This window comes from Myripristis murdjan, chromosome 19, assembly GCF_902150065.1.
Source record: "Myripristis murdjan chromosome 19, fMyrMur1.1, whole genome shotgun sequence".
In the NCBI taxonomy this organism is placed as follows: domain Eukaryota; kingdom Metazoa; phylum Chordata; class Actinopteri; order Holocentriformes; family Holocentridae; genus Myripristis; species Myripristis murdjan.
Genome location: NC_043998.1, coordinates 6,249,111 through 6,392,177, shown reverse-complemented (window position 1 = coordinate 6,392,177; position 143,067 = coordinate 6,249,111). Strand labels below are relative to the sequence as shown.

Genomic DNA, 143,067 nt, shown 5'->3' with positions numbered 1-143,067 from the left:
TCACATCCATCCGTCCTCTTCTCATCACTCCTCCATCCGCCTGCACCTGAAGGGAGAGCAGGCCAGAAACATTCCTGGAGAGTCGGTGACAGAGGAGCAGTTTACAGATGAAGACGGGAATCTGGTCACCAGAAAAGTAACCTTCATCACTTTCCTCCATAACCTGCCTTATCCTTATTCTGTTTGATCACACACACTCACACACAGATCACACACACTTCATCTTTCACCATACACACATGCTCTATGTCCCGCCCTCTCATTCTCATTTCTTTTGATTTTCTACATGCATTCCCTCCCTCCCCCATCATCTCCCCCTGACTTGCCTCTGTAACGCCCCCTGCAGGTGATCAGAAAGGTGGTGCGGCGTGTGTTCACCTCCAAGGAAAGGAGTGAAGGAGGAGGTGAAACAGTAACAGAAGAAGGAGTTGTTGGTGATGGTGGTGGTGGTGTAGCGACAGGCGGAGCAGACACTACTCCTGCAGCAGGAGAGGCAGCAGGAGCAGGAGGGGGGAAGGGCAGGAAGAGAGGGAAGCGCTCCCGGCAGGGCCAGAAGGCAGAGGAGGCCCACAGGGGGAAAAATGAGGTTGGCGTTAGCCTTTGGACCGACAAAGCCGACACACCTTAGCCAGCCGACCTGTCGAGGACCATTTAGAGCATGAACCTTGGGCTCGCTTTCCCAAAACGAAATCTTGGCACAAGCATTGCCACAGGAATGAAAAAATATGATTTGTAGTTGCATGAATCCCAAATATCAGGCTTCTCCTGTGTTTGGCCTGCAGTGCCACAGAGGGTTAATGATCCATCAGTAACATACAGTGCAGCTGTGACAATCACAGTGCTGAGAGGCTTTTGGGAACACAGGTCCTGGTCAGAAAGATCCACACTAGCATACTGCATGACACAAAGGTACTTTATACAACATTTAAATATGCATTAGATCATATAAAGTGGGGATGCACCAATATGGTTTATTGAGGCCGATACTGATATTGTCCCACCCAGAATGTCTGATACTGAAGCTAGTATGCTTTTTTGTATTATTTATCATACAAACTATCAAAAATCAGAATCATTGTGACACAGACTTGATCTTTATATGGTGGAGGATTTGTGCCACAAGTCAGAGCAAAATTGTTTAATGTTTTCACCATTTGTGAATAATACCAGCTAGTTTGACCAAATTTTTCATATTCCAGCCCCTTTAAACCCCTTTTTTTTATCAATGGGTTAATTGTGGCCCACACCATTTTTTATCCAGGTTTAACTAAAAACTGCTCAAAACTTTTTCACTTAGGCACACGCAGCTAAAGTCTGCTCTGGAAAAGAGTTCATCTGAGCTGTCTGCTGTTATGCTAGTGTGGATAACTTCAACACAGACATGCAGTGTGTGGAGTGCTGTGGCATGGAGTAGCAGAATCACTACAACCAACAACTTGCAGTGTATGGTCTGATCACCACTCTAGAGCCTGTGCAGTGTGCAGTGGTTGTGCTGTGTGTATAGAGAATAGAAAAACAACTAACACTATCTTTTTTTCTCTTCAAGCTCATTTAGTTTTTCAGCATGTCTCACGTTGGTAGCAAATGTGTAGAATTAGCAGGATTCTTTTTCTCTCCTTTGTCTTCCAGCATGTCGCCTGTCACCTGCTGATGTAGATCGGCTGAAAAGTCGCTGTGCCTCTTAAAAACGCAAGGACATTATTCAGCCTGAGCACTATACTGACTCTCCTTTTTCTTTGTGTCCCACCGTCTTCCTGTCTTTTCAACACCTCTCTTTTGCTGTCCCTCCCTCCCTATCATCCTTTACCTTCTCAAACTCAAATTTTCTATGCCTCTAAAAAGTCTGGAGAAGGAGCCAAGGGGAAACAAGGGAAGAAGAAGGGTCAGTCATAACAATGGAGTTCTCAGCTTAATCTGGTAAGTTGCTAATAGCTTTATGAAGTACAATATCAGTAAACATCAGTGTTTAAAATTAAAACAGTTACAGATGACCAATTGCACTTTGCTCAATACTGCAATATCACCTTAACTGGACTGTTAAAGGTCAGATTGAGACAGTACAATTTAAAGCCAGATTGTTTTGCCTCTTATCTGAGTGTTACACCTAAATGAAATCAGTCCTGTTGGAACAGTGATGGACATGGACTCGACCACATGCCCTTCACTTCAGTCTGGTGTGTTAAGTTGAATATCGATCAATCCATTTGCAGGGCAGCGATTTCTGATTCAAGTCTGTTCCCTCCAGGTTCACGGACGTCTAACTGCGACATCACTCACTCTGGGAGGGAAAAGTGACTGGAAGCCGTGACACAGGAGCGCCTGGTCAATCGGCGAAGTGTGTCTGAAGCTTTCACTTAAAAATGCATGGTTTTCAGCAAGACAAACAAAACAAATTACTTTTATTTGATTTCGCATGAGCATGTCACCAAACTCACTCACTGTCGAAAAGCGGTAAAATGACAAGTGCAGACACATGCGGACGTGAGCCGGGACTTCCTGGTCATCGACAAATGAGAAAGGAGAGTTTACAACGACGGCAACGCCCCCTCTGAAGGCATCTGTGACCAAAGATGGCACGAAAAGGAAAACGCTGATTGTTGGAAGACTTTTGAATCACACTCTCAGACACTCGCCTTATATATTTTTCCTCCTGGACCCACAGTATTGGGATGTACCATGTGGTTCTTTTTTTAAAAGAAAAAAAATGAAATATAATAATAAGGTGATTTTGTTGTATATAAATGACACTGTATAAAATCTAAAAAAAAAAAAAAAAAAAAAATCAGTAGCTTCACAGATTGTTTATGCACTGGTTGATTTAGCTTGAGATGCTTTGCAAGTCAGTGCATTTGGATTGAAAGGCCAACACTGTTTCCACCGTTTATGGGATTCTTGGATGTGTGACCTCACACGGTGACGCCGAATGAATACAAAAGGCAAAAAAAGTTGTATGTAAATGAGAAACAAAACGAAACAAAACAAAAAAAAATCTGCTTGATTTTAACAAAAGGACATTTCTTTAAAGCCAACTGCTACTCTAAAATCCTCTCTGTCTGTGGAGCATTATTTGTCTTCAAAGTACTAATATTTTGCTGCATGTGATTTCACTTTGTTTTAATGATTTCTTTTTTTTTTTCTTCCTTTTTTTCTCCTAATGCAAAACACTGTATTACAATTAGAGAGGGTTTGATGGTACTTCTGTCTGTGTGAGCACTCATAACTCAACCATCTGTCATCTATAGCTGTTTTTCTTTTATTTTGTTTTTAACAGATGAAATGCACACACTCCACACCTGAGTGGCTAGATAAAGTTTCATTGTTATGCTTCGGGAAGGTCCTTTCAGATGCAGTCTAAGCCTTTGCAACTTACAATCTAAGAAAAAACCCCATGAGAGCTAATGTATTCGAATGTAACCTGTAGACTGGCACATTGTGTGAGCTCCAAACTGCTAGCAGCCCCGTATGTGTAACAGCAAATAAGAACTAATTGTCTATTTGTACGCCCATCATGTGTACTAGAAGTGTAAGTTTAGGCTGATAGGTCTGCTGTGGTTTAAACTGGGGGCTGTTTTTATTTGTGGGGGCAGGGAGGGGGCGAGGGTAGGGGGGGTGTTTGGCATCTTTATTTTATTGGTTGCATTTTACACAAGACCAGGAAATCTGATTTTTAGCCATATGACACAAACCCAGTCCTTTTTATTAACGGCTACATGTGGATAAATCATTTAATCTTCATCACAGATGGTTAAAAAAACAGATTTTATGACCGTGTGTAAATCTTTGTTCAGTCTTTCTTTTTTTTTTCATTTAAGGCCACCCTAACAAGCATCCATTGTCAAAAATAGATCTGGTACCAACATGTATGAAGAACCAACATAGCCTACACTGGACGATCCAACTAATTATTTAAGCAGAAAATAAATTGTGTTTAAACTGAACGTCACCGAGTCCATACATGTTATTCCCTTGTGATCCTGTGTTGCTCTCTTATGTGATAAACAGAGGAATGACCAGTACTGCACTTAACACAGCAATAGAAATGATGCTTTTAAGCTGTAATAATAAAGAGCTGAAAATCAAAACCTCATATGATCTGTCTAAATCCAGCTACATGAACAAACAGTTTTTTTTTGTTTTGTTTTTTTTCTTGAAACAAAAGCAACATCATTATAATGCGACCGGGTCACATCAACACATATGAGAAACCATATTCAGTGTGTTTTTTCCCCTCAGATTACTGCTCATGACAAATCCTTCACCACACATTTCTGTAAGTTCATTTAAATTGACACTTCACACTAAATCCTTCAGATGCTGCTGTATTGAGTTTCCCTGTCAGTCTCCAGACATGAAAAACTCAAAAACACAGCAGCTCTGTGGTTCATCCCCCGTGGAGCATCTCACATGAGTCTTACAGCGCATATTCAAATGAAATTAAATGTTAACCATACACTGAAGTCATTTTTAATGTGTTGCATTAAGACTAAATCTTTCACAATGGCCAGTGCAGAGGTATGGTTTCTTTTGCATGTTCCCAGCTCAGTTTCTCTCAAATTAATGCTTTACAAGATATCATGAAGCTATCCGTCTTCATATCCTTCATATCCTTGAATATGAAGGATATTAATGGCTTGAATGGTATGCACAGTCCGCACTGTAGGGTAATTTCTTTACCACAGACATTGCAACTATATTATTTCTCCTCCATGGGAGATTATGAGAGTTTTCAGACAGACAGACAGACAATGGGCCATTTAATCAGAATATTAAATGGCCCACAGGCATTGTACTGGTATGGCTCACTTCTCATGATTACATAGGGCCCTGTTTGGTCTCAAGTCTTTTAAGGTTCAAGGTAACTTTATTAATTAACTTTATTATCCCCAAGGGGCAATTTGGTTCATTGTCCCAGTCATTACAACTGCAGCATTTTGCATCTCTGTGTCATTATAGCAGGTTATTTATTTATTTATTTTGAGAATCTATACTTTATTTTATTGTTGTTGTTTGTTTGTTTTATTTATATTATTATTATGCTTGTTATTTTTATGCTTCCTCCACACCAGACTTCAAAATGAGTCTACAGAGAAAAGTTTGAGACCAAAGGATCCAGATGAGCTTAACTTGTTTGAGCACTAGTTAACAAACCAGGTCACAGTGGGAGGGTGAGGAGTCCACATCCAGAGCGAGGCAGAGGGATCACTGCATCTTAAAATTTATCTCCATGTCTCTCAACCGAGATCAGGATTTAACAGGCCAACATGAGGACCAAGCTGCGGTACACCCCAGGCCAGCAGGTGGCAACAGAGAGCAGGTAGGAGAAAACAGGAAGTAAACAATTCCTCCGTCACTACAAGATGGCAACTCCTAACACCTTGTGACTTTAAATAGTATCTATTATATATTAAGCAATATCCTGTATTTACATGTTTATTTTGGGACCTTTTATGAATGAAAATGAGTGTTCACTGGAACTTTAAATGTCTATTTATAGTGGTAAAATAAGTGAATTCAATTTAGTCAATATCAGACATGACAACATGTCTTATGGCCTAAAGCTGCCAACTTGCAGAGACCTATATGTTTATGCATATGCTGTGAAAAAAACATTTTGGGGGAAAATATGTATGCTTTATTATTTATTAACAAGACTTTAATACTTCAATTTTATTCCCTCTCTCTCTCTCTCTCTCTCTCTCTCTCTCTCTCTCGTCATTCTAAATGGCAGCTAATAGGTATTACAGCCTGAAGCTGTTCAGTAAATAAAGGTGAGAACTGCCTTCATGTCCAAGGTAGATGACACTAACTTGGTGAAATATAATTTTCAGTGTAGACTGGTATAAACTGCAGGTCTGACCGTTCCAAACAAGAACAAAACACCCTGGAGCTGTGAAACTGACTGAGAGCACGATGAAGACAAAGCCTGCAATAAATCCATGACAGGCCTCACGTCGTCGTTTCACCAACATGGGTTCTTGAAAACTGCAACCAACACCATTTTTTTGTTTTGATATAGTTTTTTATTGACCACTGCAGTGTTCATAGATAAATGAATAAATGCAAACAATTACATAATACTGAACCTTTCTTTATATAAAAAAGACGAGAAACCGGACAAATGTCAGCTGTCGGCAGATCTGACTCAGATCCTGAACCTTAAGTTGTTCCCTTAACTTCTCCCAAACATCAGTGACTTTCTTATTGATTTTGCAGATGTCTATCTCACTGTATTTTACTGAAATTACATTTTGCAAGGCCAGACATCCCATTCATGGTCATTTCCCCAAGTTTCTAGCAAAGTGGAGCCCTTAAATGGACCAATTTTAAAAAATGACAAAAATAAAAAGCCTGTTGGGGAGGGGGGGGAAATAACAAAATTATACTTTTACATTTGCTCACAAAGGTTTTGCGTTTTTGCAAAACTTCTGCATTCTCCTGAGAAACATTTGCATTCTCTCATGAAATTGTTGCATTCTCACAAAACTTTGTGTTCTCCTGAGAAACTTTTGCAGTCTCCTGCAGTAACGTGGCGTTCTGTTGAGAATTTGTTGTGTCGTGAGAAATGTTTTAGGAGGATGGGGTCAAATGTCCCAGTGTCTTGATATGTTAAGCCAAGCTCAAGGTAAAACTTTACAAGCCGCTAGAAGTACTTTGACATTTTGTGAAAAGGTTCCCTGTATAACCTTTTCACATGCCCAGAGTCCCTACATCACAGGTGTCAAACGCGTGCCATGGAGGGCCAAGAGGCTGCAGGTTTTCATTCCAACCAACAACTCCACCAGGTGATTTCACTGATTAGTCCCGCCTCTCTGTTTGGAGGTAGGGTGATCAGTGAAATCACCTGGTGGAGTTTTTGGTTGGAATGAAAACCTGCAGCCTCTTGGCCCTCCATGGCACGAGTTTGACACCCCTGCCCTACATTGTTTCGATCAATGCCTGTTATCAGCTGAGTCAGGCCACCTGTGCCAAATTGGGTACTGGGTGGAGCCACTGATTTGTTAGATGTGTGTTCATTTAGCCAATAAGAGAAGAGATGAGAAAAGATTTGTCTTAATTAGGTTTGTATGGTTGTAAATGCAGTGTTTATGAACACTGATGTGCATTCATGTTTTGTTTTTGTTTTCCTTTTTTGCCAGTAGTGCAATGGTGCTATTGAAATGTGAACTATATTGTGTTTCCCTCTCTTGGCTGCTTGTCCCCTGTCCAGTGGAATAGTCCAATTAGGGAGGGGCCAGGAGAGGTATGAAAAGCCAGACTGGCATTGAGGAAGGTGGCTGTTGTTTTGGTGGCAGCTTGCTGTGAGGCTGTGTTGTTTCAGGGTTTTTTTTTTTTTTTTTTTTTTCAGTTTGTTTGCTCAATTCTCTGGGACTTTTGGTTTGTTTATTGTTTTGGTCAATAAAAGCACTTTTTTTTGCATGGACTTCTGCCTCCTGAGCAGTTCCTCCGCAAATCGTTTTGGTATCATTTTTGCTCGTCCCCACCGCTAGACAGCCACACTGAAATGCCACATGTAGTCTTACTAGCCGTGATGCTACACATTTCCAAACTAATCTTAAAAACTCTTCTCCTCCATGCTATATTCACTTCCTTTTATTAGATACTGCTGAATAAATGAAGATAATTATTATTAAGTGCTATATTGTGAACTGTGAGCGTTTGGTAGTGCACAACCATAGCGGAGTGGATTATGTGATGCCTGCCCGATTGACCTGGCCCCATTCAACAATCTAGACTTTTAAACTTGCTTTGAAGAACCGAAAATCCTGGGATTACGTCAAATTGTCAGTTAACTAATCCATCTGCAATCCACAAACTAAGAGCTGAGTCCTGAATTTGGGTCTGCAGTTCAGTGCAGACAGGCTGTAGTTTCAGTAAACTGAATTTAAGTGGAATCCACAGAAAATGCTATTAAAAGTACCCAATATTTTTTAGATTTAATTTTTTTTTTGCACATATTTATATATACCAACTAAATCAATAACTCTATAAAGATCACAATATGAAGAGCTTGTTTAAGGAGCATTTGTCTGAATGAGATCCGGGTTAGAAAATGGAGATTTTTAAACTTAATGGATGTGTCTGAACATGGCAAAATCATCACAAAAGATGCAAGACCAAATGAATATAACCAGTACTGAGACACTTATCAACATAGCCTTGGTTTACTATTCGACTAGACAGTTCATTCAGCTGGTAAACTTTTCTCTAAACCATGCAGGGAGCAGCCAGTCTGACCGTCAGAGACACGTCAGCTGTGTGGATTCCTCCCTGTGAATCTGCACATGTCTTTTAACATCCTCTTTCCTCAGGAATGCTTTACCACAGACGCTGCAGTAATGTGTTCGCTGCCCTTCGTGGACGCCCATGTGTTTGGTCAGCGAGCCACTGGCTGAGAAACACTTGCCACAAACGTTGCACAGATACGGCTTCTCTCCTGTGTGCGACCTCATGTGGATTTTCAGCGCTCCACTCTTGTAGAACTTCTTGTTGCAGATGCTGCAGCTGTGTGTCGACTCTCCCGTATGGATCATCATGTGGGTTTTCAGCGTGCCCCTCTGCCTGAATCCTTTGCCGCAGACGCTGCAGAGGAACGGTTTCTCCCCCGTGTGAATCCTCATATGGGCCATCATGTACTCTTTAAAGCTGAAGCCCTGGCCGCAGACACTGCAAACATATGGTTTCTCCCCTGTGTGGACTCTCATATGTCCCATTAGATTTCCATTTTGAGCAAACGCTTTGCCACACACGGTGCATGTGTATGGTTTCTCTCCTGTGTGGGTTCTCATATGCATCTCCAGTTGCCTATGGCCGTCAAAATGTTTCCCACAAACCTCACAATCATTTGTTCTAATGTAAGTTTGCAAGTGAAGCCTCAGGCTCTCTTCAGATTCAAAATGTTTCCCACATACACCACAAAGATCTGTATCCTTCTCCTCTTCTTGCACATGCTTCAGAAAGCAGGCCCTATAGCAGAAAGACTTGCTGCAGACTTTACAGCAATATTTCAAAGCGGATGTGTCACCGTTTTTCTTGTTCTTGGATCTCAGTTTGTTTGATACTTTCTCTTTTGCCTTTTCCAAATCGTTGCTCTGATCTTGATCGCTGTCACCATCATCGCTCTCGGTTCCTTCGGTTTCCTTCCAGTCCTCGTCACTGTCGCCCATTTCACTCTCCGCTTCAGAAAACTCCAGCTCTGACTGTTTCTCGTCCACCACGGCTTGATCCCTGCAGCTGTTCTCCTCGTTGTGGCTTGACAGATGCAGCCTCAAGCTCTCGTCGGAGTCCAAGTGTTTTCCACAAACCCCGCACAGATCTGTGTTCTTCTCATGCTTCAGTACATGTTTCAGAAAAGAGCGTTTATACCGGAAACACTTTCCGCACACTCTGCAACAACTCCGTCCCGGGCTTTGGCTTCTGTTTGTTGTGTCAGTTTCCACTTTTTGATGCTTTTGCGTTTTCCTCACCATAGGAGCTTTGCGGAAAGACCTTCCACATGTTTTGCAACTGTCTGCACCCTGGCTTTGTCTCACTCTCCGAAATGTCTTTATCTTTGATTTCGGTGACTGTTTCTCACTGATTTCTTCATCACTATCCTTCTCTTCACTTCCATATTCAGAACTTTTTGATGACAGGACCTCCAGGTCACAGGGTGGCTCTGATGCCCCACGATGCTCTCCTCCAGGCTCTGTTTCAATTTTTTTTGTTGAGGCGCCTTTTTCTGCTCTTTGGTTTTGGTGAGGATCTGAGGGCTGAGCTCGGGCTGGAGTTTTAATCTGTAGTGAATCCTGGGTTTTCTGCGCCAGACTGTGGCCCCTCCTCTGCTCACACTGCTGTTCGTCAGGAGAAACCGCCATTTCACAGGAAGACCCAGAGAGAGACAGTCTGTCTGAAAAACCAAAGAGAAAATTCAGCTGGAAAAGAAATAGCTATGGATAATTGCATCACCTAAAGACACATGGTTTTAATAAAGTGTGTGAGCTTGAGAAAAGCTTGAAAAAAAAAAAAAAAAGCTCCATTTTGCAAGTAATTCACAAGACCACACACACTGTTGAAGCACTTTCATAAAAAAAAGTGCCAACTGGACATTTTGTAGTCTCTTGGCTGCCACATTATGTTGTTCGAATGTTTGCAGGAAATGCTAAGTAAATCAGCATTAATAAATACAAAAAAAAAATTAAAATAGCAAAAAAGACCAGATTAATCAACATTGGAGAGGTAAAAATGAAAGTGAAACCACACTGAATGCTTTAGCGCTGGCAAAAAATGTAAAATAATAACAATTGAGAGTCTTACAGTACCAGCACAAAACAAAAAATCATGTCAACAGCACATGGTTAATATTTCTTGTAAATAAATCACGAAGCCTCTGTTATTACAGACCTGCTCTGCGTACATTTGCCTCTGTTTTCAACGTGACGTCTGACAGTTTGTGTTGACGGTCCATCTCTGCCTCATATTCACCCATCATGATTTCTAGGATCCTGAATATCTCCTCAGCAACCACAGTCAGCCTTTTGTGAACGACTGCCCGCTGCTGTTCAGGCGACATTTCTGCAGAGACACAAATGAAACACAGGAACAATACAAAACCATTACACTAGCCTGCACTTCTCCACATAACAAGATAATGGGACAAATAACAAAACAGTGTGTATCACACAGTGCGTTATACACAGTGGCCACTTTATCACTGTACAGTCTAATGCAGTTCAATGCAGCAGCTCTGCCACAAATTCTACATTTTTAACAAAGTTTATAATGTTCAGTTTTTGCTGACAGTGTGGAGAATGTGTAAATTTAATTCTGTGTTTACTATTGTAGTTTGCAGAGGTCTTGTACTGGACTACATTATATTGAGAGGTGTTTCTAATTTTTTGTCCTCCCTATTTATATATACATGACGGGGACAGAATAGTAGAAACACCTCACAACAAAATGCAGTCTGCTGTCAAAGCTTTTGTTGCAAATGCTTTGGCAGCACTTAATTCTTGGCTTGCCATTTCTTTTCTTTTTTTTTTTTTTAAATTGGAAGAAATTACTATAAGCCTAATTATCTTTCATTTTTATTATGTTTTAATTATAAGGAAAATCTAGTGCCAGCCATATTACTGGTGCAAGACAGAAACTAGTACCAACTGCCTCGCTCGTGGTCTCATTTGTTACAATAATGTTACAAGGTTATTAAAATTAATAACGACGATGATCATTTTACTTTTACTTATGCTACACACTGCTCCTTATCCCAGGGTATTCTGGCTGCTAAATGCAACTGCACAGCGGTACTCAGTACGTCGCTGTTTATAAATGAATTTTAAAGGCTGCCTAACACAAATTCTGTGTGCATTTATCATGTTTGGTGTATTTTTATATTTAGTGTCGGCAGTTTCCAGCAGCTGACCAACCTGAGGTGTGCAGCATCTTCCTCTCTGCTAACGTCATCATCCTCTCCACCACGCTGAGAATCTCCTCGGCGGCGGCGGCCAGTCTCTCGGCGACCAGCGCCCGCAGCACCTGGATCTTCGACATGTCCCGCCGGTGATACTTTAAGCTCGGTGCATCTTGTGCCGCAGCATCGGCAAACACACGCAGACTCGGCTGAGGCAGCATTCACTGACAACAAACGGGTGCCATGTTTGCCAGGACAGAATTGCTTCCGGATTTCCAAAAAAACGCCCCCTGCTCCTTTTCCTCTCCTCCTCCAGTATCTCCCCCTCCTCCTCCTCCTCATCCTTCCCTTCTTCCTCTCAGTTTCCGGCAGACGCTACATCACCCAGTTCTCAGAGTTATTCCTGTTCACCACACTGTTACTCCCTCATTACATCGCTTATTACATCCATGCTCCCTCTCTAATTCTCAGCCATGTTCTCTGCCACCCCTCTGTTTGCTCTCACAGCCATGCAGTGTGTCTCCGTTGCTCCACAGTCTGCTTGACTTTTTTTTTTTTTTTTTTCCCAGCGCACTAACTTCTTGGCTCTATTTTAACCTACTCTGGATTGTATGTAAGCGCCCTGCAAAGCTTCCTGAACTGTCAGAGACTCATGCCATCCTAAAGCTGTTTGTTTATATAGGTATATAGATGGACTTTTTAAATTCTAGCCTGCATTTTATGTTGAAGCCTGACATTGATTGATTGATTTACCATTGTATATGAGTGTATAATAACACAATATTGATGATGTAAGTGGTTATAGACCCTTTTCACAGTAGCCTTTTTGACATGAAACACCAGGGACATCAGTGTCAATAATGAAATTAATTAGGATTTTGTTCCATTCCCTATAATGTAACATGTTGGGACTACTTCTGCATATATATATTTAAAAGCATTATGGAGTAATCCTACTGAAAAAAACAAAACAAAACAAAACAAAACAAAACAAAAAAAACAGCTAATTTTAGGCCATTGCCTGAAATATGAAAATATCTCTCACCTAATATCCCAACACAGTTGTTTATTCTTTTGGCACCATGTAATGGCATTCATATGGAGAAGTGCTGTCTGTGATCTGTATGGAGCAGAGCAGATTATCTTGCTGAAAACTGCTCATGCTCTTTTGCAATAGATGGCGATGTTGGTCATGGTTTGGTCCTTTGTTTTTAAAAGTACATTTAATGAACCATTGAAAAAAGGAGCCTTTTTCCTGTAATGCAATTTATTGAGGGAAGTCTTTATTTCACTTTTTGCTCTGGATCCTACACACCTGTCATTTGAGTTTGTTGGGCGTGCATCTTTTTTTGCCAACATATCTGCTAAAAGTGACAGATTTCAGCTCATATGTAATTACACAGCTTCTAGAGACCAATAGTCTACTATGCATTTGCATTACCATGAACACAGCTCATTGGCTCTGGCTGTTAAATTACAATTGTTTGATGTAGTGGAATATCTGACTGTGAAGAGGTTGAGTCTGAGCAGCCACACTAAGCAGGAGATCTTCAGTGCTGCACAAGAAGACTCCAAAGTGAAAACTAGCACGTCTGGACCAGTCAGGGGGACTGCAGCTATAAGACCTGCAGGAACAGTGGCTCTACTTATCCCCTGACATGACGAGGACTCTGGGACCCCCCTCTCCGGTGATTCAGCACAGTATCACATGTCTGAAAGGCCCCCTTTTGCATGGGATCTCCTGAAAGTAGAATTCAAACCCAATCTGTGCAAAACAAGAGGGCAATCTACACAGCACCCACAAATGCAATTAGAGCCTAACAGAGCACTCAGACTGTTGTCAAAGTTAGACAGAAATTGGGGATAAGGATAGTGGTTGGAGTCAGTGAAGATAGTTTCCAGATTATTACACAGCTTCTTTGGCTGTCAAAGTATGCACTTGGACAGGATATAACGTATATCCTATATAATGTAACATGTTTTTGTTGGAGATGTTTCCAGCAACATGGATGATATAGAGTCAGCACCTCAATCCCCCAACTTTTATGTCAGTAAGCTAAATAACAGGTGGCTTTGAGTGTGCCAAGCCCTCCCTGTGTGGTAAAACTCTTTTAAATGCGAGGTTCTTGTCAAGAAAATTTAAGCAGGAAATGCCCGTGCATGTGAAACCAAAAGATGGGGAGGACTATATTTTGGTAGCGATGGCATGGTTTTTTTCATGAAAAAAAATGACCGGCACTCACAAAACAGTTGAAATAGGACAAAAAATCTGGGTCAAGCCTCGTTTTGTTGACATGCATAAAGCCTGGCCAGTGTAGTTTGTTCCAGATGTGGAAAAAAGGCTAATGACATTCAGGGTGTTGATGCCAATGTACTGTGGAACTTACATGTCCCAGTTCTCTGGGAGGATATACTCTGGACTGTACACAAAAATAGTAATGCAGCATCAGCAATTTACATGGACTGTGAGCACAAATATTTTGTTCAGCGAGTATCCTGAAATGTTTTTGCACGTGCATGTGCACATTTGCTCAGATACACAATTGTAAGGGAAGTTAATGGATGTTAGATACCTTTTTTTCCAAATGATCCCAGATATTGATTTCAAGTGAATAATCAAAGTAATTATGAGCAACAAGTATAGCCTTAAGTATAATTCACTCATGCCAGCTCAAGAATTGAGGCCATCATTTCCGTCTGTCTCTGGTCCTGAATTCCACTGATGTGTGCAGAACATCATCTCTAATACAGTCAAAAATAACAGGCAATTATAAGGTGAATCCATCATTCTGATTTTTTTTTAATTATTATTTTTTTTTTTACTTTTTTCTTACATCCATCTTTCTACATGCAGCATAAGGTTGGCAACAATCTACTCCTGTATGATGAAAGTGAAAATGATGAAGCCAATCCTTGGATGCTGTTGCACATGAGAGGTGCCCAGAGCATTGTCCTGTGCATAACTGCAACAGAGCATATTACTTTGGCAAGGTTATATTTTATAGTCAAAAATCATCAGCAGTTTGTCTAAAACTACTGAGGCCCTGTTTTAACTTTACCAGGACATTAAAATTGAGCCGGAACATATTTTCATTTCTCAGCGGTCATCAAATTTATTGTGTACACTGAGTGCACAACACAGTCAGACAAATATTTAATGTTCAACCAGGACTGTCAGCCCTGTGCGCATGGAGTGGCAAACAGATAATTGTATGACGTTGAGGTCTACGTCATCAGTGAATGATAGGCTAAAGGCCAGGGTTCTGATATTCAGTTAATCATTAGATAAGTCTCGCTCTGCCTATGGCCAAGTGGTCTCTTATGAACTTGGGTATTTATATAACAGTCACACTTGTCACCTGGCTGTCTTGGAGTGGGTGGTGTGTTTAAATTTATTAATAATGTACTGTAAATGTACTTTAATGTACTGTTTCTCAGATAGTGGGAATAATGCTGGACAATTACAGGACAAAATGTAGGCTATATTTATGTGATAACATGGTAAAGAGAATAAACCATGACACAAAAGTCGATGAATACGTTTTAGAGATTTTTATTAAAAAACAAACAAACTGTGCAACACCATTCCAAAAATACTTTCTAAATGAACATACAACGCTAAAAAATACATCAATATTACACTTGAAATAACACTTCAATGTCCTGAGTGAGTTTGGTCTCTTTACAGTGAGGTTTAACAGAGTGAGAGTGCTGGACCCCGGTTTTGATCTAGTTCTGTTCCAGGATTCTGAACCACTTATAAATGATCAAACTGTAATAAGTTCAAAACATGGGGTCTTTATAAGTGCCACTGAGTATGCTGGATAGTGCTTTCCCTTAGGGTCACACAGCGTTCAGAACCATCAGAATTCAGTGTCCACATGATGACAACACTAATTTTCCATTGATGTCTTATACTTTTTTGGTTTGTTTTCTTTTATCAAATGGCCTTATGAGGATAATGAAGCACCGGTAGGAAAGATTGTAATCTGATGGAGATCACTGTACTTTCCCATTGCATTCGTCTCTGGAATTAGTAGTTCACAAGCTCTTTTTGTTCTGTAGGTTCAGAGCTCCATTGACGCAGTAGGGGATGATGCTGACGGTGACCAGGGGCACGGTGGCGCTCTTACAGAAGGACAGGAGGTAGAAGAGGGCTGCAGTGTGCGTGGGGGGCTTAAAGGAGTCAAACAGGTGCAGCAGGAGCAGGGAGCTGATGACACACCCGATCTTGACCAAGGTGCTGCTGCTCTTCTTGGTCTCGGTGTAGAGTGGGGAGTGCAGACCCAGGCCCAGGCCAAACAGGGTGCCCATGTTACGCAGCAGGCTGGCAAAGGGGGTGGTGTCCAGGTGGACCCATTCTGCCCTCACACACCACTTCTGAGCTTTCTCCATGGTCCACAGCAGGTCCACACCCAGAGCCTTGAGCAGCAGGTAGAAACCAACAGCGAAGGAGGTCAGGAACAGGGTGGTGTAGAAGTATTTCTTCATGCTGGCATTGTAGATCCACTGAGTTCTGTTGAAGGCCTCAGCCACGATCATACCTGGGATTGGTTAAATCACATGGGAAAGCTCAGGTCAGCGTCACAGAACACAATCAAACAGCACAATAGTACAGAAAGAACTGGCCTAGATAAAACATGATGATAGACTGTATCATAATACAGGCTATAACTAATCCAAGTCCCCTATGAAATGCCATGTTTAGGAATTTCCATGCTAACCTGTGATCACACCAGCAATGACCTGGTGGGGAAAGTGGGCGGCGATGAAGACCCTGGAGAGACAGACACACACCTGGACTCCCCAGAACAGGGTCCACAGAATGGCCTTTAGGTACCTGTCAAAATACAAATTAAGAGAACTTTTTAAAACGTTAAGTTCATCTAGTTGCTGTTGCTGTAAAAGTCTAAACAGATTATACAAGATAGTGTGAAACTGCCTGAGGCACTTGTTTTGAACCTGTCTGGCCTTTGCTATTTGTGCCCCAGAACAAACAAGCGAGATCTCACAGCAATATAACAGTTAACACGATTATTTCTGTCTTATCGATGCAATTCTAGCTGACCATACGTCAAAACAACATATGGGTAACCTTTCATCCTCCCCCTTCCCAGCCATTCTGTGAGTTTTCAGAAGTCAATAATCAACCACAGCAGGGAACAGATAGGGTGTCTGAGGTGATAAGCACCCAAAAGAGGAAAATGGTAAACAACACCAGCATGACGGCAGACAAGAGAGAAAACTTCAGCTGCAGAACACGCTGTAAGTTCTCCCCAAAATGCTAACATATGACTCACCAGGTCTTGTTGGAAGATTTTTTGTTTCCATATTTCTTCTTGCTGGCCGCGATGGCCAGGATTGAGGTCACCAGGGTGTAGTAGACTCCGGCGGCTCCCATAGCGTGGCCAGAGGGGCTGCCTGCAAAACACAGATAGGCTGGATATCAGTGTCCGGTTCACTCAACAGAACTTTACTTTCAAACAAGTAATGCACACCTCAGCAAAATATTTGTGGTTTCAAAATCTAGCTAGGTAACTAAGTAACCGTCGAGAGGGCTTGTTTTAGCTCATCTTGAATATTATGTTTCTGGTTTTGAGGCATTTAGTTGAGGATTTTGCAAATAATTTCTCATCTGTGAGAGTTAAGGCAGAACTGCAAATTATCTTAATCAAAATCCTCACTCTCCTCATACTGCCTTCATTTTCTAAATACTATCCAAGGATAATGTCCATCCATTGACAGTTACAGGCAGTGCCATGCACCGTAAGTTAGACTACACAAAAGCTGGTATAGTGGTGGTTCCTACCTGGCCCGGTCTCACAGGTCATGGGGTACTGCTCAATGTGAGGAGCAACAGTGTTGGCGTAGTAGGGCGTCTCATGGACCCACCAGTACGGCCTTTCCCCAAACAGAATCCTTAAGAGGACAACAGCAGCATGGACTGATTTATAGTCTCAGTAATGGATTGTTAAGGATATTTGATTGTGTGTTTTACAAATGTCTAGCTTTCCAGTATAATTCAACCCTCTTGTCTCAGCTTCATCACCAACTCAAGCTCCATGAGGTATTTTTTAAATATCAGTCATGGCTCAAAATTTTGAGTCTAGGATGGACTGGGATGCAGTTTGACTCACCATTTGAACACCAAGTTTAGCCAGTCTCCAATCACAGCCACCCAGATGAGCTTAATGCCCACTGATGACCGCAGGTGAAACCAAAGGGGGAAGAAGATGAAGAAGGTGTTCCTGAGGTCTGCCGCCCATGACACCCAGAGGAACAGGCTCTGGGCATCCTTGTAGTTGGTCTGCAGGTAGTGGGTGGTGCTCACCCCAAAGCCCTGCATGGTGTCCATTATGGCATTAAACATCTTAGCACTGTCCCCAGTGGGAATTCTCAGTGTAGTGTTGTGTCAGTGAGATAGAAGGAAAGGACTGTTGCTGTGTGTGAGACTGCTGCTTGTTTTTATACCATAAGGTCCCACTACCCAAACGCATGCTCACACTGATCTTTGGACCTTTCACATGTATAATAAAACACTGGGCGTCAGGGGAGTTTGGGAGAACCGTGCTGTTACTAACAGAGAGCACACAAACAAGTTGAAAAGATAGCAGGAAAGGAAAATGTCAATTGGTGTCTCTCTCACTGAAGTAGTGCATAAAGCCGAGCTCAGCTGACCATTAACCATGATTCACCACTGTGGGCCAAAATTAAATCAGTCACAAACAACCCAAAGACTGCAGTAGGACAAGATCACTCAGGTGTGTTTTCATCAAATTGGAAAATACAGTAATTAAGGATATTATCACTTTAATCAACTTTGTCCTTTTACTTCTGTAATAAGAATAAGATATACTCCGTCAGACTTTCTTTAGAGAAAATCTCACTTCAGGAATATTTTTGGTTGTTGTTTCATATCAAACTTGATGTGAAACAAACAAAAAAGAAAACATTAAACCCATTTAGGGTTTGAAGAAATCTTGGAACCCGACATTGAGACATAATAATCTGTCAGTTATGCAATCAATTTTTGATTATTTGGTGAAAACGTCTTGCAAGGCAGAGTAATCCATATGTGGGTTATGTAAGGTGATCAATGATTAAGTGAGTGGGTATGCAGTGAGTAGCTGGGAAGATAACTTGTGACAAAACAAAATGAACTGGAAGGTTGTAGGTCATAGACAAGTTACTGATCTGTGTGACGAATAGGTCTGGCAGGGAAATACCCACAGATGAGCTCATATTTATCTTGTTTTGTGAAAACTGGTCAACTCTGTGATAAAATTGTTATCTTTTCTTACACCTGGTCACAAGGTCAAGTGGGAAAATGGTAAACAGGTTCTCCCATTCCAACAAACACTGAGGGTAAATTGTGAGCCAAGATAGAAAAATTGATTTCACTAGCAATCAGCACAGGCTCAGGACAGACGTCAATAGTTGTCCATGGACCAGAAAAAAAGGGATTCCTGGAAATCTGCAATCTGTCAGAGGGGTGGTGGCCTATTTCTGAAATTATGGATTTTAGCAAAAGGGCATCAGGGGTGTAAAGGTTACGGGACCCGTCTGTACTGTTCCAAAGGCAAACAAATTCATTAGCCTTGAATAAAGTCCATTCGAGATCGCACACACACAAACCGGAGGGAACTGGCAACAGAGTCTGGCAGCAGGTTGGCTGACAGACCCTCCAAAAAGCCAGAAAAACTCCAGTTGAGCCAGGACTGTCACCCCAGAATCAGTGCATCATCCCTGGGTAGAAGTCTGGATCTCACACTGGACGTACCATGGATCTTCTCCACAGCTGGGGGGTTGAGCTAGCGGTCCATCTGCAGAGCAAGTACAGCAAATACGAGGGCTGGTTCAGCCTGGCGTCCACAGTGGCTGATCTGCACACTACATTCTTCTGCTTCTTCCCCGTTTGGTTTTACTTGCGGAGGGACACAGGGCTCAGGCTCATCTGGGTGGCAGTCATTGGGGATTGGCTCAACTTGGTTCTGAAATGGTAATCTTTCACCTCTTCTCAAAGAAGTCCATCAGTACATCCGTTTCATTCAATTGCTATTTGAAACACAAATAAATTGTGATGTGCATCAAACCGAAAGATAATTATGGTAATTTTAAATTGCTCTGACTTTCCATGGCAGGGTCCTTTTTGGGGAGAGGCCGTATTGGTGGGTTCACGAGACCAAGTTCTACAGAGAAGGACCAGTCCCCTCTCTGCAGCAGTTCCCCATCACATGTGAAACTGGACCAGGTAGTGTTGATAGAAGACCTGTCTACTATTTGAGAGAGTTCAGTGTTTTTTCTTTAAGATATGATTGATTTGTGTCCTAGAATACAACAATGGGGTTTCCTCCAGAAGTGCGTAGGTAGATTGCCACACAAAAGGCAAATGTAAGCAATTGGAAAAATCAAACGTAACCAAAAAGATTTCAAGTGGTGGTTACTCAACTGGTACAGTGAGCTACTGACATAATCTGGTGTAAGACTATTGGTCATTACTATCAAGATTCCAGATAATGTCTGGTGCACACAGCTTTGACTGAAAATCACGAACTCAAACCTGATAAGTGGGTCATAAAGTCCTGTACCTTTGGCCTTTTGTCTTGACTTTATTGAGCAGGTAGAACACATTTGCAGAAATCCTGTCTGTTTAGAAGAATTAACTTTGTATTGTCCAGTGTCTCATGTTTGTCATATTTGTCAGAGGTTTAGTGCTCCAGTTTGCTTCTTGGTGTCTTTGTTTTCAGTTTCTAAGAAACGGACAATCTCGATAGCTTAGTTTATATCCTGGTTGAGTAGTAATGCAACATAATCCTTACACCTTGTTATCCCATTGTTAAATCATTAGAAGCTGATTCACGTTATGTCATTACACACACTGGTTGCATTTTTACTGTATAGTTTGCAACTACTGTAACTGTGATTGAGAATTAACAAAATTTGGTTGCCTCCAGCTGTCTCACAGAGCTGTGCATTTGCCAGTTCTCATTTTAAATGTTTCCATTTTTGTGAAAGTTGTGACTGTAACAGCTTACATCTACAACTTTCATACTAACATAGGTTATTATTCTTACAAGAAATCTGTATAGGAAATGACATGTCCTTTATTAGTTTGAAACTGAAACTGTGAGGACGAAGCCAATGTGTGCAGTTCATCAAGTGTCAGAGTATTGTTCCTTGCAGGAAGCCCCTCTGGTCACGCAATGGGTGCTGCTGGGGTGTGGTATGTCATGGTAACAGCTTTACTCTCCATGGCAACAGAGAAACAGTGCCCCCCTTTACTATACAGGTGGGTCTACACCAATAATATAATCACTTTGTTTTTTGTTTGTTTTTTTGCCATCACTCCAAGTTTATCACCTGCCACCAAAGACCAGGCACCCCGCTTTTCACCATTACAGGTCAGGTTTCACAGACTTTAGGGTTTGGGCTTTAGCAGCTCTTGATATATAGGTCAAAATGAAGAAGAAGAAGAAGGAAACATTAAACCGCTAAAATTCTGGCTCCAGTCTGAAATGGCATTCTCTCTTACATTAAGAGAAAAAGACAAGATCCTTTGGGGCTACTTTCTGGTCAGGAAAAATATTCAGTCTTACTAGAATTAAATATGTATACAGTGCTTTGGACCCTGGGCACAGTGGGCTTGCACTGATCACTGGGGGCCCATCAGGGACCCCTTGATCCACGGGCCCTGTTCAATAATCTATCCCTGATTCCCCCTGTGTCAGATTCTTGCAGATAGGCCTGTGGTCACTGATGAGCCTGGTAGAACTGTTGGTCTGCATGTCCAGGGTCTACATGGCTGCCCACTTCCCACACCAGGTCATTGCTGGAGTCATTACAGGTTAGTCCAACTGCACAAAGGAAGAAATAATTAATATCTGAGTTTCCATTATATAAAAATAGATTTTGAGGAAGACTATTTTCCCCTATCCTGTGAAATAATAAAAATTCTTTGCACACAATCACAGGTAACAAAATACTGCATATAATAAATAATTTGGCCAGTGCAAATTCTTCAGCTGTGACCTGACTGTTGAAAAGGGATTTGGGGAAAGCAGTGAGATGGGTGCACTATTCATGGACCCTGTTTTGTCTTTTGAACAGGTATAATAGTGGCTGAGATTGTCTCCAAGGTGCAGTGGATCTACAGTGCCAGCATGAAGAAGTACTTCTACACGACCCTCTTTCTGACCTCCTTTGCTGTTGGTTTCTACCTGCTGCTCAAGGCTCTGGGTGTGGACCTACTGTGGACCATGGAGAAAGCTCAGAAGTGGTGTGTGAGGGCAGAATGGGTCCACCTGGACACCACCCCCTTTGCCAGCCTGCTGCGTAACATGGGCACCCTGTTTGGCCTGGGCCTGGGCCTGCACTCCCCCCTCAACACCGAGCCCAAGAGGAGCAGTGCCATTTTCAAGACGGGATGTATCATTGTCTCCTTAACATTACTTCAGCTGCTGGATGGTTTGACATTTTCATCGAAAAACCTCACAGTTTTCTACTGTCTGTCTTTCTGTAAGAGTGCCGTTGCACTTTTAATCCCCACCACTTTGGTGCCTGCAGCGCTCAGCTGGATCTGCACTGGAAAGCGAGAGAAGAAGTTGTGATTTAGGAGCAGACCTGGGCCAGTTATCAGTGTCGTTCCCTACATTTTGCTGGAGATTTTTTTTTAGGACTGAGGCATTCTTTTGCACTTTTGGGACACTGAAGTTCTGGATGTGACAGTTCTTTAAATTAGTAATGTGGCCTACCGGGTCTTTTTACACGTACAACCTATTGATCCCTTTGTAAACCAGATTAAGGTTGTACTTTTTGTCTGTCTGGCCTGTAAGACCTTTCTTCCCCCACTACCCTGTTTTTTTAAAGTTAGGCCTCTTCTCTCAGGGCAAGAAGAAAAAAAAAACATTCACTTTGCTGGTGTGCCCTTTTCACTGACAACACCAGTGTAAAAGCTGCCTAACATGCCCCAAACCATGGTGCCTGTATAGTGACAAATTAGAGCAGCCATCTCCTGTCAAGTACCAGTACAATGTCTGATTTACCAGTTACATTTAGTCTTTGTGATGATTTTTTAAAAAAATATTTCTGTACTATAGCTGCTATATCCTTCTGCCAAATAGAATAATACTGTTTTAACAAACTTAGATACCAGAAGAAAGAAACAAACTTAGATACCAGAAGAAAGAAAAAAGAACTTTTAAAGTGTGTGTGTATATATATATATATATATATATATATATACATATATATATATATATATATATATATATATATACATATATATATATATATATATATATATATACTTTTTTTTTTTTTTTTTTGGACCCAAGACGCAGAAACACTCAACTTTTTATACTAAGTGATGGTGACATGATGAGAGAAAAGCACTGTTTTGGCTTTCAATAAACAGTTTTTACTGACATTTGCTTGTTTTAAAGAGTGCTTATTTTTGAGGTATCAGCTGTCCGACTGGTTTTCACGGCATATCTCACAACGATACTGATTAATTCTCTGGCAGGAACAAGCATTAAATATTAACTAGACCATGCTCTATCCACTCCTCCGTCCCGCAGACTGACGCTCAGTCTTTCACCACAGCCACGGAGCTTTCAAAAGAGAATGACGGGTCAAGGGGCAGAAAGTGGCGCAGACAACACGTGTGCCCTTTAACGTTGACACCAACACAGCACAGTCCTCAGGCACCTTTTTAAAAGAACTTCACCCACTCTGTGAAATGTTAACACCAATCAGAGCTGACTCTCAATACGTAACAAACACCCCTCTGCTGGTATACTAATTAGATAATAAATGTGATGTGTACATGTAGTAAGTCTATGGCCCACTGTGGAGAGTGAGGAAGGGATGAATCAAAAAAGTATGAACTGGATGTTTTTTGTTTTTCCTCTTTTTCTTCCATGTTCTTTTTCATATGCATGATGATGTGCCACATGATGTGCCACAATGATGATGTTGATGATTATTATTAGTATCATTATTTACATTTAATTTTTTACACTAAAAAAAAAACACACTGAAACAAATTCAGAATCCTTTGTTCACAATCTTATTGGTGAATAGAATAATTTTCTGTGATTATCAGACAAATAGCAAATTCTTTTTTTCTTCTTTTTTTTTTTTTTCCCTAAAAACCCTTCTTCATCTTAAGATTTCTGTTAGCTCAGCAGGTGGGTTAGCAATGTACTACAAGTGAAATGGTGGCTAACGTGAGGATTGGTTGGTTTTCCCTCCACTAAAAACATGCCTGCAGAATCCTCCAGATGACATAACAGTCACGGCCTTGTGTTATTTCCCACCAGCAAATCCCAAGCCTCCTTTTTTCACCATCTTATCTGTGAAAGCCCTCATTACTCTTTTCCGGTGCTTATCTACTGAAAGCCGTATCTATATAGTGTTGCTGTATGTGGGGAGGATACACTGATACACACTGGAGGTGTGTGTCAGTGAGAGTAAAGACAGAGGGAGAAAGCGGGGAGGCACAATGAGATACAGCAAGAAAAGAGAACAGCCTGCTCTGAGACAGAAAAGCATCCACAGAGCTCTCAGTGGGATTTTGTCAACATGCATATGTTTGTGTGTGTGTGTGTGTGTGTGTGTGTGTGTGTGTGTGTGTGTGTGTGTGTGTGTGTGTGTGTGTGTGTGTGTCATCAGGAATATTGAGCAATCCTACACAGTCATCACAACTGAACTTTTTCTTCATTCCTTTCTTTGAACATAAAAGGTCAACGTAGTGCAGGTAAAAAAATATGTTGGGCCTTTTCAAGAAGTGAATAAAAGTGGAAAATTAACCTGCAAAACAGAGTTTATGTCACAGCCCAATCTCAAAAAAACAACCCAAACTCTAATCTGTGTTCTCTATGGGCTATGAGGTATAAGATCACACGACTGGCACAGGCATGAATTCAAGGGGGTTCATTTCAATTTCATTTGGATAGCCTCAACAACTGGAGCATTCCTTGCAGAGTAAGGTAAAGCATGCCTTTGGTTTATGTAATATGAAAAATACATTTATCTATTTTGACTGACATGCAGTGGGCTGCCACCACAGCTATAGTAGCTGTCCTTCACTGGTGACAGAGTGACAGCAGCAACCAGCCCTCTTCACACACTAATAAAAATTGAATATTTAAAGACAATGCCCACATTATCTTTTCACCATGTTGTTTCTCTAAGCACTTAAGTCAATGTTGCCATGTTTTTGGTTGAGTGATGTAAGTCTGTTGAGGAGAGTCAGTCATCCATGCGCCTTTGAAGAACTCCAGTGTGGAAAAACGCAATTTAAGGGTATGTTTATGATGCACAGAATATGTAGGCAAATGCCAGAGTGACACCTGCAGGACAACAGAGGAAGTATTTTTCTATGAAATCGTTCAGTCAAGTCCAACAATACAGCTGTACTGTATTTCATGCAATGTATTTCATACTGTATTCCAACAGAATGCATGGTCACCATAAACTGTGTAGGTCATAAAGATGTCTGACCTTAGCCCAATGGCCAAATAACCTAAAACATTCATGTCCAAAAAATGCAAAGTCTCTTATTACAAAGGTTTTTATTCATTAGGATAAATCCTTCAGAACATCAGAGATGCTTTGGTGAATTATGAACTTTCTTTGATACCCTTTAAGACTGTGGACCCTAAAACCAGCCTAATATTCGGCATAAAAATTGGACGCTCATTTATTACTACTATAAAATGTATAAGTGTATAAGGTTACTAAAAAGAGCTTTCTTGATGATTGGCCCATGAAAGACCTTCCTAATGAGGCAACCGGGGCCTCAAGGCTAAATAAACAAACCAAAAACAGCACATTCACTGCAGCAGCAGGCATCTTCACACAAAACAAGTTGCCCTGAATTTCACACAGACAGAGCTAGAAATGAAACCATTTCACAAAAGATCCAAGGACAAAACGTTTTTAATTAAATTTAAAAAATACATAGCGCTTTTTTTGTCTAGGACCTATCTCTCCATTGACTGAGAGATTAATAATAATGTCTTCAAAAGGGTTTAAAACAAGGACAATATTTTACAATTAAAACAAAAGAACCAAAAAAGAAAAAAAAAAAAAAAAAAAAAGGAAAAGATGATGATGATGTGCCCGGTTTCTATCTACTGAGGCTATGGTTTTGTACTGGGTTGTATCGATTGTATCTGAGTGGGTGAATGTCTAGCGCTACTCCTGTAGACCAGGGCCAGGCTAGCTCGACAGCATGGCAGCATGGGAGAGTCGGACAGGGACGAAGGATGGGGGGGTGGAGGTCGTGACGGTTGGACGAGCATCAGTACAATGCGTCGGTATTACTGCTTCGAGGCCTCTTGATCTTCTCAATGTTCTTCAGGATCATGTCGTGTAAAGTTACCTGCACGGGAAACACACATGTTCGAAATGGGAACTTGGAAGTATGATCGTGCACAAGTGTGAAACTGCCTCATTAAACTGACAGCAGTATGTATGGGTGGTGTCAAAATAGTGTTTGAAAAACTGACTACACATGATAGGAATTTATTTGACTAGATAACAGAAATGAAGACCATGACATACGTATTGATTTCTGAGCTCAGAAACTATGATCTTCAGACTGATGTATTCTTTTTCATCAATCTCCGTTACTGTGCGGCGATAGTCCTCCTATTTTAAAAAAAAAGAAGAAAAATAGAGTTACCATTCTGTCTTGCATTCCATTTTCCATTTCTCATCATTGAAAGTTAACAGTCAGCCAGTGTTTCACAGTTTACACAGTTGATGTAAAAAGTCTAGTTTTTAGGAGATTTTTCAGGAATTTTGTTCTTGAGACATGGCACTTCAGCTCATTAAATTTGACTTTCCTTCAGATGACAATAACCAATAAAATTAAAGATCAAATAACATTAAAATAAATAGATTTCCCGTACTTAGCAAATCTGTTTTTTGAAAATTAAAGGTGGTAAAAGCAAGTCTTAACAAAATGACATCTCTCAGGATAACTGTCACAGAATGTCAGAATGTCAGTTGCTCCTTTTCACCACTAGAGGGCGATGCATTGGGTGAAATAAATAGAAGTGGCATATTTGGCATCAAAAGTGGCCAACTACACAGTGCTAAATACCACAACAACTTAAAACATGTGTTTCAGTTTGGAGTTACTGTTTTAATCCTCATGTTTGTCCATGCAGCCTGACAGAAATAAAATAATAAAATAATAAAGTGCATCATCCTGGCTTCCATTCTTCCAACTACAGTAAGTAAAACTCACTTTGTGCATGATTTGGTGTACAATTAGTTAAAGCTTGGCTTTTTATATTAAATTGTTTTTGTTGGTAATCACTATATCCAAATTAAAAAGAAAAAAAAAAAACATTTGTGGATTTTTCATTTCAGAAATCAAGGCAATCATAAATAGCATAAAAGTCTATAATGGTTAATTTAGCATTTACTTACCACATGAGGGTATTTTGCTATTTTAGACACCAGCTTCGCCCTTGTGATGTAGTATCTACAAGAAAAGAGTACAGGAAAATATTTGGCTCTGACTGGTAATTCTGTCTTACTAGACGCTTTGGCCAGCAGCTACCCTATGTTAGAGCAGCGTATATTCTGTATAATCTCAAACTGATTCAGAAGCTAGGACATTACTTTGACTAGAGATATTCTCAACCTACATGCAAATGTAGCCAGCTGACAACAAACAGCTTCATGCACTGATCCATGTTGTGCACACAGTGGTTAAGGTGACTACAAACCTTGATATCTGATCGAGGTAAGATGCTGCTTCCCCCTCGACTGTTCTGAGTTCAGCTACTGTCTCCTCCTGGATTGACACGCCGAAGTTGTTGCCGTCCTCTATCCTGGGGATGAGCAGCTGAACCCACATTTTGACCTGGAGAGGAAGACCGATACTGTTAATAGAAACAATACCAGACATGTGATGTGATGCCACTGGTGCAAAATGGATACGCTCAAATTGCTGTCTTCTTTCCAGCTCATTCAAACAATATGCAAACATGTTATTTTACATGCAGAGGGAGTGCATGCATGTGGGAGCTCAGTGCCCTGCTCAACAGCAACTACACAGCTGCTGCAGCGTCCCTGCTGCCAAAAACTACTGCATGAGAGTGAAGCTGTTAATTTAAATTGTTCTCCTCATACAGCCAAATGTTTTGTTTCTTACCACATTTTAAAATCAATCATCCCTCATTAACCCTAAACAGATTTCAAACCCTTCTCTTTGAGCGGCATGTGGGACCACCGAGACGTTACTCACTGTGTTACATTTCTCTATGAGCGTCCTGATCTCTGGTTTGACCTTCTCAATAAGATCAACAAGCTTAGCGTTGCTCTTCATCATCCCACCGGGCATGACGAAGACCTTGGTGCCTGTCACTGGGTTCAAGGAGAAACACAACAAGAGGGGTTAAAACGATTAGATTCCGACCATAAGAAGGCCAGAATTATTAACATAAAATTGAAGTGGTTCATTTTATAACATCCCTCTCAACAAACCAGTAAAAACATCCTTTGTGTGTTGGCCTTACAATATAAATGAAATCAGTGGTACCCAAATTTGATCGACTACTCTTGGACTCGAATAGCAAACCTCAAATGATTGCTCAAATGAGCGTTTTGTGCATGTGAATCGCTGGAAATGTCCACAAGAAGCAAAAAACAATAATTTCAACATCATGTCCCATATTCTATGGTACTGAAGCAAAGTGCCTGTGCTATCCTGTACAACAAGCTGGTGAGATTCACTGTGGATCTTAAATTTATTTTACTTTGTGGTGAATATCATACTCACCCTTGTCATCTGCACTTCCATCTTCGAGCTTTCTCTTTTTGGCATTTTGCTGTTAACCAAAGAAAACATGTTTAGGGGACATTGCGCACCATCGCTGCGCTCCCGACAGTTCTCATGTCATGTATTGCTTTTGGAAAATTAAATTCCATTGGCAACTGGAGCCTCACCGCTTCAAGTCCGTCATGCAGGTTTGAGAGCAAAATAGGGTCTGGTACCGTCAGGTTTATCTCCGAGTGGATCTCCTTCAGTTCACTGATATTGATGATAGGATCCTGAAACAAAAAATAATGACACTTGTTACTCTTTTTTTTTTTTTTTGTCTTACTGGACACATTTTGACTTTGCCAAAATGCCACAGCTTTCCTATGTGGTGTTAAGAAAGGACATGTACCTTAAGAAAGTGATCAAGCTCCAATAACTTCTTTGGAAAAAAATTTGCAACTAGGTCCTCTGCCTGGAAGAGAAGCACCATTTTGGTTACATACTGCTTTAAAATCCTTTGCATAGCTCTGACAGTTAACCATATTCATAATGTATGTAAATATGAAAATGACACTCACTTCTGCAGTGATCCGTTCCCTGAAAGCATCAACCTAAAAAAACACAAAGAAAACAGCAGACCCGTTTTAATACAGCAAGGATATACGCGCTCACCTTCTGGTTTTATGTGCTTTCCAGCTGAACTATGATGATTTATATGTGCATTTGCTGGCATGTTATGTGACCTATCACCTCTGGCTAAAGGGAGGTTGCTGGTTCATCTACAAATGTGGAAGCAAACCTGGTCAGGTTGGCTAACTTCACCAGGCCTTGTCTTTGCGCGCTTTGTGTCTGAGCAAACCGGCCAGGTGTTTATCCCTTCGGCTCGACACGGTTTCATTCATTCCCTGTGAGGATTAACTTGTGTGGCACGGCACCCTTCAGACGGATTGACAGGTTTGTTGCGCCAGGCGGGAAACAAGCCGGCGTTAGCCACCGTTAGCTGGCGTTAGCCCGGCCTTATCTGAGCCGTCACATCATGGTAGCAAATGTGGCTAACCGCCTAGCAAGCGAGCAGCAACAACATGTCGTATAAGCGCCAACGAGCCGCTCAGCACCCGACTCTTACCTTGGTTTTGATTTCATTATCCACCTTGAGCAGTGAAGACATCTTATGTGATCAAATAGGCGGAGAGCGATTGTCCCAACAGCATTAAAATTCACTTCTAAACGTGTGGCTTTTCCCACTCCTGTCAGCCACACTTGTGAGCTTAAAGATGACGAAATCCACGTGCGACCAACGACCCGCTAAGTGCGCCTGCGCCCAGTGGGGAAAAAAAACACACGCGTCATCGTATTTTTCTAGACGCAGCTGACGATGTAAACAAGAAAAGGCAGTCGAGGGCAAGAGAGATCAAATTGTCCATTGTCACCGCAAATGGTAGCCATTACCTTGCCATAAAAGGCGGACATGGGGCTCCCTGTGACTATTAAAGTAAATTTCCGGGGGAATGTGAAAAGATTCCTGGCTCAAGATTTGGATAAATTGGAGTGGGAATCGGTGGAAGCCTGGGTGAGTGGCTAATGTTAACGTTAGCGGAGCCACTTGGCTAAACGCTGGCGCAGTTTGGTTAAAAAAAAAAAAAAAAAACCGAGGCCCAGCGCCGGCCTAGCCGTATAAACAACGAAACATTCACTTAAATCGATAAAAGTGGGTCTCATGTCTCCTTTGCTACCCGCCTATGTCGCCACACTTGCTGTAAATACGAAGGGAAAGAAAAATCGCCGCAGTTTTCTGTGTTGCATTTGTAGGCATCGCTACACAACAGTTAGCTAGCTACAGAAGTGTTTTGTCTTCGCCAGCACCTGTTAGCAAAAGTTATGCCTTCATATCATAATGTTTATGTTTCTGATCTACAGTTTTTTTGACACTACATTGCAGATTAAAGCATCATTCGGGATCAATCACTTCCAAGTGAAATACTTTGATGAGGACAACGAGGAGGTAAGGACTTGAAATTGGTACATGTTTGCACGATGCTGTCATTCCTTTTGAAGGCTCGTAAATGTGTTTTTATTTGGCCTTGTGTGTTTGTATTGTCAAGAATCACCGACTAACTCCAGGATAAAAACGAGATGAGTGATGTTAAGTTGTTTTTTTCTGTTTCAGATTTGCATAAACACTCAAGGTAAGCAAAAAACTCATTAGATTTGTATTTCTGTGCTGTATGATAAAAGCAATCTGTAAGCAAAAGTCAACAATAATGAGACTAACCTGCAACACAGTAGGTTATTTTGATCCTTTGTTCATTATTCAAATAACAACTGACTGTTTACTTTTTTTTTTAATTTCAGAGGAATATGAAGAAGCCATCAAGGTACTGAAGCACTGCTGTCTTTTCCTCTTTTAGTAGAGTAGTAAAAAATAACACTTTACTGCCCAGTTAGGCTGAATTTAATAGTATTCATTATGATTCATCATGGTGACATTGAGACGCAGACAATGCAAAATATAGCACCAAACTTGTGAAAATTGTCTTAGTTGTCAAATTATGTTTGCTCAAGTCGAGTAGGATTGACATTTTAGGTGCAAAACAAAATGTAACAGGATCTCAAATATAATGCAAATAAGACACACTGTTGACATTCTGTGTTGACAGCCTATATAAATAATGTCAGTGTCCACAAATAACTTGGGAGAAGATTTAACCACAAATACCAAGTTTTTTGAGTATGTAACATGCCGTTTCTGTAATTTGCGTGCAATCTAGCTTTGTGTTGATGTTCCTTGGTGCATGTGCCATACGTATTTCTAACACCCAGAGTGCAGAAAAGCAGGGGAACCAGTTGCATATGAATGTTTACAAGATGAAGGGCCAGGCCTGTGGCGGCCCGCTGAAGACAGAGGTGAAGGAGCTGAAGGGCGACCTGCGACCCGCTCCTCCGTACCCCTCCAGAGTCAAGACGGTGGACAAAGGCACACAGGTCACCCCCGAGAGAGAAGCTGTAAGGGACAAACGGATGATGCCTTTTTTTATTTCACTGATACAGATGTACCATATTTTTGTGTAGCAGGAATAAGCTGCAGAAAATCTCAGTCCTGGAGGCATTTTTCTAGCACGTTTCCAATATCAGTTTATGTTCATGTATGTAGTTGCCCTAATTTATTTTGTTTTTGGTGAATAATAAGCCCAAATAACAAATGTCATGAGTTGTACATTTGTTTTTCACTTTTGAGAAAATACAAGTGAAATTAGACTCACCTCAGATATTTCAAATATTTGATTCAGTGTTCCACATGTTGCTGTAATAATCTCTTTTTGTTCTTTTTTTTTTTTTTTTTTTACCTTTTTATTTATGTATTTATTTTTATACAGGTCACTGTAAAGGACAACAAGGGGAACAAACCAGAAGATGAGCCCCCTCCTGTTTGGTTCAGATCGTACATGGAGAAGGTGAGGTTGTACTAAGAAATATAAATTTTGTTTTTTGAACATCTTTGTGAATAAAAAGTCAGTGTGTTGTTATTGGGCAATGTAGGTCCTTTTTTGTAAATCACATCTTCCGTCATGAATCAAACTCCTCTTTTTCAGTTCAAAGATGAGGTGGTGAAAGAGGTCGTGGAAAGGATGTGCAATGACTTTTCCGGCCAGTGTTGCACCCATAAATCCTCTGATGGCCCCCCTGAGGCCCCTGGGGCTGGTGGTGGTGCCATGGGACCCAGACCTGGCCCCTCCACCTCTAATGGGTCCCTTGGCTACACCCCGAACTGCAGCAGCTGCAACAAACTCACCTCTGAAGGGGCCTACAAATGCAGGTAGGCCTCCACCCCAACATCCAAATACTGTTGAGAAATAAGATATTAGGTTTTTAATAAAAGAAAGTGACTTGTGCAGTGTTATACTTTCAGCAAAGGAAAGATGCTCCATAAAGTTCACAAACTCTATCTGAAAATTAAGAAAGAACAAGCAGCTACTGCATAATTGTACCTGAGTCAGAAGTGACAGCAGAATTGTTAAAGTCACATTCATTGATCTTTTAGACCTTTTGCCCTTTGTGAATTCATTGTCAGTTTTTACTCTCCCCTTTATTCTTACGTATTCTATTAGGGGGTTTTGAGTATTCATATAGATGTGCTTCAACATTTCTATCATAACTTGTCAACTGTCGATTGTTTTTTTGTCTCCTGTGCCAGTGTGTGCCCATCCTGCATCCTGTGTGAGATGTGCAGGCACAGCCATGATCCCAGCCACAACCTCGTGAGAACCAAGACACCTCTCTCCATCCCCGAGCATGGAATGTCTGGAGAATTAAGGTAAACGCACCAGATTAAGAACAGAAACAGTCATTTTTTCTGTGATTTAAGGAAATAATCTCACATTTTTATTGCTTATATTGTTGAACTGGATTTTCTAGCAGTGCTAGCCAAGCATTGCAGAGGACCAGGAGCCATCGGTGCTAACCTTGGCTAATTTGGAGTAATGCAGGAAAACATGAATTAAGTTTGAAACAAAACACTGCAAAGTGCAGGATCAAAAACTAACAGTATTTAAGCAGTTGAGTAACTATGTTTGTTGATGTGTTCTATTCTTGGCAAATAAAGTTTTAATAGTCACCAAACGGGTCTTCCTGATTGCATTGCAAACCAGGTTCCCAAGGCGAGGAGACAGGACAGTGCGCAAGGCTGAGCGACAGCGCCTCAAAGCTGAAAGGAGGCAGCTGAGAGCCGAAGTTAAGGAAATCAAGAAAAAACTGAGACTAGAGAAGAGGGGGCTGCAATGGAGCGGGCCCTCTACCTCAGGCAGAGCCAACCTGACAAACATGGCCTCTGCCTCCACCCAGGTCCCAGCCCTGCCCCCCGCTGCTGCCTCAGAAACAGCCTCAGGTCCAGCCCCAGCCCAAGGTCCCATCCCTGCCCCGGTCCCTGACCCCCAGGCCTCCAGTCCAGAGTAAGCGCCACCTCGGAAGGGCGTCCGACAGTGCTGGGTGCCTCTAGCTCAGCATGGATGCAAAAAAGTCTTTTTTTTTCCAAGAAAAAAAAAAAATCAAAATATGCCATCTTTGTTATCTAGTCTGTATGAGTGTATCGCTGGCTGCTCTGGTGGTGGAAAATGCTGGAACTACCTCACAATGTGAAAACTGCTGCTGCTGCTTCATAGATTTTCTAAGAAAAATGCTTTTGAGCTGCAAAAAAAAAAAAAAAAAAAAAAATCTGGGGTCCTGCTTTTTTGATTCGTAGAGAACAAAAGAGATGGGTCTTATAAGAAACCAGGGCTATTTTCAACAATGCTCTGTACACTTGAAACTAGGGGTCCCGGGGTCTCGCACACCTCCTTGGTGCCCACTATGGCTGCCTTGTTTCTGGATGAAAATCTGCCCGACGGCACCCGTCTGGAGCCTGGTACCAAGTTCATCAAATACTGGAAGATGAGGAACTCGGGCACTATCAGCTGGACCTCAGAGACTAAGGTACCCCCATGCACCCCGAGAGGAAAGACTCCACTCTCTCTGCCCCTTCGCTCCACTTCCACTCTGAGTCACTACTCAGCTCATTAGCTACTTCCTACCTATCCCAAATGCATCGACTAACACCAGCTAAGATTTCTTACCCAGCCTAATACATCTAATGCCTTTTCCGTCTGAGCGGCTCATTGTTTGCATTGAGTGGAATCAGTATTCTGGTTTCAGTATTGGTGTCTGTGTCACTGTTTGTATGTGTGTGCGTCCCTCCCTTGGGCATGTGTATTTTCTTCTGTGTGACTTTGGCTGCATGTGCGTGTCTGTGTCCCCTGCACATGTGTATTCCTATTGTGTGTGTGTGTGCGGATGCGTGTGCGTGTGTGTACCCCCAGCTGAAGTTCATGTGGGGCAACCTCGGCCTGGCGTCGGAAGAGAAGAGGGAGGTGCCGGTCCCCCTGCTGCAGCCTGGGCAAGTGGGCGTGGTCAGTGTGGCGTTTGTGGCCCCGGTGATGGAGGGGACGTACACCTCCCACTGGCGGCTGGCACACTGCGGGGTTCAGTTCGGCCCGCGTGTCTGGTGCAGCATTGTGGTCGACCCCGGCAACACATTTGGTCATCAGAGCAAAAGACTGGCAAGTCTAACTAATCACACCCTTTGTAGTTTTCTAGCAAGAAAATTTACTGCTCACATGTTTACACACTCATTTCAACTGCTATTTTCCACAATGCTTCAGTATTCCATTTAACTGTCGCTTCATGTTAAGGCCTTGTCATTTTTACCAAAGCCGGGACAAGCTCAAATTTCCATTTTGTGATGGTTAAAGTTATAGCACAAAATGTTTATGTATAAATAAATGTTTGGTGCACTCAATCTAATGCCAAAAAAGTAATAATTAAGCCTATCGCTCACCAATAAAACTTTATGCATTTTGTACAATTGTGAATACTGGAAAGCTGGTGTTTATGGCAACATTCTTGTACTGGTGTACATCTGATTTGTAGCATTGTTTTTGCTAGATTTTCTACTGGAATAGTACAATTAAAATTATGGCATGGATGGCTAATTACCTTATCTGACAGTTTCATATCTCTGTCAGTCCATTATCTCTGAGTTCTTTCCTCTGTTTTTCTCCAAAGAAAAAAAAAAACAAAAAAAAAAAAACAGAAGAAAGACAATCGCAGCCTCTAGTGTATTATTCTGTTAACATTTAATACTGCCACAAGAGGGAGACAAATCGCACAGAACTGTGAAATTTTGTATTGCAGGACTAAGTGTTATTGTAGGGGTATCATAATATCAGCTTGAGTATTGAGATGCCCTTTCATGGTTGGTCTTTAATTTTGTGGTAATATTCATCATCTTTAAATATAAATATAATGAATATTGTCATCTTTATTAATGTATGAATATGTGATAGGGTTTTCAAGATACAACAAAATATATTCTCCTGAATAAAATCCTATTAGGGACATGAACCTGCATCCAGAATTTGGTGTGCATGTAAATGAACTCTGTTTAGTTTGTAAGGTCTCTCACGTCTTTGTTGTAACACTGAAGAAACACTCAAAATATTTCAGTTCATGTCAAGGGTGCTTGAGTAGCTGGCCTAGTGCTTTAACACCCACAGAGGTGGAAACACACATGCACAGTCAAGTACCCTGAGTGTAGGTTACAACATTTCAAATGTAAAAATACCACTTTTCTAGAGTCTGAAATGTTTTTATCTAATCAAAATACATTCTCACATAACTGTCCTTGAATGTCGTTGAACAGGATGATAGTACTAACCATGCCGATCCTCTATGTGCTTCAGAAGGAGGAGGTGAGGCCAGTGGAAAAAGAGAAGGAGGACAGGTGCAGGGACAGTGGCACTGGCATGTCTGTTGACCTCATCCACAACGACTACTACTTCCCCTCAGTAGACCTGCTCACTGCACAGGTACACACTCAGGACGCCCCGACACTCGGCCACATTCAGACAAAAAAAAAAACAACAAAACACTGAACTAGCTTCCATAACTTATTGTTTTATGTATATTAGTACAGTACAGTATAGTACTGTCTTACCTGCCACATGAAGCATAATGAGTAGCATAAATATATGACAACACAACATGCACGAGACTGTAAATTAGGTATAAATAATAAATGTTTATTAGTGTAAAGTAGTAGGGTAGGGTAGATGAGCATCACTACATGCCAAATCTGCTCTGTTTTTCTAGGATCTGCTGTCATTTGAGTTGCTGGATATAAACATTGTGCAAGAGTTGGAGAAGGTTCCCAACAACACTCCAGTTGGTAAGCAACACATAATGACTTTTAATCAATAAATCAGTTAATTGAATTTGCCATGTGCTCCAACAGAATACTATGAAGTCTCAGATATGATCTTTGAATTTTTCTTGGCCTTTGTAGGAAAAAAAAACAGACACAGTTCTTTCTTCTTGTCCTTATCCTGACCATGTCGTGGTTTGAGTGCTAGTTCTAATATTAACATTGACCACAGATCCTGTGTTGTGTTTGTTTTTTTCCCCCCGTCATTACTAGATTTGACACCCTGCATGTCCCCCCTGCCCCATGATGCACCAGTGTTGGAGAAGGCTGGCACTTCACAGATAAAGCAAGACACAGAGCTCAAAGGGGTCAGAAAGCTTTTTGGTAAGAGGAAGTTAATTGTTTAATGCAGAAGTTACATTAGACAGGTTGCAGGTGTGTGTGTGTGTGTGTGTGTGCAATTTAATCTATGTGAAGTACGAAGGTGCTGGAAAGGGAATACAACTTACCTGGAACAAATAAATAAGTTTTGTGCTTTACTTCACAGTGTATTTGATATTATCGGTCAGCTCAGGGAAAAATGTGTCTTTGGTCTCCTGTCAGATGAAGAAACAATTTTAAATGTTATTTTCTCTTTGTAGTCTCACTGGAAGCCTTTTTATAGAAATGTTGAGCCAAATCATTTACACTTCAGCCCATGATGTTTATTGTATTTTGGTCAGGAGTGAAACCGAGACACCAGAAGGAGCCGCTGGAGCCTGCAACACATGAGGAGGAGAGGGAAGAGGAGATCAGTGGAGCCCAGTTCCTGTGTGAGACCGTCATCCGCTCCCTCACCTTGGAGGAGGCGCCCGACCACAAGCCCCTGCGCAGGGCCCTGCTCAGCAGCCACAAGCCACAAGGTGAGGAGCCATCCTGAAATAAAATCTGTTAAGAAAAACTGTATATTACTAGTTCTTTGTCAAAGGTTTGCCATACAATGATGTGTTGAGCTCCGTCTTTTGTCGTCTGTCTTCTAGTATTTTCCACTGTTTCCCGGGGATCTGGCTTTTGCTTTGAGAGAACAGAGGAGGTTGAGAAGACAGGGAGATTTCAAGGCGCAAACGTGGAGCTCAGTGCAATGAGAAATGAGCGTTTTGGTCCACCTGCCTATCCAGGCCTCAGCCAGATCACCCAGCAGGAGGAGACAAGCCCAGGTTAGAGAAGAGCCTTCACCATTTCTGCCATTTTGAAAACACAAGTCTTTTTCCCTCTTGTCCATTAGTTTCACATTTTACTCTGGTGTCCTTTCCTCCATGGTAGCACACTGGTGAACTGTAAATGATCATAATGAGCAAAACAGTAGATACCCTTCGACAGACACATTTACTGTCACAATCAGACCAAATAAGTTGTTTTTGTTGTTATTTTTTCCATTAGAAATTCTTCTGGTGGTTCCAGGGAATGAAAACCCGCATATCAGCCCTCACAACGTAAACGAGGAGGAGGAGGTGGTAGTTTTAGCTGAGACTGAAGAGATAAACAATGCTAAAGATGAGAAAGAAGACGGTGAAACCAGAGGAGAAGAAGACTGGGATGAGGTGAGTGCAAGGTTTTCTAACTTTTATTGTAGACAGTTATGTGATACTCATTCAGATACTTAATAAGATTGTCATTGCTCAGTAGGTGGACCCAGATTTGACAAAACAAAACCAGACAAAACTCAAATTCTTTATAAAGAGCCTACTCAGTCCACGCACTCCCATCAGAAAAGGCACCAAATTTTCCTCCTGTGTCTCAGGTGAGCAGCCAGGCCTCCTCAGTCTCCTCCTGCGATGATTACATCATCGTCCTCCCAGACTGCTTCGACACCAGCCGGCCACTGGGGGAGTCCATGTACAGCTCTACCATGTCGCAACCTGGCACCAATCTAACCCAAGCCGGTCAGAAAGTACAAGACAAGGAGGAGTCGCACTCCGAGCTGGGCACAGCAGCTCCAGCGAGAGAGAGTTGGGCAGAGGAGGCCGCTGTCGAAGTGGTTTCCTCGGTGACCACCTGGCCTCCTCCTGTCCATCCCACCCACAGCAGCGTGAACCAAATGCTGTGTACCTCCCAAACCCTGGATGCTGTCATCCTCACCCCTGAAGTGGTGCCAGCACGCCCGCCCCTTGACCCCCTGGTGCCTCCACCTGCCCTCTACTCACCCAGGTCAGACTGGATCAGCTGCTGAATCAAGTGATCCTGATGTGGTTCAGAAACAAGAACCTATTATTAAATTACTATTCATTACAAACTCTTACAAGACCTGAGCAGATATTTGTGATTGTCTATTTTTAATCATTTGATTTACCTGCCTGCTACAGTCTTGTGTGATGTAATTGTTGGTTGTCATGTTTCAGGTCTGAGGCACTGTACCTGGCTGAGGACCCCAGTCCTCCTACCTGTGAACCATATGAACCACACCAACCAGGGGTCCACCTTAATAGTGAGTTTCACCATCTGAATCAGTACTTCCAAAATACTTTTGCTTATGGTCTGTGTCTGAACACACCCACTCTCACATTTGTAGAAGACTGAGACTGCTAGCATGTATGAACGAGTAACAGGATGTCAAGTGCACACAGCTACGCTCATTTGCATAGTAACAAGAGTCAGGTAGTGACAACCGATCACTACCTGTTGTCAGCAGGACAGGAGAACTAGCAGTGAGTATTTGGTCAGAATGTAATCAAAATTTCAGGATTGTTGAATGCAACATCTAAAACGCTGGAGTGACACTATTTTTGTAAAGGTAAAATGTCTGACAAACTATTGTTGTAAAGGATTATGGTGCAACTTGTATTTTCCAGATGCAAGAGAACTTGTTTGCTGTTACAGACCCCAGCTAAAATCACATCATCATTTTAATGGCTTTTTCAGTGAAAATGAAAATGCAAAACTTCTCATTCCTTCTAAAATTGTGAATCATGTCACAATTGCAATACATGTAAGATGAATCGCAATATGATATTATTATCATATTGTTAAGCCCTATAGTGTGAACTTGACTGGATTAAGGACAAAAATGTGGCGTGACAAACAGATTTAGCTCTAATGTGAACATGGCTTCAGTGACAGTGTGGCACACAGGGTGATACACACATCACATGCGGCGCAAAGCGACAGTGACGGTAGACGGCAGATTACAGATACAACTCTACACAGTCAACAGTCAGTGTCAGTCCGAAGCCGCACGGCAGCCACCAGCCACAGCGGGATCAAGTGATGTTGTTGAGGAAGTGGACACACACGGTGCCCACATCTTTGCCAGTGGTTTTGGGTGTTTACTCAGCGTCCATAGAAAAAGTCTCCTGCAGGGTCTCCGGCTCTACAACTGGATGGTTAACTGTTATGTCACTATTGGAGTCTCTTTGTTGACTGACCTGAGTTAACTGTTTTATATTTTAAACGTTTGTTGGCACTGTACAGGCCAAAGAGGAAACACATTTTGGTGCCTTGCAGGAAGACAGGAAATGTGCTAGCATTCAGGCTCCACAGGATTTGTTGATTCAGCAGAAAACACCATTCTTCCTCTAATACTGTTTGTGTTTGCATGTATGTGCTGTTATTTAATTTTTTTTTTCTTTTCTGCAGTATCATCTGGTCTGTCCAGATCAGCGGGCTCAGCATCCAGTGCCTTTGAGACATACAACCCCAGACCCAGCAATTCTCTGCAGCCAAGGTGCAATAGCACATATAGTAGAGTGTGAGATATGACGTGCAATTTGCATTTGCCTACATTTAAGTTTGCATTGATTGCATTTATGTGTAACAAGTTAAGTGAGCAGCTTTCATCACAGGACCAGGCTTTAACTTGTGACAACACCAAAAGCAATTCTGTGCGCTTCTTGGCACGCAGGTCTGGTTTAGTGGTATTTCTTCATGTCTTGTGAAAATAAGGCTAACCGGAACACAGTGTTCCTTGTGTCAGGGTGACCACATCCCTCTCTTTGTTGTAGGGGCCAAGGAGGCATCACAGAGGGAATCGTCAAGGGGGCTCTCTCTGTGGCGGCGTCTGCTTATAAGGCTCTCTTCACTGGACCCAACTGTTCAGTTCAGGTACCCACACTGGAACCCTTACACCTACAGTTTGTGCACTTAGCTGGCACTTAATAGGGATTTCATGATTAAGAAATTCCTCAGTTGAGATTCTGCCTATCAATACAATGATGTGACTTTTTGTCCTTTTTGGCACTTTTGCTGTTGATAGATAACGTTAGTAATAATCAAAGCAAATCTTATAGCTCATAATCAAATGCAACAGAGTCATACAGACATTTTTGAGCATTTAAAATCTAAATCAGATTTTAATTTGCTGGCCTGGTTTGAATAATGAGACAGCAGGTTAAATGGTACATTAAGCCCTGATGGCCTGGAACATGGAAGTGTAACCAAATTGTATTGGAAATGTAAAAAAAAAAAAAAAAAAAATCTAATTTCTCTGGCAGTAATGTGTAGCATGCACATCTGCAAAAGCCGCGATAATGCTATGGAAATGTTATAGAAATATACTATAGGCAGCAGTCTCTCTGTCTGTGACCACACATTTCTTTATCGCTGTAATCATAAAGCTACAGCTACAGCTTGGCGGAAATTTTGACCTTTGTTATAGCGTCCACATCAGGCCAATCAGTGTAATGTTTTTAAACACCAGAATATTGCCTCCAAAATGTGTCAGAATCAGGCCAGGGGTGTCCTAGGATGTTAACCTTAGATGTCCTCATCTCTTCTTCTCTTAACCTTCTGCTCATCTTGTCATTCATCACTCGTCATCCATGCCGATCAATCTCCCCGCTGTTTTTCCCCCTCCCTTTCCAGCGAGGTGTCGTCCCAGCCAGCAGACAGGACCCTTCCATGATGGCGGTGCTGCTGGAGATGGGCTTCAGAGACCAGCGGCTCAACCAGCGGCTGCTGAGGAAGCACGGCTACAGCCTGCTGCACACCGTCAACGAGCTGGTACAGATGGCCGAGGACAGCCAGAACGAGGCCGCCGACACCCACCACTGAGGGGGGGAAGGCTGTGGGAACGCCACATTAAGGCTACACGTGTGAGCTGGTAACTGGAAGGCAGTGATGTGACTTGTGTAACCTTTCATTGTCATAAACATGATGTAAAGAGAGGAGAGTATTTAGGTCCAAACCCTCAACTCTTTCCCTTTGTAGACAGTGTCCTTTTTTTTTTTTTTTTTTTTAAATAAACTTTCAGTAAGGAGCACCTATTTATCATTCATGCAACTGACTGATTTTAAAATAGGTAGATAGTTTTAGTTGGACCAAGTGTAATGAGGCTTCTTCAATGTGGGACAATGTCACTTTAAGTAACAAAACTAAAAAAAAAAAAAAAAAAAAAAAAAGTACGAGGAGCAATATTTTTCCAGGACACTGTTGATCATATGGAAAGGAGAGAGTGCTCGTGTGTTAACTCCTCCTCCTGTCCTCACCTTGAGCCTCAACCAACGTACAGGGGTTTGATGAAATCGCCCAAACACACACTTGTATATTTGAATAGTCATATCAAGCTGGTAGTTTAACCTTCACCATGCCTTCTCTACCTGGTCCATATAGCTTTATGTGTTGGTCAAAAGGAGCAGGGTTTGTGGTTTTGAGTGGCTAACAGTGTGTGTTTCCCTCCTCATCTTAGTCTTTGTATGGATTATACGGCTTCTCATCCCAGCTCTGAAATATAAAGTTATCATCGTCTTTTGACTTGCAGGGCTCAGCTAGTTTCTCTTCTCAAATAGAACAGAGGAGATTAACATTGTTGAATGTCATCGAAAAGAAAGAAAAGAAAAGAAAAAAACGTTTTGAGAAGCCAAGTCTATTTTAAGGTGATGCTACTGGGGCTCTTGTGGATTTTTTTGGTGGGGTGTCAAAGGTCAGTGTGTGCAGTAGGAGCGACAAACATAAATTTCAGACTTCTTTGATTCTTTCTTGATTTATTGTAGTGAATCTGCCTAAACAATGCAATCTTTTTCTGTATCAGAGTACTGTTATTTTAGACGTTGACATGTGGAATGTATACAAACCTGTCCGAACGGATCACTGTTTAGACACAGATGTTTTCTACTGCTTTTTAGGAGACGCCTGCATGACAGGTAGAGGCTTAGACCTGAGTCGTGTTTGTTTGTGTGGTCGTAGCAGAGTCACAGTGGGAAAACAAAACAAAAAAAAAAATGTCTGCTTCGCATCGTCATTCACTCCCTGCCTGCATCTTCAGACAGTGCGTTCTCATTCCTCCACCTACCAATACTTAGAAACAGTCACGTTCTGCTATTTTACAGCACTAATCTAAACCAAGACCTCTCTATCAACACATTCCTGAAACTCTTTATTGAACCAAGTATACTTTATGGTGGTGTTTTTCTGAATGATGATGATCAGTAATTTATTTACTGATGGACATACATTTGGTGATTTCACATTATTTGTGGTGCGAGTGTATAGACTTTAATGAGTGTTGTACACCTGTTATTTTGGATTCCGTGTGTGTGTGTGTGTGTGTGTGTGTGTGTGTGTGTGTGTGTGTGTGTGTGTGTGTGAGAGGTTTCTTTGTTTGTTTTGCCTTTTAAAAGAAGTGAGATTGGGGTTTTTGGATCCGCATCTTACGTTGATGATCATTAGTTATCCATGTTTTGAAGGATCATGCTCTAGAGAAAAATGCTGAATATATCTACTGTGCTTATTGAAAAATCGATCTACCATCGAGTGTATACATTCAATACCCTGCTACTGTCAATCTGCCAATAAACTATTTGCACAGCACTTCTGTCTCTGTCTGCTTATACCTCTCCTCCATTGGAAACTTGACCTGTTGATTCAGCATACTTTATTGCATAGACCCTATATACTCTGTAACAGTTTAACTCTATGAACCTGGCAGAAGTAGGTTATATTTTTGCAGCAGTGCACATTAAAGAAGAGCAATCTACTACTACAAGATTTTACTGCATTTACCAAGTGATGCTGGGTTCACCGTGCATTTGAATAGCCTCATATCACAATATTTAATATAACACTAGCACGGTGCGGGTTGCACATGGACCAACATGGCTATAAAACTCTACCAGTCAAAGGTAGTACATGTGCTTTGCCACTGACAGGCAGTGTAAACAACCTGCCGCCTACAAGAAAGAAGGAAGTGATTTTCAAGTGTTGGTTTCGTAAAGATCGGAGACAATGAGGCAGTGTCGGTGATCTGACGGAGGGTTTTCTGGTGCCTATTTGTCTCAAAGCAGAGTTTTTGTGCTTTTTAATGATTTTGCGATTCAATGGAGTCAAGTGGCAAGGTAAGTGCGCAGCATCCCATGCGCTGGCTTCTCTGCTGTCAGCTCAACTAACGCCGCTCTCTTACGCGGATATTATAAAAGTACACTAGGTTGGCCATGTTTTACTGTTTGAGACAGCACCCTGAACTTTGATCACGGTATAAATTTAAAACACTCTGGTTTTGTAAGCTGAAGTTTCGCGGAACTGTTTCACAAGAAATGATATCTCCAGCTGCACTTACGCACTGTCATGGAGTCACATGAGAGGGCAAAAAGCCCAAACACTGACAGCTGTCTGCCAGAAAAGTGTGCAAGGAATGTTATCTTGAATTTGTCTGGTGAATCCACAGGCAAAGAAAATAGCCCCTTGTGAAGGAAAAAATGACCCGTAAGTCTGTGTGTTTTAAACCGGGCCTACAAACATCTGATCTTTACTTTTACAGCCTTGTCAGCAGTATACATCAGCACACCTCAAAGCAAGTAGAAAGTAGGCTTAGTAACTCTCTAAAACACTGCAGATTTCAATGTAACTGAAACGTCACTAAACAATCTGCAAAATGTACATGCAGTGTACAGGTATTTACAGATTTTGGGCTCAGTTTTCAGTTTGAATACACACACACCAGGTCAGGACAGGTGGGATTAAGCTGAGACGTTGGTCACAGTTAATATAAAACAGCATTTTGCTTACTATTACTAGGCCTGTGTCACGTGTGCTTTCTAAATACAGAAATCAGGAAAATCAGGAGTGCTCAGTGGTTTAATTTGAAAACATCACTTCACTTTTCACTTTTCTGCACATGATCTGTTAATAGTCATTTTATTTAAAATGCAGCAACAACTGAAAATGAACAGGGAACAAATCCTATGTTTTTATGCTGGGACAAAGCTTTTTATGTGGTAGTTTTTGTATGAAGAGTTGACAGTGAAACAGAGTTACAGTAATTGTAAAATAATGTGATGACACGGGGCATTACTCCCAACACTGGAGACAGAAAGTTTTTTTTTTTTTTAGAGTAATTCCAGCACAAACTATGTGCTTTCATTTCTGAGTAACACACAGTCATCACACAGTCATTGTTAACACCCAGAAACAGCAAACTATGTGCACTTTCGCCTGCATTGGCCTTATAAAACCATTTTCTGTCACACCCACGTTGTGCATTCTGCTTGGATCATCACATTTAATACAGGAATGGAATTTTATTGGACATTGAATACTTATAGAAACAGCTGCTATTGTAAGGCTCTGATCAATTCTCTCTCAGATCTCAGTGGACCCAGAGGAAGAACTACAGCAAAAAGTTAACTGAGCGACTTCTATAAAGAGGAATTTTCCATGGAAATGCTGCGTTAGGCCTCGATGTCAGCAGTTATCATTTTATGCATGAGGAGTTAGGTCATTTTTAAGGGTTTCACTCAAAAAAGCTAGCCGTTCTTAAGAAAGTGAAGCCCTCTATGCAGCGCTCAATAGCTGAACAGGTGATGCTTTTTCATTTTTTGAAATGACCCTCTGCAGCTGGCTCATTCTTGAGTGTTTAACACACTGTTGAGCCTTTGAGGAGGAACGGGTCAAGCCTTTCTTTGGTCTGGTTGACTTTTTTTTTTGTTGTTGTTTCTTTGTTTGTTTTGCTGTAGACTGGACACGGCACAGTACTATGGTCAAACTAGGACACAACAACAACAAATCCATGGAGAGTCCTGAGCTGCAAGATGAGCTGGAGAGGGTGAACAGACTGGACCACTCCCACGCCCAGTACGGTGCCATCAGTGACCACATGGGAGATACGTGTCCCACCTGCCGTGGAACAGGGCGCATTCCCAGAGGTTAGTTTCATTCATGCTAAATTATCACCTCCAAATTCTGCAAGAGCTTTCACTTAATTTTTAACTGCAGAATTATTTTTTTTTTTTTTTGCATATTAAGACAAACTTGAAAATACACAGAAATGTTTATCTGTGTCAGTCTGTCGCAACATTGTGTTGGTTCAGTTTTGTATGTTTGTGTGGTGGAAACATACTCAAGTTACTTCCTTTTCTTTTTGCCTTGGCAGGCCATGAGGACCAGTTGGTTGCTGTAATACCATTTAATGACATAAGGCTGAAACCCAGACGCACGTAAGGATGTGTGTGTGAAAGAGTGTGTGTTCATGCTCATGCACTCAGCCCTTGCGCTCTGTGCGTGGGCATGAGAGCATGTTTGTGAATTTAGACGTGCAAACAGACATGTTTTGTGCATGTGCGAGTGTGTTTCTGTGTTTCTATCTGTGTGCATATCAACATGCTTGTGTTTCTTCAATGTGTCAGGCAGTGGTATGTCGATACTGACAAAATACTGACAAAAAACACTATATAGTACACATATTGTGATTGCATTACTGAAATAAGTATATAGGGCTTTTACAATGTAATTAGTTTTTCAGCACAAACTAAAAATGTATTCTAATGCTTAGTACTGAATATAGATAAATATATTTTCTTCTTTAGAAGCACCCAGATTTGTAAGCCTGGATTCTTCATACTGCTAAATTTGCTTTTAAGGATGGCACCTGAAGCAGTGAATGCAGTCCTTTCTGATTTTGGTTCTGTAAATGAAATGTGTGTTTGTGTCTCTACATGCACATAGCTAAATTGGTGACCGGTGGCAGCCCAGTATGTAGTATGGTCAATTACGTTTTGATTTGTGTGTTGTGCATTTTTTTAATTCCAGGAAGCTCTACGTGTGTGTGTCCATGGCCGTATGCCTCCTAATTTGCTGCCTGATCATTTTCTTCCTGTTCCCTCGGAGTGTCACCATAACGCCTGTGTCTGTGCTGTCGGTCATGGTCTACTTCACTCCACATGTAGTTCAGCTGGAGGTCACAGTAAGTAATTGTTCATACTAATAGTGCAACCAACAGCATCAAATCCAGCACTACCTGTTTTCAGAATCACAATTACTTTATTTGCCACAGTTCAGGTTCGGGCAGGCCACAAAGTCAAGCTGAGCCCAGACTGCATCAGCTGATGGCCAGCTGATCGCAAACCAGTCCTTATAAGCTCATGACTCAGCTGATTGACAATTAACAAATCACACATTGGGCAGTTGTGAAGGGAGTTTCTGACTATGATCTGTGTGCCCATGTAATCATATTTCTTCATATAGTTATGTTTGCTTGCTCTTAATATGTGACCATGTATGCCCTATATCATGTTCAGCTTTAGACTATATTACTTAAACAGCAGCTATGATTTACACACTGTATGTAATAAAGTAGGTAATGTAATGTTTCTCTCTATGTGTGACTTGGGAAAACGTAGATTGTTGCTGACTGGGTTGAAAGGTTAACAGAGCAGGGAGATAACAGATAGGGAGGAGAACAAACAACTGCTCCTTAAGAGAGGCCAGACCGGCTAAGTGTAGCCGGTCTGGCCTAACGCTCAACTTTGTGTTGTGTTTGTGGATGATGATGAAGAATGAGACGAGGACAACTTCTCCCTTGCCAGCCAGGGGGCATTTATTCTCTTAAAGACTGTGTAAAACACAGTATGGTCTTGTATAGTCGATAAGCCGACTGAGGAGAGTCCACAGGAAGTGGCATCATCAGAATGTCAAAGATCACACCACAAAAGTACAGTGATCAAAATAAAAGCTCTCAAAAGAAATATAAATAAAAAACAGCTTTATACATGGAAAATACTGCAAAACCTGAGCAGAAATGTGGGATGGATCACTGGTGAAATATTAAGCTGCTACATTCATATGTCGGTTACATGAGCATTTAAGTGTGACAATACCGAAAGAGGTTTCTGTCTCGTTCCTCATTGTTGTCTGAGTGGAATTAGACATAAATGCCACGACAGCAGTCTGTTGAGCTGCTTTTGCTTTCCTACCCTTGCTGCTTTCTCTGCATGCCACTGTGTAAACCTACCACCACCACAGCTCCTGCTTTGCATGCCATGTTTGGCGTAATAAATGTCATTGTTTAATGTCACTGCTGCCTGCGCCGTTCTGTACCTCATAGTCATTTCTCTGCCTGTGGCTTTCCATGCATACACATGGAAGGGCAGGAAGGTCCTAGATCAGAGCCATACCATCAAATACAGTATATCTTACTGCTTAAAATAAAGTTTTCCTGACTGTAGTACAATTATGTGCAGGATTTCATTTTAGTGGCATTGGCACAGAGACCAAAAAACCTAATTTGCATTCACACAATAGAGTGTAGATAACTTGTTAAATAAGCCAGTGTTTATTGCATAGAACTTTGGAGTAGAAATTTGAGTTATTTGAATCGCTGCCATTGCAAAGAACTGTTCCACATTCCAGTTGGTGGTCACTAATATTAATATTTATTCACTACTTTCAGCAAGAAGACATAGCATAACATTATCTTGGTTCTCTGCATTAATATATTCATGCAGCATCTATACATTCAAGCAGCATGGCGTGACAGTATGGTTGCTGCTGTAGTGTTGGATTTACCATTGAAATACACAGGCAGGTGTTGTAGCAGTGCCCAGGACAGAGCTGCAGGAACCTGGTCTGTGGGTTTTAGCTGAGCAGCTGTGTGTTTCTCTTCCTCCAGAATCTCATCAACATCAGCAACCAGAACTTTGTCCCTGTTGACATTGTTCAGTTTAACATCCAAGGTTTGGTCTTTCGCACCGTTGTGGGGACAGCCAAGATATCAAATATGACCAGCATCCAGTCCCGCTCACAGAAATCAGTGAGTTTCTCGTAGCATACCTCCCATCAGAATACTACATTTGGCATAATGTATAACAATAAGGATTTCATACTTCTGTTTTTTTTTTTTTTTTTTTTTTTTTTTGCAGTATACGATTGCAGTTGACCTGGCAGTGAAGGACCCAGACTTAAAGTAAGTCACCTTAATTGTGTGATAGAATAATGCAGTTTCAAAGGAAAGAATTAATAGCTGTGCATTTGGTCTTTGGTTTTCCAGTATTTACTGAAATGATAAATTCCAGCAAGGTTTCTAAAAGAAAAAATGAAACCGTATTCTTTCAAAGTATAAACCCATATCCTTTTGTATATTTGAAGTGTGCATAATCCACTCATCAGCTGTTGATGTACTTTATCTTTTTCAGCACGTACTGCAAGTCCGATATTTCCAAGGTTCACACTTTATTTCTCGAGCTGCAGTAAGTGTCAATCTTTATCTATAAATTGAAGGAGGACGTAGCCTCCTCATTAGCATCTGTTGAACCCACAGGGTGTTGAAGGAAATGCTTTGTTGCGGCGGCCTCTGAGTGCAGAGTTTCAACCCACAGCCACAGAGCAGACTTGGTCATTTTCTCATTTGTGGGGCTGTTTTTGACTCATATTAATAGTGACTGGTTCACTCAGAACAACAGCGCAGTTGAGCAGACGCAGGGGCAGTGAGGGTTTCACACACTAACACCTTTGAGGCGACCAAATGGCCTCAAGATGTTGCTTTCATTCGTTTGCATGTTACATCTGTAGTCCAGACTTGACCCAGTCGAAACCCCCCGAGGGATTCTTGGTCTAATCCTGTAGAAATGGTGATCATGATGCCTGGCTCTGGAACTGTAACCTGCTACTGACAAAATACAAAACAGACAGATATGAAATCAGACTCTCATACGTTTCTGCTGTTAGAATCCACTGAGAATGCTCCAAAATGAATAACAGGTCCATCAATTCACCTCACTGTGCAAACAATGATGCACCAACATGCCTCCAGCACATGCACATCAAAAAATACTGTAATTAAATGCCTTGCCCTAAACCTGCAAGGCCACAAATCTCAGGCATACAGTGCTATTTCTTGAGTTTGTTTGACCTGCATATCAATCTCACTTTACAAGACTTTGTCATGAATATTTTCCGTTTCTGAGGTGTGTTTTTAAGCAACGAAACATTTGAGTGTCTATTTTCCATTTTATCGGTGTAGGGTTACGACACACCAGTCCTTCATGTTTTAAACTGGTTGCAACACAACACTCTCCTTTTTTTAAATTATAAACCAAACTAGTCACATTATATATATCTATGATTGCCCATTTAAAGTCACATACCAATTCAGTTCAGATTTTATTTTCATTTCAGGTTTTATTTTATTTTTATTATTATTATAACACATCATGAAAGTCCAGCAGTTGAACTTTGCTCATGTGATAACGCTTTATACTTGAGTGTGCATGACTGTGCATCTGCTGTTGCAATCTGTCTTATGTTAGATTGTGGTTTTCTTCCCCAGAATGACAATGAACATATCCTATCTCTCCCACACTGAGCAGCTGTCTCTGGACACTGTTGAGTATATTGACTGTGGCACCAATTCAACCATCCCACATCCTGTGAGGTGATAAACTAAAGAAAAGGAAAAGTATTACGGGAAGGATGAGATGATGCATACTCTGATAGCATCGTACCTTACTCTCTGAAATAAGAGATGTCACTTTTGTTGTAAATGTCCAATCTGTAAATGCTATTTCTGTGCAGTTTGCTGTTGTAAAAATGAAGAAATGTACATATTTCATTTTGGAAGGTAATCTACAAGGAGAGAATTATTTGAAATTCTTTACAGGATGTTGATGACAGTGATAACCGCTCTGAAAAATCCATCTTGTTTATGCATACCGCAAGATTTTAATCAGTGATATCATTACAATTTTTCCATTTTCTCTTTTTACATTACCTTAAATATGTTTTTCAATTAAACTCTCATGTTAGAGTTTGTGAAATTGCCTGTCTGCGCCTAGTAAAGGCAACACAGGCTCATGTAACTTTGTCAAATGAGTGCAGTGCCTCTGTGTTGTGCATTGTTGTGCACCGGAGAGGCTCTGGTACACTGCAATGGAAGAAAACTTTCATTAATGTTATTGGCAACACCTGTGTGTACCTGCTACTTCATGTCAAAATAGCTGCTGTGGGAAAGATCTAATGTTGACACAAAATTTATTAACTCATTTAAACTTAATGTTTAATGTTCTGCTAAAGTTAGGGTATGGGGTTGGTTATGGTTATTTAAGAGGAAAAAAAACTTAAGCTTGATGAACTTTCTATCATCATTGTCTTTGTGTGCTTCTCATTGAGGCTTTTAACAAAGCCTGGATTTACACATCTAGTGTGCAAGTGTGTCCAAAGCAAAAACATCACTGTGTTGCTTTCATAATGTTGAAAATGTAATTCATAAAGAAGAATAAAGTCTGCACACTGTATTGCTCTGGGAGTGTATTGCTGTGTGTGTTGTATATGTGGTTTTTTTTTTTTCTTTTGGTGCCATACACCCTGTAAAGTGGGCTGCGTATGTAATGAGATGTGTATTTGGCACACATTTACACATGCAGAATTTCATCAGATACCAGTGGTGATTCTGGATTTCACCTTATTTTTGAAAATGTAAGAAAGTGATGTTAACTTAGCAAATCGCATGGTTACAAGGCATGTGGTTTGAATTTACATGATTCAATTTCTAGATGTCTCTAAATGAAACAGTAGTTTTGTGATAATTCTTATCAGATTACTACAGTTATGATAATTATAACATAAGAATATCCACAATTTCTCCACTCAAATTTCTCTGCTGTCAAAACATTTAACACCAGGATTGGGATTTGCATCGCAGCTCAGTTTGCCTTTACTTTCACACCCACAGCTCATGTGCTCAATTAGCATCATATTGATGTCACCTGGTATAGGAAGCACACAGCACAGGTGGCGGTGCCTGCCTAATCGTTCACACACCAATCCGAACATATAAATATAAGTAAGCTGAGGAGGGTGGGTGGACTTGTGAAAGTGACAAGACAAGCATGAGAGGAGGTGTTGGTGTTGGTGTTGGTGTTAGAGGAAGAGGTTAAAAGATGAGTTGAAGACGAAAGGATAGATTAGATAGCAAAAAAAGGAATGAGCAAAAATGGGAGGATTGTCATCACTCAGTTCACATCAGAGACAGTATGAAGAGAAATGTATGTCTGGAATATTTATCAAGATGTGCCAGTCTGAGAACGGGATAATTACAATAAATTTCAAGTTAGTCTTTCAGTTCTTGACACAAATGGACACAAGGTGGAGTCGGTGTCCCACTATAACCACAGGGGGGACGAGACCTGAAGGTCTATGAAGGAGAATTGCTTCATTGTGGTATATGACATGAATCTCAACCTACTGATAAAATTCACTGCCGTGACCAAGTTTTAAGCCATGTAAAAATACATTTGTACATTTCGAAAAAGTTGCATATCATTTGTGAAGACCCTGGTTATGAAAGACCATAACTGTGGACCACTTAACGAAAAAATAGAGTTAAAAATAGCCTTGTAATGTGCAACTGCAGTAAAACTGAGGACATGATGAAAATGAGAGGGTAATGTTTATTCTCACTCAGGTTTTGACAGTTGATCTTCCACGGTAGCGCCACAGACCATGCAGGTAACTGGTGCACCGGCAGGGGGCGCACGGCAGCGCTCCAGGTGGCCGTGACATCACGGGGGCTCGTTTTAGGTGTTGTGCGAGCTCTTTCACTCCAATGCTCCATCAGCGCTGGGAGAGCGAGCAGGAGCGGATGTGACCACTGGGATAAACATAATTTGTTGACAAGTCAACTATGGATGTGTTTATTACTTTGGGATGATGGTTTCCCCGCTCGTTCCGGACACCATTTAGAAGGTATGGGAGTTGTTTTTATAATGCACAAGGCAGGGATTATATGTCATTTTGATGTTTTTTATTCACTGAAATACATTCTGCATTCTCGACTACAAGTACATTGCTATTGCTGTGTCTAGTAAGACTGCTCTCTTTCGTTTTAATTAACACAGTAATCACGTAGCCTCCCGGAATTCTGACACAGGACAGTACATTACCTGCAAAGGCATTTATCGCCCTAATATATCTGTACCACTTCTTTCATGTGCTGCATCTCAGTCTTTGGAGAATTTCGGCATCTATAGCAAATAAAGCGTTTTCCCTCGTGTCCCAGTCGCTGTCTTGTGTCCAAAACGCAGCTGTCTCCTTACTGTTTGATGGGTATCAGCATCTCAACAACAACGGGATTAGTGCTGCAGGCTGCAGCAGCAATCCCCATAGACAGTTGGTGGAGTGTGCCTATGAATACATTTCCATGTATTGCATTAAACTTGAAATCAATCTGCCCTGAGAAAAGCCATAGGGGTTTAGTGGTCTTAAGAGGATTAGGCTAGGCAAACAGGCAACTAGAGTAACCCCCAGCCACCCAATTAACTGTTTTGAGAGCTGTAATGTTGCACTTAAAACCCCCAACCATGTATTATTTTATTCAATCAAATGAGGAATTAAGAGTGACCCAAGAATATCTATTACTATCATTAGTGTCTCTTTGGGTTACTTAGTATTGCCTGCATGCACAGTGAATGTCTATTGTAAAGTGTTAGTTTGGATTTTTTTTTATTAAAGCTCAGCTGTGAACACAATTTTAAAAATATGTATTACTCTAGGCTGCATTAAATCAAAGCTGGGGCGAAATTGCATCAAGCACACTCAGATCGAAATGTGCTTGTAATGTTAATGATTAATGTTCCACCAGTGTCTGTATCACATCTATTGTTAGTTTCTCTTCTGTATTCATCACATAGGAGACACACCTTGCTGTATGCTGTGAAATAGCAATTTAATTGCAGAGAGAGATTCCTTGAAACACCCACTGTCTTCTCATTAAATGCTAACTCACAGTGTGTTTGTGTCTTGATAAGGTCTCCAGGCGCATTCCAGTCTGACCCCTTCTACCTCTGAAAGGGGGACAAATGCCAAACTACTGAAACAGCCTTTTTCAAGAATCTGTCACCTCACCTAAGTGGGTGAGAACTGCCTGGCTGCTGGAACCATGGGGAACCAGCTGACTGATATCGCCCCTAACACGCCGTTTCTGCCAAACTTCCAGTCGCTGCACGTGGTGGTCATTGGCCTCGACTCCGCCGGCAAGACTTCCCTCCTCTACAGACTCAAACTGAAGGAGTTTGTCAAGACCATCCCCACCAAAGGCTTCAACACCGAGAAGATCAAAGTGGCTGTGGGGAGTTCTCGTTCCATTGCCTTCCAGGTGTGGGATGTAGGTGGCCAGGAGAAGCTGCGTCCTCTGTGGAAATCTTACACCCGGCGGACAGATGGGATGGTGTTCGTGGTGGACTCCACTGAGCTGGAGAGGATGGAGGAGGCCAAAGTCGAGCTCCACAAGATCACCCGTACCTCAGAGAACCAGGGTGTCCCCGTCTTGATCCTGGCCAACAAACAGGACCTGGATTCAGCCCTGTCTGTCAGCGAGGTGGAGAAGCTGCTGGCTGTTCACGAACTCAACACGTCCACGCTGCATCATGTCCAGAGCTGCAGCGCTGTGGACGGCCAGGGACTCCAGCCTGGCCTGGAGAAACTCTATGAGATGATCCTGAAGAGGAAGAAGATGGTGAAGCACAGCAAAATCAGAAGGAGATGAATTTTTTACTCACACTGTGGACGTTACCTTGGCACATTTTTCCACTGTTTTGAGACACTTTGAACATATCAGCCTCCCTAAGAGGACGGCTTATTTTACCAACAAAAACAGTTTAATCACGGCCCGAGGTCAGGAGAAAGGATGCAGTATTGACACAAACCTTGTTCTGCGGCTGTGGAGCTGCCTTTGGCATTTAAAGACTAAAGTTATAGATTTACAAGGGTACCTTGATGATTTAAATTTCAACTCTTTAGTGATTTCTCACCAAGCACTTTCTCACTCGTTTCAAGGGAGAATTTTAACAGAGCTAACAAGTCCTTCTCCTGGTAACTGTGGGACCAATATAGGGACATTTTATCCTTTCACATCGCTTGGTGAACAAAAGTAGTATAATATCAGTGTATGCCTTTAGCTTCCACAGATTGTGCCCCACTAAGTAGTTGTTTTTCTCTCACAGTGTACTTTACCCCAATATATTGTTTGCACAGTTTTATGTTGGATTTCTGACAGAGGGACTTTGCTGTAAGTGGTATGCAGTGAAGTGATGATGGGACACCAAGTGATAATTATTTTGATAACCATGGAACAATAATCCAAAGTGCATTCCCCTCATGCCACAGAGGTTCAGTTTCAGTCGGAATAACAATAGTGTTTATACAAATTGTTCATTTTTGTAACATTGAAAAATTAATAAATCAAAGCACCGTACTGAAAATTCATTGTTATTCTTGTAGTTACTGGAGTGGAATGAAGGGGTACCCATGGAGGCTGAGATATTAATATGAGATTTGGAGTCAGAGTGAATTTGATTGCTTCTTAAACCATTTCAAATAGTATCTTTATATGAAACTTCATTAACTGAATTGAGAGGATCAGGTAAATATTATGCTATTATCAAGTGTAACCCTGTCTTTTATATCTTTACACTATTCTGTCATACTCATGATGATTCATCGAATCCAAATCTCGAATAACTTAACCAGCTTTTCTTATGCAAATATAACTAGCCGCATAAAATCCTTTACTGCTGCATTAACAATGGGAAGGTCCTACAGCACATCAGCAAGGGGTTCATGGTTACACATTTTATCTCGACTCAGCACCATCATTCACTTTAATTACATGTCTAATTTAAAATTATATTGAAGAACACGTGTATTTGTTGCAGTCTCAATAACAGATGCCTGATATAAAACTACAGGCATTTGACCAGAAATGGTTACTGTGAATGATGTTTCTCCAGTTGTGGAAAAACCAAGAAACATGTGCAATCATTACAGTTTGACAATCATGCCCACGCCCAATAGGACACTTGGAACAAAGAAGGCTTTTGTCCGATTGGGCAAACTTTCTGGTGTAATTGTTTGAGTTTGGGTCACACCGGGGCTCCATACTATTGTTTTAAAGGGAATGGATATAAAAATGCTGTTATTAGCTATTTAAATAATCAGAAAATCATTTGCAGTTTGAACCCAAATGAGGTTTGGGCTTACAAAAAGTTACACTTCTAAATCATTGTTCAGTTTGAAACAACTTTCTTACATCTATGATGGGTTTAATCCAACTTTTTAGGGCCTTAATCAAGCTCTAGTGTCATAACCTTCACTCCAATTTATGGCTGAATCAGCAAGTGAGGCCACAGACACACAACACTGTCCTCTCCCCTCCCCCACCTTCAGGCCACAACACTCTATTGCTTTGATTTCCACCTTCTAGTCTGCCAGCTTCTGACATTGTAATTACATCAATTAGCGGTGAGGTGGTTGTGAGTGGGATAAAAATACTATAGGGAATAGTCATGACATATATGTGTATGTGTGTGTGTGTGTGTGTTGCCATGGCATTGCAAGGGCACATTTATATAGATTTGCCTCAACAGATCGCACGGGTCTAAAACCATTTGAGGTCATTTGTTGTAGATGTCTTGCTTTTTATAAACTTACTTATACCTTTTTTCCTATGGTGTTGCTCCAGCTCATGAAGGCGTTTCTTGGACAAATCTGTTCAGGCTGGATGCATATGTATGTAAAGTCGGGCAAGTGATCCTAGATTAGCACTATTCCGGTGAAGGAGGCATTTTTCAAGTATAGAGTAAGAGGTCATAATATTCAATGTACCCCACAGACCCTTGCATAGGAAGCATAAGCAGATTAGAAACAGGTAACTTTATTGTATTAGTAAGACCTATGTGTGTTATAAACCCTTTACATAAATACAAGGGGTTGCACTGAAAACAAATCCACGTTGCACTAGCAGAATAGGAGGCTTAAGAGTCTGTGGGACTTACACTTGCTAATTGCATGTTATCTTGCATAAGATAAAACACATGCCTCCCTGCTGAGGTGCTCAATTAAAAAGAGCCTGCTGACCTCAGTGCAAACAAACTTGAAGCTGTCTCCTGCTGGCTGCAATGTGTGACATGAAATACATTTTTGTTTTATGGCAGTGTTTCATCTAAGAGCTTGCAAATAAATGGGGAGGTGGGAGGTTCCTTTCAGTTCTCCAAGTTTACATTCCATTACAGTGTTGTTTGAGAGCGTTCAGCCATAGACAAACACATTTTGGCATATGGAACACAGGCTGCGGCTGGTTTGGGCAAATTTCTCTCGAAGGTCATTGAAGTACCACAGATTGCTGATTTCTGCTTGTACATCACCTGGTAAAAGATGCAGCAGTGTATTGATGCAGAACATTACTAGAAGGAAATTAGTCCATAATTTAATAGCAATTCAAACATTATTCATTGTGAATCCATTTTAATGCATTTATGTTTTGTGTCTCTGTATTGTGAGCCTGTTAGTTGCCACTCAAATGTGATATTGATGCAACACATAAGGGACTAATCTCCAGTTTGTACATTGTTCACACACTGTCAAAATATGCATGGTCCTGCTGGGCATTTGTCTTGCATGACATGATGGGATAATGAGGTGTTGCTAACTCAGATTGGCTGGCGCTAAGCAGTATTAAAAGGTGGTATTATTTTGAATGTTGACACAGCCATGCATGCGTACACTCATGCCAAGACATGTAAATACACACAAGCGCGCGCGTATACATGTGCATACACACACATGAAACCCTGACTCCTGTGGCCTCATCGTCCACATTATTCACAACGGTGGGCTCATTAAAAACTTTCCAGGATGCCTTTTGCAGAATCATCTTGACACAGCAGCTGGTTGCTGAATAAATTAGCATCATGATGGGAGCTTTGCTACAGCTGAGACACACTGCAGGGCCGTGGAAGCGTCAATCATCCAACAAACAACAGCCAAATGTTCTAAAACCAGGAGATGAATAGTAAAACAGAGACGTGAGACAATGCAGCTAGACTTTTTTGCACTCAAAAAAGGTGCTACAGTAGTTTGTCTTCACTGCACACTTGATTGGCTGGCTAAATTGCAACCGTGATCCATCTAATGAGGAAAGAAGCCTTCTTTTTTTTCATTTTTTTTTTTTTTTTGGTCTCTCCCACTGCTTTCTCTCTTTGATTCTCTTGTTTTTTTCCCTTTTGCATTCTTCTTTGTTTCTCTTGGTTTCCTTGTCTGCCTCTCTCCATTTCTATCTCTCTCTCTCTCTCTCTTTTATGTGCTTCCTCAGTTCTTGGGTGCAGTGGTGTCTGACAGGAAAGACACGACAGAGGGAAGCCTGGGGGATTATGTGCCACGGATTAGGCGGGGGAAACACACACAGACAGGTGTATCCCTGGAATTGTGTGATACGCATCGGAGACAGGCTTACCACCGGGCTGCTGCCAGCCTCCAGCTTCCCCGGTCTCTCACTTCTGTCAGACTAGTTCCCTGTAACTCTGATATTAGCATTGTCTTCAGGTTTGATTTCTCACAAACAATGCACTCTGCAAGTGTCAGGGTTCATTTAAAATCAGATTTTCTCTCAGTAAGCCAGCAATGTCAAGGGAGCTCAGAGTCAAACAACCCAACTGATTCTGTCATGATGATTCTGGTTCTTCAGTCCTCTGACACTTGAAAAGGTTTGAAAAGGTTGTTTAGTCTTTTGCTTTGGGTCCTATGAAGTATGTTGCTACCTGATGAAACCCATTTTAAATTTGATCCCCTATAAGAGAAATGCCATGACAAAAGGTGCAAAAGTCTTTATAATAGTGCTTAAAATGAAAAGTGTACTTGACACAAATCTACCTTTTTTTTCAGGATATCCAAGCAGACCTACTACCTAACTAGACATAATTTTCTATCACCACGGCAACCTCAAGGCCTCAAGGCAGCGGCCACTAAATGATGACCTGTGAGGGCAGCAGGGGAGTTCAAATTGCTTTTGTGGTTGGATGTCCAATCCCACTGAGGTTACCAAGGGGGCAGGGAGATTAGAAAACCAGCTTAGATCAATACTGGAATCCTGAGAACACAATCTCTCCCTGTCTGCCTGTCTTTCTGTCTTTCCTTTTATCTCCCTTTGCCCTCCTTCTCCCATTGTCTATTTCTTTTTATCTTATTTTTCTCTCACTCGCGCTCACTCTTTTTCTCCCTGCAACCATGGCTAATATTGATGTAAATCAGTGTGAAAACATCTCAGGTTTAACACTGATATAGGACTCTAAGGAAACTGTTGTTAGTACCATACAGGCTGGAGAGTGAAGGTCGTTTGAGGGCTGAAAGGGGACAGCGTTTGTGGGAGGCCTGGATTAGTTCTTCTAGCTTTTCTTCCCAAAAGGCCATAAACCTGCCACTTTGCCTTCATTTAGAGCCGAGCCTATAGAACTGAATGGATGGGAAAGGATTCCCAGGGACACTAAAGCTCAGCTTGATGAGCTTATTCACTGACAGCAGTAGTGCAGTGTTTCACCCTAAAGTCTATGAAGAAGCGCAGACAAGAGAAAGCACACACACTTAGGAATTACAAAACCATATTTCCTAAAAACCTGAAAAAGGCTCTTTCATGCAAGGTGGGGCTCCAGCGTTTAGAAGTTGAGTTTGGTTGCATCAACCTTTGCCTGTGCCTTCAAGGTGATCCTACACCTCAACATATGGATCTAATAGTCTCTCTTTTACATGTCCTTGGCCATCGGCTACAGACAGTAATCATTTTCACATGAATAAGGGATATCACCTCAGGGAGCAGGGAGCATTTATTCATATTCATAAATACACTTGTTTCTCTGCAGACTCATAGGGAGGGGTGATTCATTGCTCAAGGGAGCCTTGAGGAAATTATGGGCCCCATATTTACTAAGATTTAAACATTCAGGCCAGACTTTTCCAAACATTTCACTTGTTCAGCTGCAGGGGGGCTTTGAAAATGACTTCATAGATGATTTCATGCTTTAGCCTTTCAAATGGAGTCTCTGAGGGTTAGATTCAATCCCCCTTTTTCTTCTTGCATTCTTGATGTACACTGCTTTTGAAGTGATGCTTAATCGTCTCATTTCTGAATATCTGCTCACTCAAAACATGCCTCTGTTTTCTGAATTACCAAATAGATTGGATTACTAACTAGCAATTTGGAGACACAAATGCCTACAGTGTAGCAAACCACTGCAGCTCCACTGAACTGCAGTAGCTTTGTCATCCATAGTCTGAATTTTATTTTACTTTATTTCTTTATCTGGATACATTCTTTACATTTGATTTGGTCAGCACACATTTAAAATTTAATCTCTGCAAGGTTTTATATTTTTGCCCTAATTTGGCTTCAGTTAATCCAGTGTAGAATCCCTGCTCCAACACAAACAAACACAACACACACACACATACACATACATACAACACACACCACAGGTTTACTCCTGATCCCACATTGGGATTACCCAGAAACCCATCTGGCGCATGCCAGCTAGTGGGGTGTACATGAGCAGTGCCCAGTGGACATGAAACACCAGCTCTTTTTAATCCCTACTATTACTGACATGTACAGTAATAGCGGACAGGCCTCAGAGCTGCTATGCAACCCTGATTGCTCTGGAGTGGATGTGCTGTGCTGCCATATGAAGCCCAGAGCTGTTGAATTCGCCTCGGTGGTGGTGGGCGACGATGGCAATGTGCTGACGTGTGAACTATAAGGCTTGAGTTAATGGATTCAGTGACAGGATGAGTCATAAATAATTAAACATGGGCACTGACAGTTGTCACTGTTAGAGATGCATGTGGACCTCACAGTGATGGCTCATTCTAATAGTCCTGCTGAAATAGAGCATTTTGAGCAAGAACAAGGATTGTCTGAGCATCTCTTGCTTTGGTGATCTCTCTCTCTGCTGAACAAACATGATTTGACTTATGACAAGCTGTCTTCTTTCAGACCATTAAACGTGCCACACTCTAAAACAATGTTTTGCAGAGCTCACGTTATGGACAAAACATATCTTGTACAATGAGTGTAAATCAAATGAAAATGCACCTGTGGCTGAAGAAAAGGCCACATAGTCCGCTGCACCCATCGATGAGGCTGCACTGTCTCTCCCCACGTGGCTTTTGTTGACGCTGCAGCTTGATCTGGATCAAGACTTCATCACGTGCATGTGAGTGTGTGTGTGTGTGTGTGTGTGTGTGTGTGTGTGTGTGTGTGTGTGTGTGTGATCCCCTGCATCTCTTCCACACACCCCCTCCAGCGCTGCTGTATTATGTCTGACGCCCTTGACTGAAAAAATATGTGACTGCTCTCTCTTCTCCCCAGGAGCTTTTGTCACTTCAATAGGGGTTGCTAAGGGAAGCTTTGGTTCGGCGGCCGTGCACACTGTAGTAACCCCGGCTCTGCCCTGGATGCCTGACCAGCTGCACTGAGTGGCGGCAGGGTTTTGACCAGGCCTTGTTGAGATAGGAGCTGCACGTGGGACTGAGACTGCACGTGAGCTGTGGAGCTCATGGCGGAACAGATGACTCCCGACAGGCTGTGGGCAACCTCTGAGGGAGTGCGTTCTCACCCTGCTCCTTGATGGGGTGTAATCATCACCACTTCATTTGAGAACCTCTGCCACCACTGAGTGACTCATTCATGCCTCTCTTTTTTTGGTAGTTTCTTTCTCTCAGAATATTTTTTTCTCAGACATCTAAAGATGAATGGTGTTTAAACTTGCCTTATACATGAATGCCAAGGGTCCAGAAGCGAAGTTAAAACTTTAATTCAAACTGAGAAAAATATGGAATAAGCACATAATCTTAGTGAATTGGTCAGATAATTAGAACCATGTAGACTTGACCATCAAATCTTGTGCTTATTCCACAGTTTTTTTTTTAATCAGTTGAGTCTAGAAGGTCCTCGATTCAACTGACCCTCTGTGAAATTTTGCATAGTGCACCTTAAGTAAATCAGAGGTTCAGAAATCTTTGAAAGGTGGAAAAAGTGGGATCATAAATCTGTTATGAATTACACCAACGGATTGAGGTAAAAAAGTTTCTGATTCACTTCAAAAGAACAATAAACTATTTTCCCAATTCTTCTGTGTGAAGATGTATATATTATACATTTATGAAAACCACACAATTGTTTTTCATGTAGATCTCTGTCAGACCATATTTGTGAACAAGTATGAAGTGGATGGTGTTTCCATGCTAAGATAGTTGAGGGAGTCAGATAAGTTAATTGATTTTCAAATGCTCTAATGTTTCTGGTTCTTGTAATGTAGAAAACACCATCCATAAAGTACTGCAAGCAGATTAAAACAAAAGCAAAAAAAACCTATTTGCAAAAATGATTTGACCCATGCATTGTCCCAGATTAAATGATATTTGTTGAGCTTGCCATTCAGATTATAAGAGGGCATTTCCGGACATTTACTTTGGCAATACCTTGGTCATGTGACTGCAAAAGTAGCTCTCTTATTATGCGTGTAGGCTATGATGGAGCAAAAACTGCATTTTGGAGAGGAGAACCCAGGAATACTAGCCAAGGTTGTGAGGGGGAACCCATGCGGATCAGATCTGGTATTTGGGGCCTGGTCTCCCAAAGGAGGCACCCATAGTGCCCTCATTGTTCAATCCAGCCATGCTCTAGTCACTACAGCATTCCTTTTGTTGCTTTTTCAAGTTATTCTATCAAAGATTTCACTGTTTGAGGGCCCAAAGGTGGCAAGGCGGTCAGGCTACCACTCCAAACCAGGGCAGTTCAGAGCAGGCATGACTGCACTATTCAGTGTTTTCACCCTCCCATTGTCTGTGAACCATCCACATCTGGGTTCACTAAAATCCACTGAAATCAGCAGTATGATTTCACCCTCTCATATTCCCCAGTGCTTCAGTGGCCATAAACTACACAACACAACCCAACTGTGAGCATTGCCAAGACAACAAGCTCCAGTGTAATGAGTTCATTCCCACAAGGGTATGGTCATTCACTTGAATGTGTATCAAATGGGAAATTAAAAAAAAAAAAATGCACAGAGAACAGATGGCCACAAAATGATACCGTGAGACTTCCATTTGCTCATGTTCTGGCTTGAACTTCATGCAGATCTGTGCTCTGTCAGCTTGTTTGTTTGGCTGATGCCCTTTTGTCTTCACACGCCTGGTACTCTTTAAGAGCAGATGATTAAGAAATGAAGAGTGAAACAATGTCAGCCAGATCCTGGCCTGTAAAATATTTCACCTGTTTGGTATTTGAGCAAGATAGTTCCACGACCTTCTAAAACTGCCTTTGCTTCTCAGATTTTAAATTTAATGATAACTATAATCATTCAGTTTCACATCATAGTGAAAATGAATGAGAAATGAGCTTGTATACCGCTCATCGGGCACTTTTTATCGGCTCTCTATGTAGGCTGACCTATCTTAGTTGGTGCTTATGTAATCTCTATTGCATATTGGCCTCCATACCGGATCAAAGACATACATTCTCAGATTAACTTATTCTTAGACCATTACATGCCGTCATGCCCTTCTACCCCAGTCGCCTCATCCATCTTGTGTAACATTGCTGTATGTCAAGCATCCAGGGAATCGTTACCCTTTAACTTCGGTGTCCATCAGCGACGTATACAAAGTCCTCCCCCTCTGCTTTAATCCTATTAGACCGGCCTAACGCTATGAGAGCGTTGCCAGGAATCACCATATATTAGTGGAATGGGGCCAGGTCACAAATAGCCTCAACTCTAGTCTAGACAGGACAGCCAGTGGATGGTAACCCCCCTTTGGGACTCCATGCAAGGCAAACCCATGATTAAGGCATTATGTGTCAAAAGGCCAAAGAGATGTTACAGGTTGATGGAGCAGGAGCTTTTTTATTCTTATGGCAGTTCTGTAAGTGAGGTGTGTTCTACTTGGATACCACTTGGTCTTTATATTTTAATTTTTTTTTTTTTCTCTCTTTATCAGGAACCTCGGTTAATATGACTCAGTTCAAAGAGACGCTGAACTTCATTTTGGGGGCGGAGCCAATGTTTTTGCGGGGCCTGGTCAAATGTTTTCACAAGGGAATGCAGAAAATACAACAAAATATCCATTTACACAATTTACAGATTTTAAAAAAATATTTTCTTGAAACTTTAGCTGTAGTTTGCAGAAACGTTTCTTCAGAAATTGCTCCATTTCCTTCCGTTTTTTTCCATTATTTTTTTTCTCCCACACGGTGCAATGTAGTGAAATACAGGCTACTGGTGCCAGGGTTTTTTGTCTCACTAGACTGAGTACACAGCTTTATCTTTTTTTGTTTTTTTTAATAATAACAGCACATTTAAAGCCATTCATATGTCATTTCCAAGGAGGGGAAACCATCACCTTGTGCTTTTAATGTCTGTTGCCTGAGACAGCCCTCTCTATTACTATAATAGGACAGGAGAAAGCAGGGAAGTGAATGGAAAGTCATTGTGTAAATGCTTTGGAATATGTCCTATGGCACACATTTAAATGACCTTAAATGGAGTGTCCAATGATCTGTAACTGTGCAGAGGAGATTGACTTCAACTTTTGCCTCCTTCCTTTTCTCATTAAGAGCTCATTAAACCTGAATGGAAAGTCCAAGACACAGTAAAAAAAAAAAAAAAAAGAAAAAATGCCTCAGGCATCAGCTGCATGCAACTAAATATCATGCCATACTGTCAAGGGCACACTGTGCTGTTAGATACATGTGGAGGATTTGAGAATACAGCGAGGTGCCTGCTTTTACTTGTGTACAGTTCTGTACAGGCAGCAGAGACCACAATTCACATTAATTTTTCATCAGTTTTGTTTCATCAGTGTTACAGCACTCATTCTCAACAGCTGTGTAACAAAACAGCAGGGCATCAGCAGGAAAATACATTTAACAGAACTTAATATTTGCTTGTGCACATTGTTGAAAGAACAAGGCAAAACAGAGCATTAATTAGCATGAAGTTACACGGAAAGACATTTGTATTTTTTACCCCAGTGCGACCTAGAGCTGATTTTGTTTTTTTTTTCCACTGCTGGCTTGGCATGGAAAACAATAAGATCAGGGTCATGTAGGCCATAATTAGATAAATAAATGATATTTTATGTTTATATTTTTATATCTTATGTTTTTACGAAACACAATAGCAACACAATGCAATATTCTCTCTCCTTTGTCAGCTGTAGCTTAGATATATAGCCCACACTTCCTTGTGTGTCATGGGACAAGAAGGTGAAGTGGGAGGACAGAAGAAGTGTGTACTGTATTACTGATGTGTTGCCTGACGCTCTGCGCACAGGGCAGAGATGACAGGTAGAGGCCAGCGACGACACACAGCACATATGCTCTCCTGACAGCTTCAAACACTGCAATGCAGAGAGGGAGAAAGGAGGAGGGGAGGGGGGTTACAATCACAGGTGCACACTGACATCAGTATCACTCATCCCATGCTGCAAAGCGACTATTAATAGACAATCTCACACTGACATGACTGAAAGGATATTAGAGGGCTTGAATAGTTCCCAGGTCATTTCCACATGTTAGGAAGACAGATATTCTTGTTCAGCCTCTGTACAATGACAAGTAATCTCCAATATAAAGCGGCTGGAATGTCAAAGTCGGGCTGAGGTGAAAAAGCGAGCCAAATTCTCATTACCTTTTCATGTATTCATATCCAATTCAAATAGGGTTTCATGTCAGATGTGAAATGAGAAGATTTGCACAAGCATGAATCGCTCTCAGATGGGTGCAAGGGAAAGTTGCCCTTGGGTGCTGACTGAGGTTTGGTGTTCAAATTCCCTGACTAATGATAATTTTAATTTCTACTCTCACATTTATTTAACCAGGTAGTCCCACTGAGGCTATTTTATTTTTCAAAAAAGACCTGGCCATAACAAACATAAAAGTTGCAGACAGTGGTGCTCAACAATGTAAGTGAGCAAAAATACAGGTATGAAAGCAGCAACGTCAGAGCCTTGATTTTAAACACACCAGCTTCACTCCGAACTCTTAATTGGCAAAAATTTGGATAAAATATTTGGAGTTTAAGAAATCTCTGGTTAACTTCTCAAGCTCTATTCCTTCAATCTCTCCCAGTTCCCCTCGGATTTAAATGGTGCATGAGGTGGAGGTGGTGCATGTTTATAAATACCAAAACCTCGTGAGAACTGGTTTTCCAGTATAAACCTCTCCGGTTGGCGAACTCGGTCATGAAACCTGAAGCCGATGTGTGAGTGCCTTCACTTTGCCCTCAGTTTGGCAATGCTGACTGAGATTAATATTGATTTTAGCTGACAAAGCTATTTTTGCATTGTTTGAATGGTAAACTGAGATTGTATGTATATCCACTGCAGAAAGCTATATTTGCTCTTGCCACATTTTAAATCATAACTGCTGAGCTCTCTTGAAAAACACACTATTGGCCATATTGGCGAGTAATATTTCAAAATCAACATGTTCTGCATCATAGTCTGCCAAAAGAGGCATCAACTTGAAACAATTATACAATCAGGAATTCAAGTCACACCATTCAAAACTGTTCTGCCCCAGTCATGCATGTGCTCTGTGAATGAACATAGCCTAGATAGTGTCCCATTACACACTGATGATTGATAACGATAATAAAACAGTGATGCAATTACTCCAAAAGCTTATTTTGTGCAGCTTATTCTTTTTAAATATTGAGTTCCTACACACTATTTGCCAGTAAGGGTACAAGTGTGAAGCCTATGTGAAGTTCACATCTAACAATTGCCCTCAAGCACAAATCAAGACAGCAAGAGCTGAGTCTTTCACTCTGCAACAAAAACAAACACATGGCACGTGTTTTATCCCAGAACTAGGTTGCTTCCACCAATCTGCCCAGTAACAGCTATTCAGTATGTGTGTTTGAGTGTCTATGTGTATGTGAATGTGTTGGGTTCTGTGCAAGCATGCATAAGTGTGCATGTTTGCATGTGCAGCCAACGGTGAGTGAGTGGGCTGAGGGGAGTAGAGGAGGAGAAAGAGCAGGAGGAGGCCGGTAGTAAATGCATCCACAAAAGCTAAAGATAGCACTGTGCTTGCAGGCACTCAGCGAAGCCTAGCTTGCTCTGTCAAGGTTACACACACGCGCGCGCACACACACACACACACACACACACACACACACACACACACACACACACACACGCACGCGCAAAACCAAGTGCCTGGGCAAATGCAGTTTTTAAGGGTGCTTTTTCTGGATAGTTGTTAATGGAGAATTTATAGAAAAAAAATGGAATATCTGCAATCTGCATGTCCATAATTGGTACAGTCCAGTGATAATTTGCCAAGATGACTATTTATGAAATAATATCGACAAGAACATTCTGTATTCTCCGCTATGCAAAATCTGCAGTGTTCTTCACTGTTGACTTGATTGCTGAAAAACACACTCAGCCTCTGAGTTGTTAATAAAACAGTGGTCAAATCAGTGATCATTCTTAAGTGAAAAGTTTAGATTTATGTTTTCTTTTCATATTATGACCAAATACTCATGCCCATGTCTTACTGTCATACTGTATCTTACATATTGGGTCATAAGGATACATAAAAAAGCATAAAAAAGATGGATAAAGATACCTCCCTTATAAAATATTTCTTAGGAAGGTGCATCAGTCACACTATCCCTGCCAATATTGTTGAATACATAATGCTACCACCCCTTTATCATGCATGTAGAACAACATGGCAGACTACCAATTAACTGGTGTAGCAGCCCGGCTATCTGAAAGCCTTTGAGTTCAGAAATCTGCCTTCATGAGAGTGGAAATACAATACTTGGCTTCCTTTGTGGGATGCTGACATTTAAATCTACTATGTGATTATTCTGAGCTGGCCTGGAACTGACCCAGGCCAGTCTGACACCTTAACTAGAGGCTATCGTTTCAGCTGCTAATTGATCACATTTGGCACATCAGTCGTATTAAGCTTCAGTGTTAGGTGGTAAATTAAACACAAACCACATCATCAGCTGCAACACACTGATCTATTTCCCTCTGGCCGCGTGTCAATTGCTTGCTGATTCCGTCCAGCTCACTATTAGCCTGTGTCCAAAGATAGAGCTGAGCTGATGGACACCATCCAAAAGACTGCTCTTCACCACCATGAGTCTAATCAGGCTAGTCAACGCCTGCAAATAACAGTTTAGTAGATGTACATTTGTTTATACTCTTTTAATGTACTGCAGGATTTTTATAATCTTTGTGGTAATATCTGTACAACCATTTTTTATTTACAGATAGAATAAACTGCTGACATGCAGGATCATGAACGGACTGATCAGCTTTATTGAAGCTCTCACACACTGCTGTCTCAGGGATGCTGATATTGTGAGCCTCTATAATCATAATCATTATCCTTTATTACCCAGGAATGGGTTTGTGTATAGTTCTTGCAATAATCAAAAAAGAAACCCAATTCAGTGACATGAGTGACATTTAAAAGGCAAACTCTTGCTATGTGTTGAGTAAAAAAATGGAAATGTGTCCTTTTTTTGTTTGTTAAATCCAGACATAGGATGGGAAAATCAATTGTGGATGACAAACAAATCCATCATAATTACCCAGATGGACAAAGAAGACATGCAACAAGCAAATAAGCACACACTGGGTGTATTTTTAGAAGCGGCTCATGTATAGTTGTGGATTTACATGTTGCTGTGTAATCAGATTATCAAAAAGCCGTTGTTCGATGTGAAAGCAATTCTTTTGTTGTGATATAACATGGTGGGGTAAGCTTACGCAACTCAGGGCTGTTAGATCAGAGAGTTGACCTCTCAAAGAAAAAGGTTAAGTAGCAAAAGAGGAGATGGTACATCAAGTCCACATCAGCAACATGCACACATGCACTCACAGATATATTAGTGAATACACACACTCAAATTACTTATTCATGACCACATTATGCAAAAGAATATATGGATGCAAATATAAGTGAATTCTCAAGGTGTCGCATCGTTTGCAGAGCTGTGGATTCTGACTTGCCTTCACACCCGCGGTGCATAGTGACACGGCCATTGATTAGTGACAGAGGCACTGTCAGCTCAGACAAATAGAAATGCCTCGTCTTTGTACCCTCAGACACTTTTCCCGGGGTCAATATTTGATTACATCCACAGAGAGGTCTTAAGACAACAGTGAGCGGCTGCGGTTATCACATTATCACCCTGTGGTTGAAATAACGTTAAGCCTAATCAGGGTTCGACAAGGAGGCCATTGTTAGCCACACACAAACAAATTGGTGGTAAATCGCATTTCAGAAAATGGGAGAAATCCTTTCAACAAACATGCCACTCTGCTAATAACATTTAGGTCTATCTGTTGTCTAACGGGAGTATTTATTGTGGAAAGAAGGTTATGTTTTCTCAGGTCTCAACGGGTTAAGCACTGAGCAGAGCTTTCTGATCATTTTAAGCTGCAACCAGGCAATGTTTAACCATAATGCAGCCATATTTCACTGTGTTATGGTGCAATGAACAGCAAAGGTTATGAAACCACGGCTGTGATTATGCCCTACAAGACGGTGCTGTAACTGTAGTCTGTCTTGCAGTCTATCTGCCTAATATGAAGGCACCTTACTAAATAACTGTTTACCTGGATTTGTAATGTTAATAATTTAGATGATTGAGGGGTAATAAAGCGAAAAAGGGTAAGGTGGTGCTCAGTCATGTAAGAAAAGTGTGTACACTGTCTCTACCTGGAAACATAATGATCAAACTGGAGCCAGGTATCTACTCTGTTTCACACAAACACATTGACACACACAAAAATTGATCGCTTCCTTTGAATCTAGGAGGCTTTTATCCAGTGGAGTCCGATACAGTATATGGACCACTGAACAGATCAAAGCAATAGTACAGGACAGGTGGTTAACCACACAGCCCAGTGACTCTGCTTGTATCTCAGTGGTAGTGTTGAAAGACGACCACTCAAACAGGAACTTGTGTAATAGGGTTTTTCCATCTAATACAAAATATGTGGGGATTTATGATGACTAAATTATGAAATGACACAGTAACATAATTTTTTAGTGTTAATCCACCAGGGAGGAAAATTTTGTTTTCGGACTCAGACTCCCAGCGTCAGCAAGATTTGGCCTAATAATAGTTGGGAGGATGCAACCAGAGTGGAGAGGAGATGGATGGGGTGTCGTGGAGAGAGAGAATGCTACATCTGGGGCTCGTTTTGGTGGCCTCATGAGACCATCTGGATCTTGAAAACTCTTAATTCTTTGTGTGTTTTCTTTTTTTTTTTTTGGTGAATGATGACTCCAAAGTCTTTGCTCCACAATGTTAGCTGTCATATTTGTAGCATGATTCTAGCTTAAATCCCTTTTTCTGTCATATCCTCAAATTTGCTTGATGTCTTCTGCAAAATGGACATAAAGCATTTTGACGAACCTTTTTTAAAAGAAATATTCACTGATATTTTAAACAATTGATTTGTAAACCATTGTACTTTTTTATGGTTAAAAAAAGTTAGCTATGTTGCAATAAAGGCTTTCTATACAATTTTTTGCCACGTTTCTGCCCTGAAGAGCATCTGTTAGTCTGGGTACATAGAGTCAAACATTCTTGACCTGGTGTAGCACTTCTTTTCGATTTTTTTTTTCTTTTCATTCAACATTTTTTGTCAGCAGGTTTTTTTTTTATTTCTTTAAAAATCATTGCACTGTCTTTTTTTTCCTGCAGTTTTTCAGTCTGCTGAAACACTGAAGAAACTACGGGGTCTGCAAAGTGGTTACCCTTTTACCAAGCGGCGCTCAGCAGATATAAGTCACATCAAAAGTCGAGGGGCAGACAGTGCAAAATGGTGAACAGACCCTTCAAACTAAAAATGACCTCGCCTGAAAGAAAAACACCAGAGGTCAGGACCCCCCCTCTCGACTTGGAGATTAATGTGCACACAGCGCGGCCACCCAGAAAAGAGGCAGAGCGGTCAGCAAGGTCAGTCTCATCACTACGCTCCAACTAACAGACCCAAACAGCCAAGAAACAGACACACACACATGCCCACAGACACTGACTAACACACACATACACGCACAAATACCACTTTCACATTATGTAGACAGACAGACAGACAGACGGCCAACCAGATACATGCTGTTTTCACAGATCAGTATTGTACTTACAGCGCTGTGCTTTAAAAATAGTAATATTCTGAAGAATTTATGTGACCAAATGTTTCCTATTCTTCGCTGACCTCTGCACTCTCCTACAGCACAAGTATTAAGACAGCTGACTGACCCTCCTTTTTGAAAATCTGATCAAGGTGGCCAGTCAGGCAGATGGTTATATCAATCACACTTCACAGTTTTGTTTTCCCTTGCTACAGAGACTCCTATTGTTGTAAGTATACTCCGACATAAGACAAATAACCTCCTAGTGGCTAGCTGCAAAAAGGTTTCTCCCCAGGCTGGAACAAACAGTGATCAGTGTGGATAAAAGGATCTCAGATTGATTGAGATGCACTGAGTTTGGTATGAAAAGAGCTCAGGGTTAGAAGGCACCCCGTGCAGATATGCATTACAATAGAGTGAGCACGTAGAGAGGCAGCTCCTAATGATAGAGTACAGCACATGCCGAGACCATCTGGGTAATTGTAGCAAAGGGTTCCTGTTGGATAAAAACCTTGTATGTCCAAAAGGTCAACTTTTCAGGAATTAAGGAAAACCTTCTTTATTGTGTAGATTCACAACCATGCTTTCTTGAAGTAAAACTGGGTTTAGGTGGGATTTCATTCACCCCATGCTCATAAAAAATTCTCAATCCATAGAGGACCACATAATCCCTCACTTCAACTGGAAACCTGTAAATCACCAAAACTGGATTTACAAGGATTTTACTTGACAACATCTAAAAGCTGCTGTTCAATGTTAGTGTGAAATGCTAGTGTGCATACTGAAAGATTGGCAATAGAGACCCCTACTGGTGCTTCTTGGTCACTGATTAGTGTACTGTGGAGGGATATGGCAGTCTTATTATCTGTTTTCCTTTCAGAGAATAGATACTGAAAACTGAAAATAACATACAAAGCACATCTACATGAGCTCTGGAAAGGAATCCTTATATGTCTGTGGATTTGAATTAAAATGAAGACAAACAGTTGCACATATGGTGTGCACAAGCATGAACAATTTGTATGTTACAAATACAAAGAGCTATTCCTCTAAATTCAGATGTGTTGAAGGCAACTAGAGCAGCTGATAAAAATGCAAAAAATGAATCCATTTTCCAGTGGGTGTGGCTTTGAGTCCCTGGAGAGGGGTAGACAAGTGAGCGCTGACATCCTATGAGGCAGACACTGGGGCATTACCAGGGGGCAGACTGAGGGCAGATGAAGGGGGGTGGTATCAGCCTTGTTGGCACAAATGACTAAATACATGCCTCTCTTTGTATGCATTTTTACGGGAAAAGTAGAAATGGAAAAGGAAATTTAGCTGTTAATATAGTCCATATCACCCATCTGTAATGAAGCATAGGTGCTTTATTTTGTTTTCCTCTTGGTAAAATAAGCATTCCCACTTTTACCACACTTATCAAAAATCAAAAACAGATTGGTGGTTATTCAGTGTTTTACAAGTATTCCCAAAAAGCTTATAAATATGTGTGACTCATTTTTATCCCTCCATGATGCAGGCATGTTCGCCAAAACATGTTGGCTTTTTGACTGTACCAAAATGGATTGGCCAGTGAATAAAGACTTTTAAATAATTTATAATAAGGCGAGATTGCCTTGATATTTTTATGGAACATAGATGTATGACTCATGACGGGCTGTCACATACTGTTAAAATGTAAAATGTCACCTGTCCACTGGCTCAAAATTTGAAAGACCCATTGTGCAGAGCCTGGTGACCCACTGTGCTAACACAATAATAACCAGCAACTGAAACAACAATAAATATGCCAGCTCTACCCATCATTTTTTGTCAAGGCATAATCATCTGTAGATTTACAGGCAGGACGCAGGTGGTTTCGTTCTAATCAGCCAGCCCCAGACTCGGTGGGTTTTTCATACAAGATCTTTGTCAGGACCTGGTCACTTCAAATCAGATTTGAACCTGCAGTGTGAATTTAGTGCGTGTCTCAGATAGTTGATTTGCAGGCAGGACTCAGGTGGTGGTAGTCCAATTAGTCAGCCACACAGCTTTATGATGGAAACAATGAAAGGGAAACTGTCAATAAAAATGCTGCTGAATCAATGTTAAATCTTGACTCCTCTCAGCCAGATGGGACCTATAGTGATCCCCATCACAGCATTCCCCTACCATTCATCTATCCTGCCTCTTTATCCACTACTTCCACTGCAATGGCTGCTGCAGTCCATTGTTTTTCAAATGTTAAGAAGAACTGATTGGATATATCATCACTCAAAACCTCACTCATGTTTTTGTTTTTTTTTGTTTTTTGTTTTTTGTTTTTTTCGATTTAAAATGTAAGGCAACTTTTCTTGGAGATGAAGGGAAACAGTGAAACAGTTGTTCGGTATGTGGTGTTAGCTCTGTGCTGGCTATATTAGTATTTAATCCAATTCAAGCTGTAAGAAATGAGACAGGAGGATTCTTCTTTGAGCCCTGTGATGGATTGGCAACATTATTAGGCCAAATGCATGGCGGGAGAGGCTCTGGCCCCATTGTGGCCCTGAATAGAAATAAGTGTGCATGAAAAATGGATGGATGGATGGATGGGTGTAGAGATTAAATAAAATTAAATTTTAATTATATACCACATTTCATACATTAAAATGCAATGCACTGTTTGGATCTTTCACTGTTCTTTGTAGCCAAGTAAAATCAATGAATGAACATAAAGATTGATTAACTATTTATTCTTACATGATATTTTGTCTGTGCAATGTGAAGGAGATCTAGTAATACAGAGGGGATATAAAAATCAAGTAATGAGGTTTCTTGGAAATGGATATATTCCACTCAATATATTATCATTCAACAACTGTATAATGTAGATGATCTAGTCTATAAGTGTTAGCAATTTGTCATTTACTATCCTTTAAAAAGTACCAAAATTTGTTTTATTTATCTGCTGTTGTTCTGTAAAAGTAAGTCTTTCATTTTTTTAAAGGCTGGATATTTTATTTTTTGAAGCACAAGCCCATTTGCTGTGGAGTTCTATGCACAATGGGGACAACTTCACATACTGTCCATTTACTCAAAAATGTCAAGTGCAAGCCTATATTACAGTGGACACACACACACACACACACACACACACACACACGCACACACACACACACACACACACACACACACACACACACACACACACACACACACACACACAGACACACACACACGCACACACAAAGGTGTGCACACAACAGGGAGCTTAATTTCTCCACAAAATCTGTTGTTGCCATGGCATTGCTCCGCATCTCCTTACATTGCCATGGAAACAGAAAAACGATGACCGGCATGGGCCTTCAAGTGTGATGTGGATCAAGAGCACCCTTTCAGACTGTTCAACACAACACCCACAGATGTGCACTCACCTTCAAAGCTTGACTCTTTGTGCTGAACCTAATAAGTGTTATATTACTATGGTGAGAGAAACCATACGGTTGTTTGCTGTGGCTACATTTAGGCTAGTTTAACAGCACAAGCTCAAACATACTGTTCATACTGATGCAGTGCACGCATAATTGTACTGTCAAGCGGAAAAAAAAAAAAAAACACACACACACACATGAACTTTGTCAAAACAGGGGTCAAATTTCATGAAAGCATCAGGTTTGTATCCTGTAAAGTAGATGGGAAAAACAGACTGGAGTCAAAATGTAAATCAGCATCAGTGGAGACGCAAACAACAGCAAATGTGCCGCTGGCTCCTAGTAGGTCAGTATGTTCAGACAAGCACATGGGCTCAACTCCCATCTCACCTCTGACCCATGTGTGCTGCACACCATGTTACTTATTTGCCTTGCTTATCCACTTACATAACCTACACAGACTGGGGGAACACGGTGTTTCGATATGAGGCATGACCACTTGAAAATAAAAACTGACACTTCTTCCTCCAGAATGATTGCGCTCGGTGCTTCTGATCTGATTAAATCAATCATTTATTGGTCATCAGCTGCATATGACTGAACTGACTTGTTATGACTCATTAACCTACTTAATGTTAACCCCTGATTGAATCTTCCATTAAGAGGAGTGAAGACCAGTCCTAAACCTTGGGTATCCAAGGTGCCCAGAGTCTCATAGAGGATTCATCCCTGGCTACTTGCCATTACCAAAATGTTCATCTGTAACTAGAAATCCAGATGATATACCAAGATTCAAGCATTTTCAAAACAAATTCGATTATAACCATGCTGATTATCATTAATCATTACTGTTCTTATTGTATGCATCATAATTATTTGATTAAACTGATCACACATATATTCCACATTCATTTACTTCATTTTTGGAACAGTGTGGTGTTGGGACAGTAATGTAGCTCCATCTAGTGGTGTTTACATGCACATCGGCTGACCAGTAAAAGCCACAGCAAAGTGGCCCAGTTAAACATTTAAATGTTTATGCACCATAACGAGACTGTGACTTATCAACAGTATGACCTTCAAGATCAAGAAAAGTGCAAGAAGCACAGAAGGGGAGGATCATAACAACAAAATAAAACAATGAGGTGAAAATTATGATTTTACAGTCCATCACACCTTTATGTCCGCCTTTTTATGATATGAAATTGGAGGGGGAGATATTTAACTGAAATCACACACGAGTTGTTTTCAGATGATTTGAAGGGAATCTAATAGGGTTCGCGTCAATGAGAGGAGCCACACATCAGCTCATTTTAACAAGGGCTAAAAATAGCTTCTTGGCTGCACATTACCATCTGCACGTACAACACCAGCAGTCTATATAAACACCGAAAGCTCATGCTGACACCTAGGGGTGAAGACGGTCAGTGCATTTAAAACGTGCTCACGAATCCACCTGTTTGTCTGAAAAACACTGAAACTGGCCACCACTATATTTGAACTTTTATATAGCCTACCTAGGTAGTGTGTGTGTGTGTGTGTGTGTGTGTGTGTGTGTGTGTTTTGTTTAATTCTGTTTGGGATATGTTGCATGTCAATGGCCCCTTCTTTTTAATAGGCATGTATGGTATTTATGTCACTGCTGTAACTTTTCTCCGGGCTGGATATTGTGTCCCTTGGCGATGGCAGTTTAGTCATGCGCTTGCAAACAGGAATGCCAGTCGAGGTGCTAATGCTGACACTTGCCCTGCAATAATTGCATCATCGAGGAACAGCTTATCAAGATAAAAATGCATGTTCCTCGTGTCTAGACCACTACGTCTGTGTCCTGCTCTCAGATACAGTCTGCTGTGCGCAGACAGGAATGTCAACGCAAGTGGAGCAGACGTAAAGGTAACTGAGCGCCTCTCCCGTGGAGCTGCTGCTGCTGCTGCTGCTGTCGGAAAAGAAAATTCAAGGGCAGCTTGCATGAACGATCCAACAAAAAGTTCATCATTACCAAGACTGGGATTTTCTTGAATTTTGGAGATGGGGCGGATGGAAAATGACATTTTATTATCAGGACGTAACCTATATGCCTTTGTGTTTCAAGCATTTTGGGGTTTATTCCAATAAATGTGTTCACCTGCTGCATATTTTCTCCTCTTTACTGGGTATCTACGGTACAAAGTAGCTGTATGTTGATTCATTGCTGAAATATAAGACAAAACAAAATAGAGCAAATTAATAAACTAAATGAAATAAAAACTAAATATTATGTCATTCGTGCGCCGCAAGTTCTTATTTCAGCCTCGGACCTTGGGAAGCAGGAGTTTACGAGAAGCACCTGAAGGCAGCATGTTGTCCTCCCACCACCTTGCTTATCGGTCGGCCGTCGTCGGTCGCCACCCTGGCTGGCGTGCGCAGCTGTCCTCAGCTCCGGTCCTGCTCCCGTCTCCGGAGTGTCTGCCTGCCACTGGGCGAGTTAGCTGGGGTGTGTCTGCCAGGGAGAGTGGAGGAAAGAGAGCTGCGTTAAGTTAGCCACAGACATCTACAACTGTAAATGAAGTTATGTGCTGCCGCCTTCAAAATAAGGCAGTTATAACAAATATCTCCAAAGGTAGTCAATATACTTTGGAAGCTTTCGCCAACAATACAACTTGGCTAGGGTTAGGAAAAGGTTATGGTTAACATTACAAACCCTTAACCCTGTATAATGTAACTGGAAATGAACAACAGACTCGAACTCCGATATTCCTTGGAAAAAGTTGTATTGATTGTTTCATCCACCACCTCACCTTCTCATTCTTTATACTAGCCTACATCATGGTACGTGGTATAGGCATGAAAAAACATTTGCATTTGAAATACATTCATTCATTCATTCATTCATTTGCCAAGATTCTTATTCTAATTAGAGTCACGGGGTGCTGGAACCCATCCCAGCGCTCATTGTTTGGAAGGAAAACACCCTGGACAGGTTGCCCATCCATCTCAGTGCAGACAGACATATTTACACCAAGGGCCAATTTAGTATCTCCAATTTTATTTGAAAAGGTAGCTGTAATCTGATTACTGAAATTTCAAATGTAATCGACACGTACTCTGATTACAGTAACAGGCTACTTTATAAGGCATGGCTGCAAGGCATGGGCCAAATCACATATCCCTCTTTTTAATACCTCTATTGTTATAGCGTCAGTACGGTAGCAATGACTATGCTTCCACCAAATATTAATGCAGTAAGTTTTTGATAAACAACAGTAATGTGGATAAGATAATTAAGTTAGCCTACTAGGGGCAAATAATTGAACAAGCTATAACAATCTAAGAAGTTCAGAAAACTGCAACCAAGGAACGACAACACTAGCCTCATGCCATATCATGATATTACAATATCAAAAGTCCCAGGAGATGTTTAATCTTATATCACGATAATGATATTATATTGCTATATTGCCTAAACCGTTACACGTTAACTAAACGCCATCACATTTTAATTTGAAATTCAAGACAGGAAGTTAGACTTTATATCTCCCGCGTGCTTGACACTAGTAAGGAAAGCAACCGCGCTCGCCACATCAGACACGGCGGAGGCGAGGCAGCGCGTGACTCAAGTGCGAGGATAAAATGCCGCTGAAGAATCGGAAAACTGACACGACTCCGGCGCTGGCAGCAATTATCTAACACTAGTTTGTGTCAGACGGAGACAAAGAGAGAGAGGAAGGGAGAAGGAGAGAGCCATGAAGAAACACCAGAGTCCTGCGAGGCAGCAGCAGCAGCAACCACCGGCTGATGCCTCGGTGCCAGCCGACGAGGTTACCGTGCAACAACTCAACGAGCTCCTGTCCAACGGCAGCGGCTTTTACAGCTTACCTACACAACATTTCAACGAGGTCTTCCCCAGAATATACGTCGGCAACGCGTGAGTCATTTACCGTTTCCTTCAAACACCAGAGACCAATTAACGCTGCCTCCCGCCTTCATCAAATGTCTTAATCAGATGACACTGACAGGTAGGCTAGATGTTCACGCGACTTCGCTGTCTCCATCCGCCATCCAGACAGCACAATGACAATAGTGTCGCATGTCAGACAGCACGCGCAGGGTGTGCTTGTTATTTTGGTGTCTTCCCTATCATGGACGAGACGGCAGCCTGTTGTAAACAAATAATTGGTTTTCCTCGAAATGACAAACTAGAGCCTCCAGAGTGGGACTAACTGGGTAACAGAAACATATATAAATGATAATAGCATTTGCCTTAAATAGTAGCTAATAATATCGCAGGCTTTGGACGCGCTATTCCCTTCTTGTTCTCATACAATAAATGAGAGAAATAGTCCGGTATCTGGTGTGATGGACAGTAAAAACAGCAGTTTTTTACTGAATGGACTGAAACCACCCATCATTAAGATGAGTATCACTGCCATCTAAATCACGACGTCTTTATCCAGCAGCTCCCCGCCCTGTATCCATTGTGTTCAGGAGTGCTGTGAGCATGTTGGGGAGTGTCTTCATCCAAACAAATGACGAGCTTCGTGGATTCATTCAAAACAAAAGAGTGAGTGGCGAGGGGCCGCACGTGAATTTTCTCTGAGGAGCCGCAGTAGTCGTGAGTGGGAGGCTGCGTTGATAGTATGTGGAGGGATGTGGGCTTTACTCACTTTACCCTCCGTTTTATTGGTGGAATAGAGTTAACCCACCCTTTTTAAAGCCTAAATAATCTTTCTGACCTGAATTCATAGTGCATATCATGACTTGGTGTAGACTTGGGTTATAATACAAACAGAAAAAAACAAACACATCATTAATACTTTTCTGAAAACATTTTTTGTTATACATTAGTGATTGTTTGCCTTAGAATGGGGCCAAGAATAGACAAATAGCCTCACCCTAACTACTTTCTATGGCTAGCATACATGCAGCATGGAAACACACACACATGGACCTCCCCTCCCCATTAAGCATTTTAACATGAGGGTGTGAGGGACTATAATTTTATTTCAAATAAACAAGACAATTTTTTGCATGTACCATGTTAATAAATAGCTGAAACCCTTTAACCTGTTATGCCATTTAATTCTAGTTTAATTTACACTATTAAATTATGTGGGGAATGACTCTGAGTGCACGCACACAAACACATATATACACACACACACACACACACACACACACACACACACACACTTAACATGGTATAAGCCAAGCCATAAATCCATGGTTGTTGGTTGACTGGATGCTATAGCCTGTGTAATGAACATGCCGACTCTTAGGGAATTTACTGCTCACTGTTCCGGTAAGATCAGTTCCTGGTATTTCCTGTACTCTGAACAGATTGTGTATGACAAGAATAGTATGCATGCATGAAAAACAGGCATGTGTTTCACAAACACACATCTGTCCTCAACCCTTACTCTTGCAGCTTTCGTGGAGTCTAGATAAGTTTTGATATACCACCCTACTCTACCAGCAATAGTTATTGCTCTTTTTCCATCACATATTTGGCTAAAAGAATCACAGCGTACTCAGTGTATTCTCATCCTTAACATAAAATATACTAGTAATGATAATGTTCTCCAGATTATTGGGCTGCTTTGTATTGCAAACTATCAGCCATAGTAAAATAAATAATAGTAATTTGGCCGTTGAAATCAAAGTCATGTCAACTGCAGGGTGATTTTCATTCTTTCCACTGTCTGATGACATTCTTAATAGATAAGACCAAGTGATGACAAAAATTGTGCAGAGTATTGCGTTATTTCTGTGGGAAAAACATCCATAGCAGCTTCATAGCACTGGTACCAGTTCAGCAGAAGTGCAACTGTAAAGGAATCATATCCTCTTGTTAGTCAAAATTGAGGGCGGCATTTTAATGAATGAATGAATTTATTTATTTATTTTTTATTTAAGTTTATTATTTTTATTTTTGGATGGGTAAGGACACCCCAGAATGGAAAAATTTTCAGCAGTTTTCTTGTAATACATGCCAACACAAGTGTCCAGTTCAACAGTGTTTGGCCAGTGTTTCACCATCAGAATCCACCGTAAAGATTTCTGTGTATTGTTTCGTATTGATTTACATGGGTGCGTGTCCCTGAGCTGGTTGCAGTGCAAATTTTAGAAAACAGTTAATGACGTTTTGGATATTTGGAGAAAGACATTGAGGCATGGATTTTTTTTAACCTTGCAAGATGATATTACCTTTCAAGAGGCTGTCAAATGTATGGAGTGTAAATCATATCAGAAATCTTCAAGACTGAAGTTTCAATTTGATGGAGTATGGAAAAAAAACAATGGAAAGCCAATAATTGCAGAAAATCTAATTCCCAGATATGTTTTGCTGAGCTCTGATGTAGTGTAAGCTTTTACAGAGTAACTCTTAATCTCCCTAATACAGATCCATATGTAGTACAGAAACAATTCAGGGATGCCCCTGAGAAATTTAGTGTCTCTTTCCAATCCATCACTTGGCTCCAGTCACTGCCAGGAGTGTGGTGGAGGGGGGCGAGCAGGACAGAATGCAAGCACATTACCTCAGTGCTACAACAAAATCAATCTGAATATGCCACTCTGCCCAGCCAAGTCTCAAAACAAAGTGTTGGCAGCCTTGTCCTTAGCTGAAGCTAAACACACAATACTGTAGGCTTGAGCAAGGGACCCTAAAATCTCATCAGAAATCAAAATTTTGTACACAGAAATTTTAGTTTCTGATTAGTGAATTTTGACTGCTTATGAAACACCATGTCCTCAGTTATCGTTGCCAAGATTTGTTTTAATGCTAAGGTCTGTTATTTATAAAATATTTGACTATGATAGCCTGGTGTAGTCTTTTCAAACCAGCTGAAAGGGCAGTGTAATATGATATTGTAAATGGTGGAGACAAGGAGAGGCAGTATTGACTGTCAATTAAAGCCTGTGCTCTGTCCACTGTCTTTACCTCAGGGACACGCTGAGCCTCTCTGATGTATCTTATCAGCTGTAGGCTGTTACAACACATAATTGGTAGTTTGCAGGCAAAATAAAATCTGTCCATTCAAAACATAGGTCTTAATTTATTTAATATACCAGCATTATATTTATGGTGCAGAGCACAGATTCTCAAATGTCTACCATCCATGACTCAAATGAAAAAAAAAAAAAAAAAAAAAAAAAAAAAAGCCTTGTCCTTGAAAATGTTCGTTGTCCTCTGTTGTCATGTGGGTATTCTCCAGGAATAGGGCGCATGATAATCCATTTTGGGCCCTGGCCCATAGTTTAGCAAGGGTGTGCTGTAGAGTAATATAAAGCACTCATCGTTAAACTTTTTGGTGCAGGACCTAAATCAGTTAAATATAGGACACAGTCTCTTTAGCCATTATAGTTCCTGAAATATTTTAAGTTGCTGGTATAGATATGTGGTCAAGAAAAGTGATAAATAAACAATTTCTTCTGTGATTTATTGGAGCTAGAAAACAAAAATATTCTTGGCATGTGCAGAATATCCATTGAACATGCAAGCTGAAAAATAAAAATAATGCAGCAAAAACAGCCACCTTCAGTACCGACAATTGAATATTGATGAAATGGGTGATGTAAGTCTGCACCAACTGAGTTGCAGGCCATCAGAGCTAGCTTAAGGCTTTTAATGTATGCAAGTGTTCTTTCATGGTACCATTTGTTTACTGTACCATTTACCCCAGCCATCTTTCAGGCTTTATTCCACCAGATCACAGTTTCTCAAATGGGGGTATGCGTACCCCTGGGGGTACGTGGAGGAACTCCAGGGGGTACGTGAGATTTTTAAAAATTATACAAGATGTAGATCTGACCGAGCAATCTGATTGGTCAATCAGATGTTGGGAATATGCTCAAATGAGCCTGACAGCACGGCTAGCCGTGCTCAAATGAAAAATACCTCATCACTGAAAATATTACTCCGCCTACATCTTATTGCTCGAGTCTGTGTGGTTTCCATGGCAACACAAAATGTTTCACTGAAACCCGCATCAAAAGCCACTGTCAACTTTGTTAGTCTGCATAATGGACCGTTTTGTTGTCAATTTTTTTATTTATTTGGCAACCTAAGTTTGGATAAATGGCTGAACGAGGAAGACAAGACAGAGCAGATAAAGCTGAGATACGCGAGAGTGACAGTGAAGAGCTGGATCAGCTGGAGAGGTCAGGAAATGAAGCCAGTACGGCCGGTCAACGTCTCGGGCAGTCCAATTTCTACAAGACTACCTGAAAAACACCGGGTAAACAATTACAGTTGATTTTTTCAACTGTAAGTAAAGAAGAGTTAAACAAGATCCCCCGTGAATTTTATGGAGCTTTAATTTCTATAATAAAGAGAATGAAATGCCTCAGCAGAGACAGCACCACGGACAGTTCCTGCTGAGGCAGATTCAGCACCACAGACAGCACCCGTTGAGGCAGAGTCAGCAGCACGGACAGTGCCAGTACCGGAGTTTCCACGGAGATGTGCAGGCTACAACTTTGTTCTTGTTATTAATGTGTTAATGTTATCAGTTATTAATTAGCCTATTAATCGTTATTAATTTGTTTAGTCTTCATGAGTTTCCTAGGCCATTGATTTAATTAATTTGTCAACTTGTTTGCATCTGTACATTAAAATGAACATTTAATAATTCAACACATCTGTGAAAACTGTTGTCTTTATTTCAGAGGTAAACTGATAATAACCTGAAAAGGTGATTAGCAAAAGCCCCCGAAAGGTGGGGTTGAAATTATATAAATAAATATAAATAAAACATCTGCTGGTGAGTTTATGAAAAGATATAACTGTTAATATAGGTTTGTTGTAGATTAAGGTCAGCTGTGCTGCTGAGTCGTTGTCCAGGCACATGTTAGATTAAAAATGACTGAGAAGTCGGCAGAAGTATAACTATCAGTCCATGAAAAAATGATTTTTTCCAGCGGATATTCCAGTTACAATATGATTGAGCTAGCAAAGCAGTTTTGTGTTGTTATCTGTGGTATTTATTCAGTTTTGGGAAATCACAATGTCTAGAAAACATGATAAGCCCAAGTTGGCTGGTTGACAAGGACTAGTTAACGTCAGATCTCATGTATTTCCGCTGAAACTGAGAGAACACTAGCAAAAAACTTTTATATTTTGAGAGCGAAATCCCCACAGCATGAATACATTTTGATTATACATTTTATTTTGTTGGTAAGAGTTGTATAATAGCATTATTACACTCAAGGGTGTGCTTGACCATCATTATTGTCACTTCACAACCTCTTGTGTAATAATGCTTAAATATATGTTAAAAAATAGCATCCATGCAAGGTTCCTTAAAAATCATTATTTAGCCTAATAAATATTCATTCAAACCCTGAGATCCTCCCCCACCCCCCATGTGCTGAACTTGGGGGTACTTGGGGGGGTACATCACTGAAAAAAGTTTGAGAACCACTGCACCAGATGAAAGAGGAATGTTTCACTAAGCACCAGACAGACAGGACCTAGTTGTCAGCAGTAGGAATGGATACTGTAACTCACACCTCGTTCCCGTCTTTATGCATTGTGAGTTATATGGAGAAGTCAATGCTAATGGAGGTTGATTGGTCGAGTAGCATGGGGTGACACATTTCCTTTTGACCTGTTTCAGCTTTTAGACTCCCAACAGATTATCACCACGCTGGAAGGAGGAACATTAATTTCACTGCTGAAGTTTATGACAATTGAAGTATTTATCAAATACATTTTTACTACTGTCTTAATGATGAAAATATTTATCTTGCTCTACAAGAACAGTGTTGGTGGTAATTTTTATATGGTTTGCTGTTTAATTTTTCTTTAAGACAGAAGGATTTTCTTTCCAAAATGTGTGTTTTTCATTTTAGTTACTTCTGCAATATTACAACAGAAAAACTGGGTTTTCTCCACTGTTGAGGATAATGCTGCAAGAAAAAAAGACCACATTACTTCTTCAATAGTGATAAAACATGATGTGTGTGTGTGTGTTTTGTTAACTGCACATGTAACCCACATTTCCATCCTTAATTTATACATAGAGGCTCAAAGTTAGAGATCTAGAATAAGTTTGACAGGTGCAGCTGGAGGAGACTGTACCAAATCAAAATATTCTCCTAGCCACAACTAAATTCCTCAAATTGGTTCCAGATCAGTTGCAATCAGTGAATTGAAACCACTGCTTACCGCTAAGAGGCAGACTTAAGTTGTGGTTGTTTGGTTTGAACACTTTGGCTCTTTGTGAAGCTGGTATTTAATAATGGATGTTGTGGGACTGCAGATACCAGGGTGAAGAGGCTGGGACAAGCCAGGTGATACAGGAACAGGAGTGCCTGCGTACAACACCAATGAATGGGTTGATCTGTGCATCTCTTGTGCACATGTATTCACTCAGTCACTCTCTCATTCAGTCACTCCCTCACACTCACTCACTCACACACACACACACACACACACACACCTGGAAATCAAGTACTCTGATTGTTGCACTTGTGTTGCATAGCAAGTACTCACACTTATTCAATTATTCACAAACACAGGCTTACGGCGACACACTTAGTCAAAACATGCACATTAGAGTAAGAGGGAGATAGTTATGAGTGTCTTGTGTATCTGATCTGAGTCCTGCCGGAGATGTACATCGCTCCATCACCTCTGAAGGAGTCGCTGCCCCTGTGCCTGACACAGAGACAGATGGGCCACTTCCTCCCTCCTGTAGCTGTGAAGAAAAATAGTAGCAGAGCTGATCTTTATTAGTCCTTGCATTGCCGGCCTGGTGACCTGCAGCCCTCTCTAGGGACCTGTCCAGGGTCACTCAGCCTCGCCTCACCAGCCTCACATGGACTGTAAGCACACTGGCAAATATTGCAATGATAGCACGCAGAGCTGTCAGTGCTCTGTGACTGTGAGCATTTTTGCTTGATTCGTGGCTTTTGGGACTCATTTATATTAATTAACTAAATAAATAAATCTTTGATTTTATTATAGATTTCATCATGTGATCATTTCAAAGACTCAAGGACTTCTTTGGCTTGGATGTTGATAGTTGCAGCCTTATATATATAATGAAATTTGAAGAAAATCTTAATTTTGGCACGCATATCATTTTGTAATAAATTACAATCTAGATTTGATTGTGAATCTCCTAAGACATGTCTCTAGACCTTTCTACTGTTTTGCTGTATTTGACAATAGGATGCTGGACAAATGGAGAAATTACATGCACACACACTGATGGTAGAGACTACAATGCAAGGTGCCAAGCTGCCCAACAGGAGAGGTTAGGGGTTCAATGTCTTGCTCAAGGACAGAGTTTGATGAAGCCTTGTCCCCATCACAGTGGCTCTGTCAAACCTCGATATGGCGTGGTTTGTTTTTTGTTGTTTTCTGTGAAACATACAAATTCAATGCATCTTATCACTGAAACTAAAACCTATGCAAAGTTTTCTACAGTATACAAGAAAGTTCCTATTTATAATCAATAGCCTCAAGTCCTTTAGGAGAACTTGCAGCTAGCTTTGGCCAGGTTGGGCCGTGTTTGGCCAGAGTGTATAAACAGTGGAGACTCTGGCACTGAGCCAGGCAGACCAGAGCAGCTAAAGTCTTGCCAGCAGACACAGGCCATAAGTGTTTGTACTCCATGGTTGATGCTTTTCAGCTGTATTATGTGTACGTTTGTTTTGATTCTAATAAGCAACGAGGATCACATTTATAATATATTGTAGTTCCAAGAGACAGAGAGCAGCAGTAGATTTATTGTTCCGGGGATGTTGAGTGGATGAAGATGGAGGTGCAGCTGCTGGAGTGGAGTTGGCTGAGTATGGAGAAGTTAAGATAGAGCTCTTTAGTCACTTATTTCTCTTGTTTTTTTCTTGTCCTGCTTGAAATGAGTTAAATGAACAAACTAAACACTTCCGTGTTTGGTTCAGATGCCATCAGTTATGTACAAGGTTGCATGTTATTATTTTCTTTTTTAACATTTTTCTTCCCATGTTCACTGCCTCACTCCACCCCACTCTTTCTTTTCCTGCTTGGCTTTATCCCCTCATTTCTCCTCCTCTTCCATCCCTTCCTGTTCTCATTCTCCCTGCTTGAGAATACTCCCAGTACTAGTTTCAGAGCACCACACTGTTCTTTGTGTGCAGCTCATAGAAATAGTACATGTAGAATGTGCTTTCCTATTATCATCCCTGACCGGGAAGCGACCGTTCTAGTCATTCTGGCTCTGTGGTCTAGTGGCTGGGTGCCTGCCAGCTTCTCCATGGTGCGTCTGCTCTGCTCCAGCTTAGAATGCTGCGCTGTTCCCCATGGAGCGCACTGACATGGCTGGACAATGACACCATTTAAATGCAGCCAAATCTTATATCCCCATCGAGCCTCTGCCAGTCACAAGCCCAGTTGGCCAGACAGTGTTAGGCAATGGCAGGTGCAGAGGTGAGGGACACATGTAAAGTTCAATGGGTAGATTGCGGCACCAGCGCTTTTAATTCCCACTGGGGTGACCGGTTCTAGGTATTAATAGATTCACTAGATATAAATAAAGTCAACCAACTGGCATACACATTGTGGAATGCAGGTGTTTTAAGGTTGCTAATTCAGTAATTGACATAAATGAATACTGAATTTGTGTCAGGTTGATTGTGGAAATGCAGAACATACAGTCTGGATATTTTGTGATACTGGCCTTTTTAAAGAGCATTGACTCAAAAAAAAACAAAAAAAAACAAGAGTTGAACTTGCCAATGTGGGATAAACAAAATGGGGAAAAAAGACATTTCACTTTGAGTTATTTCAATATGCAAAATTGTTTTCATCTGTCCTAATTAATACATTTATTTGGAAATACTGAATATTACATTGAAAAATGATGTCACAATGCCAGCCCAGAGTTTGCATATTTGTCACCATTAAAATATAGTAGGCCTAATCCTTTTGATAGTTTCTCTTTGATAGGTCTGCTGCTCTATATTAAATTTTTACAGCGTGGGAGAGGATTTTTTTTTTTTTTTTTGTACATGCCACAGAGGCCACCACTCTGAATTTTTCCTAACCTTGAAGATGTATTTTAATACACTAGACTTTCCACAGACTGCCAAGCAGCTGATGTAATTAACACATTTCTCAGCCCTGATCCTGTATCTCATCTCTTCCCTAGGTTCGTTGCCCAAAATGCAATGCGTCTGCAGAAACTTGGAGTGACGCACATCCTCAATGTAGCAGAGGGCAACTCCTTCATGCATGTCAACACCAACGCGGAGTTCTACACTGGCACAGGCATCACGTATCACGGTATCCAGGCCAACGACACCGAGCAGTTCAACCTCAGTGCCTTCTTTGAGGAGGGGGCTGATTTTATTGATAAGGCCTTGGCGCACAATAACGGCAAAGGTGAGCCTATTTTTCCAGTTTGTGGATACACTTCATCCACATCCAGCTATACTGCTTGGTTCAGTTCTATCCAATGCATCTTAGTGTTTAGAATCTGTCTAAATTTTTCAACACCTTCTCAAAGGTAGAGGAGATCAAAGCTGTCTGTCTCACTTCAGTAGCTCCCTCTTTCAAACTAATTTGTTCACACCAGTGAAGACATGGAAACAAGCTCTTCTTGTTGCTTTTCTTAAGAAGACAGCATTAAAATAAAACTGTTTCATTCCTTTAGGGCACAAGATGCAAGCCATCATTTAATGGTGCAATCTCAATATTGTTTCCTTGCTGTGAATCTTAAAGGGAAGATAGCAGGGAGATAATCCTGAGTTTGAGAGCCGGGGGCGTCTCAGGCTAAATCTGACACACTCCTGAGCCCTGCTCCATATTCCATTATCAGATCATGTCCCTGGCCATCAGTACTGTCAAGATCTTCTATGCATAATACACCTGTAGCACCAAAGCCCAATTCACCACATGTTTTTGTTCTAGATTAGTTAAGTTAAGCAGGTGCTGTAAGAGTTTGTACGGGTAACAGAATAAAAATGACGGCGCTGGCAAATGAACTAGCCTGTCTGAACTTCCCTGTTTCTCTTTTAGTCTCCAAAGTCCAATAAAATGAAAAAAATAATCCTTAATGACATGATATGTGAGTAGATCAGTAGGCCATATGTTGACATTTTAACACATTATACACACACAATATGCAGTATTTGTGTACATTTGCCCTTCACCCCACTTCCACTACTACCCAAAGTCTCACCTAAAGCTGATCCCAGATTTACTCCATGTGTTGACACACCTGAGGGATGCATTTAATTGGTGTCCTGAACCCTGTGTTTTATGGCATGGATTTATTGTCAGCTTTGACACAGAGGAGCAATTATAAAGCATCTTAATTCCCAGGCAATTTGACAAAGGCGCCAACACCAGTGGTAAATCAGGAGTGAAGGGCCTCTGTAATGAGGAGCGGGGGAGAGCAGCGGAGAAGAGAGGAAGGGGGAGAGTAAAGGAGGGTGGGAGGTGGAGGACAAGAACGAGGAGAGAGTGTGAAAAGGGCAGGAGAAGAGAGGAGGAGGATCTCTGTAATGAGAAACTTTATGCCGCAGCACTGACCCTGCACACTGTACTGTGTTCTCTTACAGCTGACATTGTGTAACATTATTGGTGACATTTTGTGACCCCTAGCTCCAAGCTCTGAAAAGGTCATGGGTTAGAGTCTTAATGAGGAATTGCATTGTTGCATAGCTCCTGTTGCTCTATCAAAGTGAAGATGGGAGGTTATGTAAGTGTCCTCTAGCTTGTACTGCCATATAAACAGTATGCAGCTGAAATACAAACCAACTAGCAGCACATTAAATGAGTCAAATAATCCAATAAATTTTGTCCAAGTGGATTTTACAAGTGGAACAACACACTTTACACAAATATGAAGACCAAAATTACAGTAAGCAATGTAAATTAAGTTGTTAAACCATCAGCATCTGTTGCTATGTATGAAGTGTTAAGATGTTTTGAGGGGGGCTTGTAATTCTGGTGTCAAATCACAAAATAGATTATTCAAAATGCCTGTTGACAAGTTTAAAGTACTGCATTCAAACCTATTAAAACCTGATACATGTCTAGTGTCACACTGTTTTCACTAGTTTTACAATCATATCACAGTATTTTTTTATTTATTTATTTATTTTTTTACTATACTGATGTGGACACTAATCATTACCCTCTAAACTAATTTAAATTCAGCACAGTGAAACAGCCTGACATTTTAGCAGGCCCAAAAGAGACAGTTGAACTGATTTTGTATGCAAAGGTGAAGTAACAAGTGGGTAAGACTGATATGAGAGATGGAGTCTTTGACCACTGAAAGAAGGAGAGAACTAGCAACTGAGTGAGGGACTGAATGAATGAGTGAATCAGCGTGAACAAATCTGTGAGAAAATGAGTGAAACAGCCAATAAGTGAGGTGATGGAATGGGCAAAGTGATGAGTCACAGATCCTGTGTATCTAACAAGAGGATACAGTAGGATTAGCATTGATTGTTGGCAAGCAGGGTGATTGGATATTGGAGAGGAGGAGAGAGTAGATAGAATATAGCAGTGGAGAGGGAAGGGCGGGTGAATGACAAGGAGGGAAGGAGAGAAAATAGTGGGAAGGAGAGAGGGATAGAGTAGAGGGTCAGGAGATATGAGCAGAGGATAATAAAGGAGATGTGGAGGAGGGGTGGGAGAGAGAGGCGTCGGGTTTCAAATGTGCTACAGAATCTGCAGATCTGACCTGAGCCCGGCACATCGGCTGCTCTGTGAAAGTTGGCAAGGTGAATTCCTCTTGGGGCTTGGGCTTGTCGGTAATGAAAGTACGAGTTGGGCAGAGGCAGGTGTGAGAAGACACACGCACACACTGATATGCACAGGGAAACTGATACAGCACAATGAAAATATGTCTTTTGTACTGCTAAAGCATCCCATATATGCATATCTGCCTTTCTTTCTTTAACATTAGCACATACATGCACACACACACATATACATGCACACAAACAGCACAGGTTCGGGCTAATGAGCAGGGTGTGGGTTCAGTGCAGTGAGGATGATTGACTTTGCCTAGGCTGCAGCAGAGGTCAGGCATTGTATTTGCATCTTCTGGCAGAAGAGATGCTGCGCTAGGCAAATTTGGTCACAGCAGATGTTCCTCTAACCCTTACTCCACTCCTTTGTTTTTTACTGTTTCTTTGTTTTTCTGTCTCTTTCTTTCCTCCTTCTTTCCCTCCATCTTTGTACTTTACCCATCTTAAGGTGAAAACCCACCATAAAGCAGAAATTCATATGTTTTTCATATAATTATGGATGGATCTGTGTACACCAACAGGTCAGTTCTGTAAGCAGAAACAAAAAAGCCAAACCTCTAATCTGTAATTTCGCTATTACATGAACTGTGCAAGAAAAAAACATTTTTAAACACAATTAACAAGCAAATTATATTAAAGGTTCAGGTCTATTCTTTATTCTCAACACTATTCCAGTTCTGCCCTTTGGATGAACTTAAACTGGCAGGTTGATAATTTGGCAAAGCTGATGCCACATATGTTGCATGAATTACAATCTGGTCTCTGACATGGTGAAAGATGACACAAACATTTAGTGCTGGCTTGGATGGTGATGAGATGTGCCACAACTGCCTTTAGGAAACTTCATTAAGCTATTAAACAAGTACATATCTGTAAGGAAATAATTAATATTACTAACCTATGAGGAGGCTTTGTCTCTAAGGAATATAGAAGAGCAACATTTATTGTTACTGGTAATGGTGTAATAATAATGACCGTCTTCCTTGTTATAAGTAACATCAGAAATTTCCTGTCAGGCACATCTTACATTGTCCAAGATCATGTAAATACAGAAGTTGAGAAAATCTGACACTTGGCTTGTAATGATTTTTGTGCATGTGTGAAGCCAGCCTTGTACATAGCCTTAGTCTTACCCTCAGCCTTACACTCACTGTGCTATTTCTCTCTGTGTGTCCTCTAGGGAAGGTGTACGTACACTGCAGAGAAGGCTACAGCCGCTCGCCCACTATGGTTATTGCTTACCTCATGCTGCGCCACAAAATGGACGCTCGAGTAGCGGTGGCCACTGTGAGGCATAAGAGGGAGATTGGTCCTAATGATGGCTTCCTTCGCCAACTGTGCCAACTTAATGAGAAGCTGGCAAAGGAGGGCAAGCTGAATGGGGAGGTGGGAAAACTAAAGACCAAATGAAAATAGAGAGGCATAAAGATGAAGAGACCCTGTACCCTTTTTCCTCCCATCATGCCTTTCACGAGTTTCAGCTGCTCTCTGAGACTGATCCCTCCCTGACCAAACCAGCACACATCTGACACACCAGGGGTATTCTGAAACACTAACATACACATACAGTAAATTGATCTACATGTGTATTTCTTTCCCATACATGCTCACAATCTCAAACACATACTTGCGTACACACGCTTACACTGGTCATCTATAATTCATACTGCTGTTTTTGTTTTTTCTAATCTTCAGTCCTGTTTTGTCACTGCTGTAAGGGTTTGTAGGGGTACATCTGTCGGCCCTCTGCCCGCTCCTGCTGCAAAGACAAGATGAGAGCGTGATCTCTGCGGCTCAAAAAGAAAGCCTCATCCTCTTGTCTAACTCCATTCAACACAGACATTCAGGCGTCACACTGCTACTACCCTGAATGCTCCAAATTTCCATCAATATCATTTTTGACCTGAGCTACTTACAAAGCCTTCTCTCAGTTCCCACAAGTTGAGAATGTGAATACTGTGCTCCAGTTTCTGAGCCTGTAAGTTTTAAACAATGGTATAAAATAGTAGATTATAGCACAATCATTCCATAGTTTTCCACTGCCGGGAATGTCATGAGGTATCAGTGATGTCACCACCAGAACGAGTGTTGCCTAAATTCACAGAGTAGTATGACTTTTTCTATGTTGCATGTTGCAGTATTTGAGATATTAAAGCTGAAGTCCACAATGTTTTTTAAATTAGAGACCTCCTTCGATGAAAATCACGTTTTTAACCTTGTTAACATGTCATATGGTAGAGACACAAATAAGCAGTCAGTGCCATGGCTGAGTTTTTCCACTTTGAAAATGCAGCAACCAGGGACAAGATCAAAAATCCAGATTCAGACAGGCGAGGTTATTGACTTCATACAACTAAGGAACCAATCCTGTTAACTGACGGCGTGGTGCTTTCCATACTGTTAGCACCAGCCCCGTTGGATGCTGGGCTGACGCTGGTCATGTTTTATTTTCAAAAAATCAACAAGACCAACTTGAAATGGCTGCTTCATAAGAAACATAATATTAGTGTAACTAAGAGATTCGCTGACTTTTTTTTTTTTTTTTTTTTTTTTTTTTTTTAATATTGATAGATTATTAAATCCAATCCAAAAGTGTGAGTTGGTGTGCAATCAGGCAGCGGGTGGGTGGGAACTATTTGCGTATTCTTAGGTCCACGCATTCTTAATGAGGGCAAGGTGTAGAGTTACATTTAAGCTGGTTTAAACCATTAAGGAATGTTATTTCCAATGTTTTTTTTTTGTTTGTTTGTTTCTTTGTTTTTTAATTCTCCACCATGGAGTGACAGCATATGGATTTCAGCTTTAAATCCCAAAATATTGAAAGACCTTTGGTCAGCTTGTTCAGTTTATATGATGCAACAAAGAAACAAGACAAAATTGGTCAGCTATGACATACCGGAAGTCACAAACAAGGCAAAAGATAACAGGAGTCCTGTAAAAAGCGATTGGGTGGAGAAAAAAAGTCAAACATTCCATGAAGAAAGGGAGATGGTTCCCAGAGTTTTGTTAGACCACTCATATCTTTCAAATCCTTAATCCTGTAGCTTCTAGCTACAGAGTGGATGTTATATGCACAAACAAGTTACCACTTGTTCACACTCTATTCCATCCGAACAAGCTAGCTTTATGTAGCATTTTCATCGCTCCCCTTGACTCTCCCCTTCAATGCATCACCAGGGATGGATGCCACTCGTTTTCAGTACAAAGAAAGGTACAGTAATTGTACCAGAGAGTTTTCCACTGCCAATTCCCAGACACAGACATCAAGCCAGTATCCAGTAACACTCTTTCATCAAAACAATTTGTTTGAGGCCCATATGCACATGTCACTTGTTTTAGTCCAGTGTGTGTGTTCCACAGTAATGTATGTTGGCTGGCCTAATGCACACACAGGGCTGAATCACAAGGCCTTTTTTGTTTGTCTTTATTAGTACATTGCAATATATGTCAATACCCCCATTAAGCCTTTGCAGTGTAATCACATCTAAGAATGACAATGTTGTATTTCCCATAGTGCACAATAGAACTCTAGTTGTAACATATAGGCAATGGTAGTTCATCAACAATACTTATTTATTACTCGGAATAATACTGTATACTATATGTAGAGCCAGAAAGGACACTGTTAGAGTGTTTCAAAAAACCCTTACAAGGTCTCTCATCAAGAGAGACTGAACAAGAGACAGCCACAGAACTGTTTTAGAGACAAACTCCCTTGGAGGTGGAACTGGGAGGACGAGGGAGATTGGGGAGAGGGAGCAATGTAAAGTCAGAACTGTTCAGCTGGAATACCACCAGCACCACTTCAGTGTACACACTGCACACAGTATAGAGCGTTGGTAGTTCAGCCACTATGTCCCACATGTCAAATTGCATAACGTTCACGAATAAATGGCCAGAGGCACGTCAGCATTATTCGAAGGGGATAGTTGTCGCACTAGCCAAGAAATTGAGTCAGTTCAGCTAGGTTGTCTCACCTCATTAATGGCACTATTTATTCCTCCTTTGATATAGCTCTATACATATGAATATATACATGTATATATACATATTTAAGTGTTGACATATATGAATGTATGAGCAATGTGTCTATAATGTGTAGGTATTGTTAGTACATGTCTTAGTCCTTATATATCAACCATATTATATTTGTATATGACATCAAAGGATAATCAACTTTTGCACAGCTCTTATGTCATCTACTTTTCTGTTCCACAGTGCATTTACATGCACATTAATATTCTGGTTTTATTTGAAACATTTAAGTATGAGATGCATGCAAAGTGTCATCTTCTGTTTGCAATAACCTGGATTATTTCATTTACAAGTGATAAAAAAAATTCCATTATGATAGCAAGGATATGCCAACATTAGCTGGGATACTGAGGCATGTAAACATCTTATCCTGTTTACGATTGCTTTTACAATCTCTAAGTTCATTGTCCATATTAGTACTTGGAATATTCTGTTTATTCATATTTATGGCAAGAATCAGGAAAAGCATATGAGAATGCATATAGATTAACCTGCGTATGACCATAGCTGGGATTTGAGCCAGCATCTGGAATACTGCATGCATGTCAACACCTTGAGGGTTATACTCACCCGTTCACCTCTTCATATGGTGCATAAAAATATTTATTTCTTTGCATTGCTATCAGATCTTCATAACCAGATATAGAAGCGGTCACACATATTGTGATTGGAATTCTACATAGTATGGATGCAATCCAGCCACACTGCACATACAAGCAACGTAAAAAAAGTGGAGAGGGAGAGTGGGAAAAAGCAATCCAGAGATATAAGTAAATACAGCCAAAGGTCATGAGTTCACACAGCAATCTGATCTCACAAAGTGTGATCTTAAGTGTATGATCTCAAAAATTGCATTGAAATGCCAAATGTTGCTGTAGACTCTGACACATTATTGGCAGAGAGGAAAAGCCAGGGAAGGTAATATTATCGCAGGGAGTTGGAATTGAGGGTAGTGCATCGTAAACTGTTGTTGAGTGAGAACAGGAGTGCAGTTGTGATGGCTCTCATGGGAGATGTTGCAAACTTGCACTGTGTAAGTGACATACTGCTGAGTCTGGGTCCCAGTGATGGTCTCAGTCCTAGTTATTATCCTGTATTTTTCCTATCCACTCTGGATCCTTGTCCTTTTTACTCATGCAGCTTAAAGTTGCATGAGTAAAACGTCATTGCACCTGAGCAATGTTTTAGATATACTTTTAAAGAAATACTCTTACTTTGTATGGCAAGATAAATCAAGTCCAGTAGCTGAAATATTTGAGACAGTTTAAAAGTATAGTGTCATACAGGTTTGCTCATGCATTGTAGTCTGTTTAAATCATCTCATCATGAATCCAATCCAGTTGACACCCAACTGCACAACAGTGGGGTTTGCCCAGTAAATTGCATAACAAACACAAAGGTGTATCCATGCACACCATTTAACATTCCTGTGTAATGAAAGAACCCAGAATCAGTGTACATACAATGCTATGAATGCACCGTGGTGTAAATACACGGAGAGATAGAGAAAAGAACTTTGTCCCCTTACACAAACGCAAATGTCTGTGCCATGTGCTCTACTAAACAAAAGGCATTTACGAATGACTGGCTTCATGGTCACACAAATGCACTGGGGGTTTCTCATTCAGATATTTGTGTCTGCTCTGCAAGAGTGTCGTCTGAGTATTCAAAAGGCAACAACTCCATTCAGAGCAGTATTTGTTTGGGTGCTGTGTCATCCAGTTACACCTCAGTATGTAATTTGCTACTGAAAGGTACAGTTTTTGAATGGAGGAATTCCCTGAAATCAGTTCAGGACGAGGGCATGTATTTTAACGCATCAACTGCCTGCACCAACCTGTAGGTTGAAGGTTTGTGTTTATGTGCCTCAGGGTTAACATAACTATTCCCAGGATAGTGCAGAGAAATAGATGAAACTAGTTTATTCAGTGGTAGAAATCATTTGTCATGCATTTATGATGCACTACTTGTGCACTCATGTTACGGACATGATATTGTAATTCAAAGATCATTTCTCTCAAACATTTGAATGCCAGATCATTCTTAGAGCATTCTGATGGATGAAAGGGGCAACAGAGTTTAAAAATTTCAAACAATTTCTTCTGCGGGCAGAATAATGATGCAGCAGAGCAAGCATAAAAAGTTAACTTCTACATGGCTACACCGTAAATCAGTTGGCCCACCCTTTTATGCATTGAATAACAAAGATACACTGCCATCTGCTGTTGAAGATTTGCATTTTCCAAGGCCGATAAAATGTCTCATTATGGCCCAATGAGACATTTTTTGTCCAGGATTGAAACCCTGTAATGTCAATAGCAAACGTATTATTATTATTATTATTATTATTATTATTATTATTATTATTATTATTATTATTATTATTATCATTTGATTGGTTTTTACATGGTACCAGCATCATTTTGTGGGTTTTGTTCACAGTACAGTATGTGATATTTTGTCAAGGATGTCAAATGTGACCTGCCATAATGTATATTGTTATATATACTGGGTACGTAACACGCACTAAGGCTATTGTGAATTGCTGCATTTTACTGTCATAACTAGCCTACTGTATAAATAGGGTACTGTCTGAATATCAGATCTACAGCTAGATCTAGTGTTGAAATTGCAATGAAACATTCCTTTTACTTGCTTTTCCTCCTAGTATTGTTTGGTTAACTTAAATTTACATTTGTCCTGTTACAAGGACTTAAATCTATGAGTTGTCTATAGGCTGATTATTTCGCTATACTAATAAAGAATATTCTTTTTGTAAAGTAGGATTCTGAAAGGTGTCCACATGGAAGTGTGATTGTGACTCACTTCTCCCTCTTCACCATTTAGTCAGCTAAGTCATCATCCATGTTGTGTTGCCAACAGTGGCAGTCAGAGCTGGAAGTAATGGCAAATAATGACAGAAAAGTACATTAAACTGACTCACAGACAATTTCCTTAAATTATTGTGTGGCGGCCTTTCGTTGTCTAATTTGGCAAAAACCAGCCACCAAGTAGGTAAAAGCAATCTGTGACTATTTGTTCTGATATTATTTGACTCTTCTGCCACTGACAACTGACAAACATGGCAACTTAACTGGCTGACTGGACTTATGTGTTAATATAGTGATTCTCATCCGCCTGCTATGACAAGAAAGTTCATACAAACACATGGAATTATTAGCAGATACTGTTTGGCTGAGGTGAGGTACTGACACCAGAGCTTTCATCCTCCTGCTGCTCCCGTACAGACACTTGGCTTGTAGCAGGAGTTTTAGCACAATGAACCCACTGCCTCCCTCCTCTTGGACTCCTCACCATAGTCAACTTCTCACATTGTCACATGGTTGCACTGAGATGTCACTGAGGACTCTGTTGTGATGTTGTCAGCTTGTGGATCGGTTGTTTAGAGGTTTTTCCAGCTATGTATCTGTCACCGCCAGTGAAGAGGTCAAAGAAACGCATCATAACAGGAACAACACAGCATCCCACCCAAAGCCTTACAGTGAAGAGTGATTCTTTGGATCTGTTTTTGATTTTGTGTATCTCACCTCACACAACAGGAAGGGGCAGTTCCCTTGCAGATGGAGACACTGTTTGTCGAAGTGCACTTGATTTTAAATTGCAATGTTATTTTTATTAACTTGATGAAGTCCTTTCTTTCTTAAGTTTAAGAATAAATGGCTAAGATATTAACTATGTGATGAGTACCTTTTTTATTTTTTTAAACAGTATTTTGACTCATGAAAATGGGCATCATACAGGTTTATTTCACCAGATTGAAAACAAAATAGGAACAGCTGACAATAATAGATGTCTCTTCAATATCTAACCATCAATTATGATATTAGAGTAGTCATAAATGCGAAATATTATAATATTCTTATGAAACATTCATATCACTGTTTTTCATTTTCTGCATAGCCAGGCACATGCATGGAAATGACCGTGTGCCGTGGTGTATTTTACATAACTTTTTTTTTTTTTTTTTTTTAATGTATGTATCATATGCTATACACAATTCAAAGCACATAACAGTTGGAAAAAAAATGTGGATCAAGAGAAAAATGAGTAAAGAGATTCCTCATTCTTGCTGTAGAACAACCTGAGTAAACCACCCTCCAGAAATTTTAGTAAAGGTAAAGATAATTTGGTTAATTCTGTTCAAAAGTTCAATATATACTTTGGGAAAGGGAGTACATGCTGTCATCATAATCATTCAGTATCTCAACAATAGATGCAGTATGCAGTGTTATTATTTTGACAAATAAGTACATACGTTGCAAGTTATCCACTAATTGTAATGGGTGTTGCACTGATACCAGTTTAAGTATTATGGCTGTGATGGACTTTTTGCATATTATCATAGGTTGTCCTATGGTTGATATGAGCTCATAACATCCTGGCAACCACTTAGCAACACCACAGCAACCACTTCTACACCCTAGCAACCACTTAGATTATATGTGGTTCGCTAAGTCTTAGAGCACCCTAGTAACCATGTAGCTCTAGCAACCACCCAGAAACACCCCAGAAACACCCCAGCAAAAACACAGTACTCCTTGGCATTCATTTAGTACACTACAGAAACCACATAAAAACCCTAGCAACAACCTAGAGCTTCCTTGCAATCAACAAACATCTTAGCAAGCATCTTGAACACCATCTCAGGTAATTGGCCTAATGGGCCTTGTCTGGCAAACAGTGGAGTTCTACCTCTGGTCAGTTTCTAAGGCCTGATCAATGAACCGTCTCCAGCCTGCTGACTGAGAGGAGACGGGCTGTCAGGAAGAAATGCTTTTCCTATGATATTTTCATGGGACTGTGATATTTGAGCACAGACTGCTGGAAGAAGAGGCAAGACTGCCCATGCAAGTAGGCATCTATTTAGTCTGTTGAAGATGTTTCCGCTTTTTATACTAATTTGTAAGACTTGTCACCGTATGGATGCCATAGCAATTTAGATGAACTTGTTGAAGTGCAGCTTATTAAAACAGACAAAACTTTATAGCCCATGGCATAAAATACAGCAATATAGTTACACATACCTGTATACAACAATATATAAAGGCATGTATGCTCTGTCACATTTTGCTTTGTCCCTGTAATTGCTGCAGCTTGTGACCACTAGGTGGAGGCAAAGTCCTTTTTAAGCTCTCCAGTTACACTGAGAGTGAGTGACGGGGAAATGAGAAAAATAGGGCAAAGGAGACAAAAAAGGTCAGAGAAGGAATTACATCAAGACAGAGACAGGGAAATAGGAAGCCTTCCAAGTCTCTAAGTTTTGATGCAAATGCTTTTTTTTGTTTCACAAGTCAGACACACCTAAGCCTGGGGATGGACCATTCAGACAGCATCAAGTCCAACAGGGCTATTGAGAAGGCTTAAGTCAATCGTAGTCTGCTCTCTCCACGGCCCCTTGCACAGCAATTACTGCAGCCCAGCTGTGTGGTCCCTTAGGGGCCCCAACCAGGGACCTCCTCCCTACTTTGGCTGAATTCACATTATGGCTCAAGGCTGAGTTTTTCAATCTATGTGGCATGGATGTGATCATTTCAGTGCTGATGAAGCATAGCAAACACAGACAGAATGAGCTTTTTTTTTTTTTTTTTTTGTTACTGTTTGCTATCAACGGTAGCAATGAAAGCACAGGATCAGTCAGACTTGTTACAGATTGTGTGATATCCCATGATTCCATACCCATAGTGTCTGATGAAGGTATAGCCCGTGGACCGCAGCCAGGAGGGAGAATCCAGGGTCAGGAAGTAGCCCGAGTAAAATGGAGGGATTACGTGTTGAAACAGGTTATGGGTCCCCTTCTGCCGCTTATTTGAAGAAATCCAGAATGCTTGTTTCCGCGATCTCATCAATAACAGAGCTGGACCCGGTGTGATGAAGTGTCATTTATTCCAGCTATGCAGTGGTGGTTTTCGCTGTATATCTGTGTGGAAATGTTTATAGCAAAAGGCAGGAATCAAAGCAGACAGGTTCCTGCAAAGGGAAAGTACTCTTTTGACGAGGCAGTCCAAAGAGCTCTATTCCTCCATTCCAACTCCATTCCTCTGTTTAGGTGAGGCGACACTTTGGGTGGTGAAAAAAAGAGAGGATAAATTAGATCTCCAAAAGGATTTGCAAATTAAAACTGTGGTTCAAGTGTATAAGTACGAGTTTATCATGTTTGAAATAGATGAAAATTAAAAGTTGAAATATTACTTCTCTTGTGCAGTTGTGCAAAACATAAGGGGAGGATGTTTTTTCCTTGTTCTAGGATAAAACAGTGTCAGCTGAATAATTGTCTTGCTCATACCAGATCTCATATGACCTCAGAGTCACTCATCACTTTTCAGTGCAATTGTTGGAAACTTGTTATGTTTGATTCTTGTTTATAGGGGAAATGATTCAATGGTGAGAAACAGGATATCCAATCAGTTGCACAGGGTTAAGATATTTTTGGGTTTGATAAGTCAGCCCAGGACCAAAATTTCTCCTCGCCCATAATTTCACCAAATAAAGTTATCAGTTGTCTTTGAAACTTTTATTGCCTGTTGACTCATTTATCCTTTTCCCCTTAGGGTTTATGAAATCAAAATACCAGAGAGTTGATTTTCAAAGTTCAAGAGTCACTAGCATTTTTCACTTTGCCCACATGTTTGGGTTCATCAAACTGCTTAAAAATATGATTATAGGCCTTAAATATGCCTCCATGTAATTCCTTACAGGTTTTTATGCACGGGCCTTTCAGCTTTCATCTTTGTCCTCTTTTTAATGACTTTATCAAATAGAAAGCACATGATGCTCTCTTTAAATCCTCATCCTAATATCCCACATTCACATCACAGAAACGGAAGACGGAAAGGGTGGAAAGGCAGGAGGGTGAAGAGGGAGAAATGCACATCTGTGGTGCAGCACTAATTATTAGGAAATATCGAGAACAAGAGAGAGAGGGAGAGAGAGAATGGGTTTTGGAATGGGACGGTTCTCAGATCCTCTTCCAAGTGCCTGTGCCCGTGGTGGTGTTCCTTGTTTCATCTCTTTCTGCTCTGTTGTTTTACAGCGCTTGCTGTGCTGTATGCAGATCCTGTGGGTCCGTGTTGAAAGCCTATGCTTACACACACACACACACACACATACACATGCACAGTCAATAAAAAGCTGTCATGTCACGCCCAACAATAGATAGAACAAGCGCTTTGAGACCACCTCCCTGATTCTTTTGAAACATAGAGATGGATGGGAACTTTTATTTCTCTGTATTGTTCACATCACAATTCGTTTGGGGGACACTGTGTATTTTCCCCATCGGCATTGCTTAATTCGTGTTGGGAAATAAGACATATACTCTGTAATAATGATGGAAAACACTTCATAGGAACCCCCTGATTATTGTGGGAGACTAATGATGTACTAAACTTATCCACAAACAAAAACATCCTGGTATAAAAGTGGCTCAGCTGTGGTTTGTAGGATTGCATTTACTAGTTGTGGAATGTAGCAGAGTGACATTGCTGCTACACAGGCCTTTGTTTTCAGCTTAAAAACAGATTTTGTGGCCAAAATGTTTGTAGACAACTGTACATTATCAACATTTTATCACCAAAATAACATACTGGGTTACCCAGTATGCAGTTTTAAAACACAGCGGTCTGAAACAGTGGGTTGCAAGAGCAGTATCAATAGCATTAGGAAGTATTCCCCTAGCTATAACCTTAAAATGATCTGTTTATAAAATGGTTATAAATGCCACATAGTTAAACATTTGTGTGGCTCTAGACTCCATATATTGGTTGTGGATTGCTGTTTTTGCAGCTGTCCTTTAATGGGAATTGTATTGAGTTCTTTTATCTACCCCACAACTGTTCAAGCTTCATAATAAGTTATGAAACTCATCTGACTTAATATGAATAATTGAGACTTTTCAGTCCATTCAAGAGCAAGTTTAACTAAAGCAAATGCTTACAGGTTTATGGAGGAGCTGAAAAGCATATTCTGTTCAAGATACATGATAGACGCCTGTATGAATTTATATATATATATATATATAAAAAAATGCAGTGTATTCTCACATTATGACAGGCTCTCATGTGTGGAGAGGATCCACCTTGTTTTTGTAGGAAGCAGTCCTAACATCATATATATAACATAAAAGCATAAGCCATGAAGGGTTCGTTGCAATATGCTCTCCACTGTACCATGACTGTGACCATATCTACAATGCATCAACCTCTCCTGTCACAACTAAACCACGAGAGGCCACATTTCATGTAGAGGTGGAGGCAAACACTTTCTGCTCAAGCTGTTTCTAACTGTCTGTTCTCTTTTTTTCACACTACCTACTTCTGCATTGGTTAAGAGAGGCTGGGCTTTCTCAGGAAGCTGCACAGTGGGTGGGCTTTGAATCGACAGCTAACTACAGCACCTTCATATGACAAGCTGAGGCATGACCTCTTTAAATACCCCGTCTTATAATTAGCCTTTATTGGATTAGATACAAGAGCTGTAGATTATTTTCACATGCTTGTTATCTTGTTTTATTAATCTTGTAAAAAGCAAAGTTGTGAGCAATTTTCTGAGGCCTGAAAATAACCATCTCTATGCACAGAGAGCTGGTGTGAACTCTCAGCAGCAGCTGAGCCTGTTTGTACTTTCATGCTTAATTAGCACACCTTGCAAAGTATTCTGGGAGATTTTGACATTGAGGAGGAATGTGCAACCCTTGCACTGAAGCAGCACCAGATATTTCACTCACCACCTTCATATATCACAGCATCCTTTGTCTGATATTTTCACAAGATGGGCTTTCATGAGAATATTTTTCAACTTGCAAATACACTCATCAGTCAATATTTGGCATCTGATACTGTAACACTGAAAAAGCCATAATCTACAATCCAAAACACATACATGGAGACTGACATCTGTATAAGACGAAGTCAAAGGGTAAAATTTTTCTGGCTCGCTATTGATGATGTGAAATACATGATGTGTAATTCTGTGATTGGCCAGTTGGAATATAATCATGAAACTGTTACCACTGTTGCTGTCAGCACATGTGATGAGACTGTTACACTGTACACAAAACCACAGGCAGCAATGAGGCTCTTAAAACTATAGGAAAACTCTATGAAACCTGGCCTTTCAGGGACCCTGCCAACTTGGGACTCCCAGAATCATCCCAGTCCTTCCTCCCAAATTAGCAAGGCCCCATGTGTAAACAAATACAATGGATATAAATGCCAACTGGCTCACAATATCTGCACCATATATAATAATTATATAGTATGGATATAATATTGTAGTACAGGGAGGGGTGTCCTATAATAAAGCCTCTATGAAGGCTTCATTATATTAAGCCTGTAAAGTCTTTATGAGAAGGGATAAGAGGCAAAGGCTCCACCCTCTGGTCTCAACCACAATCTACCCTCTGTCCAAGCTGCTTCACAATATCTTTATGTAATTTTGTCACTTTTGTCTAACAATACACAGTGTAGAGTGAATGAAAATTTGTGTAAGACTGGGAATGAGTTGCAATGCGAGTTAGATCTAGAGCCACCAGGATGTCAATGGCCTTCTTCAAAATGTCTCTAGAACCACCACTAGCTACCTCATCTTCACACTATAATACACATACATATAGAGACTATGTCAATCCATTAATAAAAACATATAGATACATGTGGTGCCTAGCTGCTGGACCGCAGCTGTCAGTGGGGCTAAAGAAACACCATGTGCACATAATTTATGTCCAATGTCTAATACAATCTAATAAACCTACAACTACTGACTAATGATTTACATCGGCAGTGAACATCAGTGGCCCAAAGGGGAAATGTTCTTTGTCTCCTCATTTTGGAGTGCAGGCTTAGTTAGCTGGTACTGGTTAAAAATATATTTCAACTATTGTGAACACAATGGATATTAAACCTTGGCTGTTCTGGCTGGAGGACAACCAACTTACCTTCAAACATGTTGACCTGAGGCCCACACTTGTGGCTGTGGGGTCTGTATAGTCTATACATTTGGTAACATGTTATTCTAGAGTCATATTTCATTACATCACAACCAGCCACCATGTGAGAGAGGGAGAGTGGAGTATTATGTCAAAAAAAAAAAAAATAGACTACTGCAGTGGTTTTTGGTTTTGGTCTCCAGGACCCACAGAGCCCTGCTGGTTCTCATTGCAGCCATCTAATCGGGTACTGATTTACACCTGGAATGGTAAATCAGATTAACTGCATTAACTTCCTGGTTGAGGAACGGCAGTACTTTGGGTTCTAAGGATAAGGACTGAGAAGCAGGATTGGGCTATTTAGAGACAGACAGAGTGAGTGAGCGACGGACTCACTGAGAAAGAAAGCTTTACTTTGTGAAGTGAATAATTTGCAGTGTAATTTCTCCTCCATCTAAGAATAGCACCTGTGGCTGGCAGGCAGACTGTGTGGTGGTGGTGAGCGGTGTGCTGAGAGGCCTGGCGTGGTTGCCACACAGCCAAGTGTGGTCTGTGAGGTCCAGCCAGGCTCTCCAAGCCAACCACAGCTCCAGTTCCCACAGTTCCTACTACTTGGCTGCAACTATGTATCAATGGGCATACTTTCTAATTCAATGATTGCCCTCTGAAAAACTGTAAGACAACAATGGGAATGGCTCGGGTCTGATTTATAACAGCCAGGGCTCAATCTCCTGCTTTCCTGCGTGGAAACCACATGAAACAGCCGAACCCAGGAAGAATTCCTCCTTGGACTTCTAGGCTTATCGTGCCTCAGCCACAGCTACTCTGCAGTGTTCACCTCCCAATGACCTCCTCTTCTACTGAGAAATCCTTTCTAACTGCCAACAGACAAACACTAATTGTACTTAGGACACATTGTAGGCTCAGCAGGCTAAGGCAAATACCAAATTCTTGCAACGTCATGTGTATTATGGAGCAGCAGCAGGGTGTGTTAACAGGGTGTGTTAAAAGCTGTGTTCTGGACTGGAAATGTCTTGTTCAAGGTAGGGTGTTACTTTGTGTCTTTTGCAATGCTGTACAATGTGCAGAGTGATACATTTTGTGACAATGCACAGACACTGTTAAGAACGAGCTGTGTGTGTATATGAACAGTTAAATAACTTGTTTGGGCTTGGTGGAAAGCATAGAGATATACAAACTGATACAGTGCAGAGCTACTGTTAATATTGAGACACTTTCAAATATTTCCAGTGTCTCTGCAAAGCAGATGATCAACAGTACAGCCTTCCTTGGAGATTCTTTGCATGTGTGCAAATCCAAATTGAACTCATACAGGGATTCAAATGTGCACAACAATACTTTTGTGTCTGATGATTTAAGACGCCAGCAACAACATTTTAATTACCCTTATTTTAGTGTGTCACTTTAGGGTTGATAAGATGAGTGTGTGCAGGGTTGGAGAGAAAAATACCTTTAGCTAATGTTAGGGTTAAAAGTGGGTCATGATGAGACATTTGGCTGCTATGAAACTTCGACACTCATGATTTAACATTTGGCTGAGGAAAACAACTGCCTCACTGTGGGCCTTGTACTTGTGACCTCTTGAGCCAGAAGCAATGGTTTATGCAGTTCTCCTCGGCCTACTTGCATATGCATGCACTATATAATCTTGCTTACTTGCTGTTTCAGAATGCTGCTGAATCTCACGCCAGGTGAAATGTTTTTTGAAGTGAAGGGGTCTCCTCTCTCTGTGGTCCTTCTCATGATTTCCTCCATTTTTTCCCCCTGTTACAGCTGGGTTCTTTTATTGGCAATTTTTTCTTGCCTGATATGAGGATTAAGTCAGGGGGTGTCGTCCTGTTTGTTGTAAACTTGTGCACAAGGAAAGGCCTTTGAGACTATAAACAGTGATATTGGGCTTCAAATAAACTTGAACTTCGACTTGCACTTGTTATACAGATCTGTGCAATGGACAGTGCCCTAAGTTCAACTTTGGTGAGACAATGTGTCATGTTTAACACTATGTTGTAGTCAAATTTCAACATCCTTTCTTTGTTTCGTGAGCAACCCCGTAAGACATTTATGACTTGGACAGCTTCAGCACCATTTCCTCCCATCTCCGGCTAGAGCAGCATAACAGTTTAAAATAAGGTGAACGATTCCTGCTGGGGAAAAGTGGTTATTGCAGCAGCAAATACTATGATATAAGTGAGTTATACAATCCATCATCTCAGTAACAACAGTGCACTCTCAGTTCATTACTGATACAAAACCCCAAAAGCTTGACTGTTCTACCTCTTCATCCTCTGATTAGTCACAAGTGCTTGTAGCCCACTGCTCCTCTATCAGAAGTGCACCATCAGCTCCTTTGGCTTACTGATGCTGAGCTGCAGATGCTTTTCTTTGCACCACATGACAAAACTTTCCACCACCCCCTCCAGAGTTGAATTTGAAACCTCAGGTGCAGAGAATAAACATGAAAGGTGAACTGAAATGGCACTTTGGACATCTTAATTTGTCTGGCCTGATGTGATAACATATGGTGGTGAAATAGGTGTTAGGGCTCTTAAGGCATTATGAGGCATTAAGAGCACAATGTTTTCTGCATGGCTGCAACATATGATAATACAGTCATGCCAAATTCACAATGTTTTAAAGCCATGTTACAATGCATTGCAAAACATATGTAGACAGTTGTTCCTAACAATGTGAAGGACAGTGCATTTATAGTACATCTAATGTGGCAGGTACACACTTCACTCCATGCAAAATGTCACCCATCTTTTGCTTAGAATTGGATCCTCTGTGCTTTTACATTCTGTCTAGAATCTAGATATTTGTGGATTTTCTATATGACTGAGCACAAGATAGATTAATGTTTCACGGGTTCATTCTGGGAGGCCAGAAAGCTGCAACTTGAAGCTACTTTGCATAACAGCTATAGACACATTATGAATAATTTACCCTTCCACCTCAGGAGTTAAACAATGTAGAAGTTTGGGCACACAACACTGGAACAATATCTCCTTATTTACTTTCATACCCCTGTAATTATGTTGCAAAAGGAAACCGGAAATTTATTTCTAACCTGTGTGATCAAGTAGTTAACAAACTTGTCCGATGAATCACTCACTTTCCCAATGCTAGCCACGAGGAGCTGAATGCTTTGTTTATGGACCTCGAACGCTGTGTTTTTCTCCTATGCCATAAAAAATACTCTCCCTTGATTCTCTCTCAGTGCTGGAGGCCTTGTTGCAATCTGGTGCGCATCTGATTGTTATTTAGGCCTCTCTCTACTGTTATCATGATAAAAAACACTGAGCTGGGGCCCAATGGCTCTGTAAAGAAACCCAGAGAGGTCTAAATTGAGGCTGTGACTGACATCCGTCGCAGCAGCGGGGAGAAGGCTGTAATCAGAGCTGGCTTTGTGGTAGACAGTGGGACCATCCATCCCTCACTAAAAAAAAAAAAAAAAAAAATCTGGCAGAACCTCAGAGCTGTAGGGTTACACACTATGAGGACAAAGCTGTCTACTCCAGTTACTTAAAACCTGGCTTATGGAAAGGGAATCGGCTAAACACTGAAATTCATATATGTTATTGCAGCCATGTGAATACTTGTGAACATGCGCAACTCTCTCCCAAAGCCAGAAACCAGAGAACTAAGACTTGAACTCACCGTTATGTAAAATCTGGAGCGTCTTCATGGATAACAACTGGGTCAATCAATCTCATTCTTTGCACAGACTGTTTATGCCCAAAGATAGCTTTATCCTGTAAAAACATTACCTGCTCTGAACCCTGATTCCTAGAAATTCCCTCTGATTACTCTTCCAGTCACCTATAAATCTTTCTTAATTCAAGCCAATTCATTGGTGTTGCTCTAGACTTAGCACGACATCACAAGTTTGGCTTTGGGAGAGAGTTGTTGTGGGATAACGAGAGGGGAATTTTTAAATTGGTTGTTGCTCCCTCTTTGAGCTATTGGCTGGCACCCAAGGTGGGTCACAAGCATTCCTTTGGTGACTATGCACATATTAAAAAAATAGGGTTACCTTATTTAATTATTGTTGTAAATTCTTAGAAATGACTAGACTTGACTGTCCAGCCATAGAAAATCTCCTATTGATCTAGACTTAAAAGTGACATTTATGTCAATGGGACTTCTATCACATGTGATGATGGTCAGTGTTGGCCCAAGAGGAGAAAATATAAACCAGAGGAATGACGGTGAATGACAGACTTTATATTTAAAACTCAACATACAATATCATTTTAATTCAGCGTTATCCCAAATTATGTTCACCATTGTGAATTGTGACAAATGGCCAGTTGGCCACAGCTCTACAAACCCTGATTTAGGGCTTGCATAAAACTAGAGGGACCTCAGGGCCTACGTGTATGATTATGGAACCATCTCTGCCCCTCAAATGAATGGGTACAGGATGTGTCAAAACAGTGATATAGGCCATGAATGTGAGTGCCTGTATAAGGGAGCTACTTTCCTATAAATCTCTGTCTATATTTTTTACCTTTCAAGCTACTCTTTTGGCTTGCTGTCTGCGTGCTCTTGCCCACCAAAGGAGTTGGACAGCTGAACAGACCAGTTTGATCTAGATAACTCTAATCCTAATCCTATCTTTTCCCCCTCACAGGACTTGATTTGTTTACTTTCCCTCAAGAGGGCAGTGTTTGAATAAAGGAGCCTGCATCTTTCAGCACTCATCAAATCAGTGGGACACGAAGGATGCCAAGAATTTGGAGTATACATCCACTCAGTCCAAATTATTTTATTCAAACCAGATACAGGGATATAAAATATTCGAATGAAACACTATGGGCTAATATAGAACATTTTGTTCATAACAAAAAACATGCACAATACACGGTCATGTAGTGGACCTTATTTCAGGAGAGAGGAATATAGCTATAGTTTAACTTGAGCCGTGTCAGTGAATTTCATCTGGCTGCACAATGAATTCAAAGTCGGGAGAAAAAGAATGAGGTCGTGGATCCTTGAAATGGCACATCTCGGTGCTTAATGAATGAACTAGGAGTTGTTTCTATAGCCAGTTATGCCACTGGGTTATTAATAAGAGATATTAAGGATTAACTTGTGCACAGCATTACATCAAACACGCTGGGCAACTAAAGCGAGGAGTGCATGGCGCATGTAGCAGCGCCAGTGGAACAACTTTATCTGTGCGCTGCGCCCGGAGACGCGGTCCAAAATAAACCACTTCAAAAACGCCTGAATACTTGTGAGGCACGTAATGCTGCGGGAATCACTGAGGGGAAGAAAGTTGCAATTGCACACTTAATTCCAACAACAACAGAGTGAGATGTGCGGATCCGCTGTCTCACTCAACACTCTCCTCTTTTCTCCTCTCATCTGCTCTCCTCTCTCCTTGCGCACGCACCTAAAACTCCCCCCTATAGTTTCTCAATGAATTTTTCGCTCAAGTTCAACCCCTCCCACTTGGCGTAAACGCTTAATTGTCAGCCTTGACGAAATTTGCGTGGGCTTAAATACCGTGTGCTCCTCTTGCATAAGGCTGGAATTGACCAACAAGTCCAAGCGGGCATCACTGTCAGCGTGTTTTTTCTGCGCTTTGCTGCCGCCGACCGATAAGCATGCAGGTGTCTGTTGCGCTCCTCGTCTCCAGCTCGGTGCTCCTGCTGCTCCAGGGATGCTGCACCGCTGTGAAGGGATGGAAGGTACTAAAAAATGATGCTACGGAGATCGTACCGGAGTACACGGAGGATACCAGGACAACCCAGAGGGCAATACAGGCGTCAAACGACAACACTAACAACAATAACAACAACAACAACAACAACAACAACAACAGCACTATGAATAACAGGGCGAAAAGCGGTGGAAGGAGAACACCAAACACAGTGTCCTACAGTGAGTATTCCCGTCATGAAGCTGACTGAAAAATGTTGATTCCTCTTATTATATGTGGAATTTTAAAAGTTGGGTGTCTGAAGTGTTTTAGCACAAATAAAACGGAAAACAGGGGCAGCTTCATCAGCTGGAACATTATGTCTTCTGTGCGGTGCGGCTATTATCCAGATCAACCCAACTTGAGGAACACTTTATAATCTGAATTTTGCATTTAATCTAAAATGCACAAAACTGAGGAAACTATCGCCAGACAGTTCTAAATTTGCATAGTATAAAATTACAGCTACCTTTAATTTGTCTACCGGTTAACCCTCTAATCCTCTCTGTTCGCAAGCGACTACACAAGTGCGCGTGGCGTGATAATACAAATAAAATAGCAATAACTGACAAATATTAACATTTATCGGAGTGTATAGACAATAAACGTACATTTTTATGTTTTTCGTCTTAATTTAGATTAAATAGGCTTGTTTCAGCTCTCAGGTGCATTACGTTCAGATTCAGTCTTATTGACTTTTTGTGTATTTCAAAAAGATAGAGAAACGAATAAACAATAACCTTAACTGATAACACTGTGATACTTGACAAATTTATAGTGTAAATGGTGCATCAAGCCTTACGTTGGCGTAATGCGTAGACACTTAAGGCAGGCCTCGTTTAATTAGACTGCTTTTTGTCCTGCATTTTTTAAAGATAATGATATAAATGCACATTTGTTGCCTATACAGATAAATTGAGCCTACAGGAATATGTGCATCTGACTGAAAACACCCACACACACAAGCGAGGAGCGAGGAGAGAACATTTTCATGTCACCTCATCTTTTTATTGAAGACCAAAAAAGAACGGCTCTGCAGTGTAGGAAGGGTATTTTCTTGTACCTTAATTCACTGCCAAAGTTGAGAGCAGCACACACACACACACATACTTGTGGTTTCTTCCCTACACAGTTTGAAGTGGGGCATTTAGAGAGAGATCAGGGCTTTTTCACTTTGTCTTCCAGGTTATTTCCTCCTCTCTTTATACTATTAGTCAAGCTCTACTTACAGCATAACTATTTGATTGCAACAACATGTCTCCCAAATAGACAACCCCACAGTTTGTTCTTCGGGGGATGTCTTCAGGGGCTTTGGAAATTGCTTTTTAAATGCAACACTGGATTTGAGAATGATTCCCACCTGTGGCTGGTAAAGGTTGAACTGTATATTCTGATTGGTCAGTGCATAAAGAACAATCTCCTGCTTGCTGCATGAATTTAAGATGGGTGGTGCAACATTCCTATAATTTTGACTCCATTCAGTCATGACCGTTCAAGTCAGAGATCAGACAAGAAAATTATTGATTAGATTAGGAGAACAACAATTGACGAGGGCAATTAGCGAGTCAAGATTGGTTAGCCTGAGTGACCACGTTTTGCATAACGATTTCCCAGTCCTCACAAACGACACCGTGTCTCCACAGCAGGGCTGGGAAAACATCTCTCTATCTTTACAGTGGATAAAAGCAATATCCACTGTTTTTTCATGCAAGGAGACAGAAATCTTCTGGATTATTTTGTAGTTGGTTTATCTTGTTCCCTGGGGCGATAGCTTCTCATGGTCCCTGTGGGGTCATGGAGGAGTCTGTGACCACTGCCTGGCCTCCCTCCAGTCCTCTCCCAAGGCTCCTCTCCCACTGCCAAGGGAGAAGGCGCAGCTTGCACAGCTACAGTAGTGTAATCCTTTTCTTTTCAGGCCACCCTCAGTCGTATTTGTTTTTTTTTTTTTTTTTTCAGATTTAAAGAAGAGAGAAAAACAGGACATGTAGGAGAGAAGCGAGAGTGTGAATGGCTTCAACCTACGTACATTTAGGGCCGCAATCACATGCCAACAGTTAGGCTGCGTGTTAACAGCTCAGTGAACAAGGCAACCTGACTTCTCGGAGTATCGTGGTAATTGATGAAAACCACTGCCGAGCGTGCACCTTTAGGCATTGTGTAGGCTACTGTGATCCAGCCCCTTTACCGTGGCCACAAAATAACACTAGATCAGGTTCTCACGGAGAGAAAAAAAAGGAAGTCATCTCACATAAATCCTTTGTTCAGCCCTTTTTGCAAAGAAAGCCACAGAGGAAAACAGATCTCTTTCTGAGTGTATCATTTCTTAACCGACTGTTCTTTTGCCCCTTTTTACACACTGCTTGTAAAAAAATGAGACAATAACTCATGCAGATGATTTTTAAAAAGCTGTGGTGATTTTTTTAAAAAGCTGTGGCTAAAATATAGGATTTCATGCTGAATAAAGTCTCTCAGCTAATTTTGGCAGATGTCCAGTTTGCGCAGAATTGTACAGTTGCATTAATGCCTTGAAATAACCAGACAGCTATTTACTCTTCCATCGCCACATTCATTTCCTGAGGGCCAACTGAGTATGCCAACTTTTGTTCCGACTCAAACCTCCATTAGGTTTGATTGAGCTGTTTAATGGCCCTCTGGTCTGGATTTGCTATCAGCTGATTGCTGCCAGCTGGATTTCTTTGTCAAGCACTATCGTCAGCTAATGATTAGACCATAAATCTAATTCAGAAAATCGGATCTGGTCTCATACTGTACGCTTGAAACTTGTAGATGTAGTCTATAAACACTTATATTATGTTGAATCAATACAACTGCATTTTAAGCGCTTATATTATCATAGTGTATCAGAATCAAGATTACATGCCTCTGTCTCATGTTACATTTTGAATCTGGCTTGTGTTAATATCTAATTCTGTTTAAATGGTATCATGAAGGCCAGGTCCACATATAGAGAATCTGAGAAACTAGCAAATATCAGAATTAGACCCAGCTGTTGTTCTAAATCATTAAGATGAAGATGGTTTCTTCTTGTTTTCCATGACTTCAAAGTGTTTGTTTTGGGCTGAGGCCATGAGTGTAACTGTGATATTATGCTCTTCAACCCAGGTGCCTCTGAGCTGAGTTGCAGGGAGCTGCGTTCCACCCGTTACATCACCGATGGCTCCTGTCGCAGTGCCAAGCCTGTCAAGGAGCTGGTGTGCTCAGGCCAGTGCATGCCCGCACACCTTCTGCCAAACTCAATCGTCCGTGGCAAGTGGTGGAGGAGCAGCGCCACAGACTACCGCTGCATCCCGGCGCACTCTCGGACACAGCGCGTCCAGCTGCAGTGTCCCAACGGCAACAGTCGGACTTACAAAATCCGCGTGGTCACCTCCTGTAAGTGCAAGCGCTACAGCCGCCACCATAACCAGTCAGAGGCCAAGGAGGTGCCGAAGTCAAGGCGCAACAAGAAGCACGGCCGCTTGTCCCAGGGCCGGAACAAGAACAACACACCACTAACGGGCAACTCGTACTGAGGCTGCTCCACAGTATCCTTCAAGGACAGAGACCAAAGCACACTCGCTCATACACACGCACATGTTACACAACATAACAACCAACATGTCTCCTTCAAATGGAGAGGAGATCAAAGAGAAATTTTCAATGAGAGCGAATTCATAAGCTAATTGTTGGGCTGATTTTTAAAGTTGTGATCACCATACAGGCACTATCAATGTTTGTTTTTCCAGATAGATGTCAGCATATTTGTGAACTTTGTTTAATTGCATGACCAAATGAGTGGACCAACAATGCCGGTGCTTGCCATGTGACTGGTCAGGAGAAGTAGCGCTCTCTCTTGGAATAACATGACACGAGAATACCATCACCCCAGGAGCTCAGAACTTCCCTGTGCTTGCTTCTGTCTCTTACCCTGACACAAACCAGTTTCATGTGAGCACAGCGAGAAGTCCCGCAAGGCCTCAAACCCACCTGCACAAACATCCAGCGGATGTGCGAGTACATCACGCCACAGCTCTATTTAACAGTGAAAAGGTGTATCTTCGCTCCAAACTGGTTGTAATCCATCTCCTTATGGTTGTGCATAGAGGAGATGGTGGCAGCTCTGAGGGCTCTGGAGGTGGGATGCTGACAGGCTCAGAGGCCCTGGCCCCTGCCCCAGATCAGGCAGCCCTCTGACAGCCTTGGCGAAGGCTTCACTCACCAGGGCAGCCCCCCAGCACTCTCCAAACTACAGCAGCCCCAACCGGGCCTGTCAGTTACAGTAGGGCATTTTTCCCACGGCCTGATGGAAAAAGTGAGGAGAAAGACAGAGGTGGAAAGAGAGAGAAGAGTAAAAGAGAGAGGGAAAGGGGGAGCAAACGATTGTGTCAGCACTCCAGTGCCAAAAGGGCAGTGGGTAGTCCTCTTAACTGCTAAATTAGCCCATTCCTGTGTTTAGGATTTGAGTCATAAAAAGCCATTTCCTCTAGACATAGCCAGTTCCTGTTTGCTGGAATTGCAGTACAAATGTGTAGGAGGCTTCCGAAAATTGTGCCTGGTTGCTTCGTTACCTAGGGGCAGAGTATTCTCCAGCACACCCACACTGGAAATCATTTGAAACAAGCCAAATAGAAGAGCGATCACCTAGCCGTAGCCAAAATTCATCTGCCTGACGATGCCTCCGCTGCTCTCTACCCTCGCTCTCTAAATAGCTCTGACAGGAAAGATAGGAACGAAAATAGCGAAAATAAAGGCACTATTTAAATTTGAATCGTTGTGTTGGCTGCTGAAATCCGGCAGGATGCAGGCAGGAGGAGGTAGTTGCGACACCCGATATTTCAGTGCTGACAACAACACAGCCTCCTTTCTCAGCGTTGCCACAGATGGGCCTGTACTTCATGAAGAATATTCAGAACGTTTCCGCATATTGTCAGCATTCCATTGTTTCCGCCCATATTGCTTCCTGATTTTGGTTTTCCAAACTGTACTGACGATGTTTGCTTCTTTTTCAATTGTATGTTTGAAATAGCAACTGGAAGGGATTTTGTCATGTAAGCAGAGCGTTGCCATGTATAGCCTGATTGTACATATCGTACCTGTGTGGTCTTTTGCAGTGGTACCCTCACATGACAGAGTGTTAAAAAGAGGGAGGGCTGTTTCCTACAGACACAAGGAAGGACTGTTACAAAGAATGAACTGCATATTTATTTTTTATTTCCACATTTAAATTATTTATGCAACTTTTTTGTAGTAAATAGCCATTATTGTCATAGTATGATAGAGACTTTGAAAATGAAATATTGTACAGTACATGAATAAAGTAAAGGCAGATATATTTGAAAGGACTGGCTTATTTGTTATCATTCCTGTTGGAGAATGTGTTGCTTTGACTGAGCCTTTCCCATCTGTACCTGTATAATCTCTTAACGTGTGTGTGAAAACAAATGCAAGCAAGTGGGAAGTTGAGGTTTTTGCTGCACTTTGGAATGTGTGTCCAGCTTCACAAAGCCAGAGGAAGAGGAATCTGCACAGAGGAACTCACTCTTGAGATCTTCTGTGCTCAGTCGCAATACTAACATGTCTTTGTTTGTGGGGGTGGATATGAGCCATCGTTCGACATCATTCCCCTCCGCCTCTCTTCCCTCAAGGCTTTAGGCTTGACGCACAGAGGATTCAAAATGCATCCGTCCTTGCTTTATTTCAGAGCTCTGTGAGTGTGTGTCATATCTGGAGCGCACTTTCCTAGAGTACCACTAGTACTCAGTGAAACTTCAGACTTGCACACAAGTAGGAGTTATGCAATCCAGGCAATGAAAATTTACCCAACTGAATGAGGTGTTTATGATGAGTTTTATTGGCAAATGTAATTTTTAATCAGTAAAACCTGGGTATTCTCCGCTGATGAGAGCTCCTTAGATGGCATAATAAATTTTGTGTAAACACAAAACAGAAATACCCTATGGTAACTGCACTCCTGTGACTTCAAGCCTGTCTTTAGCTGTGCCAATAGCTAACAATTGATATTAAGTTTCACTACATCATCCATAATGTTCAATCATTAAGTTATTTTCAAGCCCTGTTTTCCAAGAGAGAACAGACATGCCATGCTTTTACTCAAGCAACTTGCGTGGAACAAGTTTCCCAAGTAATTCAAGAACATGTCCTTAAGTGCAGTACATGAGCAGTACCTAAATATATTGATGCTGACAAAGCATCTGCCCTGCGTTACTGTGTGCATACAGGTCATTACTCCACAGCGACCTGCCAGTGACCCGTACAGGCTTGGGGAATAGTGAGACGCACAAAAAGTCAGACGTGATCCATTCCCAGCAATGTAACAAGTCCACGACACATCGACCAGGCTCCCATTTGAGTGTCATCAATGAGGTTCTTAACACCAGGTGCAGAAGTCCCTGAGGGCACCCACTCGATTACAAATGTATGAGACAGGCTCTGATTTGGTACACATAATGCACAGAGTTCACAAACAGTTCCTGGTTGACTCATGGCCTCTATATGGAATATTTATAGAACTGACATGGTTTTGTAACCACTAAAAATTATAGCTGCTTCCTTTGTCCAAATGTGGGAGAAATACTGATATATTTGCACTATACAAAAAGCAGTGCACTCTGCTCATCTGGTTGAATGGATTCTCAGCGAGTTCTCTGTGGATTTTGCATTATGCTCAACTTTCAACGGTCAATTTCTTAAAATAATCTCTGTTTCCCAACAAAGCACTCTCTTGACTCGGGCTCTCAACACAGTCGCCCTGATCCCATTCTCCATTTCACCATGTTATTGCTTTAAATCCGCTGACTGAAGAAGATGTACAGACATGTTGGTTAACAGTGTTCTCACAAATACGTGTTTAGGTCCTGCTTCTTTCTTTGAACTTGCATAATGGAATGATAAAATATCCTGTTTCAAGTGCTTGCCCCTCGCCAGAAAGTTTTGTAGAAGGCAGCCACTTGAATGGCTTAGGCACTGTCAACACAGACTTCACTGATGCCTTGCCAGATGCAAATGAAACAGTCAAATAAAACAGATTGTATATCATCTGCAAATAAAGAGATGTTTGACTGATACGGTTTTCTGTGAGTGCTCTGCATGATACAAAAGCAAGCAAGTCTCCACTGGCGACCACAAATACACCAGTGGAAATTAAGTTGAGGAGACAGTCATAGCATGTGAAGCATGACTCGGCTTAGAAACAAACCTCTATAGTGGTCTTTAATGCATTACGTCTCTGTTCGGCAGTCTGTTCAATTGCTTAACAACCTTGCAGTCTATCCAAGACATTTACTGAGAGGGAATATATTCAAGAGGCACTAGAACACTGTTAATTTAACACGTAATATTCCGACCCTTGTCAAAGATTACATAAACTCAAGATGCTGCTACACCCCAGTAGTTTCACCTCCGAGTCTCTTAGTCAAAGTTTTCCAGGAGCGGATATTATTGTTCCAGTCAAACACATATGGACTATGACGGATGTATTCGGAGACGGATGTTTGTGCTCCACCAGCCACTCCCTTATCAGGTCATGAGCACTAATAGCTTATAACAAATGGAAACCAGAGGAGACGTCTGGCCGCCTAAGAGAACGATGAACACTGAAAGCACAAGTTTAACTAATTTCGTGTTCTTTTTTACGGATGCGGACATCGGAGGGTGGATAGTGTTTCCTGCAAACTGAGAGAGCAATTCTCAACAGGGAAGGAGAAGCCAGGGTCAGGATGGAGGCAAAGCCAAAGATGTCCTCCCATGTTAACTTCAGCATCCAAAACGCATGCTAGTAGGTGATTTGTGTTGGTAGTGACTTGGCTAGGTTGGGCTAAGTGGGTACATAAGAGTGCAGGCGATCTCCACATGAGCAAGAAGATTTAGGGGTGTGTGACACTTTTCCAGAGATGGACGGTAGCACCATACGGGTCAAGGACCTCCACTGAGCCATGTAAGCCTCAGCCTCTCAGCCGGGGCCAGGCATGCAGAGAGGGGAGCCAACCATATGTGCACAGGACAACAGGAGGTGCAGCGGATAGGAAACAGGGCTGTCAACAAACAATTCTAAACAACCACAGCTAACCCAAAAGTTCAGGGGGTAGAATGCATTTCTCTGCTTAATTGTCACCATATGGGCTTTGTATCAAGCTGAAACATCAAATGGAAATATTAATTCAAAGGCCTGTTTTAACAAATAAGTTAATCTAATTCGAGAATGAGCGAATGGGCTACTTAACATTTTTTTTTCTTTTTATTTGTGGGTTTTTCAGGTAATAGATCTATAAATTGTCTTGGCATCCATCGAGAATTTGTTTGTGCAAAATTCCATCCTATATTTATTCATTATGGACCAAAATGGAAATGATACTGTGTGTCCAGCTGTAACAGACACCTGCTTCATGGCAAAAGAAGGACATAAAGTACACTGAATATGTGTGTCGGTGTGTGTGTGTGTGTGTGTGTGTGTGTTTCTGAGGGGGCACAGGGCAGGTAAATGCCAACTTACCATATGTGGTATCACAGCCATGCGAGTTTTCACAACTTGTGATGTAATTCAACAATTTTCTCGAGGTCAATGGCCTGGAGAACACGGAGACTTTGAAATATGCGGGGTCAATTGCCTCACACACACAAGCAATTAAAACTGTCTGTGAGCATTTGACATCTTGTAAAGCCTTCTTTCAACACATGTATGATAGTGCAACATTTAATCACCATGAAAAAGCAACAATATGAGGTTTTATAGTGAAAATATATTTCCCTCAGTGATCTGAACAGAAAGGGAGAGGTATGTAATGCAAATGACCAGAGGGGAACACATGACGCGTATAGAATGATGCATATTGTACATGGCCACGTCATGAGAAACGTATGAATCAGTAATGCCTGCTATATGTAAATCTAGGTCAAACAGTATTTCTAAAATAACTCTTGGCTTTTGATTAAATGTTCTTTGGGTGCAAGGTGGTTTGCCATATGGGACAACAATGATTTTTGATCTTTCAATTATTTTGAATTGACAGCATACCTACCTGGCACTATGTGACTTGTCTCTATGTGGTAAACCCTAAAAATTTTAAGCAATTAAGAAATGAATTTTGACCAAATATCTCTGTAATGTCCATGTATTTCTGAAATTATGAACCAAGTTTTAAGGAGATTTTAATTATAATATAATAATTTAAGATGAACAGAATCAGTTGAAAGAATGAATTTGATTCTATTGATTTGATCACACTGGGTTTGCTCTTGCCATCAGGCCCAATGCAGCAATCCCTTTCATGCTGACAGGAAAAAAAATGGCTTCACAATAATTGCCCTGTCACATCAACTCCACAGAATGTCTTCTTCACTCAGTGACATTCAGGAGCTCCTATCAGCAGCCATGTCATCTCCAGATGGCGGCTAAGCAAACCTGACTGGATCCATTTCTCTGGCATGGACAAAGCTGTCTTTTCAATTTAGCTACACGTCGTATGTACATGTGCACATGTGGATATGTAAGTGCAGGCACATGCGCGTGAACACAAAATCCACATGTACTGTACATACACACTGGCACACCGGCGTAACGTATGCATGCACACAAAACCACCCCCATACCCACTCACTGTACATACATAGACACAGACGCTCATACATATCTGCATATTCAGCAGACACAAAGCTGGTGGTCACCCAAAGCACTTGAGCACAGGCATGTTTTCAATAAGTCAAGTGAATTCAGCAGGCAGCTCTGAAATAATAAAATCAGATGCGGCGTCATTAAAGCGACTTCCTTTAAGAGCACATAGAAACAATTAAATCTGGTGGGATAATTTTTGAAACAGAAGCAAAGTATTTGTGTGGGTGGTAGACATGGCATGTAAGGGATTATATAGCCCATGAGACATAGATTTATGGCAGTCAGTAGGCAGTTTCTAACCAAAGCCTCCCCCTTGCAGTTCAACTTGGAAAAACAGACTGTGAAGAGTGAATCAAATCAATTCACTTGATGTCATCATTGCCCACCACAGTGTTATTGATTGTATTAATGCAGTGGTGCCAACCAGACCATGACTGTGGTGATCCATCCCTTTCCCCTCCCCTGCTTCTCTCATAATTTTTTTGGTTCCATGGCAGCTGATCCTAATCATGACAAAGCTCTCTGGACAGGAGCTTGCTGATGACGACAGGATCTTTGTCCTTTAGACTTCAACTTAAATAAATCTCCGTGGCATTATCTCACCACTCAGCGCACAGGCTTAGCAGCACTGAGCCTCCACGCTTCCCGTACTTTTCAGTTTAAGTGCCTGTCCCTCAACCCACTTAAGGGAGGATAGTGTAACTAGCATGGCCTATCTCAAAAAAAACCACAGACACCATGCTCAGTTCATTGGCATTGCAAAATAGACTCTGCTGAATTGAGAAGTAAACAGTGGCATATTTTGCTTCCCAGAACAACAAACTGGAATTTTTCTCCCTGAGGGTTTATGGCCACTTCCACAGACAGGCCGGTGCCTTTGTGCTTGTTTGTATGTTTGTGTCATACATCCTCAGCTGAGGAGGGTATTTTAGGGCACTAGCATTACAGCCCTGTCTCTTTCCCCCTGAACTTGAAATTATTCTAGTAATACATTCACACACACAAACACACACAAACAATCACAGGCGGCTCTGACTGGGTCCCAGATGGAAGCTGTTTTATTTCTGAGCCCTGTTGCTGATTAATCAGACGTCAGTTTCTTTTTTTTTTTGTTTTTTTCTGACCCCCCTTGGACCAGATCAACGCAATCAGCCCAAAGTGTAGTGGAAATTGCTTCCTAGCCGTGCAGCCCTGGGTGCACGGCCCAGGAGAGGTCAAGTCCGATATCTCCACAATCTCCCCGGCTTAGGAGAGTTTAAGATCAGGATCAATTCAGTTCTCTTGCCCTTATCAGATGACAAAATTCCTCTGGAACTGTGTGCCTAATTCAATGTCCCATTCCTGACCGGAATTTGCAAAGCTACATGAGAGTCCCAGAAAGGACACTGTTTCTCTACGGTGAGAATTACAACATCACAGAGGGTCCTCGAACCTCGAGTGAAACAGATGATTCTAATTGGGTCAGTCAAGTTTAATAGTCCTGTAAACTAATATTTTGCCTAAATGTTCCATCTTCTTCCTGAACATTTTGTGATGTGAGCTCAGCTAATGGCATTCATCTTAGACAGTCCTCTGATAAACAATAGCATGATGGATAGTCAGCTCCTCATGCTGTTTTCTCAGAGATAGGTTTTCTCAGTGTAATGATAGAGAGTGAGAGCAGAGTAGACCGGGCTGATGCCAGGGTGTGGGGAGGATTGCCTCTGTTATGACAGCTAAATGCTAATTGTTCATAAAATGGTCCTGTGAGAAAGCGTCTTTTTTTATGACTCACTGTCTACCATCTGTCTATCCGAGGAGAACTTTTCCATTCCGTAAACGTCAGGGCTTCACAACATATCCAAACCGTCGCCGAGACTGATAGAAGTCTGGGACAGGGCTTGAAAACACGTAGACCAAAATATAACTTTTCCATTATTTGTTTGTGATGATGCATAATATACAAGAGACAACTTTGTTTTTTTGCTATCTCATTAGCAGATTGCTCTCTGTGTGTCTCTCTCTCTCCCTCTCCCTCTCTGCGTCTCCTTAAGCCGTTTTATATTCTTCCCCTTTTCCCTCAGCCAAATACACATGCCCGAATTTCATTGGCGCTCAGAGAGGCCTTGGTTCATTTCATGTTGTTATCGTTGTGTGCTGAGATGGCTCCCTTAGTGGGCATATCTGACCCAGAAGGGAGGAACAAGGGACGAACTGTATGTTTTATATCTCCACTGTGGAGGGTTGGATGGGGAAAGAAATGATTCTACCAGCAGATGCCTCTGGGCCCTATTGTGGACAAGAGGCCGAGAGGAATATGGATAATTAACTGTATTACAAAACCAAAACCAACTCAGGCTACTGTGTGTGGTGCCTCAGTTGCTGAATGTCAGAAAGCAGTATTTTGAAAACCCCATGGTCTATCATTGACTTTGGATGAAAATTTGCAAATCTGCATAAATTTGCTCACAGAAATCATGGTCTTTTTTTTCAAGTAATTTGATTAATGTTGCTCAATGCCAAATGAAATATGACTGCAAGACACTCATTGAGGCCAAGTACCTTCTTGATAAATGGCTGCATCATTGGAGATGAGGTTTTTATGATGTGATTGATCATATTTTGCAGTGACTTGGCAAAGCGAAGTACATTTAGAAATATATCCTTCAAATAAAACCTGATTTTGTTGTGTCAACAGTTAATCATCCAGTAAAAACACTGTGTTTTCCCTCCAATCTCCGGGATATAAATAATGTGCTCTGTGCCTTGTTCAGAGTCATTCTCAATCTGGGCAGTGATGAAACGCTGATAGGATTTTTGAACAACAACCAAAAAAAGTGTAACATTTACAATTCCAATCATACTTTTCTCATTATTTTTTGAATGTTTCATAATCTTACTGCCCATAGCCTGAAAGTAGAAGTTGTACCTCTGCATGAAAGGAACTGCAGGAGTGGAAGACCACTTGTATGCACTGTTGTGTAGTCCTTAAAAGTAACTAGACTCTTAAAAATGCAGACTCCATTGTAAAGGCCTGCTGGGGCCAACAGTCCAGAACCCCATCAGTTTCCATAACCAGACTTCAGGTGTGATCTGGCTCAGGTCACAGTCTGAGGCACCAATGGCCCACCCAGGACCACCATACCACCCACACGTGCACACAGACATATTTACACACACATGCACACACACATATATATATACACAGACACACAGGAGCTCCCAGCCATTCTGTGGACCCTTTCCCAACAGCCAGATACCCAGCCAGGGCCACTGCAGAGAAAAGGGCAGGTCAATAGCCCTTCCAGCGTTCTGGATCAGCAACCCATGGATGATGATGAACATGATTGGAAGAGCAGACTACTTCAGGATAGTTCTGGTGGTCTGCCTCACTTCCACCTCTGGAATGTCCATATTACAAACTGCAATCACTTCCCATTTCCAGAAGAACTGTTACAAGCATGTAGTTCATCTCAATGTCAGATGTCTTTTTTTCTCCCTTCCTTTCTCTCCGCAATGTAATGGCATTCACTGTGCCGTGTGTGGACAGACGGAGAGAGCTTTCTGCTCCCATAAATAAGGCCGAGGTAGGCTCCGGCCTGTTTCATCCATCACTGGGCTCGAGCTGTGTTTGTAGAGCAGGAGGGAGCAAGGGGGCCGGATTCATCCATGTTCCCAGCAGCCATCCCCCTGTGGGAACTTCACACAGCCATTAAACACCTCATGGCAGCCCGTTTGCTATTGGCCCAGCTGGGCCAGAGAGAGCACTGCAGTCCCACTAGCTCCCCTCCTGTCCCCGTGGACGTGTCAACAGGTTTTTCATTTAAAGTTTTAGTATACATCATGGGAACATAAGTCTCCTGATATAAGAGAAATGGAGGCACATACATCCTCAGCCTTGAAGGAAATCACACGGGTGTTAATGTAGGATGTGAAAGTTCAGTGAAAATGTTGGATATACCTATGTTTGCTTTGTTGCCTATAGACAAACCACACACAGACAGGAAATAATTTTTCACATACAGCAAATTTTCCAGTGTCAGTCAGTATAATAGAGCTACAATATTGAGAATTACAGTGGAGCCGATATGACTCTGAGGAAGGTATTCAAAACAATCTAAAAGTGTTAAATTAAATGATGGACTTGAATAGTATATAAGCACAGGTAAAGTAGTGAATTTTTACACTCAGAATTAAATGAAAACTGATGAAATGGATTCCTTCACCACAGTTAAAACATTCATCAAAGTATTTCTCCACCACATCCGCATTCTTTTAAAGGGAAGAAGTCAAAGGAGGTTACAGTGTGACATATTCAATCAACAGCTCCTTGATAACGCATTATGTAATCAGCAGTTTCCTTCAGCTCCTTTGGGCCTTTTCACCATTTGCCCTCGACAGTAATTGCAAGGTTATTTCAGAGTCCTCAGAATTCCAATGAATTGGTGACGAGTGTGATCCCTCAATGACTGCTGGATGTCAGCAAAGCGGGTGAAACCTGTGGTCCGAGTCTACGGGGATGCGATAGAGCCTAATATGCCCTTAAGTCATCTCTAGGAATGAAACAAAGTGCGTTTTATGAGGGAGTGGAGTGCAGGTGTTGAAATTCACGGACTGTGCTGTGGATTCCCAAGCTTTAAACGCATGCATCTGGACTAATAAACCCTTCCAATTACAAAGAGGGGGCAAGACTCAGTTATGCTTGCATTTGTTTGTCATCACTTATCACTTTATTGAAAATCAAAATAGGAAACATAATCACAATCAAAGGGAACAAAAATCCTCTTTTTCTCTTGATGTCTCCTCCAATATACCAACAATGCCTAAATTCCCTAACTGGTTTATTTCCTCCCACTCAGTCGTGGGAGTGGCGCTGGCTGTTTGATCTCACCTCTCCCTGATTAATTAAAAGAGCATGCCACGGAATCTCAGTGTCTCCATGGATTTCAAGCAGTCATCCCAAAGAGTCAAGTTGGCTCCTTCAGGGAGTCGGCAGCATTGTGTTGTTGAGCAAGACTGAAGAGGTGGCTGCTTCCAGCACTCCTTAAACCACACTCCACATGCCAGGGATTCCTTCTGACCGCACAACTGGGCAGAAGCAGATGCCTGATTGATGAATAGGCTTTGTTAAATGTGTTTTCTTCATCAAACAACTGCTATGTCTTTGAAGTTTATGGCATATGATATTGTGGTGATTTCACTCCTCAGCATCATGCTAAGAAGTTGTATAACAAAATGCTGACTTAAAATAGCTGAGGGCTATTATGTCCAATCTGACAGTATGTTTTCCTTAAACTGAGGAAATTGTTTTCCTTTGCAGTTTGTTATCTTGCTATCCATCTAGCTATCTGCAGTAGCTAGCAATGGTATTTCTACTGGTTATTAATTTTCTCATTTCTTAAACCCTCCTGCATCATACTTTTCCTCTTTTGTCCTTTACAAGCGTGCAGTCCATTAAAGCTAAAAGGAAAACCGAACGCCGGGCCTGCTCAGTGAGGGAGTAAGCTTGTCTGTGAGATTGACAGCCATATTATAAAGCCTCTCTCTGGGCTCCATCATGCGGTGCGACAGTAAGGACACGGCCCTGGACCGGTGACAGCGCACATAAGTCTCCGTCCAGGGCCCCAAGAAGGCTGTCTCATGACTCTTTGCAGGTGCCTCCTGTTCCTGCTGCATTCACCAGCCCCATACATGGTTCTCCTCCCTCTCATCTCACATCCTCTCTGAGCTAAACCCCATGATGTCATCTTATGAGCCATGGAGGGACTTAGTGGACAACACCATGTTTAGCCGTTAGTGAGTGTGAGTTGTTGTGAGATTGTTGGGCCTTGCGGTATCAAGTGTCACGCTATTCCACATCTGACAACCACTATAGAGAGGAACCGCATATGTGTGTGAGTCAAAGGGTGAAGGATCAAAGGGAAAAAGGATACTGGTGTTAATCTGTGCTGCGCTGATAGAACAACATTAAGAGCACATTGAGCTACAGCAGAGATGCGCTTGTAAAACAGGCAGGATTTGAAAGCTGGTTGGTGGTCTCCTGCATGATGTCATCCCCTCTGCCCAATGCATCTGTCGTCCCATCCCAGCCCGTCCTGTTATTTGGTACTTGCACAGAACATCAAAAACAACATCTACATCCTCATCAACAACCGCAGCAGCAACAACAACGGCAGCAACAGCAACGGAAACATCAGCATCATCATCAACGACAACAGCGAAAAAAACAGCAGCAACAACAAAAACATCAACAACATCATCTACAACTACAGCAGCAGCAACAACAAAGACAACAAAAACATCTTCATTATCATCAGCAACATCATCATCAGTGGACAAAAAACAGTAATTAAATAAAATGTTTGTGAATGTAGTTATTTGTTTTTGTGGTCCCATAATCAGATTGTGACCAATTTGTCATGCCCTCTTTCATGATTTGATACACACTGAACCACCTGGCAAGACATGCTTAGTTCTATGGACATTGTGCATCACAGTTTCTTTATTTATTTATTTAAGAAGGGACAATGCATATTAATTAACATGAGCACTTGGGTTCATCATGTAAATGTGCCAGATTAAGTCATACTGGCAAATTTTCATCTGCAGTCTCTGGCAGGTTGATAGAAGCACACAGGCAAAGACTAAACGCTGTCTAACAAATAAATCATTATTATTTTTTTTATCCCCCACAGATGTGACTTCTTCAAAAAGAGGAGGGATGTGACAAACACAAATAACTCATACTCAAAAAACAAGTGCTGTTTTTATGACTTTCCACACGTGTACACACACACACACACACACACACACACACACACACACACACACACACACACACACAGTCAAAATCACATGTGTACTTGCACAAACCTTTTTTTTTTTTTATAAAGGCACTGGCTTGGCATGCGGCTGCACAGGCCAAGCGCTTAGGTTGTAAAATTTGGTTTGTCAGAAGACAGACGAAACAGTCCGCAGTCAAAAAGGCAAATATCCCACTGAGTCTGTAAAGACCTACTTACAGACATAACAGAAAATGGGCAACATTTCCAAAAACGCAAAACACAAAGAGGTTCTGGGTAGTTTCAAGTGTGTACTTGTGGTATGATGGAACAACCATTGCTAACTGCCATAAATCCATAGTATTGATGTCTTTGGGGAGAAATGTGTGGAAATGCTGAAAAAGCTCCCATTTTTGCCGTCTACGGCTGATTTTTGCTTTGAACAGTCACTGCAGGCACGCTGCTTGATCTGAGTGAGTTTGAGCTCACAGAGCACAGATATGATATTTTTATTACTGGTGCTGGAAGGGTGGGGTGATGGGATCCATATGGAATTATTATATTTGGACAACACTAAACAAGTCATTTGTCGGGCGTAAGTTAAACTTTTCAGATTTGAGCATGCTGTGAAAAGTCAGTTTGGTGCAGGCAGTGAGAAGTTGATTTACGGTACATTATGTCCATTTATACAAAGGCAGAGCTCATTTCTGAGATAAAACACTGAATTTTAGGGGGAAAAAACACCACTTTTATCAATTACAGTAATCACTATAAAAAGCTGTTACTCAGTAAAAATGTTACTTTTAAAGATCCAGTCCCAAATTATTATTATTTTTTTAAATTAATCCTTTTGAAAGACTACATTTTAAACTTGTAAAATAATTATAATAATAATAATGTTGATGATGTTATAATAATGTTTGATTTTAAAACAAAACTCCTCAATTTATTCTCTCTTGTCATTGTGCTTTTTCTTGCTTTTATTCAAATAGTTTCTAAAAGAAATTTTATTGTCTCATGACACATTTCTGCTAAACCTTAAAAGCCAAAAGGTTGTTGGATTTTCACAATTACTATTGTTATTTATTTATTTATTTATTTACAACAATGTTAAATATTTCACTGAATGGTACAGCACATACTGAACACTTGAAATAATACAGAATAACGTTCAGCTGCAATGTTTGACATATAAACACTGGACTTCGGCTTGCAAGATCAGCAAGCGAGGGGAGACAGAGAGAGTGCCGTAGGATTCCACTGATGTTTGTGCCATTGGAAACACGCTTCCTCTGGTGAATATCAACAGAACACCGTCCAAATGGGCCGCAGTGTTGAAACCCTAGATCGCCAAAGGGAGAAAGAAAACCTCCTCGCAAGTTAATGTCTTCCCTTTGGAATCACTATCAGACATGTATCTGTGTCTTGAGGAACATAGTGCCATCTGATTCCTCTTGTATCTACAGCACCAGGGAGGAGGTCAAGGTGAAGCCAGGTAAAGAGGAAAGCACATGCACGATGCGCCCGATAGGTGTGCAGCCATTGCCTTTTAGCCTTGCGTTGAATGGAAGTCATCGAAAGGTGCTGCAATATCCATTAGGAGAGTGATGGCTCTGTGGACAAATAGAGCCGGGTGTCTCTGAGGTGCTGATTGAGCAGGCAGATGGAGCATAAATTATGATGAAAAGGCATCAGCAAGGTTGACCCCCCTTCTCCTCCATCGACGCTTAATCTGCAGCCAAGGGGAGATTTTATTTTCCTTGAAAGACCAGGGGAAAAAAAGGGCCAGGGAATCATTCTGCTAAGCCCTCGGTTGGCAGGCTGTGTCTTGGAGTGGTTCAGCATCTGTTGCTTAATTTTCCAATGGAATTCTCAGCTCTTTTTTTTTTTTTTTTTTTACCTAAATGATTTCTTGCACCATGTGAAATTGATTACTCCTTCATAATGGTTGGACAGCTCTTAATTTGAAAATGTCCCACATCTTGAGTCGAGTTCTTAAAAATGTTGGCATTAGGCATCAAACTCCAATAATCTGATAGTTATTGTAATATTTTATATGGTATATATTAAAAATAAAATGCTTAAATCCAAACTAGATGATGTAACTAGTCCATGGTTCCCATGTTTAATTATATTTAGTTTAGTTTAGCACAGAATTGGTAAAACAGACAATGATAAAACTCAACAATAAAATACAGGCAGACTTACAATGGCGAGATAAAAAGCTGTGGGTTTTAATAAATCCATCCCACCTCAAAGAACTGACCTCACCCCTAACTCCACCTCCTGCTCCAGCTGATAGCATCACAGGTCAGTGACCACAAGTAGGGATGACATAACTTATTCTCTTCCGCTACCTGAGTCAGTGAAAAAGAAAAACCCCAGAAGAAATCATTTCAAATCCTGCACAATCAGTCGTGGTGAAACTGGATTCTGACCTCCTTTGCAGTGACTCCATCATGCACCTGTGCAGCTGAGGACCTTGGGGACAGTTTCTGTTCGAGGCATGCATGGGGCCTCCAGCCTCCCTGTCGTTCCTGATGTATGTCGGAGTGTCCTGGGGTCCTTTCCCTAGGTGTGGGTCTCTCTCCAGAGGCCCGATTAAAACCGCCTGCTCTCTCAGCTGTGTTTGCTGCTTGTCAAACAGACCCTGGTTTATGGCCTTCATTAGTGGGGGAGGTGGGTGACATATGGGGAGTATATTTTACTGCCACTGGCTGTCTGTTAAGTCCAGAGATCATGACTTGTCTGACACTCAGTAAATCAGCCAGGCTTTTACACATTTCGGTAAAGTCATGGAACGCAAAACAAGTGCAAACCGGACGAGGGGGAGCAGGGAGGGAGAAAGAGAGACTTGTCTTCACAGTACAGTATTTCAAACTGGACTGTGTAGAGCTTAAGTGCTTCAGAATGCTTCCAATACAAAAAACGCTATAAGATTTTATGATTTACAATCAATGCCCGCCTGTGTTTATGGGAACTGGCTTACGGATGTTACAGCTTTACATGGATTACACTGAGTCACTAATTTATCCAATCTGAAAAAGGCTTTTGATTTTTTTGTGTGTGTTAGTTTTTGTCGTTTTTATAGTCAGAAGAGTGAGATTGAACAAGAGTCAAAAGGATGATGTTGAACGAGAGCAGGGAGACACAGAGATAGTAAATATGCGTGGATCAGATTTACCATGTCACATATGTTTTTCAGTTTGTTTTTTGATGCTGATGTCAGACATGAAATAACTGGAAACAAGTTTATCACCGCCATGAATTATGCAGGCAGCCCTCAGGCCAATCATTAACAAGTAAACCAAAGTTGCAACACTTCCCTTAGCCCAATCAGTGCAATTTTTGAAATACTAGAATGAATCAGTGAGGTGCATGGTGCCTCTAAGTTTTGTGGAAATGATGTGTAAAGTCCACAGTATTATGTATGATGGACAGAAGTAAAGATGAACACACAAATAAATACTCCCCTGATTTCATCATGTGGACAGTTAGCATAGTAATTTATATCACCTTCAATGATTTGACTGAGTTTGTGCAAAAACCTGAGATTTTATTTTATTGCTTTGTATGCAAATATAAGGTTTTATTATTATCATTGTTATTGCCTGAGTTAAAGTTAAAGGATGGAGGATCATATTGCATGTGGCACTACAGTTAGACTTAAATGATTTTTTAAGAAATTGAGGACAATGATTGGCTGACCTAGCAATTACTGTAGCTATCACATAAGGACTAAGGACTGTTATAGCTGTCATTATAAGGACTGACAATGAAGCTGGAAATGGGTGTTTACATGATTGTTGCTATTAAACCTTGAAATCAGTGCATGCCGTAATGGACCTTTATTTGAATTATAATGAATTTTGAATGTTGCTAAATGTTTTATTTTCCATCAGCAAGCCCTGTCCTTCAGGAATCGTTATTGATATACTCAAAGAAAAAAGAATTAAGAACTGAACCAATACTGAAGTGCCTATTAAATCAAGTCCCAGTGCCACTAATCTAATTTTGGGACTTTCTGGCCAAAACTCTGTGCTCCTACCAAATATGCCCGCTAATGCAGTGAGACGTAAGAGCACTTAATGCCAGTGAGTGACTACATATGGGAATAAATGTGTTCCATTTCTGAGGGATTTGGTTGGAGGTAACCCTATATTTTCTGAACGCTTCTTGTGGGGAGCTGAGTGAAGAGACGGGATAAAAAGTCGTAACAGAAGCTTTCATCTGTTCTACTTAATGCAGACTGGCTATTGGCTGTGACTGCGATCCTTCTCACCCAATCGGGCCACTTTCACTGTTTATGTGCTGGAAAATAATGATGCACACTATATGGCCTGTGCCAGACATGGCAGAAGTGCTGCTCTGTGGTAGCACAGGCAGTTATGTTTCCAGAGACATATTTCAGTTTAATGATGCAAGGAAAACGAGGGTTTTCCCTTGAGCTTAGTTTTTGACTATTCTTATTTTTCAAGCAATTTCACCTGTCCACAGCTTCCTTCAGATCCCCAAATGATGTTGTGCTGAAGCGTGACATTAATGTTCTTTAGAGTTTTCAGGCTTTGTTGCGGAAAACTGGCAAACAAATGACTTCAGTCTCAACTGGGGCATTGGAATACCTGTATGTGGGTGTACTGTCACTATGGGTTTTTTAAGACTTTGGCACCACGCTGACAAGCCGGCAAACCTGGCAACTTTAGTGCTTCTTTGGCAGTTTTCATCATCCTCTTTCTTGGTGGTCTCCAACCCACAGCAGCAACACTCTCTGTCATCTAAGTGCTTATAGAGAAGGACCTGGCACAGAGGCAAACCTGGCAAAGTGGCTTTTCAGACAGGGAGAGAGAGAGAGAGAGCGAGGAGTGTGTATTGTACACACTGGCGGATGTGTGTGTGCTGTTGGGGGGTGGGAGGGGTCCGGGCAGGAGCAGACGGTCCTGTCGTGAATTTAAACAGCCCACGGAGGACGAGGCACTGGCAGCTGAATGTACATCTGAGGCAACGCGTCGTATAAAAAAGGCAATGAGCGTTTAATTTCTTTCTCCTTGAAAAAGAGCAGCTCCCCCCTCGCACCGGCTTCCCAAATAAAACACTGTGGATTCTCTCACAATACAGATGGGGCTGAATAATTCATGGCAACACGGACAAAGTTTCCTCACGTTGCAGTTTTATAAAAATAATCCCATAACATCATCACACTCACCCCAATGCTCAGAGGGCTCACAAGGCATCTGGGAGAGGTCAACTGGCATTTAAACCCAATATGACTCAGCCGCAGACTTCATTCACTATGACTCTTCTGTTCTCTGTGTCGACAGCTTTGAAATTTGATGTTCTGCAAAGTTGGCGCTTGCTCTGAGACTAAGCGCAAGACCATGAAGAGTATTAGACAAATAGAAACAAAGACCTTGGCCTGCGTTGATGGCCCTTTCTAGGTTTGTTGTTATAAGGCCCCTTTCCACATTTGTGATGTTTATTGCAGAGCTTTAACCTTGTTTTTTTTCGCAATCTGTTTTTAAAATTTGTATCTGTTCTTAATCAATGTGTTTTTGAGCTAAGTTAACCGAGAATTATTCTCCACTGATGACCGATTACATTAGGTTCACATGTAACCTGATGCATTGCACAAAACAACACGAAGAAGAAAAAAAAATGCATTTGGGGATTGAATAGTGTGAATACAGAGAAAGGCAGACAAACTAGAATTCAGGGAGGCAAACAGAGAGAGGAAAGATAAATGCTGCATGTCAGGAGAGAGGAGATGGACTGCGTGTTTCCTGAAGTGAATGTGTCTGGGCTCAGCTTCCAAGGGGGCAGCCTACTTATTTTGGCTGATTGTGTTCATCTTGGCACGGCCAACATTAACGGTTGTCCACCCCTTCCTTTAATGTCTGTCCAAAGTCAAGTTGAACAATTTCATTAGAACAGTGCTTTGCCCTCCTGGGAGACAGATAGGGAGACAGCTGACAGGGTTGAAAAAAAAAACAGGAACTGATGATAAAGGATGAGAAAGCAGCTGGGAGGAGAAAAGGAGAAAAAGAAAAAGAAAAGAATTCATTCGATAACTCACCCAACATGACAGCATAGTTGTGTTGTAGTTGTGCAATGTGTGCTGTATAGTACAGTGAGCCGGGCTTTGTGTTTTCGCTAACACCTCTCTGCTTGGGAAAAGCGAATTGAGAATTGAAACAGTGACAAGCTGACATTTCCTGGCTTTTGCCCAAGCCCTCCCCCCTTCTGGAGTGATGCTGATCTCCCCCACAGAGAATATTAACAGTGACCCCTAATGTTCATAATGTGACCTATGGGCAATCTCGCTGCTCTATGTGTTCCAGCTCTGCGTACACTATAGACTATTTATTCACAATTTACACAGCGGTTAAGATAATATGAACCCCAAGCAGACATTTACATTGTGATCATGTCATAGGCCAACTGCCTTGGAGCAATGTTATTTAGACTTGGTACAGTCAAAAGCATAAGCAGTGGGATAGTGAGCCAAAGTTAGTGGTTATTACTGTTTCAAAAGTGTGATGCCGGTCAAGCAAAACATGACACCAGCCCAACCCCTATGATTTTGGTCTATGTTAGCCTTTAAAACAGTGTAAACTAACCTTTACTGGTAAAATAAATTGTTAAAGTAAGTGTTTTTCGTGGCCTACATAATGAGATGATGCCAACGTTGTGTAATTAAACTGCATGTATTGATTAAAGCACATCAAAAGGTTCTCTGTTGCCAAAGTTTTCACTCACAGGGAGTACGGTGGTGTGAAAAACACATGTATACATGGTTTTACAAGCATATAAAAGTGGATAATGTTACAGCACGTTGGATGATGGTCAAAATCTTTTAAATTGTTCGAACAACAGTGGGTTTTGTGGGTTTTTTTAAAAGCACCCTTTTTCCCGCTTGAACTCGGGTCAAAAGAAGAAATATGGCATCCTGTGGCTGAACTTCAATCCATTAAATAAGTACAGTTCGTTGACTCAAGCATTCTTGCAAAATGAATGTGGCTGAACATGATACTTTCAGTTTCATTAGTGCTGACACAGATTAGTAATGTATACCTGCAGAGAGGACCTGATGTGGAACAACAACAACATGTAGACTTGGTCAAACTTAAACATGGCATCTGCATTTAGTTACTACACACCATATTAACCTTTTTAAAACTGTAATTATTGTTCAAACAAAATAGGAAGGAACTCGGGAGGAACGCTGTATATCTGCACAAGCAGAGCTATTTCAATAAGGGACTGGAACGCATCCAGCTTTCACATGCATGTACACAAAACACACACAATCACAACTGCACACACCCACATACATTCTCACGCCATGATACTTGCAGATATACACACATACACAGCCACACACACGCATACACAGATTTACACTCGCTCACAAACACACCCATATCCACATCCGTGCATCGCAGCCCCATGGGCGATGGTGAATCTCTTTCCCTTTGTTCTCGCCGAGCGCCTGATTAGAAACATCAAGCATAATTTCCTAATTGGCCTGTCCTAACCACTTTCATCTGGAGGATGCAAGGCGAGCAGGTACAGCCATAATCTAATAACCATGAACCTGGAGCCCGCTCCAACAGACACATGTAATAAAGGATGTGCACCATCTGACTCAGGCTTTTCCATGGAAGAACTGAGTTATCAGCTCCCCTCCAGCCCGACCTACAGCAGGTCCTCAGGTCTGTGTGTGCAGTACAGAACCTGCTGCAGGCACCTGTGATATTAGCATATGAACCTGCTGTCCTTGTGCAGCTCGCTCTATAAGTATATTCTGGATACTGTCACTGTCCTGCATAAACGTCAAACCTCACAGGATTGAGCGAAACATTTGAATTGCATTATGAGAAATGGTTTTGGTATTTGGGTTTTGTCCCAGGGAGATTTCTGTCTCAATTTTCCACCTATTTTCTACACTGTCAGTTGTCAGGTTGTATATTACTGTTGCATGTCATGCATGCAAATTATCAATGTCCTGGAGACAAATATTTTGAATTTGAAATTTTACACTGCAACTGACATCTCATGTATAGATCAGGCTCAAATTGAACCAAAGACTGATAAATCTTTGTCAAACTATTTTGTAAATTCTACAAATACATTAGCTTTAATAGATCAAAGCTATAATATAATAGCTTTAATAAAACTTCATATTTTTCTATGTGTGCTATGACTTTAAAAAAAATCCCCTTTTGAGGTCAATAAATAAGTCAGCCCTGCGCTATCATAAATCCTTTTCAAGCATCACTTTTGTAGAGAGTGAGAATTAGGAAATCATTGTTGTATTCTGGTGAGAAACCCTCTCTAGAGAAGGTTCTCTAACTTCCCTCAGTAGTGCCTGTCCTCATACAATTTTACATAATTTATAGCTAACTATAAATTGATGAATGTATGCGCATTGTGTTTGGAAAAAAGTTTACAAACATGGTAGCCTAATCAGAAAGTCAACACTGAAATGTCCAACAGAGGAAAAACAAAACAAGACCAAACAGAACATGCTTTATTTATGAATGTCAGACATGAGAAATGTTGTAACGTGAAAATATAGAAATTCTTTCCGGATACTGACATGACAAATTTTATTTTCTACCAGCCTCTGTAGACATCTGGACCTCCATTATAAATGATAATTGGAACAAGTATTTGTCCAACAGTTTCAGCTCAACTGCTCTTTTGGGACAAACAAAAATGTTCATGCAAGTAAATCAAACTGCATCAAATGCTTTGATAAATCATTGTAAACAAATGCAAGTCAGATGTGGAGAAATGGATCATGGCTGTCCGCAGAGAGCCCTAACCTCATCGCTGCAGTCGAAAGCTGATGTCAGATGGGCATTCTAAATAGACACCAGCAATGTTATTGTCAGTATATTATAGTGATTTAATCATTTCACTTTGGGGCCATAATTTCACATGGCACACATGTAACATGCTTATAGAGGACCTCACACATCTATCAAAACTGAGATCAGAGAGCAATCGGGCTTGCGAGTGGGTCTGTGTTTGTGTGTGTGTGTGTGTGTCAAGGTGTCTGCGTAGAGCCAAAGTCTTTGCATACATGTGTGAAACATACGCAAACCCATCTCTTGGGCATTAGTGGAATGCAGCCTGTGTAGACTGGGCTTTAACTGGTGCAGGAGGAAAGGGGGTGGTGAGTATGTGCCCCCTTTGTACCCCCCTCTATGCTGCGGTTACGGGGCAGATAGCTCGGGAGGGAGGGGTTGTAAAAGCCTTATCACCGAGCTCCATTTCTGGGTTCAGCATGCAGTGCCGACCTCCCCTGGGAAGCCCCATGGAATTGGGAAAGCCTTGGGGTCAAGGCCGAACCAATAAACCCACACTATCTCCACCTCCCTCATCCCTTCCATCCCTCCATCACCCAGTTTCACACACAGTTTCATCCCCTGGCTCTCTAAATAAGGGTATGTTGAGTCTATTAGCAGCCAGGAATATAGAGCCCCTCCTCTTGTGAACCAGGCGGGGTGAGGGGTAAAGAAAGTATTCCTGACAACAGTGTTTTTTATCTGATAAGCAGACATTCCTCGATGGGTTGTTTGGCCGAGACTAGGAATGTCAGGAGTGAGCCGGGAATACAAACCAGGAGTTTGAGAGGTTATGCATGGCTTGATTTCACCGAGGCTCCTCCTGTGTCTGTCCGAGGGTGGCTTTCAAAACACACATGCATGCGCGCACGTCGACACACACGCATGCCCAGACACCGACAGCTGATTGATGGATTGGAGGGAAAGATGGACGAAGCGGCGGGGTAGTTAAATGGCGCGGCCATGCTGCTCCCTCTTTTTCCTAAATTCTTTAGCTGCCACCCTGACTGGCATAGCAACCTGGGAGCCTCTCGTGCGCCACACACACAGACACAAGCATGATCTCACACACACACACACAGATGCACCACCTACATTCACCCACTCTATAGTATATAGACATACAGTATAAATATTTAAAAGTGCTGTCATACTGGTCATTGGCTGTTTGTATGTACCTACAGGGTTTATATGTGTTGAGGGTTATTACATTCAGACAGATGGAGCTTTTAGTGTCGATTTCAAGGTGCTCTGGGTTAATTAATGCAAGCTGTGGTACAAAGCCGTACTGTCCCTCTCTTGTGCATGCCAGCGAATCGTCTATCCTCATCTCTGCATCAAGGAAAGGCAATGCTTTGATTACGATGCTAAGTCCCCTGCTTCAGTGTGGAGGCTTTATGTTGATTCTCTGTTGTTCTGAGACTTAATAGCAGAAAATGTAGCAAATGCAAGTCCAAATGAAAACAGTGCGCATTACATATAAGCCATCTGCTTCACTTCTCCCGTTTGTCGTTGAGAGCCAGTACACTGCCCAGAGACCAAGGGCCCTTCCTAGAAATGCTGTTGAACCATCACAATCCTCCCAAAGTGTTTGCGTTCAAAGCCTAAACTGGTCAACCCCCATCAATTACATTCTTCGCAGTCACCGGCAACGGAGCCAAATTTATTTAAGGGTGGTGCCCAGTTGAGATACTTGGAGAGGCTTTGTGGGCCTTTAAAGATTTCAAGGTACAAGGGGCTGGTTTCCTTTGAACTGGCCCCTATATCATCTGAGCTTAACATCCATTAGAATGCCGCGGACATAAATTGTGATATACAGCATAGTAGGCCTTGGAAGACTGTGGGTTTGACATCTTAAAATGATTACCAGGGTTAAAAAGGCCCTTTTAATATTGGAAGAGGATAGGGAGGGTTAAATGGCCCCCCGCAAAAATGGTACACTGCTTCCAACTGTAGTGGTCTGGCACATCAGTTGAGGTTCCTCATGCTTTGTATTAATTTGTGCAATCAGGGGCTACAGAAAGCCAAATTTTGCAAACACAGCTGACGTAATGCTGCACAACATTGCACATATAAATGTCACTTCACACCCACTGCTCCTGAAGAAATACCATCATAACGCCTCCGGTCTATGCAATAAATATTCAAAGGAAGACTCTCTTAAGTACAAAGTTACTGGCTGTAGCTCAATGAAGTAGATGCCAACAACAGTTTTGAGTATTCATTGACCCTGTTGTCACTAGAATGCTTGAGTGCCATTTGATCCCTTTCTATTTGGCTTTACAAGCCGAAACAACATCCAGGGCACAATGTCTGATTTTGTCTCTTTCTCACCCACTCATGGAATTAGAAATATCTTCACAGCCTATTTTATATGCCTGCTGCACCACACTCTGTATACCTTCACTTCCCACACACCTGAATCACATTTTCCTGTGTTTGAGTCCGTGTTTATTCATCACTGGGGCAGGTCAAGGAGAGCAAACAGCCTACCATCCCTCCCCTGGGTTATGACTCCTTGCCTGGATGATTTCCTCCCCTCCCTATTCATCAGAGTGTGTGTGTGTGTGTGTGTGTGTATGTGTGTGTGTGTGTGCACCCATGCACTTGTGTGTGCGTGTGTGTATGTGTGCATTGTCCTGCCAGTGCTTTTGAGTGTTTTTGGAAAGCACATCCTTTCCTGTAAACCTTGACAACATTGTATCACTCTCTTTATGATTCTCTGTAGTGGAACAAGACAAAAATCCAGAGAATCACAATGTACAATTGGAAAGTCTTACAGGATGAATGTTCAGTATCATTATCAGATAAGCTGTGTTTCTGAGAGCTAGCTGTGCTTTTGAGAGACAACTAGCCGTGAAGATTAGCCAAAACAAGCCCATATGCAGGTCAGTCACTGCAAGCCTCTTTGGTCAAGAATCTGTGAGCACTTTTTCATCAAGCCAGTGTTTACTTTGGGGCAACTCCAGCCTCCTAATTGAGAATAGTGTACAATAGTTTTCACCTCACTTTTTCAGTCATTCAGTGGATCCCTAGTGAGGCTTCGCCTCATTTGAAATGTTGGACGTGAGCATTACTAAAACTTAATCCCCTCTACATCTTTTACGAGAAATGTTCCACACCTGCACTTTCACCTTTTAACTAGGCCTCTCAAGTGATTTCCCTGGATATCTATATGTGGCACATGCCAAGAAAAAGCACTTAATTTCTATGCAAATTACCGCAAATCATGGCTGTTTTTGGCTCTTGTACTTTTATAAGTAAATTTAATCTACGATTGTGTCACAATTTTTACACATGCACGTGCGCACACACACGCTCTGCTGACATAACCTCAGGAACAAAATATCCCTAAATGATGAAATAACTGAATTCTAAAAAAAAAAAAAAAAAAAAAAAAAAAAAAAACATTTTTAAATTGCGCCACACGGGACCCATTATTCAGCATCACAGAGGAGCAATGGGGATGGCTTGTCTTTAGAAGACAAAGTATTTCATTCCCTTATTTTCTATTGATAGATCTGTCACGGTCTGTCACGTCTCTTAAAAGGTCATCCGAGGCCACATGTCTATAAATCTTAATTGATGGTTGTGTCTCTCAGAAGCTCAGAAATGTCAAAGCACTGAGCACTGTTAAAGCAAGATTAAAGGATAAAGCCAGACCTCCTCCCCTTTTGTTTGTTATCCAAACAAACCACACGGCTTAAGTAAGCCATGGCTGTTTTCAGATACGTGGCCAAATTAAGGAATTCAGATTATTAATGATTCAAAAACATCACAATCCTTGCAGATACTGTCTCGCCCAGGCTTTGAACGGCTTGTAAATATTTTGTTTGCTGAGGCAAAGATGGAGTCGCCTTCCTGCTCCTTCCAAACACTTTCTGTGGGAAAATTTGCTCAATGAGATGAGGTTGGTTCTCTCAAATGCTCCTCAATTTCTGTTCTGTCCAAGTTGAAGGAATGTGATTCTGTGTAATTAGGCACCCCAAGTGGGCTCAAGGGAAGGCCCCCATTTTTAATTTGTGGTCCCCATGGCTCCCTGGCCTGTCTCTAGTTGCTTGGGGGTCAATGCTATTGGGCTTGACTCATAGTGCCATGCTGCCAGAGGTTACCAGGGCCAGCTGGTTCTCAGACAGTGTATGTGTGTGTGTGTGTGTGTGTGTGTGTGTGTGTGTGTGTGTGTGTGTGTGTGTGTGTGTGTGTGTGTGTGTGCGTTTGTGTGTGTGTATGTGTGTGTGCATTTGTATGAGTGTGCCAGGTCTGAAATACCCCGTCACACCCCATAATCTCTCGTCAATGGATGGTATGCCACAGAATCATCCAAAAAAATATTTACAAATATTTGAATACCTAAGGGCCACAAATAGTTTGAACTACACATGAATGTTTTTGTGATATTTATTTTTCTGTTTATGAAAGTTCATGTCAGTTTCTTGGCGCATTCGTCGCATAACAAACTTCTTTCCATTCTGCTATTTGTATGAAATATATGAAGCTGGAGTGATAAATAACGTGAATCTGGAAGCCTAAAAGCTGGACGAGCCCTTGCAAGATTAGCTAAACGAAACAGATCTCATGAATTTTCAAATATGTTAAATGTTGACATTTAGGTGACTGACCACGCCAGTAAACCTCGAAAACAACTCATTGGCTACGTGATAGATTAGAAGTCATTCAAATGTTAACTATTTCCCGGGGCAAGAGTAAGGCTTTGGTTTCGTGCAGTCTGTAATCATAGAGTTATATTCACATGGATGGCTTATTTTACAAGAACAGATACGACCACAGAGGCATGTGGTAAGAAACTGCCCATTGTAGGAGAAACTGCCCAATCTGCAAGAAACTAATGTGTCCATTGTGTTTCATTTTTCTTTTTAAGAACTGTTTTACACCATGCAAGTAAAGCTGGTCAAACCCCAGCAAAAAAAAAAAAAAAAAAAAAAAAAAAAAGTTAATGTCAGCAAGTAGTTAAAACCCATCATGGCTTTGACCTTAGCACGCCGTACTGTTGGTTCCCTCTAAATGGCGGCGATCAAAGAAATTTAGCTTATTCTACTATTGCAGTTATTGTCATTGCAAGTTAAAACTGCAAAACTGACAACTACAGGCAATGAAATGGGATATTCATGCAAAGCTGGATGCTCACCTGGATAAAAACCTTGAAGATAGCTTTTGAATTCATGTTGAATTCTTTCCGTCATGCTTTCAGACACACAGTGTTTGAGGCCTATTAAGTGAAACTTAGCATGAGTGACACCCATAACAGTGGGTTGGTGGGAACAGATGATCAGAGGTCAAAGGGCCCCAGTGTTCAAATACACTGATGATCCCGATATTTGGGCTGTCAATCAATCCATCAATCACCTTTTCACTGGGGAGCAAGCGGAATATAACAATGGCACAGGGACAACACTTAATGGACATTCTTACAATCAAGTTCACATACGTTCACACACGTTGACTGATCATGAACTGCTGATGAGGTGTGGGAAACCTCAAAGTGCAGCACACACTTTGAGAAAGGATGTTTCATTTTCAGTATGTCCACGTGTAAAATCATGGACAACAAATACTCATTGTATTTATTTTCTAACTATTTACTGCTATTATTCTCCAGGAACATGTAATCTGTTTATTGGTGAAGGGAAAACGAGCCAGTATAAGTCCTCAAAGTGTCTGCTTTGCAAACAAAAGAGCTCTTTTCCCATGGGCAGACAGGAGAAACTGAGGGAGGTGACAGAGAAATGAGCAAAGGGACAGAGGTGAGAGGCTGACTACATCCTATGTTTCTGTTCAATGTCCTCCCCAGACAAACTGACACACACACACACACAAACACACAAGAACAACCTGTTCCAAAAAAAACCAATGACCTTCTGCGTGAAAGACTCCGATGACAAAACAGGACATCAATAAGCTGAAAGCTAATACCTTGCAAGCGGAAATCACCTCGGCGCATGGAATAGGCCCAGAATGGCTGTTTAAAACACAATCACCATAACACTGTAAAGGAGGGGATGTGCTTCTGTATTGTATTGGCCAACAATAGCTGACTGTAAACTCACAGCCGCACCACCCTATGGATTTACCAGTTCCTCATGCACAAACTATTGTCCCGGTCCCAAAAACAGTGTTTTGTAGCTGAGGGCCAATGTGTCAGGTAACAGGTGAGGAAGATGAGTGGAGATATGGAGATAATGAGAGAGAGGGAGAGAGACAGAAATAGAGAGACAGAGCGAGAGGAAGAGAGGAGACAGAGAGGAGCGAGAGACAGGGGAAGACCTGTTTTTCTTTCTTTCTTTCTTTCTTTTTGCTTATTTTGATCGTTCTTCAACTTGGGCGGAGCAGGATTTAATCCGTTCCATTGGTTCACAAAAGAGCTGTCAAAGAGGTATGATACCTTCATACACAGGGCTGCAATGGAGCATTCAAGAGCTCTGGAAACAAACCCACAACACCTAGAAACCACACCATACCACGGGCTTAGCGCTCAACCATTACCCCCTTTCTCCTCTCTTGCTCTCTCCGGTTAAACTGGGTTTCTTACTCCAAATAAAGAATACAGCTCTAAATGCAAACTTCTATCTCTCAAAAAACTGACATAACAATTTTCATCACTTTTCAAAGGTTAAACTAGCTGGTCATATTCTTGTATGCAAAGTCGTATAACAAAGTGTAAAAGTCAAAATATCTTGAATTTGTTACATACAATTTAGTAATATTTTTTGCATAGGCTATGCACTGTTAGCATTTTTTATTTCACACACACAATAGTGCATACACACTTGTCAGTATTTGTTGCATAGATATTATTTGCAGAATATGTCAGAGTAAAGTTTGCAGATGCGCACAGTGGAACCAACATGAAGTATTAAAACCTGCAATATGGAACTTTTCAGTTCTGTGTGATTTCTGTCTCTCTCGTGTGGCTCTAAACTAATTTCTGCATTTTATCCCTGAAACTGAATTCCTACATGCGTGCACGTAAAATGTAACAAGCATGGGGCAGAGGCAACATTACCCACAGTCTATCAATGTGATCATGATCAATGATTATGATCACATTCATCCACTAAACAGCACTGTTTTCACGGGCTGTTTGTTTGGCTTGGCTCTAGCTTTAAATGGTAAATGGACTGCATTTCCATCTTGGTTTTCTAATATCTACCAACCACATGAAGCGTTTTACAATGTTTTCCTCACATTCACACACTGATGACAGAGGCTGTTATGCAAGGTGCCAAGCTGCCCATCAGGAGCAGGTGGGGGTTCAGTGTCTTGCTCAAGGACTCTTTACCATGATTTCTGGAGGAACCAGGGATCGAACCAGGAACCCCCCGATTAACAGATTGGCCGTTGTACCTCCTGAGCCACACTGCCTCCAGATAGACTAATTAACTAGCCTAAGTACAAATAAACAATGATAGCTCAAGGTAGTAAATTGTATGGTTGTGGCTTATACTGCTGCTGAATTTGCTGTAAATCCAGTCATCCATAACTGAATATATCCCTTCACATCCCTACACATAAAAAGCAAACATGCACACCAAACTAGATGAAATTACTTCTTCACAACTTGTGTCAAGCTCCACCTGGATTTTAACATGTGAGTTTCAGCAACCTCACGATGTTCAATATTCTTGAGCAATTCCATAAAGGCAGTCGGGCACACACCAGCCACACCAGCTTTGTAATGTCTGTGATGATGCCAAATTTTATTGGTGGGTGACAGAATGAATGTCATAAATGATTATTTGCTTGTAAATGTTCTATATATAGCTTTAAGGTTCATTCACCAAACTGCCTGGCTCAAAATAGATCAGTCCTCCTGGGGCAAAGCAGAGCCTGGTCTGGCCTGGTGTGGTCGGGTCTGGCTTGGCTTGAAGTGGAGGGAAGAAGGTGCAGGTATCACGAATAGCGGTCGAGTGTGCAAGACAATGATGTGCAAAACAGTCATGGATCTGCCCGTTCACATTGCACCCTATCATTCAGCCCTGAGCAGTTGATCAGTGTCCAAGAGGGTACGTCCAGGGGGATGCCCCGGAGGAAATGAGGTCATTGGAACAGACTTGAGTGGAGTAAATGAAGTAGATCATACTGATCCAATGGTTTCGCCTCTGCATTTGACCTATTCTTCCCTTCAACTGGAACTTGACTTTTACTGTCAGAGATGACTTCATTGATATACCTTCTGTTCCTCTTTGAACGCCCACGCCACCAATGGACGCACCCCTCCAGCGGTCTCACGCTCAAACAAAGGCTCTACACATCTGTCCGTTTTAAAGATGTTCTGAGGTCCAGCAAGCGTGCTCCTATCGCCTGCAGTCAGCCCGGCAGACAGCAAGGAGAAGAGATGGAGGCTTTTGTGCTAGTTCTCTTTTATCACATAGCATACAAGAGAGATCAATGCGAAAGATGGGAGAAAGGAAGGGAATACTAAGAAACAAAAGTCATGTGCTAGATTCCAATCCTTGACATTACAAGTAAACAGCTTGCACCTCAGCCTGCTGATCCTCCAGGACACCCCAAAGTGAGGGAGTTTCAAGGCAGGGTAAAAAAGAACACACATTGTTTCTGTGCCAAGCATTACATCTTCGCTTTAGTCACCAGCCCTTGAGCCCGGAGTCTTGGCTACATTAGACCACATGGCCCAGAGGAAGACGGCCACTTAAACAGATGACATTTGTTTTCAACACGACTACAGAGACTGGGGGAAAAAAAACAAGAAGAAGAAATTTGGGCATGTGAGATTTCAGATCAAAAACTGCTGAAAAAAACACGCACACACACATAAAGATTTCCTGTCTCATCATTTTGTTGTGTATTTCTTTTCCAAGTCAGCATCAGCAGTATCCTTTCACTTTCATTGGACTTTGATGTTTTTGCCAATGAGAAGTTATTTTCAGTATCCATTATGACCT

At 41.3% G+C, this 143,067-nt stretch overlaps 9 protein-coding genes and 1 long non-coding RNA gene across 26 annotated transcripts in view; 7 read left to right on the top strand and 3 right to left on the bottom strand.

Moving 5' to 3' along the window:
• The window catches only part of LOC115377729 (ankyrin-3-like), a 160,006-nt gene extending 156,068 nt beyond the window's left edge, over positions 1-3,938 (top strand). For all 8 annotated transcript variants that reach the window (XM_030077692.1, XM_030077691.1, XM_030077696.1 and 5 more), the window contains 4 exons: positions 53-136; positions 347-586; positions 1,843-1,917; positions 2,246-3,938. In XM_030077692.1, coding sequence (XP_029933552.1) covers positions 53-136; positions 347-586; positions 1,843-1,893 — 375 coding nt within the window. In that variant the 3' untranslated portion in view covers positions 1,894-1,917; positions 2,246-3,938. The remainder of the gene's footprint in view (positions 1-52; positions 137-346; positions 587-1,842; positions 1,918-2,245) is intronic.
• A 2,905-nt stretch (positions 3,939-6,843) lies between these two features.
• g6pc1a.2 (glucose-6-phosphatase catalytic subunit 1a, tandem duplicate 2) lies at positions 6,844-17,756 on the bottom strand. 5 transcript variants are annotated; one of them, XM_030077698.1, is made up of 7 exons: positions 17,524-17,756; positions 17,196-17,305; positions 16,734-16,807; positions 16,302-16,336; positions 16,111-16,226; positions 15,472-15,930; positions 6,844-9,313 (listed from the first exon to the last, which is right to left on the bottom strand). In XM_030077698.1, exons 1-7 carry the CDS (start codon positions 17,754-17,756, stop codon positions 8,238-8,240), a joined length of 2,103 nt encoding a protein of 700 aa, XP_029933558.1. In that variant the 3' UTR covers positions 6,844-8,237. The 5 variants fall into 5 exon arrangements, with proteins under 5 accessions (XP_029933558.1, XP_029933557.1, XP_029933560.1 ...); XM_030077700.1 differs by lacking the exons at positions 6,844-9,313; positions 16,302-16,336 and having other exon boundaries at positions 15,428-15,930; positions 16,111-16,250; positions 16,687-16,807; XM_030077701.1 differs by lacking the exons at positions 6,844-9,313; positions 16,302-16,336 and having other exon boundaries at positions 15,428-15,930; positions 16,687-16,807.
• A 1,411-nt stretch (positions 17,757-19,167) lies between these two features.
• On the top strand, positions 19,168-22,138 carry LOC115377731 (glucose-6-phosphatase-like). Of its 4 annotated transcripts, none has more exons than XM_030077706.1 (5): positions 19,168-19,385; positions 19,528-19,637; positions 20,570-20,654; positions 21,115-21,230; positions 21,494-22,138. In XM_030077706.1, exons 1-5 carry the CDS (start codon positions 19,168-19,170, stop codon positions 21,991-21,993), a joined length of 1,029 nt encoding a protein of 342 aa, XP_029933566.1. In that variant the 3' UTR covers positions 21,994-22,138. The 4 variants fall into 4 exon arrangements, with proteins under 4 accessions (XP_029933566.1, XP_029933564.1, XP_029933565.1 ...); XM_030077704.1 differs by having other exon boundaries at positions 20,570-20,675; XM_030077705.1 differs by having other exon boundaries at positions 20,570-20,679; positions 21,125-21,230.
• Positions 22,139-25,309: 3,171 nt separating this feature from the next.
• Positions 25,310-29,471, bottom strand: psme3 (proteasome activator subunit 3). Its single transcript, XM_030077392.1, has 10 exons — positions 29,296-29,471; positions 28,748-28,780; positions 28,579-28,641; positions 28,355-28,459; positions 28,188-28,236; positions 27,654-27,772; positions 27,133-27,269; positions 26,831-26,885; positions 25,955-26,041; positions 25,310-25,772 (listed from the first exon to the last, which is right to left on the bottom strand). The coding sequence occupies exons 1-10, from the start codon at positions 29,335-29,337 to the stop codon at positions 25,692-25,694; spliced, it is 771 nt and encodes a 256-aa protein (XP_029933252.1). The 5' UTR covers positions 29,338-29,471; the 3' UTR covers positions 25,310-25,691.
• Positions 29,472-29,521: 50 nt separating this feature from the next.
• Positions 29,522-42,681, top strand: nbr1a (NBR1 autophagy cargo receptor a). Its single transcript, XM_030077390.1, has 22 exons — positions 29,522-29,739; positions 30,109-30,171; positions 30,337-30,355; positions 30,522-30,544; positions 30,990-31,172; positions 31,544-31,621; positions 31,760-31,983; positions 32,362-32,481; positions 32,816-33,115; positions 33,476-33,635; positions 34,019-34,258; positions 35,441-35,566; positions 35,850-35,925; positions 36,175-36,285; positions 36,624-36,803; positions 36,921-37,097; positions 37,321-37,481; positions 37,682-38,088; positions 38,280-38,365; positions 39,514-39,601; positions 39,879-39,978; positions 40,738-42,681. The coding sequence occupies exons 1-22, from the start codon at positions 29,638-29,640 to the stop codon at positions 40,924-40,926; spliced, it is 3,213 nt and encodes a 1,070-aa protein (XP_029933250.1). The 5' UTR covers positions 29,522-29,637; the 3' UTR covers positions 40,927-42,681.
• A 343-nt stretch (positions 42,682-43,024) lies between these two features.
• tmem106a (transmembrane protein 106A) lies at positions 43,025-50,358 on the top strand. The gene is made up of 8 exons (XM_030077115.1): positions 43,025-43,205; positions 44,823-45,011; positions 45,239-45,302; positions 45,895-46,048; positions 47,753-47,893; positions 48,003-48,046; positions 48,276-48,329; positions 49,409-50,358. The coding sequence occupies exons 1-8, from the start codon at positions 43,172-43,174 to the stop codon at positions 49,515-49,517; spliced, it is 789 nt and encodes a 262-aa protein (XP_029932975.1). The 5' UTR covers positions 43,025-43,171; the 3' UTR covers positions 49,518-50,358.
• Positions 50,359-50,962: 604 nt separating this feature from the next.
• arl4d (ADP-ribosylation factor-like 4D) lies at positions 50,963-54,335 on the top strand. Of its 3 annotated transcripts, none has more exons than XM_030078523.1 (3): positions 50,963-51,122; positions 51,542-51,822; positions 52,884-54,335. In XM_030078523.1, the coding sequence occupies exon 3, from the start codon at positions 53,015-53,017 to the stop codon at positions 53,618-53,620; it is 606 nt and encodes a 201-aa protein (XP_029934383.1). In that variant the 5' UTR covers positions 50,963-51,122; positions 51,542-51,822; positions 52,884-53,014; the 3' UTR covers positions 53,621-54,335. The 3 variants fall into 3 exon arrangements, with proteins under 3 accessions (XP_029934383.1, XP_029934382.1, XP_029934381.1); XM_030078522.1 differs by having other exon boundaries at positions 50,963-51,297; XM_030078521.1 differs by having other exon boundaries at positions 50,963-51,822.
• Positions 54,336-64,024: 9,689 nt separating this feature from the next.
• LOC115377479 (uncharacterized) lies at positions 64,025-77,394 on the bottom strand. Its single transcript, XR_003930052.1, has 3 exons — positions 77,326-77,394; positions 75,797-75,949; positions 64,025-64,302 (listed from the first exon to the last, which is right to left on the bottom strand). It is a non-coding gene; the product is annotated as an uncharacterized LOC115377479 (long non-coding RNA).
• Positions 77,045-96,924, top strand: dusp3a (dual specificity phosphatase 3a). Its single transcript, XM_030077237.1, has 3 exons — positions 77,045-77,374; positions 86,586-86,818; positions 90,383-96,924. Exons 1-3 carry the CDS (start codon positions 77,193-77,195, stop codon positions 90,610-90,612), a joined length of 645 nt encoding a protein of 214 aa, XP_029933097.1. The 5' UTR covers positions 77,045-77,192; the 3' UTR covers positions 90,613-96,924.
• Positions 96,925-108,736: 11,812 nt separating this feature from the next.
• sost (sclerostin) lies at positions 108,737-113,332 on the top strand. Its single transcript, XM_030077236.1, has 2 exons — positions 108,737-109,090; positions 112,032-113,332. The coding sequence occupies exons 1-2, from the start codon at positions 108,814-108,816 to the stop codon at positions 112,439-112,441; spliced, it is 687 nt and encodes a 228-aa protein (XP_029933096.1). The 5' UTR covers positions 108,737-108,813; the 3' UTR covers positions 112,442-113,332.
• Positions 113,333-143,067: the final 29,735 nt, after the last annotated feature.

What these genes read in the sequence shown, in the direction of transcription:
- g6pc1a.2 (XM_030077698.1), bottom strand. Translation starts at nt 17,756, where the DNA reads ATGTTTAATGCCATAATGGACACCATGCAGGGCTTTGGGGTGAGCACC. An exon ending in CTAAACTTGGTGTTCAAATG is followed by an intron (nt 17,306 to 17,523) that starts GTGAGTCAAACT and finishes TGTCCTCTTAAG; the next exon opens with GATTCTGTTTGGGGAAAGGC. An exon ending in GACCTGTGAGACCGGGCCAG is followed by an intron (nt 16,808 to 17,195) that starts GTAGGAACCACC and finishes TGTGTTTTGCAG; the next exon opens with GCAGCCCCTCTGGCCACGCT.
- arl4d (XM_030078523.1), top strand. Translation starts at nt 53,015, where the DNA reads ATGGGGAACCAGCTGACTGATATCGCCCCTAACACGCCGTTTCTGCCA.
- psme3 (XM_030077392.1), bottom strand. Translation starts at nt 29,337, where the DNA reads ATGTCTTCACTGCTCAAGGTGGATAATGAAATCAAAACCAAG. An exon ending in GGGAACGGATCACTGCAGAA is followed by an intron (nt 28,642 to 28,747) that starts GTGAGTGTCATT and finishes CTTCTCTTCCAG; the next exon opens with GCAGAGGACCTAGTTGCAAA. An exon ending in TCATAGAGAAATGTAACACA is followed by an intron (nt 27,270 to 27,653) that starts GTGAGTAACGTC and finishes CTTCCTCTCCAG; the next exon opens with GTCAAAATGTGGGTTCAGCT.
- sost (XM_030077236.1), top strand. Translation starts at nt 108,814, where the DNA reads ATGCAGGTGTCTGTTGCGCTCCTCGTCTCCAGCTCGGTGCTCCTGCTG. An exon ending in ACCAAACACAGTGTCCTACA is followed by an intron (nt 109,091 to 112,031) that starts GTGAGTATTCCC and finishes TCTTCAACCCAG; the next exon opens with GTGCCTCTGAGCTGAGTTGC.
- tmem106a (XM_030077115.1), top strand. Translation starts at nt 43,172, where the DNA reads ATGATTTTGCGATTCAATGGAGTCAAGTGGCAAG. An exon ending in AACAGGGCGCATTCCCAGAG is followed by an intron (nt 45,012 to 45,238) that starts GTTAGTTTCATT and finishes TTGCCTTGGCAG; the next exon opens with GCCATGAGGACCAGTTGGTT. An exon ending in TAGTTCAGCTGGAGGTCACA is followed by an intron (nt 46,049 to 47,752) that starts GTAAGTAATTGT and finishes CTCTTCCTCCAG; the next exon opens with AATCTCATCAACATCAGCAA.
- dusp3a (XM_030077237.1), top strand. Translation starts at nt 77,193, where the DNA reads ATGAAGAAACACCAGAGTCCTGCGAGGCAGCAGCAGCAGCAACCACCG. An exon ending in AGAATATACGTCGGCAACGC is followed by an intron (nt 77,375 to 86,585) that starts GTGAGTCATTTA and finishes TCTCTTCCCTAG; the next exon opens with GTTCGTTGCCCAAAATGCAA. An exon ending in GGCGCACAATAACGGCAAAG is followed by an intron (nt 86,819 to 90,382) that starts GTGAGCCTATTT and finishes TGTGTCCTCTAG; the next exon opens with GGAAGGTGTACGTACACTGC.
- nbr1a (XM_030077390.1), top strand. Translation starts at nt 29,638, where the DNA reads ATGGGGCTCCCTGTGACTATTAAAGTAAATTTCCGGGGGAATGTGAAA. An exon ending in GCTGGACCTCAGAGACTAAG is followed by an intron (nt 33,636 to 34,018) that starts GTACCCCCATGC and finishes GTGTACCCCCAG; the next exon opens with CTGAAGTTCATGTGGGGCAA. An exon ending in ACCAGGGGTCCACCTTAATA is followed by an intron (nt 38,366 to 39,513) that starts GTGAGTTTCACC and finishes TCTTTTCTGCAG; the next exon opens with TATCATCTGGTCTGTCCAGA.
- LOC115377731 (XM_030077703.1), top strand. Translation starts at nt 19,168, where the DNA reads ATGGATCTTCTCCACAGCTGGGGGGTTGAGCTAGCGGTCCATCTGCAG. An exon ending in CACATGTGAAACTGGACCAG is followed by an intron (nt 19,638 to 20,569) that starts GTAGTGTTGATA and finishes TGTTCCTTGCAG; the next exon opens with GAAGCCCCTCTGGTCACGCA. An exon ending in CATTGCTGGAGTCATTACAG is followed by an intron (nt 21,231 to 21,493) that starts GTTAGTCCAACT and finishes TCTTTTGAACAG; the next exon opens with GTATAATAGTGGCTGAGATT.